The 144,179-nt window shown below is 43.9% G+C and overlaps 1 protein-coding gene and 1 pseudogene across 2 annotated transcripts; both read left to right on the top strand.

The window, feature by feature from the left end:
* The first annotated feature begins 37,277 nt into the window (after positions 1-37,277).
* LOC141141980 (U2 spliceosomal RNA) lies at positions 37,278-37,478 on the top strand (annotated as a pseudogene).
* A 9,807-nt stretch (positions 37,479-47,285) lies between these two features.
* PAPOLG (poly(A) polymerase gamma) lies at positions 47,286-128,819 on the top strand. Of its 2 annotated transcripts, none has more exons than XM_073628105.1 (23): positions 47,286-47,510; positions 65,179-65,337; positions 65,496-65,562; positions 73,179-73,260; positions 73,379-73,488; positions 77,693-77,746; positions 80,704-80,815; positions 91,535-91,624; positions 92,990-93,128; positions 93,207-93,279; positions 95,162-95,282; positions 95,411-95,495; positions 96,981-97,034; positions 104,062-104,181; positions 111,803-111,912; positions 114,723-114,844; positions 115,302-115,474; positions 117,132-117,314; positions 119,106-119,185; positions 119,291-119,517; positions 122,659-122,730; positions 122,841-122,900; positions 128,494-128,819. In XM_073628105.1, the coding sequence occupies exons 1-23, from the start codon at positions 47,497-47,499 to the stop codon at positions 128,590-128,592; spliced, it is 2,406 nt and encodes an 801-aa protein (XP_073484206.1). In that variant the 5' UTR covers positions 47,286-47,496; the 3' UTR covers positions 128,593-128,819. The 2 variants fall into 2 exon arrangements, with proteins under 2 accessions (XP_073484206.1, XP_073484205.1); XM_073628104.1 differs by having other exon boundaries at positions 115,299-115,474.
* Positions 128,820-144,179: the final 15,360 nt, after the last annotated feature.

Genomic DNA, 144,179 nt, shown 5'->3' with positions numbered 1-144,179 from the left:
TTTCCAAAGCTGCTGGGGGCATGAAGTTCCACTCATGTCTGCTTCTGGAAATAGCTGGAAAAAACTATTCATTTGAAATCTAGAAAGAGCATCAGCTATCCCATTTTCTTTATCAGGATCATATTTTGCTTTGACCCAAGATTTAAATACAGGCATTTATAGACTAAATAACGTAACAGAACTATGACCGGTCTAGACTTTGAAGAAGGGCAATTAATGGCATATAGAACACTTTTATTATCTGTACTACATAAAAGTCTTTTGTTCCTAAAGTGGACTCCCCAAATCTCAATAGCAACAATTATGGGAAATAATTCCAATAAAACAACATTTTTAAGTAAACCTTTTAATTCCCAATCCAATGGCCATTGTTCTGCACACCAATAAATGTGTTTGCCAAATTGCAGCAAAGCCTAAAGATCCTGCAGAATCCGTAAATAACTGAAAATCCTGATCTAAAATAAAATCCTCTTGCCAAACCGAATCTTGCCAAATCTCCCATTAAAATCCCAAATTTTTTGCCAAATTAGTAAATCTTCTTTCATGTGTTGTGACACCCTTATATGCGAGTAAGGATTTTTAAAACCCAAAATAGCAAGGCAAAGCCTTCTAGAAAAAATACGACCCATTGGAAGTACCCTACTTGCAAATGTTAGGAGACCTAATAAATTCTGCAGAATTTTCAGATACACTTTTTTGGCTCAAAGAATTCTCGAAATGCAAATCTTATTAATCTTTTCTGGAGGCAGCGGAAGTTCCATAGCTAGGGTATCAATAGTTATACCTAAAAATTCCAGGCATGTAGTAGGATAAACTGTTTTGTCGTGCGCCAAAGGGATGCCAAAATTGTGGCATATGTCAAAAAGGTATTTAATAATTATTCACAATCAACCGAATCTGCTGGACCTAAAAATAAAAAATCATCAAGGTAATGTAAGATATTATCCCTAAGTGCAACTGTAGCTACCACCCATTCAATAAAGTATGAAAAGCTCTCAAAATAAAAACAAGAAAGAGAGCATCCCGTCGGTAAACACCTGTCGAAAAAATATTGACCCTCAAACTGAAAACCTAGGGAGCTAAAGCTATCCAGGTGAATGGGAAGGACCCGGAAGGCTGACTTTATATCAGCTTTTGCAATCAAAGCTGCACGCCCAAGCTTCTGCAATTTAATAATGGATTCTCAAATGATGTATAAGAGACTGAACATAAATCATCTCCAATCTGATAATTAAGAGAATGATCGCCATGACAAATGGTGTATAAATCTGTAACTCCCAGGATCTTTTTTAGGAACAATGCCCAGAGGGGATAAATGAAAATCATCAAATGGAGGGGCATTAAAAGGACCAGATATCCTACCCTCCTGAAGCTCTTTACCAATTGTGTCCCTAACAATTTTTTACGAATGTACAACCAGAACCACTAAATTTAGGTAATTGAAAACCCATTTGAAAACCTTCAATGATTAATTGAGCAGTTATTTGGTCTGAATACAGACGCAACCATGGCTCCATGTTTGCCAGAATCACTGGGGTGGTGGCTTTTAAGAAAGGACTCCTTACCCAGCTGATGTGCATTTATTGAAGACTTTTTAAAACTTTTACTGACCAGATGAGGACCTGAACAAAAAGCGCACTCATGTCAGAATCTACAAGAATTCGGCCATTTGTACCGTGTGTCATTAAAAGAAAAGCAAATGCCTTTCCTATAAGAACCTGCCGAAGCAGAAGGCAAAGTGTTGCTCAGGCGAGGCACCAGAGGTTTCTGGGGGGACAAATAAATTTAACAAGAGCCCTATATCCTTATTACCCACTGAATATTAGGATGCACTGCCATTTTTTGTCTAAAAGATTCATTGTAGAAATACCACGATAAACCACCAAAATTTGTATAGGCCTCCAAAATTATATGTGCTGAAAAAGGCCTGAGCTACGCTCTGGAAATTTGTTTGCACATAATGTTTGCATAAGTAGAGAATGCTTGGAGCCATTTATTAAATGTCCTAGCAACAGTCCTTTTTTATCATCTTCACCTTTATCTTTATCCAACCTAGAATAGTATTCTTTTTGCGAAGGGAATGTCTACAAATTCCCCATGCCAAATATTTCCTTTTGTGCTGGTGGGCAAATGAAAACCCAATGGGGACAATGTACAGAGCATAACTTCTTTCCCACAGCTCTCAGGCACTTTGTTCAATGTAGAATTGTTCTGAAACAGCGCCCAAATAGGTGGAGAAACTAACATCAATGTATTAGTAACCTGCCCAAGCCCAGCGACCCCAGAGTTACCTACCCATACAGAAGCCTGCAGCATCATTGTCCGCCACCATTGGTTTGTGAGGTGTAACTGCAGGTAAATTAGATATCAACTGCAAAAGAGTAGAAGACAAGGAAGATAAAAGACTAAGTTGATCAGACTCACCAGCAACACTGACAACTCATACATTGGATACCATAGGACCCTGCTCTGAATGAGCTGAGACTGAGTATGTGGGATTCGCTGCTGTTAAAACCCACGGCTACCCTGGGCGCTTCCGACAGCTGCGCCGGTGTTGCAGGCTGTCTTGACGACGAACGGCCAATCTGCGTCACCGGGCAGGGCCTGTTCTGAGAGGCTCCACCCTTTCTTGGCTGATGTTGCTGACTCTCTTCTTGCGGGTGGAGACAGCCGTGTCTTCACTCCCTCCCCTTTGGTCTGGAGGGAGCCGGTGGACTGTACGGCCTCTTCTGTCTCCTCCTTCTTCGGGCCTGCTTTGTGACCTCGACGGCTCCTCCTCCGGCAGTTTTGTCATGCCGACCCGGAACCAGGAACTCCGGCGCCTCTCCATTGTTTTCCTGGAGGGACTCCACCGCGCTGCACGCATCTACTTCACAAAGGGACCCCCGCCACCGTCCTCTGGAGCCTCTTCATCCATAGGTAGGGAAAGGTATCTTCAGATCCAACCTTCACCGCCTTCAGCCTCGGCCCACTCCAGAAGCTGCCGCAGCAGGGTCTTCTTGACACCTTGGGAGGTATAATGCAGCGGGCTCAGAGGGGAGCTCTTTTGCCTGAGCTCCTGCAGCTATACCATCCACCACAACTGGCATCTGACCCTATCCGCACCCCCTTTATATAGGGACCTGCAGGGGTTCCAGAACCTTCTATTTAATTTTCAAGGCTCCCCTTTTCAACAGTTACAGGACTTCCCAAAGGCCACGAGCCCCTGATATGGGGGGGGACTTAAAACCCCTGCTGCTGTAATCCCATGAGGAAAGGGGGGGCCTTGAAACTCCTATTCCCCTTTTCCCCATATTCTCTTCCACAGGCAGTGGTTTTCAGCAGGAAGCATTGTTAACTTCAAGAAACTATTACATAAGCACCTGACGGCTACAACATACAGGGATATACAATGTAATATTAATATAAAATCACACACATAGGTTGGACTTGATTGACTTGTGTCTTTTTTCAACCTCGCCTATTATGTAACTATGTGTGGGAAACCCGAGTTCCATGCGCATTTCCCACACTGCATTCAAAATGCACTGCACTTGTGAACTGCAGCGGGTTACCCCACCAGGGCACAAACATTGTGCATTTGCCTGTATCTGATCGCATATTACAGAAGTACCATGCAATCCGGCTGCTATGCATTTTTTTAAGTAGTGCATGCACTACTTTTAGCGTGGATCGGCGTGATTTCAACCCATTTAAATGAATGGGCTAAAATCGCACTGCATCCAGATCGCACGTGAATCGAACAGGAACACACAGCGCGTTCCTGTGTGATTCATGGTGTGACCTGGCCCTAAAGGGTTAGTCCACAAGAATGCTGCCTACATTACACTGCCTGATATACACGTAGTCACTTGAGACAGCATCTACATGTCTGTATATGAAATTAAGTCATGAAAATATGGAACAGCAAACATGTCACTGCCACATGCAGTACAAGTGCCTCAGATAAATGGTACAATAATAATTTCCATATATAAACTGTAAAAACGAAAAAAAAAATCACCATCATTTCTTTTAAATAAGGTCTCTGTAATGCCTAAAAGATACAATAAAGTGTAATTTCTCCACACATTGATTTACCGGTTCCCTCATAACTCTGCATTACGATTGAACTACTTGGACTGTAAGATCCAACAAACATAATGATGAGGCTGCTTAATCCTTGTAATAACTTGTGCCTGTCAGCTTGGAGAACTTAACTATCCCTGTGGGTTCCTTTTTTGTGAATACTTAAAGTAAGAGAAAATCATACAGAAGGATTAGACCCATTATCTGCTGGTAAATTGCACTGTATATAATGTGACTCATGAATGCTGAATTATTAGAACAATAAAATGTTCTGTTTTTCTCCCTTTTGACATTTCAAAAATTCATTTGCAAAAATGGGGGGGAGGGGGTGTATCTTACACAGATTAGCGATAAATCATGTATTTTAATGAATATCAATAGGAAAAAAACCCCAAGACATAACACACTATCTAATTTGATTAAACTGTGCTTAAGGCAACACCACCTTCCTAGCTTGGGAATAACTGGGTAATGACTTTGTGAGTTTTATTGCAGGCAGTTTAATGATTTAATGAATGTCCTCTAAATTTAGTACAATAGGCCTAAAATGATTAGTCCTTAAGAAAAATGACCTGACTTGCCATTTTACTGCAGTTGACAGTAAAATAATGTAATACGGACCCTGTATGTGCTTTGGCTTTATGCGAAATGGCATACTCTGATCATCATATGATTATATAACTTGTTTATGAGCCTGAAGAGAATATTATACTCGCTGGGAGATTAGGTTGGGTTAATGAACTTGATCCTTGGTACGTTAAAATCTAAGTACACAAGCTGATTCTGGCGGGGGCACATTACACAACAATTAGTGCCGGTTCACACTGCAGCGATGTCCGACATCCGATGTCTGTGCTATGCGATTTCAGCCATACAAATAGTATGTCTGAATTTGCATCGCATTCAGACCAAACTTGCACAGGACCCTTTTTTTTGTCCACAGCAGAATCAGATCGCATGGGTGTTCATACGCATGCGATCCGTTTCCTGTCCGAATTTGCAGTTCGCACTGCGATATACAAACTGATATAGGGGTGTCATTAGCTTTCAATTGACACTCCCAGCAGTTTGCATAGAGCAGTGCGAACTGCCGCCAAGAGACATGCAATGTGGGAACACGCAGTGGATTCGCTGGGTTCCTGCATCCCTGCAGTGTGAACCGCCACTTAAAGCTGTTCAATCCAATTTCTAGTTTTAAGTAGAAATGGGGAGGGATTACCTGTCAGGTTTGTATTGCTGACTGTGCCCCTGTTAGAAAGATTCATCCTCTAATTACATAGTTGCCAACATTCTCAAATAATTTTAGGGACACTTTTTTGTCTGTAGGCGGAGTATTATTTTAATTAGGGGCGGGGCATTAATTTGAAGAAAGAAAGAAAGAAAGAAAGAAAGAAAGAAAGAAAGAAAGAAAGAAAGAAAGAAAGAAAGATGGAAGGAGAGGGATGGGGGGGATAGAGGGAAAGAAAGAGAGATGCAAAGAGAGAGAAAGAAAGAAAGAGCAATAGAGGGCGAGGGAAAGAGAGATGGACGGAGAGAGAAAGAGGGATGGAGGGAGGTACAGAGAAAAAAAGAGGGATGGAGGGAGGTACAGAGAAAAAAAAGAGGGATGGAGGGAGGTACAGAGAAAAAAAAGAGGGATGGAGGGAGGTACAGAGAAAAAAAAGAGGGATGGAGGGAGGTACAGAGAAAAAAAGAGGGATGGAGAGAGAGAGAGAGAGAGAGAGAGAGAGAAAGAAAGAAAGAAAGAAAGAAAGAAAGAAAGAAAGAAAGAAAGAAAGAAAGAAAGAAAGAAAGAAAGAAAGAAAGAAAGAAAGAAAGAAAGAAAGAAAGAAAGAAAGAAAAAGTGATGGAGGGAGAGAGAAAGAGAGAAAGAGAGAGATGTGCCCCAGCTGCTACTACATATAGGTTTGGCTATACTTTGTTCTTCACAGACAGATTCTAGTACTGTTCAGGCATAAGACAATTCTTAACACTGTTCTTCCTCACCTGAATCACTAACGAACTGAACCTGAACCAAAGCCACTCCATGCACAAGGCCAATAATGGGCAGTGCGCCCATTGGCTTGGACAGGAAGCCCAGATAGTGCACCCATTGGCTGGCATATGGTGCAGCCCACCTCCTGCTACCTCCTCAGCCAGTAGCTGGCTGGAGTTGTCTGTTATATCTCTCCCTCTATCGCCCAGTCCCTACTCCCAGCCCACCCAGCTTAGTATGTGGGCGGTAGGTCGGCCAACTCAATATTGAACCCTACAGACTAAGACCGGAATGCCATTGAAGTCCATGTGCTTATAAAGACAGGTGTCCCAATACTTTTGAAAATAAAGTATAAGTTAAAAGGGATCATTCAGTGAATATTTCTGACGCTGCCAATTTTAAAGATTGTACGGAGCCCCATGTCAGTGTTTGCCTGTTAAAAGAGAAGTATGGCTTTATAAGAAGTGTGATGCTTCAGCTCTCCCACGTCGTCTCTAAGACTGAGAACTGAATGATCACATGACTGCTGATTATTTTTATTATTTAAAATTTTTACCACTTCAGCGAACTCTGTCAAGAGACTTATTTCAACTTTACGTTCATTTTTTGTCCCCTTCTCGTTTTCACATCATTGTGGTAGTTATCAAAAACTTCTATCATTTATTTATTTCTATTATCCATTTTTATTAAGCCTCTATTGTTCCCTGTCCCATTACTTAACCCCCTCCCCATACCCATCCCACCCCCTGCCCATTTGGTTTGTTTTATTCTAGGCCCTCTTTATTTCCGGTTCTACTCAGGCCCTTTTGCCCCATCGTCTTTTCCAGATATTTCTCCAAGATTTTAAAGTTTTTCCATTTTCCCCATATTCTATTATATTTTCCTGTGTGTCCTTTATCCCTACAACATAGGTTTTCCATTTTACTATAGTATTCTATTCGCTCAAACCACTTTCTTAGGTCCGTTTTTTCTATGCTTAACCATTTTTTTGGGATCAGACCCTTTGCAGCATTCAAAGGTATTGGAGTTAATGTTTTCCTATATTGCTTTTTTGGAGTTTTGGAATCATGAAATAGACACGTCTGCAGACTATTAACTCTTTTCTCCAGTTATCTCCTCTATATGGTCCAAGATTTCCTGCCAATAGTCCTGCCAATGACTGCTGATTATGCTGCCTGCTGATAGGCAGAGCCAGCTGTCTGTCAGGCCCTTGGGTGTATCCTGACAATATAGTCAGAATCCTTCCAGAACCTGGCGCGGCTTGGCTCAATCAGTAGGTGTATTCCTGTGACCTCAAGAGAAGTATAGCCAAAAAGGCTTTAACCATACACTCTTTAAATGATGCACACCTTCTTGGATGAAATGTGTACAACTTTTGGGCCACAGCTGGCTGTTAAGCTCATCCTAAAAGCATTCACTGCACAGATGGAACACCAACCGAGAAACACACCTTTGTATGCAACACCTTTGCGACATAACCTTAGTATGTCCAACCCCTCACCTTTGTCCTGAGTACTCAACACCACTCCACAGTGTGCTTGCTCTCCTATATTGTGACACTACAGTGGAACCTTGGTTAACGAGTGTTTTGAAAGACAAGCAACTTTTTTTTTTAAATTCTGACTCGGTTTGCGAGTGTTGTCTCACAAAACGAGCAGAATTCAAGCTAATGGGGTGTGCAGTACTGCATTTGGTCAGAGGTGCGGGGGCGCCGGGGACACTCGGAACGGTTCGGCGCCGTTCGGGAATACTTGGAACCACTTGGAAATACCCAGAAACACTCGGAAATACTCCGTTCCTGAGTGTTTCCGAGGCTTTCCGAGTTCAGCTGAGCTGTCCCCAAGTATTTCCGAGGCTCTCCGGCACCCCCTCCACACCTCTGGCCACATGCGGTATTGCATGTAATAGAAGTCTATGCGGAACGAATTATCTTCGTTTCCATTGACTTCTATGGGGAAACTCCCTTTGATATGCGACTGCTTGACTGCTTTGGATTACAAGCATTCTCCTGGAACGGATTATGCTCGTAATCCAAGGTTGCACTGTATTTGGCAAATTAACAACAGAAAATTGTGTTAAAATATAAAAAAAAGATACACATAAAGCAGACTTCAGACATTCTGAATTCTGAATAAAACCAAATATACAAATAACCTGCAGAGTAGGCAGACAAGTCTGGACCAAGAGAGATAAGCCCATAGCAGAAGATACAAAAGAATAGATCATTCTAACAACAAAAATATGGACAGAATCTTATACAATAGCCTTTTACTGTAACAAATCATTCAACCTAGCGTTTGATGAGCGGGGGAATTTGTAGCAATGTGTAGATTGCTCCTTTTCTACAGATAAGTTAACTGCTGCTTCGCTTTTCTATATATTGTCACAGAAATAGACAAACCCTGGAGCTGTAATTACATCAGGGTTAAGTATAATGCAGAATATTATTATTTCATCTGGATTCTTTCTAAAAAACTTTGTTGTTCAGAAAGCATTGCTTTGTCGGATGGGTAGACCTGAGTTGACAAAAAAAAAAAAAAACGTATACACACACATACGCAGTGTTTGCAAAGAATGTACTCCGTCCTTGTCCTCGGCACAAAATCAGTCCCGTTATTTATGGACAAACAAATGTCAGCCTGTTTTTGGCATTGCACTGTAATTGAAAGTGAAGTGACACAGGTTGCTGTGTTGCAATCAAACTACCATTCTTTAAATTGGGAAATGCACATTCCTCTGATTTACATATTTTAAATCACAAGCTTTTCATTGACTTAACCTATCTCTAGCTATTATTTTATCTATTTACCAATTCCTTATACTTTCACCATGTGTTGCAATGTATTTTTTTTTTTTATATATATATATAAAAATATGCATTCCTATAGGCTTTCTCAAACAAATGGCTGAAGCTTTGAAACAGGCCTTCACCTTAAAAAAGTAATTTAACTATTCGATTTCCTTTATAAATTATGATGGTACAGTAAAACCTTGGAGTGTGAGCATAATTCGTTCCAGAAACAAGCTTGTAATCCAAAGCACTCTTATATCAAAGCAAATTTTCCCATAAGAAATAATGGAAACTCAAAGGATTCGTTCCACAGCCGTTTATTTATAAGTCCTTCAGTTTATAGTCCATATAAAAAGATTATAGCAATGTGACCAGGTTGTGTAACCATAAAATGTTCTTCCACAAATGGAAGCCTCCACAAGGGGATTAGAAGAAAAATCCAGCAGGAGCTACAAAGTATAAAAGAGAAGAGAGGTGCCTCTAAGTGTAGCAATATGGTTACATTTAATGAAAGTACAACATTTAGCAAATCACATGGTTGATGATTAAAACAGGCACATCTAAGTATGCAGGTATCCAGGGTAAAGCTGTCCACATAGACCTTCCTCCGCACTGCCGGCGCTCACCGCTGTCAGTCTGCAATCGTGACCAGGAAGACTACCCTGCGATCTGAAAGCGAGGCTTGAATCGCACGTGGAGCACAGAGTGGAAGGAATGAAGTCGATGGCGGTGCGGAGGACGGTCTATGTGGACAGCTTTACCCCAGATGCCTGCATACTTAGATGTACTTGTTTTTAATCACCAACCATGTGAGTTGCTGAATGTTGTACCTTCATTAAATGTAACCATATTGCTACACTTAGAGGCGCCTCTCTTCTCTTTTATACTCAGTTGTGATATGACGCTACTTGTACATCAAGACATCGCTTGTATATCAAGTCAAAATTTGTTTAAAATTTTTGCTTGTCTTGCAAAACGCTATCAAACCAAGTTGCTCTCAAACCAAGGTTTTACTGTACATAAGTAATCCTACTCTGGATCAACTGTGGCTATAGGGTTCTGTATACTAAGATTTTCTTTTTATTTATTTCATTTATTTACTCTTTCTATTGGTTGAGTTAGATGCATAGTTCCCAACTGTCCCTGATTTGGAACAAAGTCCCTCTGTCCCTCTTTCCTTCTCTTGTGTCCCTCATTTTGGTCTGATCTATATAGTTGTACATAAAATGCACTTTTTATCTTTCAAAAAGTGTTTCTCAGTGCTAAACTTTTCATCCAATATATAAATTGCTGCATTTGTAAATTTCAAAAGCCAGTAGGAGAAGTTGTGATGTAAAAAAAAAAAAAAAAAAACATTGTTGTGGATTCAACCAATCATTTTTTTGTGTATAATTCTCCTTTGCGGGGGGAGATGACAGGGGGTCATATGTCCTATGTCTACATACTTTTGCTAATAGGTGTCCCTCATTTTCATCTAAAAAAGTTGGTAGGTGTGTAGATGGACATGTTTTTTTTTTTTTTTCAACTAACTATGTAACTACACTATATTACCAAAAGTATTGGGACTCCTGCCTTTACACGCACATGGATTTTAAAGGCATCCCAGTCTTATGCCCTGTACACACGGTCGGACTTTGTTCGGACATTCCGACAACAAAATCCTAGGATTTTTTCCGATGGATGTTGGCTCAAACTTGTCTTGCATACACACGGTCACACAAAGTTGTTGGAAAATCCGATTGTTCTAAACGCGGTGACGTAAAACACATACGTCGGGACTATAAACGGGGCAGTGGCCAATAGCTTTCATCTCTTTATTTATTCTGAGCATGCGTAGCACTTTGTCGGTCAGATTTGTGTACACACGATCGGAATTTCCAACAACGGATTTTGTTGTCGGAAAATTTTATATCCTGCTCTCAAACTTTGTGTGTCGGAAAATCCGATGGAAAATGTGTGATGGAGCCTACACACGGTCGGAATTTCCGTCAACAAGGTCCTATCACACATTTTCCGTCGGAAAATCCGACCGTGTGTACGGGGCATTAGTCTATAGGGTTCAATATTGAGTTCTCCCACCCTTTGCAGCTACAACAGCTTCAACTCTTCTGGGAAGGCTTACAAGTGTGTTTATGGGAATATTTGACCATTCTTCTTGACTGGTCGTCACCTCAATCCGATAGAACACCTTCTGGATGAATTAGAGCAGGGACTGGTAGCCAGGCCTTCTCGTCCAACATCAGTGTCTGACCTCACAGATGCGCTTCTGGAAGAATAGTCAAACATTGTCATAGACACCTAGTGGGAGTAGTCAATATGACACTTATAACTTTACAAAAAAAGTGCACAACAGTGGCCCCTAGTGGAAGTAATAAATATGACACTTAGAATTTGATTTAACCAGAACAAAGTCCATATGATAAGTGCAATCTTCTTATGAACAGGTGCAATCCGCAAGGTATACAACCGTGAATAGATGGAAAGTAAGTGACAGATGGCAAATAAGTGACAAACACCAAGTGGACCCTCACAGTCTCACTATGCAAGTCCTCGGCCCTGCTGCCCTCCTGGCTGATCGAATGCTTCCTAGGACAACGCAATAATGTCACAAGCCCCGCCCCTAAAGGGAAGCATACAATCACCCAGGAGGGGAAACCCGCTACCCGCAATGAAGGCTAACTGCTTGCTCCGCCGTTTAGAAGTTATTTAGCATGTACCGATTGGTGACTTCACACAGGGGGGCGGTGCCACAATGTACCCCATACTCATTCACATATGGGGGGGCCCGGGATCTGGGAACCTTGTTAATGGGGGATTCCAATAAGCCCCCCACCTACAGACCCCCACAACCACAGCCAAGTGTTGTGGAGAAGAGGCTCTTATCCCCATCAACATGGGGACAAGGTGCTTTGGGGTGGGGGGTAGAAGAGCCCCCCTTCCCCAAAGCACCCCCCACCATTTGAGGGCATGTGGCCTGGTATGGTTAAGGAGGGAGGTGCTCGCTCGTTAAGGAGGGGGGGCGCTCGGGGTACATAGTGGTACCACCCCTGTATGACGTCACAGATTGATGCATGCTGGGTTGGTGACATCACATGGTGGCCCCGCCTCTTACCTATATGAGAACCGTCAAACGGCTGGGCAGGCAGATGGCGGTTAGCCTTCGTCGCAGGCGGAGCGTTTTTTTTTGTTTGTTTTTCTAGTCGTGATTGACGGTGGATCTACATCGGGGGGACATTGTTTTTTTTTTAATTTTTAATAAAGAAATTGAACAGCAGATCTCCATGTTGTCCCCTGTCAGAACGGGGATCTGCCTTGTTTACCTAGGCAGCTCCCAGTTCTGTCTCTCTGTGAATCGATTGCGGGTGGCACGTGCATTGGGTCCTCCTCCGCACAGCGGGCACGCGCCCACACTATCAATTGCATGAAACGACATACAGGTACGTTGTTTCGCGCAATAGAGCCACCCTACCGCAGTATATATATACATTGGGGGACATTGGGGTTTTTTTTATCTTTAATAAAGAATTTGTTGAAAACTGTGTGTGTGGTTTTATTTCTTTTTGACACTGTATGTACCCTATACTCATTCACATGGCGGAGGGGAGTGGATCTGGGGGCCCCCTTGTTAAACCCCACCCAAAAGCAACCCCCCATGTTGAGGGCATGTGGCCTGGTATGGTTCAGGAGGGGTTATTTTTACAAAATTTGACATGGGATTCCCCTTAAAATGCATACCAATTCCAAAGGGCCTGGTATGGATGCGGGGGACACACATGGTGGGGTTTTTTTTTTTCAGATTTTCCTGTTGCTGGCAAATTTTTTTGGCTTTTATTCAGCTGTCAGTGGGGAAGCCCATTAAGGATGACCTCGGGCGTGTTCGCACACTCCACGCGCAGAGCCCGCCAGGAAGTCGGCACGTCGCTGCGCTAATCACAGGCATTGAGACATTTTCCCGATGTGCGGCTGCAGAGATCAGGAAATGTTTCACTGCCTGTGATTAGCGCAGCGTAGTGAGACTTCCTGGCGGGCTCTGCACGTGGGCTGTGCGAACACGCCTGAGCTCATCCTTAAAGCCCATTGACAGCTGACTCATCCGTTGTTAAGGACGCCACGGTCAGCTTCCTGGCTTGCTCCTTAACAACCAGCTATTCACTATGCCCTAATTGGGCAAAGCTTTGCCCAATCAGGGCTTAGAATGCCGAACGGGCGAACAGGCCATGTTTTAGCAGAACGTTTGCTCAGGCTGAACCATTCGCCCAACTCTACCTCTCAGCATAGGACCTAGAAGACAGCGAGAACCCCTGTAGTAGCTGCGGTTACTACAGTGATTCTCTGCTTCCACAGTGATCGGCCATTTATGGAATACACATAATTATAATGGTCCATGGCCAATGTGCCTATGCCAAAAAAATATATATACCTAGAATTCAGCTTTACCAAACCAAACAGAAGCAAATAAGAGGCTTACATACAGTCTAATGAAATCAGCTATGTGTTGGAAAGTCATCCTAGACATATGGATGGGGCGAGTATGTGTTAGTTTGCAGACATGTGTTGGTTATGTATATTTAGCATTCGAATATCTATACTGTAGCTATATAAATATAAACCAGTCTAGCACTTCTCCATGGAGAGTGCTAACCAATCCATATTGGGTAATCAGAAAAGTCAACCGAAAGGAGTGTTCTTACATGATGATTAAATAAGGATAGGTGGCAATTTCAAACATTCCCTTTAGTCATTAATCTCCAGCTGGTAAAGACAAACAAAAAGCAATATGAATGTGACTACAAATGAAGCACTTGTGTCCTGTGGCAATATACATTTGCCCTGCTGAGAGGGAATGAGCTGATCAAACAAGTGGGTCTGATTGAAGGCTGGAAAATTAGTGCAGCTTCACTAAACTCACAGTTACCTTCCATGAGTAGCCTGATCCAGAGACAGGTGAGTCACTTAATTAATCTTGCCTACAATTTCCAGTGTTATAGGGAAATGGTTGACCAATTAATAGCGGTTCTGCTAAAATTAGGTAGCTGGGCAGGCATGGTGTTTGAAATGGTCTCATTTGGTCTGATGCGGCGTCTAGTTACTGAAATTAGAAAGTGTCGAAATGACTTATATTCACAGCCAAAACTCTATTTTGAATAAATAAGATAGGATAGCAGAAAACCGTCCTTTATTTTATCTAGAAAATGAATAAAGCACAAAGACAGGGCACCATAAATACAGTACTTCACTAGCAATTATCAAGTATAATAATACATATCAAAAAGAAATTGTCTTATCTCCACAATCCGTTCAGTTTAATGACCTCAGCCCTGGAAGGATTTACCCCCAGGTCATTTTTTGTGATACGGCACTGCGTTATTTTAACTGACAATTGCGGGGTCGTGCGCCGCTGTACTCAAATAAAATTAGTGTCCTTTTTTTCCCACAAATAGAGCTTTCTTTCGGTGGTATTTGATCACCTCTGCGTTTTTTATTTTTTGCGCTATAAACAAAAAAGGACCGACAATTTTGAAAAAAAAAAAAATATTTTTTACAAAACATATCCAAAAAGAATGTAAAAAAAACAAATTTCTTCATAAATTTAGGCCAATATGTATTCTTCTACATCTTTTTAGTAAAAGAAAATCCCAACAAGCGTATATTGATTGGTTTGTGCAAAAGTTATAGCATCTACACACTACGGGATAGATTTATGGATTTTTAGTTTAAATTTTTTTTTTTTTTTTACTAGTAAAGGCGGCGATCAGCGATTTTTAAGGGGACTGCGACATTGCGGTGGATAAATCTGACCCTGAGTGACACTTTCAGTGCTAAAAAAATGCACAGATTACTGTATAAATGACACTGGCAGGGAAGGGGTTAACATCAGGGGCAATCAAAGGGTTAAATGCGTTCCTTGTTGGTGCTTTCTTACTGTGTGGGGGAACTGCTGACAGGAACAACACAGAGATCACTGTTCCTAATCACTAGGAACAGCAGATCTCCATGTAGTCCCCTGTCAGAACGGGGATTTGCCTTGTTTACGTAGGCAGCTCCCCGTTCTGCCTCTCTGTGAATGGATTGCGGGTGGCACGTGCATCGGCTCCTCCTCTGTGCAGCGGGCACGCGCCCACACTATCAAATGCATGAAATGACATAAAGGTACGTCGTTTTGCGCAATAGAGCCACCCTACTGCAGTATATATGCGGTGGGTGGTCTTTAAGTGGTTAAAGGACAACTACAGTATAGTTGTATAGTTGTCCTTGAATTAAAGTGATTGTAAACGATCACCTTGTAAAACAATCCATTCTGCTTAAAATAGAAATGAAAGGCAAAAAATTTGTGTATAGATATAAAAACCATTATGAATACCCTTTTCCCCCATTTTAAAGTGATTGTAAAGTCTGATTTTATGCCCTATAAAAATAACAAACACGTCATACTTACCTGTTCTGTTGCAGTATATTTGCACAGAGCAGCCCAGATCCTCCTCTTCTCGGGTCCCTCTTCTGTGCTCCTGGCCCCTCCCTCCTGTTCAGTGCCCCCACAGCAAACAGCTTGCTATGGGGGCACCTGAGCCGAGTCACAGCTTTAAACCTGAACACATATGAATTACACAGGTTCTGTGGCTAATTAAATGCAGATAAAGCACCAAATTAGCTTAATTACCACCTTAATCAGCCACAGAACCCGTGTAATTTGTATGTGTTCAGTTTTAAAGGGATGAGGTGGCAACCCTAGCCCCGATCCACCCCCTCTCTCCCCTGATTGGCTAGCTGATTCTGATTGACAGCAGCGGCAGCCAATTGTGCCGCTGCTGTGCCTCAGCCAATCAGGAGGGAGAATCTCGGATGGCTGAGACAATCGTGGACATCGCTGGACAGAGATGGACTTCAGGTAAGTGTTAGTGAGGCCTGAGAGGGCTGCTGCACACAGAAGGCTTTTTATCTTAATGCAAAGAATGCATTAAGATAAAAAACCTTCTGCCTTTACAACCACTTTAGGCACTTAAGCCCCGAAAGGATTCACCCCCTTCCTGACCAGGCCATTTTTTGCGATTTGCTGGCTAACTGACAATTGCGCGGTTGTGCGACGCTGTACCCAAACAAAATTGATGTCCTTTTTTTCGCCACAAATAGATTTAGGGACTTTTATATTTTTTTTATTGTTTTTACTGGTAATGGTAGTGATCTGAGGTTTTTAGCAGGACTGCGACATTGACAAATCTGACCCCAAATGACACTTTTTGGGGACCAGTGACATTATTTAATTGATCAGTGCTATAAAAATGCGCTGATCAATGTATAAATGACACTGGTAGGGAAGGAGTTAACACTAGGGGGCGATCAAGGAGTTAACTGTGTTCCCTAGGTGTGTTCTAACTACGGCGATTTGCACTATCTGGCCACCTTGCCGCAGTATAACTGCGGTGGGTGGTCGGGAAGCGGTTAATAAATGATCACATTCCCTCTGTTCTCAGCTGCATAAGAGGAGAAGGAGAGGAGAAACAGCAGTACACCGAGCTACCCAGTGAAAGGCTGTGTAGGGGGTGTGTGTCAGGACAAGTCTAACCATTGAAGGAGAGCAGGTTGAGTTCTAAGCATAAAAAGAGAACTGACTATGGTGTGTTCTCCTGCTTAGTGGGTCAGTTTTTTAATAGGAGAGCAGAGGGACTAACAGGAACACAATGGATTTCATACAAAGGAGGCAATACAAAAAGAACAGGATACTTTTTCATACCAGTACATGGTACAGCAGGATCATATCAGGAATATTAAATGTTGGGTTTACATACTCTTTATTAACCTCATCCCTCTGAATGCAGCCCACTGCTAAAATGTGTAGCCAGGTGCTTGGCTAAGAATGGAGAGTGAGAGAAACACAGGTTGCAGCTTCTCTCTGTAGCTGCTTGCGGGGCTGAACTGGTTAACAGCCATATCAGCAGGAGAAGGGAGCTGCTGAGCAGGAGTTCAATAGACTCAGTCAGGTAGCACTGCACTGTGGAAACTGTGGTCCAGAGGAGAGAGACTCTACTGCAAGGCTCAAAATTTCAAGTCCTGTGCTACTAGCCAGGCCTTAAGAGTTACTTGCCACCAATTGCCCCAGCCAACCCCTACCCTGCACCGCCAGTAAACACACTCTCGTAAATTATCTAATGAAATTACACTGTTAAGTGTTTTTAATGCGAGAGAGAAGGGAAAACTGTCAGTGCCAGCTCAGAGCTGGATGAGAGACATGCTCCCGCTCAGAGACCTGCTGGGGAGGCAGGCGGCATTGATCGATGAGCACTGATAGGAGGCACTAATGGGCAATGATAGGTGGGATTTATTAACGCTGATAGGTGGTACTGAAGAGCACTGATAGGTGGTACTGAAGAGCACTGATAGGCAGCACTGATGGGCACTGATAGGCAGCATTGATGGGCACTGATAGGCTGCACTGATGAGCACTGATAGGTGGCACTGATGGGCATTGTGCACTGATAGGCAGCACTGATGGGCACTGATAGGCAGCATTGATGAGCACTGATAGGCAGCATTGATGAGCACTGATGGGCACTGATAGGCAGCATTGATAAGCACTGATATGTGGCACTGATACGCAGCATTGATGAGCACTGATAGGTGGCACTGATGGGCAGCATTGATGGGCACTGATAGGTGGCACTGATAGATGCTGATAGGCAGTACTGATAGGTGGCACTGATGGGCACTAATAGGCAGCACTGATAGACGCTGATAGGCAGCACTGATAGGTGACACTGATAGGCAACACTGATGGGCACTAATAGGTGGCATTGATGAGCACTGATAGGTGGCACTGATAGATGCTTATAGGTGGCATTGATAAGCACTGATAGGTAGAATTAATGGGCACTGATAGGCAGAAATAATGGGCACTGATAGGCGGCACTGAAATGTAGCATTGATAGGCGGCATTGATGAGCACTGATAGGCGCCACTGATAGGCAGCATTGATGGGCACTGATAAGTGGTACTGATAGGCTGCACTGCTGATCACCAGCAAGTCTGTTTACATGTGATCAGCTGATCACATGGTAAAGGGCCGCTGTGATTTTGCTGGATGCACGTCCCAGGGAGCACGCGGGAAGCACAGTTCTGAGAGGATGTCCATGGACGCTCTCCCAAAATTGTAAGCAGGGGCTCGTATGGAAGAGTGAGTCAGGGAGGCCCATCATGGTTTCTTGCACAGGGGCCCTGAAGGTTCTAGTTAAGCCTCTGATTGTGTCCAAATGCTAGCCGGCTGAAGAGTTAGGACTAAAGACCGTTGCTTTACAGCCATTACACAGAGACCTTCACCTATTGCTTATGCAAATAAGATACCTCTCAGGGGACATTGCACCATATCCTAGCCATTCTCCTAGGATTCTCTAGACTAGTTATAGTATTATCATTCACATTGCAGTTAATGCTTATATTCACATTATTGTTGTCCCTTAAAGCAGTATTAAACCCAATACCAAAATGTATTATATTGCAGCTTACCAATCATTAGATTGCAGTGGTTTTCATTTATTTGGCTTTTTTCCCCTCTGTTTTCACCTGGTGACTCAATTCTGAAAGGCACAGCAGCATTTTCTGTCTGGGGGGGGGGAGGGGAGTGTTAAATGTAGTAGCACATTTACTGTAGATACGCTAAGAAATTGAAGCCAATCTCCAGCTCACACTTTATAATCAATTACAGCTAACAGTTTTTTTGCCTTTTGGGATAAAGGTTTTGCATGAATAAATAAAAAGCTGATCATTTTAATCACCACTGCCAGTAAAGTAGATTGTCTCATCTATGTAAACTGATACATTCTGCTGGCGAGCTTGTGTTTTTAAAAAAACAAAAGGCTCACTGGCTGGATTACCAGACGAAAATAGAAGAAAGCCAAAAAAAAAAAAAAAAGAAAACTAGTGCAGCCATCACATCGAATTATTGGTTAGCTGCACTATAATAAATGTTTGCTGATTTGAGGTTAAGTGTAAGTTTAGACAGTTATATGTTATGGGCAAAAGTTTAAGGCAATGTATAGTGATTTATATACATTATATTTTTATATCCAGGAAAAAAACATTTTTTTTTTAAACAACGAAAATCTGAAGTATTGCATGTGGATATTTCATATTTACTAACTGTAGCCAGTGGATGGAGCTTGTAGCTCCTTTTGCACTTTTACCAGGCTTATCTTAGCTGTTGTTTATAAAGCTGAAACTAAAATATATACTTACACTTTATTGGGACAGGAGAATGATACTGTAACTGGTAGAACATATAATCTGTAGTCTACGGAGGTAAATGCTCAGAGCTTTCTTTAGTGGCAACTACACCATGGCAGAGTGAGAACTCTTCTCTAGATGTTTATCTGCAAAAACTCTTAACACAGCTTCCCATACGGGTCTCCCAACTCTTTGCCCACACTGCCATCTTGGGGTGCCCAACTCTACTGTGTGTAAATTTATTCACAGTGGACAGGACTTCACCGGGCCTTATGCCCCTTTCACACTGGGGCGGTGGGGGCGTCGGCGGTAAAACGGCGCTATTTTTAGCGCCGCTTTACCGTCGTTTTAACGGCGGTTATCGGCCGCTAGCGGTGCGGTTTTAACCCCCGCTGGCGGCCGAAAAAGGGTTAAAACCGCTTGCATAGCGCCGCTATAGCGGCGGTATAGCCAGGGTATACCTGCGCTGCCCCATTGATTTCAATGGGCAGGAGCGGTTTAGGATCGGTGAATACGCCGTTCCTTCCCCGCTCCAAAGATGCTGTTTGCAGGAGTTTTTTTCCTCTCCTGCCAGCGCACCGCTTCAGTGTGAAAGTCCTCGGGGCTTTCACTCTGGAGAAACAGCAGCGGCAGTTTTAGGTCGGTTTGCAGGTGCTATTTTTAGCGCAATAACGCCTGCAAACCGCCCCAGTGTGAAAGGGGTCTTAAAGTGGTAATAAATGCCCTTAGAGCCCTTTCACTCTGGGGCGGCGTCGGCGGTAAAACGCCGCTATTATTATCGGCGTTTTACCGTCAGTATGCGGCCGCTAGAGGGGCGGTTTTACCCTAGCGGCCGCATACCGATGGTTTTACCCGACAGTTTTACCCTAGCGGCCGAGAAAGGGTTAAATACCACCGCAAAGCGCCTCTGCAGAGGCGCTTTGCCGGCGGTATAGCCGCGCCATCCCATTGATTTCAATGGGTAGGAGCGGTAAAGGAGCGGTATACAGACCGCTCCTTCACTGCTCCGAAGATGCTGCTGGCAGGACTTTTTTTACCGTCCTGATAGCACATCGCTCCAGTGTGAAAGCCCTCTGGGCTTTCACACTGGAATGAAAGTAGCAGCACTTTCGGGTCGGTTTGCAGGCGCTATTATTAGAGCAATAGCGCCTGCAAACCGCCCCAGTGTGAAAGGGCTCTAAATATTTCAGTTTACCCATCCTCAGATGTGGTAGCTGTATTGTTTTTCCTTTTTAAGTTTTTTTTTAATTTATTTTCACCTGGTGATCCGGCCAGTAACACACCTCCTATATTAGGGAGGCTCCACTCTGGATGGAGGAGCAATGGAGACACCTTTGCACATCAGCATTATTAGTCTGGGAAGAAGATAGTGTTAGATGTCCCAGCAGATTTAGATGGACTTGAGTAATAAATTAAATTTAACCCAGCTAACATTTTTTTAAAGGATAAGTTCACCTTTCTGAACATGTCACATATTACACCCATATTTAGGGTGTAACATGCAGTGGCGGCCCGTCCATTAGGGGCGCCTGGCCCCTAATCTACATTCAGGGTGCCGGATGCTTGGATTTCAATGGGGTTCTTTCCTTTTTTGATGCACATGATTAGAGCCTGAGGCTCTAATTGGCTTCAAGAAAGCGTAGGCTCGGGGCGCAGAGCACTGCGCCCTGAGACCACCCAGTTGGGTGACAATAGTGAATTAATATTCGCTATTGTCTTCCTGTTTCTACTCCTGGCCAATCAGGTCTCAGAACCTGTTTCCTGATTGGAGAAGCGACCGTATTGGCTTAGACCGGGGGGGGGGGGGATGTACGGGGAGATCCAGGAGATGGCTGTCCTCATCTGAGTGATCTCTCTGCATCGCCACCAACACACACAAGCCGGGAGGATGTACGGGGACATCCTCATGAGCCCGACCGCGTGAGTACCCACGGGGGGAGGGGGTCACGTGGTTTGTTTGACCACCCCCACCCCCCACCCCGCTCCCCCCTGCTGGAGCACCAGCTGCCACTGGTAACATGTAACATGTTCAGCATCAAACCCTCTCCCCCTGATCCCACCCTCCTTGTGGCAGAAAGCTGGAGATCTTCTCCTCGCACTGCCTGCCACAATTCAAAGAGAGCGTGGCCGTGCAGGGCTCCGCCCATATCCCTGTGAATCTAGGTAAATCTAGATCTACAAGTACCTCACAACACGCTCCCAGCACAGAGACCGGGTCTCACTAAGAGCCCTAGGCCCCCTACTAACGATCGGGACCCGGAACTCCTGATTCTGGGTCACCTGATCCCTATGGTAGCCTCTGATTGGCTATCAAAGTGATCAGTCATTGTGAAGCCTACCCGTGTTTCTCTGTCTCTGTGAATGGAAAGAAAAAATACAATGCATCTTTCTTTTTCCTTGCAGAGAGAAAAAAAAGTGTGTGTAAAATAAATAAATAAATAAATAATAACAAAAACACATTAACCACTTCAATACAGAACATTTTCACCCCCTTCCTGTCCAGGCCAATTTTCAGCGCTGTAACATTTTGAATGACAATTGCGCAGTCATGCAGCATTGTACCCAATTTTTATTATTTTTTTCCCCACAAATAAAGCTTTCTTTTGGTGATATTTGATCACCTCTGCGGTTTTTATTTTTTGCGCTATAAACAAAAAAAGAGCGCCAATTTTGAAAAAAAACACAATTTTTTTTAACTTTTTGCTATAATAAATATCCCATTTTTTTTTTTAACAAACAATTTTTTCTCCTCAGTTTAGGCCGATATGTATTCTTCTACGTATTTTTGGTTAAAAAAAAATTGCAATAAGCGTATATTGATTGGTTCGTGCAGAAGTTATAGCGCCTACAAAATAGGGGATAGATTTATGGCATTTTTATTATTAATTTTTTTTTCTACTAGTAATGGCGGAGTTTTTATTGTGACTGCGACATTGTGGCGGACACATCTGACACTTTTGACACTATTTTGGGACCAGTGACACTTATACAGCGATCAGTGCTATAAAAATGCACTGATTACTGTATAAATGTCACTGGCAGGGAAGGAGTTAACACTAGGGGGCGATCAAGGGGTTAAAAGTGTTACCTAGGGAGTGATTCTAACTGTGGGGGGAGGGGACTGACAAGAGGAGGAGACCGATCGGTGTTCCTATATACTAGGAACACATGATCTGTCTCCTCTCCTCTGAAAGGATGTGGATCTGTGTGTTTACACACAGACCCACGTTCCTGTCCTGTTTTGTCACCAGCAATCGTGGGTGCCCGGCGTACATCGCGCATCAGCTCCTGAGTGACGTGATTGCCCCCTATACTGCTGGGAAGCCAAGGACGTCATATGACGCCTGCCCGGAGGGAAAGCGTGTTCCTGCAGACGTCATATGACAATAGGCGGTAGGGAAGTGGTTAAAAAAAAAGAAAAAATACCTAGCTGAAGGTTTGATCTTGGTCAGTGCCAGGGTTAGTGTTTAGATCAAAGGTCAGGGTCAGTATATTTTTATTAAACTAGCATTAGTGTCAGTTAGTGTGTGTCAGTGTGTTTTAGACAAGACAAAAAAAAAAATAATAAAAAAAGCAAAATGTGAACTATTGTTTCTGGGCTCTACTACGGCTACAAACAACAAATGATATGAATGAATATGTAGTATTGCTGCGATCATCAGAAGCAGGAGAATTTATTTTGGGGTGTTCTTTGGTGGAAGGTTATGGCAGTAACAAGAAATATACAGCTTAACCACTTGCTTACTGGGCACTTAAACCCCCTTCCTGCCCAGGCCAATTTTCAGCGTTCATCGCTGTCAAATTTTGAATGACAATTGCTCTGTCATGCAACACTGTACCCAAATTAAAAAAATTTTCCCACAAATAGAGCTTTTTTTTGGTGGTATTTAATCACTGCTGGGTTTTTTATTTCTTGCTTAAAAAACGAAAAAGGACCGAAAATTTTGAATGAAAAACAAAACAGTTGTATAGTTTGTTATAAAATTTTGCAAACAGGCAATTTTTCTCCGTCATTGATGGGCAATGATAGTCTGCACTGATGGACACTGATACAGTGCCTTGAAAAAGTATTCATACACCTTGAAATTTTTCACATTTTGTCATGTTACAACCAAAAATGTAAATGTATTTTATTAGGATTTTATGTGATAGACCAACACAAAGTGGCAAATAATTGTGAAGTGGAAGGAAAATGATAAATGTTTTTCAAAATTCTTTACAAACAAATATCTGAAAAGTGTGGTGTGCATTTTATTTAGCTCCCGAGTCAATACTTTGTAGAACCACCTTTTGCTGCAATTACAGCTGCAAATCTTTTTGGGTATGTCTCTACCAGCTATGCACATCTAGAAAGTGAAATTCTTTGCCCATTCTTCTTTGCAAAATAGCTCAAGCTCCGTCAGATTGGATGAAGAGTGTCTGTGAACAGCAATTTTCAAGTCTTGCCACAGATTCTCAACTGGATTTTGGTCTGGAGTTTGAAGGGGCCATTCTAACACATGAATATGCTTTGATCTAAACCAGTGATGGCAAACCTTGGAACCCCAGGTGTTTTGGAACTACATTTCCCATGATGCTCACCTGCAATGCAGTGTAGTGGAGCATCATGGGAAACGTAGTTCCAAAACATCTGGGGTGCCAAGGTTAACCATCACTGATCTAAACTATTCCATTATAGCCCTGGCTGTATGTTTAGGAGATCGGTGTTCCTATATACTAGGAACACATGATCTGTCTCCTCTCCTCTGAAAGGATGTGGATCTGTGTGTTTACACACAGACCAACGTTCCTGTCCTGTTTTGTCACCAGCAATCGTGGGTGCCCGGCGTACATCGCTCATCAGCTCCTGAGTGATGCGATTGCCCCCTATACTGCCGGGAAGCCAAGGACGTCATATGACGCCCGCCCCGGAGGGAAAGCGTGTTCCTGCAGACGTCATATAGCCAGAGCTATAATGGAATAGTTTAGATCAGTGATGGTGAACCTTGGCACCCCAGGTGTTTTGGAACTACATTTCCCATGATGCTCACCTGCAATGCAGTGTAGTAGAGCATCATGGGAAACGTAGTTCCAAAACATCTGGGGTGCCAAGGTTCACCATCACTGATCTAAACTATTCCATTATAGCTCTGGCTGTATGTTTAGGAGATCGGTGTTCCTATATACTAGGAACACATGATCTGTCTCCTCTCCTCTGAAAGGATGTGGATCTGCTGGAAGGTGAACCTCCGCCACAGTCTCAAGTCTTTTGCAGACTCTAACAGGTTTTCTTCTAATGCCGTGTACACACAAGCGGACTTTACAGCAGACTTGGTCCGGTGGACCAGAGTCCGCCGGACAATCCGATCGTGTGTAGGCTCCCGCTGACTTTTTTTTCCCAAAAGTCTGACGGACCTAGAAATGAAACATGTTTCAAATCTCTCCATCGTAACTCCACCGGACTCAGTTCCTGATGGAAATCACGTTCGTCTGTAGGCTGGTCTGGTCTGATGGACCAAATACGACGCAAGGGCAGGGTACTGCATCTTGAGCTCGCTGCAATAGGAAAAAACTATTTTCCTATTGCGGCGAGCGCGGGGCATACCAGGCCCTTAGGTCTGGTATGGATTTTAAGGGGAACCCCCTACGCCGGAAAATCCATACCAGACCCTGATCTGAGCACGCAGCCCGGCCGGTCAGGAAAGGGGGAAGGGACGAGCGAGCGTCCCCCCCCTCCTGAACCATACCAGGCCACATGCCCTCAACATGGGGGGGTGGGTGCTTTGGGGGAGGGGGTGCTCTGCGGCCCCCGCCACCCCAAAGCACCTTGTCCCCATGTTGATGAGGACAAGGGCCTTTTCCCGACAACCCTGGCCGTTGGTTTTCGGGGTCTGCGGGCGGGGGACTTATCGGAATCCGGGAGCCCCCTTTAATAAGGGGGCCCCCAGATCCCGGCCCCCCACCCTATGTGAATGAGTATGGGGTACAGGAGCCCGGCAGAAGACCCGGAGAGCGCGGAGAAGAACCGGAGAGACCCCCGAAGCCGGAAGAAGACCCCCGAAGCTGTCTAATAAACTGTAAAAACCTGTGCAGTGTATTTTTTTTTTACTGACACTTTTTCCCTAGGTGAATAGGTAGGGGTACCATGTACCCCATACTCATTCACATAGGGTGGGGGGCCGGGATCTGGGGGCCCCCTTATTAACCACTTTAAGACCAGCCTCGTTTTGGATTTTAGGTGTTTACATGTTTAAAACAGGTTTTTCTGCTAGAAAATTACTTAGAACCCCCAAACATTATATATGGTTTTTCTTCTAACACCCTAGAGAATACAATGGCGGTGATTGCAATACTTTTTTTTGCACCGTATTTGCGCAGCGGTCTTATAAGCGCACTTTTTTTGGAAAAAATTCACTTTTTTGAATAAAAAAATAGAACAACAGTAAAGTTATCCCAATTTTTTTTTATATTGTGAAATATAATGTTACGCCGAGTAAATTGATACCCAACATGTCATGCTTGAAAATTGCGCCCGCTCGTGGAATGGCGTCAAACTTTTACCCTCAAAAATCTCCATAGGCGACGTTTAAAAAATTCTACAGGTTGCATATTTTGCGCTACAGAGGAGGTCTAGGGCTAGAATTATTGCTCTCGCTCTACCGGTCGCGGCGATACCTCACATGTGTGGTTTGACCACCGTTTTCATATGCAGGCGCTACTCGCGTATGCGTTCGCTTCTGCGCGCGAGCTCGTCGGGACAGGGGGGTTTTAAAAAATTTTTTTTTTTTTTTATTATTTATTTTACAATATTTTATTTATTTTTACACTTTAAAAAAAAAAAAAAAAATTGTGTCACTTTTATTTCTATTACAAGGAATGTAAACATCCCTTGTAATAGAAAAAAGCATGGCAGGACCTCTTAAATATGAGATCTGGGGTCAAAAAGACCTCAGATCTCATATTTACACTAAAATGCAATAAAAAAAAAAAAGTCATTTAGAAAAATGACATTTGAAAAAATATGCCTTTAAGAGGCGTGGACGGAAGTGACGTTTTGACGTCGTTTCCGCCCAGCAGTGTCATGGAGACGAGTGAGCGCCATCTTGGCCTCATTCGTCTCTATACACAGCACGGCAGAGGACGCGATCGCCTCCGCCGCTACCGACGGCTCCGGTAAGCGGCGGAGGGCACCGGATCGTGGCGGGAGGGGGGGGTCCCTCTCCCGCCACCGATAAAAGTGATCTCGCGGCGAGGGACCACTTTTATCTGAAAGCCGGCCGCTGCACGAAAACGGGGATACCGGGGTTATGGCAGCTAGCTGCTGCCATAACAACGATATCCCCGTTCAAACTTAGGACGTACATAGTCGTGCGGCGGTCGGGAAGTGGTTAAAAGGGACTTCTCACGGCCTTCTTTCAACAATGGCTTTCTTCTTGCCACTCTTCCATAAAGGTCAGATTTGTGGAGTGCACGACTAATAGTTGTCCTGTGGAAAGTTTACCCCATCTGAGCTGTGGATCTCTTCAGCTCCTCCAGAGTTACCATGGGCCTCTTGGCTGCTTCTCTGATTAATGCTCTCCTTGCCCAGCCTGTCAGTTTAGGTGGACGGCCATGTCTTGGTAGGTTTGCAGTTGTGCCATACTCCATTTTCAGATGATGGATTGAACAGTGCTCCATGAGATGTTCAAAGCTTGGGATATTTTTTTATAACCTACCCCTGCTTTAAACTTCTCCACAACTTTATCCCTGACCTGTCTGGTGTGTTCCCTGGCCTTCATGATGCTGTTTGTTCACTAAGGTTCTCTAACAAACCTCTGAGGGCTTCACAGAACAGTTGTATTTATACTGAGATTAAATTACACACATGTGGACTCTATTAGCTAATTAGGTGACTTCTGAAGGCAATTGGTTCCACTAGATTTTAGCTAGGTGTATCAGAGTAAAGGGGGCTGAATACAAATGCATGCCACACTTTTCTGATATTTATTTGTAAAAAATCTTGAAAACCATTTATCATTTTCCTTCCACTTCACAATTTTGTGCCACTTTATGTTGGTCTATCACATAAAATCTCAGTAAAATACATTTACGTTTTTGGTTGTAACATGACAAAATGTGGAAATTTTCAAATGGTATAAATACTTTTTCAAGGCACTGTAGGCATTGGTGGGCACTGAGAGGTGGCCAGGATGGGTGGCACTGATGGGCGCTGATGGGCAGCACTGAAAGGCATTGATAGGTGGCACTGAAGTGCACTGATAGGTGGCACTGATGGGAAGCACTAATAGGTGGCATGGATGGGCACTGATTGGCAGCACTGATGGCCATTGATAGGTGGCACTGGTGGGCATTGATAGGTGGCACTGGTGGGCACTGGTAGGTGGCACTGGTGGGCACTTATTGGCAGCACTGATATGCACTAGCAGGTGCCACTGGTGGGCACAGTTTAGGCGGCGGTGGCTCTCACTGTTCGGGACCGATATTCTATTTCAGGCCAGTTTTCCTTTGATAATAAAAAAAAATCAGGAGATATCCATAACTATTTACTACTAAATGAAAGCCCAATTTGTCCTGAAAAAAACAAGGTATAATCCACCTGGATACACAAAGTAGTTGTGAACATATGTACAGTTTTACTAACACATGTCAAAGTTTCAAAATTATGCTTATACAATAAAATTTGCTTTACCCTGTGAAGGGGTTAAAATAAAGAAACATAAAAGAAAAAAGAAATCAAAAGAGACAACCACATCTAAGAATCGATAAGCTATGATACCATACATTTTTGATTTCAGGTTTAATACCACTTTAAGCTTGTTACCCCTCCATTTGTGAAAAAAGATTTGGGGGTATTTATTTCAGATGATTGCAAAATGAGCAAATCGTGTGACCAGGCAGTGGGGAAAATGAATAGAATTCTAGGATGCATCGCTAGAGGCAGCGCCGGCTGGTGGTATATTTTTTTTGGGGGGGCAGCAAACAATCCATAAAGAGAAATTGATTGGGGGTGGGTGGCGCTACCTTATCAGGGTACCTTAATTTACAATTTAATAAGCCTCAAAAAAAATAAAAAAATATATATAATAATAATAAATGCACCCCTTAATCCCTCTTTGGGTGGTGGATCTAAATGTCCAGCATTACCTGAATAGAGTGTGCTAACAGGTTATTCGCATACCCACATGCAGGTGTGCAACATATGGTAAATCAACACAAATAAATTAAGTGACAATTAATAAAAAGTCAATAGTGACAAACCGAACCTAATAGGGTAAATAAATAATGTCCAAATGTCCAACTGTGCTTATAAACATAAAGTGAATTTGAATAGTCCCAACATTAAACATATAGTGCAGGGTTGTTCTTTAGATAATATAGAACTAGTGAAAAATTAATAAAAATGATAAATGATGATGAGCAGCTTTGTGGAAAAAATTAATGAGAAAAATATAATGTAAAAAGTGTAACAAAGTCCAATAGCAAGAAGTAAAAAAACGTCTGTGATAGGTGACTTTCGTGAACACAACTGATCAGATCCAGTGACTTGCGGTGCTCCCCCTCAAAGATCCCCACTCACCAACTCCCTGCACCCCTGCAGGGGTAGTAGGCATGTAGTAGTAGGCTACAGTCAGATGTGTATGGGTCCTCAGGGTACGCAGCTCCAGCTGTAAGATATCCTTCAGTGTATCCTCATAGAGAAGAAACAGGGCTCCATAGTGTGATACTTTTTAGGTAGTTTATTTATCACAACAATACAAAAATAAACCAAATACATAAATATAAAGCTTAAAAACCAAGCAGACAGTCACACCGCGTGTATGCTGTTTCGTATGGAGAGTGGAGGGCCTCTAGAACCGTTAGCCGCGCGACGTGCGCCTCAGCTGCGTTCCACACTCTCCTACTTCCGCGTGTGACGTCAGTGCGTAGCTCCGCCTTACGCGTTTCGTCATCGACGTTATCAAAGTGCAAGGGGAGGCTGCAAGCCTTTAGGTCCGTGAGCGCGGAAATCTTTTTCCTTAGCAAACAATCCATGTAGATTGGGGGCCGGGCGCATGGATTAGGGGGGTAGTAGCAGAGAAACAGCCCCAAAGAATAATGTTTCCACCTCCGTGCTTGACTGTAGGGATAGTGTTCTTAGGGTCATAGTCAGCATTTTTCTTTCTCCCAACACGGCGAGTCATCTTCCTCAAGAAGGCACATGTACAGTAATGCCAACGAACATCTGAATGATTCACAGAAGAATTGGGAGAAAGTGCTGTGGTCACATGAGACCAAAATTGAGCTCTTTGGCATTAACTCGACTCTCCGTGTTTGTAGGAAGTAAAATGCTGACTATGACCCTAAGAGCCCTTTCACACTGGGGCGGTTTGCAGGCACTATTGCGCTAATAATAGCGCCTGCAAACCGACCCGAAAGTGCCGCTGCTGTGTATCCAGTGTGAAAGCCCCGAAGGCTTTCACACTGGAGCGATGCGCTGGCAGGACGGTAAAAAAAGTCCTGCCAGCAGCATCTTCGGAGCAGTGAAGGAGCAGAGTGTATACCGCTCCTTTACCGCTCCTGCCCATTGAAATCAATGGGACGGCGCGGCTATACCGCCGGCAAAGTGCCTCTGCAGAGGCGCTTTGCGGTGGTATTTAACCCTTTCTCAGCCGCTAGCAGGGGGTAAACCCGCCCCGCTAGTGGCCGCATACCGACGGTAAAACGCCGCTAATAATAGCGGCGTTTTACCGCCGACGCCGCCCTCCGCCCCAGTGTGAAAGGGCTCTAAGAACACCATCCCTACAGTCAAGCACAGAGGTGGAAACATAATGCTTTGAGGCTGTTTCTCTGGTAAAGGTACAGGCCGACTTTGCCGATTTGAGGGCCCAATGAACAGTGCCATGTATTGTAAAATCTTGCATGAGAAACTTCTTCCCTCAGCCAGAACACCAAAGATGGGTCTTGGATGGGTCTTCCAGCATGACAGTGAACCAAAAATATCGCCAAGGCAAAGGAGTGGCTCAAGAAGAAGCACATTAACCACCTCAATACAGAGCACTTTCACCCCCTTCCTGCCCAAGCCATTTTTCAGTTTTCAGCACTGTTGCATTTTGAATGACAATTGCGCGGTCATGCTACACTGCACCCTAATGAAATTTTTATCATTTTTTCCCCACAAATAGAGCTTTCTTTTGGTGGTATTTGATCACCTCTGCGGTTTTTATTTATTGCGCTATAAACAAAAGAAGAGGGACAATTTTGAAAAAACACAATATTTTTTACTTTTTGCTATAATAAATATCCAATTTCTTTTTTTTTTAACAAATTTTTTCCTCAGTTTAGGCCGATACATATTCTTCTACATATTTTTGGTAAAAAAAAATCGCGATAAGCGTATATTGATTGGTTTGCGCAAAAGTTATAGCGTCTACAAAATAGGGGATAGATTTATAGCATTTTTATTTATTTATTTATTTTTTACTAGTAATGGCGGCGATCTGCGATTTTTATTGTGACTGCGATATTGTGGCGGACATATCGGACACTTTTGACACATTTTTGGGACCATTCACATTTATACAGCGATCCGTGCTATAAAATTGCATTGATTACTGTGTAAATGTGACTGGCAGGGAAGGGGTTAACCACTAGGGGCCGATCGAGGGGTTATTGTATGACCTAGGGAGGTGATTCTAACTGTGGGGGGAGGGGACTGACTGGGGGAGGTGACCGATCGGTATCCCTATATACAAGGGACACGCCATCGGTCTCCTCTCCTCTCTGACAGGACGTGGATCTGTGTTTACATGCACAGATCCACGGTCCTGCTCTGTTACCCGGCAATCACGGGTGCCCGGCGGACATCGCGGCCGCCGGGCACGAGCACCGCGCCCCCTAGTGGCTCAGGCGGGCGATCACGTCATATGACGTCCGCCCAGAATAAGAGAAGCCTCGTCCCGCCGTCATATGACGGTGGGCAGTGGCTTAGTGGTTAAGGTCATGGAGTAGCCTAGTCAGTCTCCAGACCTTAATCCTATAGAAAATTTATGGAGGGAGCTGAAACTGCGAATTGCCAAGCGACAGCCAAGAAACCTTAAGGATTTAGAGAAGATCTGTAAAGAAGAGTGGACCAAAATCCCTCCTGAGATGTGTACAACCCTGGTAACCAACTACAAGAAACGTCTGACCTCTGTGCTTGCCAACAAGGGTTTTTCCACCAAGTACTAAGTCATGTTTTGCTTGGGGATCAAATACCGTATTTATCGGCGTATAACACGCACTTTTTTCCCCTTAAAATCAGGGGAAAGTCGTGGGTGCGTGTTATACGCCGATCCCCGCTATCGCTATGTGAATGTCGGCGATCGCCGCCGACATTTACATAGCGAGTAGTTTCAAATATGGCGCCGCGGACTTCGGAAGGGCTCGGCGGTGCTGAACGAGCGCCGCCGAAATCACAGAGCCGAGATACACATAGTCGGGTGTATTCGGCTCTTTCCGGCGCCGCTCACTGTTACGCCCAGTCCCGCCATTGGACCTGTGTTATGTCCATCATAGGGCGGGACTGGGCGGGACTGTGAGCAGCGCCGGAAAGAGCCGAGAACCCTCGGCTATGTGTATCTCGGCGGCGTTCGTTCACTTCCGCCGGCGCCGAGTCTCTCCGAACTCCGCGGCGCCATATTTAAAACTACTTCTATGTGTATGGCGGCGGCGGCAGCGGCAGGAGGCATAGACACTAGGCTGCACTGGGGACAAGGCTGCACTGGGGACAAGGCTGCATTGATAAGGCTGCACTGGGGACAAGGCTGCATTGATAAGGCTGCACTGGGGACAAGGCTGCATTAATAAGGCTGCACTGGGGACAAGGCTGCATTGATAAGGCTGCACTGGGGACAAGGCTGCATTAATAAGGCTGCACTGGGGACAAGGCTGCATTGACAAGGCTGCACTGGGGACAAGGCTGCACTGACAAGGCTGCACTGGGGACAAGGCTGCATTGACAAGGCTGCACTGGGGCAAAGCTGCACTGACAAGGCTGCACTGGGGCAAAGCTGCACTGACAAGGCTGCACTGACACTGAAAAGGCTGCAATGACACTGAAAAGGCTGCAGATGAACACTGATGAGGCTGCATTGATGGGCATTTTAATGTAAGTTTCTTTTCCTTAAACTTCCCTCCTAAAAGTTTTTTTCCTTAAAATTCTCTCCTAAACTTGGGTGCGTGTTATACGCCGGCGCGTGTTATACGCCGATAAATACGGTACTTATTTTACTCACTGAACTGCAACCTAGTTTATAACATTTGTATCATGTGTTTTTTTTTTTGGAATGTTGGTTGATATTCTGTCTCAATTATTTAAAATACACCTATGATACACCTATGATAAAAGTTATAGGCCCTTCATTTCTTTGTAAGTGGGCAAACTTACAAAATCTGCAGGGGATCAAATAATTATTTTCCCCACTGCAGACAGAGGTCCCATCTGAGTCTCTCCTCGCCAATCAGCAGGTACTGGCGGACATCTATTAGCTGATTGGCTTGTGCTGTGTCAAATCACAGCACAGCCACAGCGGGTACCGCGGATTCAATGTCCGCCAGCACTCGCCAATTATCCAGCAGAGAGGCAGAACGGCGGGCTGCCTATGTAAATAAGTCAGATCGCCGTTCTCACAGAAGGGAAGGCATGGATCCTGTGTCTCTGAAAAGCAGGGACTAGGATCCATGTCTTTCCCTAGTAAAAGCACCTCCCACTGTACATATAAACACTAGTTAGGCACACAGTTAACCCTTTGATCGTCCCTGATGTTAACCCCTTCAACAGCCTGTGTCATTAGTACAGTGACAGTGCATATTTTTTTTTAGAACTGATCACTGTGTTAGTGTCACTGGTCCCCAAAAAGTGTCAGTTAGTGTCAGAATGTCTGCTGCAATATCGCAGTCCTGCTATAACTCACTGATCGCCAACATTACCAGTAGAAATAAAAAAATCCCATAGGTTGTAGATGCTATCACTTTTGTGCAAACCAATCAATATTTGTTTCCAATAATATGTAGCAGACTACATATTGGCTTCCATTGATGAAGAAATTCGATTTTTTTAAAAAAATTTTATTGGATATGTTTTTATAGCAGAAAGTAAAAAATATTTATTTTTTTATTGTTTATAGCGCAAAAAATAAAAAACAGACATACATTTTATTTGGGTACAACGTTGCATGACCACGGACCTGTCAGTTAAAGTAGCGCAGTGCCGTACTGCAAAAAATGGCCTGGTCATGAAGGGGGTGGGGGTGGTGGTCAGGGCCGGATTTGCCATAAGGCCACCGAGGCCAGGCCTCGGGGCGGCAGCGGTGCAGGGGCGGCGCCGCTCCTGCGGCGACTTCGCGGCCGCCCCCCCCTTTCAGGCTGCCCGTTAAATTTGATTATGGGCACCGGTGCCCTTAGAAAAGATGGCCGCGAGCCGCCCACTACTGCGCATGCGCAGTTCTGAAGCGGCTGGGCTCGGGAAAGCTCGTACGCGCTCGGCCGGGCGGCGCATGCGCAGTAGCGTGATTGCGCCGCCCGGCGCCATTTTTGAAAAGATTAACAAGTAATGTCAGCGGTGCGGCGGCGGGGGGAGAGAGATGACATCTCTCATTGCCAGCACCGCTGGTGGCAGACAGGCAGCATAGCAAGTGACATCCCCATCTGGTGGCAGTGTGGCAAGTGACATTCCCATCTGGTGGCAGTGTGGCAAGTGACATTCCCATCTGGTGGCAGCGTGGCAAGTGACATCCCTATCTGGTGGCAGTGTGGCAAGTGAGGTCTCCATCTGGTGGCAGCATGGCAAGTGACATCCCCATCTGGTGGCAGCGTGGCAAGTGATATCCCCATCTGGTGGCAGCGTGGCAAGTGACATCCCCATCTGGTGGCAGCGTGGCAAGTGACATCCCCATCTGGTGGCAGTGTGGCAAGTGACATCCCCATCTGGTGGCAGTGTGGCAAGTGACATCCCCATCTGGTGGCAGCCAGGCAGTGTGGCAAGTGACATCTCCATCTGGTGGCAACGTGGCAAGTGACATCTCCATCTGGTGGCAGCCAGGCAGTGTGGCAGGTGACATCTCCATCTGGTGGCAGGCAGAGTGGCAAGTGACATCTCCATCTGGTGGCAACGTGGCAAGTGACACCTCCATCTGGTGGCAGCCAGGCCATGTGGCAAGTGACATCTCCATCTGGTGGCAGGCAGAGTGGCAAGTGACATCTCCATCTGGTGGCAGCGTGGCAAGTGACATCCCCATCTGGTGGCAGCCAGGCAGTGTGGCAAGTGACATCTCCATCTGGTGGCAGCGTGGCAAGTGACATCTCCATCTGGTGGCAGCATGGCAAGTGACATCTCCATCTGGTGGCAGGCAGAGTGGCAAGTGACATCTCCATCTGGTGGCAGCGTGGCAAGTGACATCCCCATCTGGTGGCAGCCAGGCAGTGTGGAAAGTGACATCCCCATCTGGTGGCAGGCAGAGTGGCAAGTGACATCTCCATCTGGTGGCAGTGTGGCAAGTGACATCCCCATCTGGTGGCAGCCAGGCAGTGTGGCAAGTGACATCCCCATGTGGTGGCATCATGGCAAGTGACATCTCCATCTGGTGGCAGGCATAGTGTCAAGTGACAAGCGATGGTGGCAAGTGACACGCTCAGGGCTCCCAATGATTCTGCATTATGGTGAGTTGAACTATTTCATTTTACATTACAATGTAATGATAGAAGTAATGTGTTTCAATCATCCTGACACCATACCAACCATGGTGCCGGGGATGATTGAGGCCCTAACACCAGCCATTGCCCTGAAAAATTGCCAGCGAAAAATCCTTACCCCACGCGCGCTTACCCTGACATCCCCATCTGGTGGCAGGCAGAGTGGCAAGTGACATCTCCATCTGGTGGCAGTGTGGCAAGTGACATCCCCATCTGGTGGCAGCCAGGCAGTGTGGCAAGTGACATCCCCATGTGGTGGCATCATGGCAAGTGACATCTCCATCTGGTGGCAGGCATAGTGTCAAGTGACAAGCGATGGTGGCAAGTGACACGCTCAGGGCTCCCAATGATTCTGCATTATGGTGAGTTGAACTATTTCATTTTACATTACAATGTAATGATAGAAGTAATGTGTTTCAATCATCCTGACACCATACCAACCATGGTGCCGGGGATGATTGAGGCCCTAACACCAGCCATTGCCCTGAAAAATTGCCAGCGAAAAATCCTTACCCCACGCGCGCTTACCCTGAAGTATTTTTAGTCTGTACAATTAAAGCCAGTTGTTTTCAGTGTTCTCGTGTATGGAGATATGTTTTTAATTGATCTATTGTAGCAGTCATCGATAAAGGACGAGAATGGTGGTGTGTGTGTGGGGGGGGGGGCGGCATTGAAGGACCCGGCCTTGGGGCGGCAAAGGGAGTAAATCCGGGCCTGGTGGTGGTAAATCTTCCGGAGGTCAAGTGGTTAATAATTCTTGCATAAATGTCAACTGAACCTGATTGGCTGGGACAGTCCTGCATTAAGGTGCTCTGTCCTCAGGATCACAGCACTCAGTGAGTGACTGAACATGCACATTAACCTATAAATAGGGTATTAACTGAGGACATGGTGATGGGGTCCATCACAGACATCACAGCCGTGAGTGGGCAATTCACGCATTATTGGGGGGGGGGGGGCTGCCCAGAAAGTGTGTGTGATCTGAGTGGGTTCACTTGGATGGTGGGCATTGGGCAGGGAGGTGGTAGTGTGCTGGGTAATGAGCTTGGGTGTGTTCAGACTAGGGTTTTAACCCGATGTGTATGAGCCCACCAGGAAGCTGTCACCAGTAATGAGCAATCACCTGTGGCCAGCCATTCCCTGTTTTGCAGTGGCACATAATCAAGGGGGCCTCCAGATGATTGGCCCAATACAGGTTTCTTGTGGGCTTGCACACATGGGTTAAGATCCTTGTCCGAGGTAAAAATGTCTATTTTCCAGAGTGGGTCCAAAGTTTTAATTAGTGATCACATCGTTACAGAAGATTGCAATGTTTTGAAGCCTCGCAGGATCCCTTCATGTGACATCACATGCCTAATGAATGGGTCCTGCGAGGCTCCGAAACATTGCAATCTGCTGTAATGATGTGTCACTGATTAAAACTTTATACCCACTCTGGAGATCCTTGGTGTGCTGGTGACATTTTCTGCTTTGACTTGACACGGTTCCAGTCGTTGGTAGCTACAGCACCCACCTAGATGTAAACCCATTTCTACAAAAGTGAGCGTTGGGATTACACCCTTGTCCGAACACACCCCGGCTCATTACTGGTCCTAGTAACTGGGATGCAATACACTATATCACCAAAAGTATTGGGACACCTGACTTTACACGTATGTGAACTTTAGTGGCCTCCCAGTCTTTGTCCGTAGGGTTCAATATTGAGTTAGCCCGCCTTTGCAGCTATAACAGCTTTAACTCTTCTCAAACCACAAGGTTTAGGATTGTGTCTGCAGGAATGTTTGACCATTCTTCCAGAAGCGCATTTGTGAGGTCAGGCACTGATGTGGACGAGAAGGCCTGGCTTGGTGTTCTATTGGGTTGAGGCCAGGCCAGTCAAGTTCCTCCACCCCAAACTTGCTCATCCATGTCTTTATGGACCTTGCTTTGTTCACTGGTCCAAATCATTTGGTGGAAGGGAGATTATGGTGGGGGGCTGTTTTTCAGGGGTTGGGCTTGGCCCCTTAGTTCCAGTGAAGGGAACTCTTAAGGCATCAGGATACCAAGACATTTTGGACGATTTTATGCTCCCAACTTGGTGGGAACAGTTTGGGGATGACCCCTTCCTGTTCCAACATGTCTGCGCACCAGTGCACAAAGCAAGGTCCATAAGGACATGGATGAGCGAGTTTGAGGTGGAGGAACTTGACTGGCCTGGCCTCATCCCGATAGAACACCTTTGGGATGAATTAGAGCGGAGACTGCGAGCCAGGCCTTCTCATCCACATTCCTGACCTCACAAATGCACTTCTGGAAGACTGATCAATCATTCCCTTAGACACACTCCTAAACCTTGTGGACAGCCTTCCCAGAAGAGTTGAATCTGTTATATCTGCAAAGGGTGCACCAACTCAATGTTGAACCCTACAGACTAAGACTGGGATGCCATTAAAGTTCATGTGTGTGTAAAGGCAGGCGTACCAATACTTTTGGTTATACAGTGTAAGTGGACAAGTATGATTTCTGACCCATGTAAGCTATGTAGGTCATCTGACCCATGTGTGGATCGCTTCTCGGCCTTTTGGCTAAGATCAAGTGTAGTATCGACTTTAGCCCTTAGGGGTGTCTCTGCTTCACAGCTAGGACGTTGAGAACCATTTGCATCTATCCAAGCCAATTTTTCCTTGTGGGGTACCCTCTGCTCGGCCTGGTAGGATCATTGATTCAATTCAGCTTCACCTACTTGCTGCTATTGGGTTAGAGGCTTAGCCCCCACAGGGAACGAGATTGCGGTCTTCCCTCCTCCCCCACTCCGCATTACTACCTCCGGGCAGTAGATGCTAGAGCCTTTGTAAAGGCTACGAAAAAGAGCGAAGACATCGAGGAACCAGAAGGAAGCCACCTAAGAACACCTGAAGCGACATCCAACTCCTCGACGATGGGGAAGAGCGATAAGAAGACCAGCAAGGAGAAGAAGAACCCCGTTCCAGCCACTTCCTCCGAGCCCGGGAATGCCGCTACCTCTACCCCCACCTCTACCCCGGCCGGCACCAGCCGACCAGGACCAGCCAAGCCAGACCAGCCTGCAGACAGGCTCCCAGCACTGGAGCCTTGGATGAAGCAGATGGTCGTGCTGCAGCTGAAGAAGGTGGACGGAAGAGTCCCTGACATGACCCCGGAGATCTTTGGAAAGAAGATGATTCTGGAACAGGGGTTCAGCAAAGCGGAGACGCTTTCTGTGCAGGCCTTCACAAGAGGTATATTCTTTATAACCTTTGTGTCATTTCAGGTCTGCAGAAGATACTGGGAGATGGTGAAGACCAGTGGCCCTGAATCAGTGGCGGCTGGTGAAGTTTTAGGATGGGGGGGCGCCAGACCCTGCCCTTCCTTTTTGACCCCTCCCACTTGGTGAAAATGGGCGTGGTTTCAGCGAAATAGTGGGCGTGGCTCTAAGGTGGTATGGTTAGCGTCTGAGATGAACGAGGGATGGAGGGAGAGGGAGAGAGGGACAGCAGGCCTAGATTCTACACAACAATAGAAATGTGTATTCTACAAAGTTTAACAATCAGCAGATAAAGATACTCCAAACACCTGGTGTTAGCGCTTCAATCCCGGCACCATGGTTGTTAAAAATGCAGCCTCTGTCCCCCCAAATGCAGCCTCTGTCTCCCCCCCAAATGCAGCCTCTGTCTCCCCCCCCCAAATGCAGCCTCTGTCCCCCCCCCAAATGCAGCCTCTGCCCCCCCCCAAATGCAGCCTCTGTCCCCCCCCCCAAATGCAGCCTCTGCCCCCCCCCCAATGCAGCATGCCTGTGTCCCATTACATGCAGCATGCCTGTGTCCCATTAAATGCAGCCTCTGTTCCCATTAAATGCAGCCTCTGTTCCCATTAAATGCAGCCTCTGTGTCCCATTAAATGCAGCCTCTGTTCCCCCAAATGCAGCCTCTGTCCCCCCCAAATGCAGCATGCCTGTGTCCCATTAAATGCAGCCTCTGTTCCCCCAAATGCAGCATGCCTGTGTTCCTTATCCCCCCCAAATGCAGCCTCTGCCCCTCCCCCCCAAATGCAGCATGCCTGTGTCCTATTAAATGCAGCCTCTGTTCCCCCAAATGCAGCCTCTGTCCCCCCCAAATGCAGCCTCTGTCCCCCCCCCAAATGCAGCCTCTGCCCCCCCAAATGCAGCCTCTGTTCCCCCCCCAAATGCAGCCTCTGTCCCCCCCCAAAATGCAGCCTCTGTTCCCCCCCCCCCCCAAATGCAGCCTCTGTCCCCCCTCCCAAAATGCAGCCTCTGTCCCCTCCCAAAATGCAGCCTCTGTCCCCCCCCAAAATGCAGCCTCTGCCCCCCCCCAAATACAGCCTCTCCCTCCCCCAAATACAGCCTCTGCCCCCTTACATCAGAGTTGCCATCAGTGTCCCCCCACAGCATGTGTCCCCATCAGAGCCCCCCACAGCGGGTGTCGCCCACAGCAGGTGTCCCCATCAGAGTCCCCCCACAGCAGGTGTCCCCAACAAAGTCCCCCCACAGCAGGTGTCCCCATCAGAGTCCCCCATCAGAGCCCCCCACCAGAGCCCCCCACAGCAGGTGTCCCCTATCAAAGTCCCCCACAGCAGGTGTCCCCTATCAGAGCCCCCCACAGCAGGTGTCCCCCATCAGAGCCCCCCACAGCAGGTGTCCCCCATCAGTGTCCCCCCACAGCAGGTGTCCCCCATCAGAGTCCCCCCACAGCAGGTGTCCCCCATCAGAGTCCCCCCACAGCAGGTGTCCCCATCAGAGCCCCCAACAACAGGTGTCCCCTTTAGAGCCCCCCACAGCAGGTGTCCCCCACAGCAGGGTGTCTCCATCAGAGTCCCCCCACAGCAGGTGTCCCCCATCAGAGTCCCCCATCAGAGCCCCCCACAGCAGGTGTCCCCTATCAAAGCCCCCCACAGCAGGTGTCCCCCATCAGAGTCCCCCCACAGCAGGTGTCCCCCATCAGAGTCCCCCCACAGCAGGTGTTCCCCATCAGAGCCCCCCACAGCAGGTGTCCCCATCAGAGTCCCCCCACAGCAGGTGTCCCCATCAGAGCCCCCAACAACAGGTGTCCCCTTAAGAGCCCCCCACAGCAGGTGTCCCCCACAGCAGGGTGTCTCCATCAGAGTCCCCCCACAGCAGGTGTCCCCATCAGAGTCCCCCACAGCAGGTGTCCCCCACAGCAGGTGTCTCAGAGTCCCCCCACAGCAGGTGTCCCCATCAGAGTCCCCCCAAAACAGGAGTCCCCCATCAGAGCCCCCTACACCAGGTGTCCCCCATCAGAGCCCCCCAACAGCAGGTGTCCCCCATCAGAGCCCCCCAACAGCAGGTGTCCCCATCAGAGCCCCCCAACAGCAGGTGTCCCCATCAGGGTCCCCCAACAGCAGGTGTACCCATCAGGGTCCCCCCACAGCAGGTGTCCCCATCAGAGCCCCCCCCACAGCAGGTGTCCCCTTTAGAGCCCCTCACAGCAGGTGTCCCCCACAGCAGGCTGTCTCCATCAGAGTCCCCCCACAGCAGGTGTCCCCCATCAGAGTTCCCCATCAGAGCCCCCCACAGCAGGTGTCCCCTATCAAAGCCCCCACAGCAGGTGTCCCCCATCAGAGTCCCCCACAGCAGGTGTCCCCCATCAGAGCCCCCTACAGCAGGTGTCCCCCATCAGAGCCCCCTACAGCAGGTGTCCCCCATCAGAGCCCCCCACAGCAGGTGTCCCCCACAGCAGGTGTCTCAATCAGAGTCCCCCCACAGCAGGTGTCCCCATCAGAGTCCCCCCAAAACAGGAGTCGCCCATCAGAGTCCCCCACAGCAGGTGTCCCCCAACAGAGCCCCCCCACAGCAGGTGTCCCCATCAGAGCCCCCCACAGCAGGTGTCCCCATCAGAGCCCCCCACAGCAGGTGTCCCCATCAGAGCCCCCCACAGCAGTTGTCCCCATCAGAGCTCCCCCACAGCAGGTGTCCCCCATCAGAGCCCCCCAACAGCAGGTGTCCCCATCAGAGCCCCCCAACAGCAGGTGTCCCCATCAGAGTCCCCCCACAGCAGGTGTCCCCATCAGAACCCCCCACAGCAGGTGTCCCCCATCAGAGCCCCCCACAGCAGTTGTCCCCATCAGAGTCCCCCCACAGAAGGTGTCCCCCAACAGAGCCCCCCAACAGCAGGTGTCCCCATCAGAGCCCCCCAACAGCAGGTGTCCCCATCAGAGTCCCCCCACAGCAGGTGTCCCCCATCAGAGCCCCCCACAGCAGGTGTCCCCCATCAGAGCCCCCCACAGCAGGTGTCCCCCCCATTCTCCACACAGCGGTACTTACCTTGGGTGAGTCTCCTGCGGTGTCCTCCTCACACTGGCACCAGCATTCTTCCTGTTTCCTCTCTCGGGCGCAATGAGAGAGAGAACCAGGAAGTGACATCTGACTCAGGGCAGATGTCACTCAAATCTGAAGTGCCAAGTAGCTTCCGCCCGGCGCCTGTAGTATGTATTGCTATGGCCGAGCGGAAGCTACTCGGCGCATCAGAAAACGCCACAAGGTGGGCTAAACGCCCGCAAATGCAGCGCCACGTCTGCAATCTCGTGATTGCATAGACGTGGCGCTTCCTATAAGTGCACTGTGTCCGGCGTCCGAACACAGTGCACTTAAGGACCTTTTTTTTTCCTTTTTTTTTTTTTTAAAGGGCCAGTATTCAAAAAATTTTTTTTTTTTTTTGACTTTTTTTTTTTTTTTGACTTTTTTTTTGCTGCCTGGAGGGGGGGGCGGCGCCCAGGCGCCCCCTATGGACGGGCCACCACTGCCCTGAATCCCCTTTCCGGAAGTTCACTGCAAACTGCCCCATAACACGGGCCGAAAAGCGGGTGACAGTGGCCATGAGGAACCCCCATACCAGCGGAAAGGACATCCTAAAAGCCACCTACCTCCAGAGGTTCTGCACCGTGGTGAAGGACCTGATCCAAATCTTCGATGCCAACGGCTTCTGGATAGGTAAGTGGTCTGTGCTCTGCAAACTGGGGAAAGACCCTTCGGGGGACATCCAGCACCTGCAGCCTTTCTTCTCCCTGGGATCATCCGCAGGAATCCTTTCCTACCCCGGCATACCCTACAACTGTAACAAGTGTGGGCAGCCGGGACACATAGGTAAGGATTGTACAGAGCTTGCTTGCAAGTTCTGTAGGGTAACAGGCCACGAGACCAAGGACTGTCCGAGGTCCAAAGCCTGCAACCTTTGCGGATTGGCAGAGCATGTCTTCAGACACTGCCTCCAGAGGACCCGGACCTATGCTGGAGCCGTGAGCCAGGGTAAGCCATTCAGGAGGAAGCTGCTAGAAAAACCAAAGAAACCAAAGGAACCTCGAAAGGCCACAGGTAAGTCCACTCCCGCCCCCCCTGCCCCACCTTGTGCCCCTGCCCCACCCCCTGCCTCCAGCACACCCCCACCCACCCCCTCTGTGCCGGAGGAACCCCTCCCCCCTCCTCCCCCGAACCTGTCCTCCCTGGCCCAAAAGGAAGCCGGAAACGGAAGCCAGAGAGCCCAACAGCTGAGGAACCTGCCACCTCCACCAAACGGCCCAATGGGGTCCAACGCAACAACGATGGACCAGAGCAAGTAGTGGAGGACCTAGAGTCTGCAGGAGAGGAGGAGGAGATCGTGGTCGACCCCAAGCACGACCTCCCCCCCAACGTCCACATCAGCCAGCAGATGATGGAGTCTGTCCTTGAGGAGCTGGGCCTGGCCCAGAACACAGGACAGGCAGAAGACGCAACGGAAGAGCCACCCCCCCCCCCCCTCCGGGGAGGTAAGTTCAGACCCTTGTTAACTAGACCCTCATACCCTTTTTCATTATGGCTGAGATCTCAATCTTTTCCATTAATGTGAGGAGTACCAAGGATACATCTAGAAGGCAAGCGGTCCTGACCTTTCTTTCAAGTCAGCAGAGTGATGTCCACATGCTTCAGGAGTGCGCCCTTCCTCCCTTGAGGAGGTACACTCATCTGTCCTCCCAGTGGACCCTTGGTCCCTCCTACTGGTCCGGGGGTGGCGATTGCAAGTCTGCAGGAGTAGCCATTCTGGTCAGGGGTGGGTGCTTCACAGTTGACTCTATCCATGAGCTAGTCTGTGGCCGTCTTTTGGTCATAGACGGCTCGTGGGTGGAAGAGCCAGTTAGGCTCATCAACGTGTACGCCCCCCCAGACAGGAATGTGCGGCTGGAACTTTTTCAGACCCTGCGGACCCAACTCGTCACCACCAGAACAGTAGTGATCGGCGGTGATTTTAACTGTCCGATCGAGGAGGATGGGCGCAGCTCCAGCATATACGCAAAACTTGATGCTACTTCTAGGCTGCTCAAGGAGATGATTTCGGAGGCCTCCTTGCAGGACACCGTGGGATCCATAGGGAAAGGGACCGTGAACTATTCGTGGTGCCGACCCGATGGATCTGTGCGTTCCAGGATTGACTTCATGCTCACTTCAAGAACAGTCAAGCATCGTGAGTTCTCCATGGTCCCCTGCTTTTTCTCTGACCACAGGGCTATTCACTTTCGGGGTGACCTGGGTGAGTTCTTCGCCCGCGGACCGGGTTCCTGGAAGCTGAATAGCACCCTGCTGGAAAACGAAGAATTGATGGGGGAACTCCGGGAGGCCTATGCCACCTGGACGGAGAAAAAGAGATTCTTCGGAAGGGTAAGTGATTGGTGGGAGTTTGTGAAGGTTAAGCTGCGTAGCTTCTTTCAGGCAAGGGGACGCCAGCATGTGTGTGCTAGGAGGAGGGAACTCAGGAGACTGCAGCGTCAGTTGCAGTCCCTGCAGGACCTTCATCACTGCGGCTGGGACGTTAGGCAGGACCTGGAGGACACCAAGAAGAGCCTGAAAGGACACTTCGAGGAAGAATCCAGGCACATTGTCTTCCGTGCCAAGGTGGAGAATCTTGAGAAAGGTGAGAAGTGTAATTCTTTCTTTTTCAGGAAACTTCACTCAGGACACACACCCTTGTCAGAGCTGCGTGACGAGACCGGAACACTCCAGAAGGGGAAGAAGGCTGTGATGCAAGTGGTCAGCGACTACTACACCAACCTCTACTCCCCGAAAGAAACGGACACACAGGCGGCCGACAGGTTCCTGTCAGGTATCTCTAACCAAATTGATCCTGCAGGTTCATCAACCGTCAATGCCCCCTTGGTGTTGGAGGAGCTGCACTCTGCCGCTAAATCCTTTAGGCGAGGCAGGACCCCGGGCTGCGATGGTCTCCCAGTTGAGCTCTATGTAGCACTGTGGGATCTCGTGGGCCTGGACCTGCTTGAGCTGTACGAGGAGATGGTGGTGGAGGGCAGAATGCCTCCGACACTGAGGGAGGGGATGATCACGATTTTGTATAAGCGGAAGGGGGAGAGATCGGATCTTAAAAATTGGCGTCTGATCTCTCTTCTGAATGTGGACTACAAAATCCTCGCCAAGGTTCTGGCCAACAGGCTGAAGTCTGTCATCGGACAGATCATCCACCCGGATCAGACTTGCGGCATTCCTGGTCGCAGGATTGCAGACATGGTCCAGTACATTCATGGCCGCCGTGTTCACGCGGCCCTGGTCAGTCTTGACCAGGAGAAGGCCTTTGACCGTGTCTCCCACGAGTTTATGTGCAAAGCCCTGCGCAGGTTTGGTCTTGGGGAAATGTTTTGTTCGTATGTAAATGTAATGTACACTGACATTTCTAGTTTGGTGCTGGTAAATGGCTGGAAAACTGACCCCTTTCCAATTTTGTCTGGGGTCAGACAAGGCTGCCCTCTCTCACCTCTGCTTTTTGTTTGTTGTATAGAGCTCTTCGCCCGAAGCATCAGACGGAACCCAGAGATCAGAGGGATCACCGCACCAGGACCGGACAGACGGGAGGTCAAGTGCTCGCTCTACATGGACGACGTGACGGTGTTCTGTGCTGATCGGCGCTCCATCGACACACTCGCCCAGACCTGTGAGGACTTCGGCCAAGCTTCAGGGGCAAAGGTCAACTGCGGGAAGTCAGAAGTCATGCTCTTCGGAAAGTGGTTCCTGCCTTCTTCTGCACCCATTCCTTTCACCAAGCATCAAGACGGACTTCATCAAAATTCTTGGGGTTTGGTTTGGAGCTGAGGGCGCAGCCCTGAAGTCCCGGGAGGAAAGACTGTCAAAGATGCGACAGAAGTTTGCACTTTGGAGCCTCAGAGAACTCACCATCGAAGGTAAAACACTGGTACTCCGCAGCGAGATCCTCCCTGTGTTACCCCCCCCGGGTTAACACCTGTAAGGCCATCACCAGGGCAGTGTTTCACTTCATCTGGAGCTCCAAAATGGACAGAGTGAAGCAGACGGTTATGTTCAAGGAACCCCTCAAAGGCGGTAAGGGCGTGCCTGACATCGCTACAATACTGAGGGTGTGCTTTGCTTGTAACTGCATCCGCAGGACATTGGTTGACAGAACTGTGGACTCTGGTGGTAACTCCATGTCCCGTTTTTTCCTCCTGCCTCTTTGGAGGACCCTTGGATGGGACAAATGGGACAGCTCCATCCCCTACAACTGGGACACCCCTTGGTACTACTTGGACACCTTCAAGTTTATTAAGGAGCTGGGGCTACATGGAGTGAAGCCCGACTTGTGGAAGCCAAAAACTATCCACAAGTTGATTAGAGCATCGGACATTGTTGAGACTGTTCCAGGCCTCCCTTCAGCCACTTGTAAAATTGTCTGGAGGAATGTTTCTTCAAAGAGACTCACCAACAGGCACAAAGATCTGGCATGGATGGCAATCCAAGGGGGGTTGCCACTCAGGACATTCATGCATGCCAGAAACCTGTGCAGATACAGGCACTGCCCCTTTTGCATCATCCAGGAGGAAACTGCTCTGCATGTTTTCTGGGAGTGCCCCTTTGCACAGGACCTGTTGAGGGCCTTGGAACCTGAACTCAAAGACTTTGTACCACAGACTGCTATCACACACTTTGGTGTGTTGAACGGACTCTGCTGTGGAACTCATTCACAGGAGGACATTGACGGTGCCTCGCGGGTGCTGTGCAGTGTTGCCAACCGTCAGTATTTTTACTGGCAGCCAGTAAAAAACAGGCAATTTTCTCCTGCCAGTAAATGCCAGTAAAAAGAAAAGGTTGCCAGTAAAAAATATGGCTGTGACGCTCGGCCCAGAGCCAGCCGAGACCATACAAGTGCCTGCTACAGTGTGTTTGGGCGGCTCTGGTGCAGGCAGTGCCTGAGCATGTCCTGTGATGTCATGGTGCAAGGGAGCCAAGCAGAGCGTCCAGAGCCTTGTGTGTGGGTCTGCGGGATGGGAGCAAGGCAGGCCAGGAGCGTGACCATCAGTGCTGTTTGGACACTGCTGTCGGTATCATTGTGAGAGTCAATTTCATGTGTGTGCCGCCCATTCTAATTTCTTGTCCTCCTGAGTCCTGTCCCTGAGCTACTTACTTACTATATAAAAAATAAAATAAGAGATATGTTTTTTGCCTTAACCACTTAAGGACGGGGCCTTTTTTTTAGATGTGTTGTTTACAAGTTAAAAACAGTTTTTTTTGCTAGAAAATTACTTAGAACCCCCAAACATTATACATTTTTTCCCTAACATCCTAGAGAATAAAATGGAGGTCGTTGCAATACTTTCTGTCACACCGTATTTGCGCAGCGGTCTTACAAGCACACTTTTTTTTGGAAAAAATATACTTTTTGAATTGAAAAATAAGACAACAGTAAAGTTAGCCCATTTTTTTTATATTGTGAAAGATAATGTTACACTTCTTTATTACTCTGCACTCTAATGTGTTATTAGGCATCATACCGCAGGATGAATGTAATTTATTTGTATGCTTGGCAATGTATTGTTATGTAGTGTATTTATGCGCTGCGTCGCAGTACAGATTGGAATGTACCCTGTTTAAGTACTTGTTTTTTGTATATTTTCTTGAAAATAAAGTATACATTTTCAATAAAAAAAAAAAATGTGTGGTACGCAGATCAGGAAAGTTAGAGGTCCTTAAGCTGGCCATACACCTATAGATTATCTGCAGATTTTCTATGGTTAGATGGAAAAAGTGCAACAGATTTCTCCATGTTCGCTAAACTGTGTGGATGGAGGAATCTCCCACTTTTTCCATCTAAAGCTGGCCATACACCATACAATTTTCTTATTCAATTTTCTTTAGATTTACCTTCAACTATGTAGTGCAAGGGTCTGCCTGATTGCATACACATTGAAAGGGTTTAGGTTTCACCTCATATTATATGGTTTTGGTAAATCTAAAGGAAAGTTGAACAGGAAAATTGAATAGTGTATGGCCAGTCCTACCATAGAAAATCTGCAGATAATCTATAGGTGTATGGCCAGCTTAACTATCTTTTGCTGGGTCTCTGATTCCTGGTTTTCAGTGAGAAGGGGCCAGCATATATCAGGCAACTATCATAATCAGGATTTCAGCTGAGACGTCTGGAAAACATGTTTTGGTAGAGATGTCCTCCAGTCACCGCTCATTCCAGACTCCCACCACTAGAGGGCAGCTGCGCCCTTTCCTCAGGAAGCCCAGTTAGCTGTATGGGCGGAAGGCTGGCCATATCCGAGGCGCAGTGCAGGCTGGGAAAGTTAGGGAGCCTCCGGGGAGTCTATGAGAGTCTGACGCCATGTTGGTAGCTCTGTGTCTCTTATAAATAAAGATCGGCGGACGGGCGGGCGTTGTATTGGATGGTTGTCTGGACTCCTTGATCTCAGGGGGTGATTGACGTGTTGGTTGCTGAGTCCTGACTTCACCCGAGGAGCCATGAGAGAGTTCACGTGAGTGTCCGGACTACAAGGCCCAGCCGGGCGGGGAGGGGCGCTGGGGCTTGTAGTGTTCTACAGCGGGGGAGCTGTGCTCAGTCTATGGAGTGCCGGACTCCTATCACAGGAAGAGATTACATTATATCAGGGAGACAGAGCATAGAAGTGTATGGAAGAGAGACAGAGGATAGAAGTGTATGGAGCAGACAGTACATAGAAGTGTATGGAGAGGAGAGACAGAGGATAGAAGTGTATGGAGCAGACAGTACATAGAAGTGTATGGAGCAGACAGTACATAGAAGTGTATGGAGCAGACAGTACATAGAAGTGTATGGAGCAGACAGTACATAGAAGTGTATGGAGCAGACAGCACATAGAAGTGTATGGAAGAGACAGCGCATAGAAGTGTATGGAAGAGACAGCGCATAGAAGTGTATGGAAGAGACAGCGCATAGAAGTGTATGGAAGAGACAGCGCATAGAAGTGTATGGAGCAGACAGCGCATAGAAGTGTATGGAGCAGACAGCGCATAGAAGTGTATGGAGCAGACAGCGCATAGAAGTGTATGGAGCAGACAGCGCATAGAAGTGTATGGAGCAGACAGCGCATAGAAGTGTATGGAAGAGGAGCAGACAGTATGTACTATGTATCTGTTCGGTGGGTGGCAGTGCCAGCCAAACACAAGCAGGAACAATTCCTACTGCTGTATGTGTACATCCCTGGTTGCAGCCTTTGCAGCTTAAGGGGGAGCAAGTCGGGCGGTAGATTAATATGTCAGCCAATTTAAGCTCCGGATAAAGGGCCAATCACAGTGGCCCTTTACCATGTGATCAGCTGTGTCCAATCACAGCTGATCACCAGTAAACACACTTGCTGGTTATCAGCATTCCTCAGCTCACGTGCTGTCACAGCATGAGGAGAGCTGGTAACCGGCAATTGTGACGGGGACTGATAATTAACGCACTAATCATCATTGTTCTGATGATCAGTGCCGCCTCGTCAATGCAGCCTTATCAGCACACATCAGTGAAGGAGAACTCTTTTTCTAGGAGTCGTCCAGGACAGCACTAGAGAGGTAAGCTCCACCTTCGGAGGCAGTAAACACATCAGCAGATCTTTAAAGGGCGGCTCCCGTCCCTCTGCTTCAGTATTTAACCGAGAACTTCCCCGAAACTGCTTCTGAAACAACAAAAAAACACTCGTTCAAAGTTATAACAGCATATAGGGAGGGAATCCATGCTGTCCTGGTCGACTCCTAGAAACAGAGTTACCGGTAAGTCTAACTCTAGTTTTCTCTAGTCGTCTGTCCAGGACAGCACTACAGAGGATCAACGAGAACTTACCAGATTTAGGGGGAGACTACCGCTTGGAGGACTTTTCTCCCAAACGCTTAGTTTTGCGCTGAGATAAGGTCCAATCTATAGTGCTTCATGAAAGTTGAGTAGTTTGACCATGTTGCTGCTCTGTTGACAGATTTGTTCTGCTGTCGCACCAGCTCGCTCCGCCCAAGAAGTCGATAGTGCCCATGTGGAGTGAGCCATGGGGGGAAAAGGGGACATTACTTTTTCATTTCAATTTTGTAGGCTTCCACAATAGCATGTTTGATCCATCTTGCGATTGTGTTTTTTGAAGCTTGGGACCCCAATTTTTTTTCCTGCATGTAAAATAAATAGAGCATTGGATTTTCTAATGCTTTTTGACATTTGCAGATACAGTAAGACACAGGCTCTCACGTCCAGTTGGTGAAATTCTATTTCCTTTGGATTGGTGGGTGACCCACAGAATGACGGTAGAACAATTTCCTGTGTTCTATGGAATTTTGTCACTACTTTAGGTAAAAACCCTGGGTCTGTGTGTAGTGCCTGTCTTCAAAAACTGCAAAAAAGCTCTTTAATGGAGAGCGCCTGAAGCTCGCTAATGCGTCTAGCTGTGGATATGGCCACTAAGAAGACCGTTTTGAGCGTGACCCATTTTAAGGAAAGTTCTTCTTCCTGCGACCATTTTATCCAACCTTGTAGTACTGTTGACAGTTCCCATTTTGGCAAAATCTTAAACGGAACAGGTCTAATTCTAGCAAACCCCTTAAAGAACCGGCTAACTAGCGGGTCTAACGCCAGGGGTTGCTCTAAAAAAACAGATGAGGCCGAAACTTGCACCTTTAATGTACTAAGGGCCAGTCCTTTATCTGCGCCGTCTTGTAAAAACTCTAAGACTGCCGGAATACCTGCAGACACCTTGGTATCTAACCATGAACAAAAAACTTTCCAAAATTTAACATCACTTGGGTTACCTTCTTTCTACTAGAAAGAATTGTGTTTACCACCCTGTCCGAGAGCCCCTTAGACTACAGGAGGCTTTCTTCAGACACAAGCTGATAATTTTAAAGTCTGTATTTTTGGTAACAAAACCTGGGCCTTGGGGCAACAGATCCTTCCTCTCGGGCAGCATGAGGGGAGGCTCCTCTGACAGGCGTAATAGTGTAGAAAATCACGGCCTCTTTGGCCAATACGGAACTACTAATATCATCGTGGTCCATTCTTGAAAAAATTTCCTCAGGTCTAGAGGAATAAGTTTGAATTTGGGAAAGGTCCACCTCTGGGCTAAGGGGTCTATCCCTTTGGCCCCTGCTTCTTTCTAGCGAGAAGTATACTGTAACCTGGGCATTTGCTCTGTTGGCGAACAAGTCCACCTCTGGGAGACCCCATTTCTGTACTATTAGCTGGAAGATCTCGCTGTTTAGTGACCATTCTGACTCCCACACTTGGTGTCGGCTCAGAAAGTCCGCTAGGTTGTTGTCCACTCCTCTCAGATAAAATGCAGATACCGACTTCAGGTTTCTTTCGGCCCAATACAAGATGATACTTGTTAGTCTGATTAAGGATGAACATCTTCTTCCCCCTTGCTTGTTTAGATACGAGACTGCTACCACACTGTCCGAGAGGACCTGTACGTGGTGACCTTTCAGATCTCTGGCAAACCTTTTTAGCGCTTTCCAGACTGCCTGCAACTCCCTCCAGTTGGCGGACCTTTGGGATTTTACTTTCTTCCAGCGCCCTGGGGCTATCTTTGACCCCCAATGGGCTCCCCAACCCCAAGCACTGGCGTCCGTGGTGATACAGATGGACACTGGAAGAGACCACAATAGACCCTGCACCAGGTTCTCTTCTTTTCTCCACCACCAGAGTTCTTCTGGTCTTCGAAGATAGGTCGGATGGTTGTGTCTAGTGATTCCTGCGCTCTGTGCCAGCTGTTCAGGATGTTGGCCTGGAGACACCGGAAATGGGCCCTTGCCCATGGTACTGCAGGAATTGTTACTACCAGAAAACCCAGACCTGACATAGCTGAGCCGAGGGAAACTGCCCAATTGTTTTGTAAAAAGGTTGCAGTTGCTTTCACCTTTCCTACCTTCTCCTCTTTGAGATAAATCTTTTGCTTCACTGAGTTCACCAAGAAACCCAGGTACTGTAAGACTTGTGTCGGGATTAAGTTCAACTTTTCTTTATCAACCACCACAGTCCTTTTAAAAAGGAAATGGCTGCCCGCAGATCTCTCTGTAATTGGAGCTCGGAGGGGGCAAAAAATAAAAGGTCGTCCAAGTATTTAACCTGGCCGGGGGACCAAAAATGCCTGCCATCCATGTCCAGGTACGCAGACCTCCTTCCCCTTGCCCCCCCATGGGCAGTCCCAGTTTCAGGGAAAGGAGAGTTCCTTAGCTAGCCTCCTCCTCCGGTGGAGGAAACACAAATACTAAAGCAGAGGGACGGGAGCCGCCCTTTAATGATCTGCTGATGTTTTTCCTGCCTCCAGAGGTGGAGCCTATCTCTCTAGTGCTGTCCTGTACAGATGACTAGAGAAAAATTACTTATTTGCAGAATTTTCTGTATTTTTTTTGTTTAGCCAAAAATTAAAAACCCAGTGGTGATTACCTCTGTTTGATCTTCAGTTGCCATGGCGCTGCACATGTGATCAGTTATGACTCCAGCCATTTGATGGTTTGACAGTTCAGTTGAGAATAAAAATGAATGTAACAGTTGCCATTTATGGAATGCCTTGAATAAAACTGTTTTGGGGAACCGTTAAATCACTGGGTTTAGTTTGGCTTTAATGCGTTTCCAACATACATTGTAATGGATGTCAGTGCATGTCATAACGCACAACATGATTTGATGTGCGTCAATCATCACCATACATTATGAAGTATTAGAAAAAAACGGAAAAAAAACCCCAAGTGGGGCTTTAATGCAGCCAATGACGAAAAAGAAGAATAATGAAATAGTCAAATTAATTTATTGGTACAAAAATTAATAAATAGGATTGATGACTTCTGACATTGAAAGTCAAGACATGAACTGTAGTACAAAAAATTCATAAAAAGCCAGCAACAATATATAGTACAATATATCCAAAGCAACAAGATCAAATTTTACTATAGATGTGCTGATGCGTTTCGACCCTGGAGGGTCATCTTCAGAGGACAGATGATTAACAACTGTGGAAATGTAAGCATATATCACAAGATTTTTACAAACCAACAACATACACCTCAATGTGACATTGGCAGTCAAAGAGTGGTAAAAAATATATACATATGATAGTGTACAATAAATACATGGCATTTATATTTATACATGTTACATCACTGTGTATTGTGTATATTTACCAATTAGATTGCTTCTGGCCGTGGTGTGGAGAAGTCAACACCTCCCCCCCCTCCTCTTCTCTGTCCACTAAACGGTGAACTGACCCCCCCGGGGAGAGAGAGCATCGAGTCACCGCACCTTACAAGGGATCACACAGAAACTCCCCTAAGAAGACCAGGGGAGGAGAGGGAATGCCCGCACTGCACCTGTGGTCAGATAACGATAGTACTGGGTTGGGAACAGGAACGTAACAGGGATTTCCTATTCCCAAAATAAACAGGTATTGAGTTGGCAATAAGTCAAATAAATGTGCATAGGGGTCAGTGGGCAGGTCCATAAGTGATAAGTGTGGGGCAGGGAAGGAAAGAAAGGGGACGGGGATGAAAGGCTCCTGCAAACGGGTATGGACCGTCCACTGCCAAAACGGGTATGTGGGGAAATGGCCAGTGATCAAACAGTGAAGTGAAAAAAAGTTGTGAAGTGAAAAAAGGATCAGCCCAAATGGCTGAAGAGATTAGGGGAAAAAAAAAAAAAAGGTGAAGGAAAAGAGTGATGGGAGAAGAGAGAGGCCAAGAATGTGAAGATGTAAAAGGGTGACACAGCAGGGTGAACAAACGAATGATAGGTGACAAACAAACGTGATGAGTGTGAGTGCTAAAAAAAAAAAAAAAAAAAAAAGTGTAGTGAGAGCAATCAGAATTACCTTTAAATAAGGAGCAATAATAAAGTAGGATTGGCAGCAACTCTGAAAAATTATGGGCATGATGGCATTGGTAAATGAATAAGTCAAAATAGCAGATGAAAAATAACCATCATATAAGGTAGCAGGGAATCAGTAGAACACAATGTGAAGTTACTCACCAATCAGTCTATACCAATAGTGTGCGAGTGTTCAGCAGTAAGTGGAGGTTGAAATGAACCTCATCTGCTGCCTAATTTATCTAAGTGCTGATTGGTAATCATTGCTTGGCTGATCCTTTTTTCACTTTACAACTTTTTTTCACTTCACCGTTTGATCACTGGCCATTTCCCCACATACCCGTTTTGGCAGTGGACGGTCCATACTTGTTTGCAGGAGCCTTTTATCCCCGTCCCCTTTCTTTCCTTCCCTGCCCCACACTTATCCCCTCACTCGTTTCCTTCCCTTTCCCCCCCTTTCCTTTCCCCGCTCCCCCCCCCCTTTTTTTTCCCCTGCACATCTATGGACCTGCCCACTGACCCCTATGCACATTTATTTGACTTATTGCCAACTCAATACCTGTTTTATTTATTTTGGGAATAGGAAATCCCTGTTACGTTCCTGTTCCCAACCCAGTACTATCGTTATCTGACCACAGGTGCAGTGCGGGCATTCCCTCTCCTCCCCCGGTCTTCTTAGGGGAGTTTCTGTGTGATCCCTTGTAAGGTGCGGTTCACCGTTTGGTGGACAGAGAAGAGGAGGGGGGGAGGGTGTTGACTTCTCCACACCACGGCCAACCATCAGAAGCAATCTAATTGGTAAATATACACAATACACAGTGATGTAACATGTATAAATATAAATGCCATGTATTTATTGTACACTATTATATGTATATATTTTTTACCACTCTTTGACTGCCAATGTCACATTGAGGTGTATGTTGTTGGTTTGTAAAAATCTTGTGATATATGCTTACATTTCCACAGTTGTTAATCATCTGTCCTCTGAAGATGACCCTCCAGGGTCGAAATGCGTCAGAACATCAATAGTAAAATTTGATCTTGTTGCTTTGGATATATTGTACTATATATTGTTGCTGGCTTTTTAAGAATTTTTTTTGTACTACAGTTCATGTCTTGACTTTCAATGTCAGAAGTCATCGATCCTATTTAATAATTTTTGTACCAATAAATTAATTTGACTATTTCATTCTTCTTCTTCTTTTTCATCATTGGCTGCATTAAAGCCCCACTTGGGGGTTTTTTTCCGTTTTATTTCTAATGCATCGTATGGGGTGCGCAGCCTTGCTACTTGTTGTCCCCCGAGTGTCCCCTTTTTTCACATTATGAAGTATATTGACGTATTTCCATTCAATTCAATGAAAGCTTATTTTATTTACACCTATTTATTACAGGTACTCATATAGCACCATCAATTCACACAGCACTTTACATATATATATTATATATTCACATCAGTCCTTGCCCTCAAGAAGCTTACAATCTAAGGTCCCTAACTCACATTTAGCCCATGCTCACGCTGAGGGCCGGTTTGAAATCATGTAAATTCAGTTGAACTCTCACAATTTCATACTGGCATTTCAGTCCAACTTCGGGATTTGACAGACATCTGTGCGGGTTCATGCACAGATGTCTATTCAAATCACCCCTAAAGTCGTCAAAAGTAGTGCAGGAACGACTTTTGGGAATTGGTGTGACGCCGCAAAGTCGAGGTTGCACCGATTCGGATGGTCCCATGTAGGCAATAGGTGGTGGTTCGACATGTCAAATCGCCTGATGTGAACGTGGGCTAATACAGACACATACTAGGCCCAATTTAAGACAGGAAATATTTAAAGAGGGAGTCCCGCGGAAAAAAAAAAAGTAAAAGTCAGCAGCTACAAATACTGCAGCTGCTGACTTTTAAAATAAGGACACGCGCCTGTCCCAGGGTCCAGCGATGTCGGCACCCGAGACCGAATCGTCCCTCGGTCCTTGGGTGCTGCCGCCGGCATTCTCTGTAAGGGAATCAGGAAGTAAAGCGCTGCGGCTTCACTTCCCGGTTCCCTACTGCGCATGCGCGAGTCGCGCTGCGCTTCCTAACTGGTCCCTGCTGTCTCTGGGACTTGTGTGTGTCCCAGCAGACAGCGCGGTGGGGACGGGAAAAAGGCATAGACTCCCATGAGAGTCTATACCGGAAGTGGGTGCAAATACCTGTCTTAGACAGGTATCTGCACCCCCCCCCCCTCCCCCCTGAAAGGTGCCAAATGTGACACCGGGGGGGGGGGGGGGGGAGGGTTCCAAAAAGCGGAGGTTCAATGTTTGTGTGAACCTCCGCTTTAACCTACCAGCATGTCTTTGGAGTGTTGGTGGAAACCAGAGTATGCCCCAAGCAAAACCCTAAAAGTGAGTCCAGCCTCCAGAGTGCTAAAAAGGATAAAGCTTGTGATAGCGGGGCAGTGAAAATGTTTGTGTGTTTTGTTTTTTACCACCGTTGCAAAGGCAGCCTGACAAGGTTGTACACCTGCCACAATGCTTTGCTTGGCGGGCTGACAAAAATTATCTCCATTTTTGGCGGTGCAGCCACCGAATATAACCTGTTTAAGTGAAGGGGCTGTACTATAAGCTAAACGCTGTAATGCAGTATTCCCATTCAAGAATTCCATTTGCCTGTCAAAAGCAGCCATTCAGGAGGTGGCAGTGTCAACTTCTGAATGCCTGTCAACCCCACTTTTCTGTTTGAAAAGCAATCCACTGCAGATCACAGTTGAAAGACCAGTGCAGGTACAGTGCCTTTAAAAAGCATTCATACCCCTTAACATTTTCCACGTTTTGTCATGTTACAACCAAAAATGTAAATGTATTTTATTGGGATTTTGTGATAGACCAACACAAAGTGTCAAATAATTGTGAAGTCAATACTTTGTAGAACCACCTTTTTGCTGCAATTACAGCTGCAAGTCTTTTTGGAGATGTCTCTACCAGCTTTGCACGCCTAGAGTGAAATTTTTGCCCATTCTTTGCAAAATAGCTCAAGTTCTGTCAGATTGGATGGAGAGCATAGGAACAGCAATTTTCAAGTCTTGCCACAGATTCTCAATTGGATTTAGGTCTGGACTTTGATTGGACCAGGGTGGATTTGATTTAAATCAACTCAATTTAAATCGCTAGTAAAAAGGCTTGATTCAAATCAACTCGATTTTTAAATCATTTTTAAAGAGCAGCTGTCATCTCTGTCCTGCAGCGGCTCCTCCTCTGACCCGCTGTTGGCTCACCAACAGTCCCATTCACTTTAATGGCACGACGCAGCAGAAGGTGAGTGGATGCCCTCTAACAGATGCTGCCATGATGGATCTGAAGTGACAGGTGCTCTTTAAATGTAAGGATTCATTCTTGCTGTTAGTTAGAATCTTTAATATTTGCAAACAAAATGAAGGTTTCCAGTTTAGAGTAATAAGCTGTCAGGTTAGTAAAACAGCAATATTGGAACCCATTCAATCATCCAGTTTGTATTGTACATAGATTTGCAAAACAATGGGATAAAGGAATATTCCTGAACTTTGATTTATCTCCTGGTTACTGTGACATTGTGTAATTGTATCAATTTAGTGCATGTTATCTCAGCTTGCAGAGCTTGGATTAATTGAATTGATGGGCACTAGATAGGCGGCACTGATGAGGGGCTACTGAAGGCACTCTTTATGGGGCACAGGCTGGCGGCTGATAATCAGCACAGAAACCCCTACCCCCCGACAGGGAGAGCCACCCATCGTCGCTGGCTTGTTATCCTGCTCACGTCATATGACATCTGATCAGGATAACTAAACCACTTTGCCGACGTCCTATTGCTATATGGCGGGTGGCAAGTGGTTAATGTATCTTAGATAGTTTTCAATGAATTTGATAAAAATCTTCTTTTTTTTTTTTTTTTTTTTTTTTTGTTATATCCACCCTGGACGGGGCCATTCTAACACATGGATATGCTTTGATCTAAAACATTGCATTGTAGCTCTGGCTGTATGTTTAGGGTCATTGTCCTGCTGGAAGGTGAACCTCCGCTCAAGTCTTTTGCAGACTGTAACGGGTTTTCTTCTAAGATTGCTCTGTATTTGGCTCCATCCATCTTCCCATCAACTCTGACCAGCTTCTCTGTCCCTGCTGAAGAAAAGTATCCCCACAATATGATGCTGCCACCACCATGTTTCACAGTGGGGATAGTATGTTCACGGTGATGTGCAGTGTTAGTTTTCCGCCACACCTAGCGTTTTTGCTTTTATGCCAAAAAAGTTAAATTTTGGTCTCATCTGACCGGAGCACCTTCCTGCTGTGTCCCCCGCATGGCTTATCGCAAACGGGACTTCCTATGGCTTTCAACAATGGCTTGCCACTCTTCCATAAAGGCCAGATTTGTGGAGTGTACGACTAATAGTTGTCCTGTGGAAGATTCTCCCACCTGAACTGTGGATCTCTGCAGCTCCTCCAGAGTTACCATGGGCCTCTTGGCTGCTTCTGTGATTAATGCTCTCCTTGCCCGGCCTGTCATTTTTAGGTGGGTGGCCATGTCTTGGTAGGTTTGCAGTTGTGCCATTCTTTTTTCGGCTGGTGGATTGAACAGTGCTCCGTGAGATGTTCAAAGCTTGAGATATTATATTTATTTTATTTTTTTTTTATATAACCTAAACCTGCTTTAAATTTCTCCACAACGTTATCCCTGACCTGTCTGGTGTGTTCCTTGACCTTCATTATGCTGTTTGTTCACTAAGGTTCTCTAACAAACCTTTTGAGGGCTTCACAGAACAGTTGTATTTTATATTAAGATTAAATTACACACAGGTGGACTCCTATTTACTAATTGGGTGACTTCTGAAGGCAGTTTGTTCCACTAGATTTTAGTTAGGGGTATCGGAGTAAATGGGGCTGAATACAAATGCATGACACACTTTTCAGATCCTTATTTGTAAACATTTTTAAAACCATTTATCATTTTCCTTCCACTTGACAATTATGTGCCACTTTGTGTTGGTCTATCACATAAAATCCCAATAAAATACATTTGTTTTTGGTTTTAATATGACAAAATGTGGACATTTTCAGGGGGTATGAATACTTTTCCAAGACACTGTATAAACAAGTCTTAAGAGGAAACCCTCTTATAGTGGCTACACACAATTCCAATATCTGAGTGATGAGCGCTTTGATCAACTCGATCATAATCCCAAATAATCGAATAGCCACAACATACTTTGTGATCAATTTCAAGCAGATTTCCACCCAAAAGTGGAACTTCCGCTCGTTTGTCCCCCCCCCCCCCCCTCCAGTGCCACAATTGGCACCTTGAGGGGGAGGATACCTTTCTTTCCCACTTCCAGGAGCCACAGCCGTGGATGTTGACGTGACGGCTTGACTCCCTCCCCCTCTCCCTGTCGCCGGGCCAGTAGAAGAGGAGCGGAGCCTTGCGCATGCACAGTAGGGTTCCCGGCGTGAAGCCGTAAGGCTATACTGCTGGGTTCCCTTACCCGCAGTGGCGACGGCAGCACCTGACAGCTGATGGAAACATCAGCTGCGGTGCCGACATCACTGGACTCCAGGACAGGTAAGTGTCCTAATAAAAGTCAGCAGCTGCAGTATGTGTAGCTGCTGGTTTTTAATTTTTGCAGCGATGGGCGGAACATCGCTTTAGAATTCAGTTTAGAACAGATTTGATCAAACTAAGTTGAAATTAAAATGAATTATCATACTTTGCCTTTGATTATGTCGATCAATCAGGTACTGAGATTTCATGGGGAAAATAGAGCTGTAATCAAGGACTTGTGATCATAAGATATATTTGTAGCTTAAAGTAGAGCTTTAGGCAAAACTATTTTATTTATATTTTGGATAGACAGCGGGCTGAACAAAAAACTGACCCGTTTTCCTACATCCACACCTTGTGAGGTGGATGGAGGTTTCCTGCCCATTGTGTCTTTGTATTCTGACATTGGTGAATCTTCCCAGCCCTCAGAATGCACTGATCAGCACTGCAGTCTATAGCCTGTAGTGCTGATCGGGCAGAAATTCTCTGGCGGGGTAGTTGAACAGAAGTCAACTGGAAGCTAGACTTCTTTACAACCGCAAAGGCCATACATGGATCAGAGTTTGGTCAGTCCCTGCTGAATTTCGATCCATGTATGGCCAGCTCTACAATTGCCTGTTCTTACTCCTGCTCCAGGGCACATAAAAGACAATTGTTTTTGATGTGCCCTTTCCTTGAGCCTGGATCAATCTTTTCAGCTCAACAGTTGAAGAGGCATGGTGTGAACACAAAAACAGAAGATGACGGGCTGGACGAATGTTCTATGTGACCCCCTGTGATCTGTACAACAGAGAGCTGGTAGACGACTTTTTGGTTCAGAATATAAGATCCCTTTAAAGTGGGTTTAAAGGCAAATTTTTTTTTTTAACCACTTCAATACAGGGCACTTATACACCTTCCTGCCCAGACCAGTTTTCAGCTTTCAGCGCTGTCGCAGTTTGAATGACAATTGTGCGGTCATACAACACTGTACCCAAAGTAAATTTTTATCATTTTGTTCCCACAAATAGAGCTTTCGTTTGGTATTTGATCACCTCTGCAGTTTTTATATTTTGCTAACCAAATAAAAAAAGTAAGTAGTTTTTTTTTTTTTTTTTTTTCTCTTTCACTGATGGGCACTGATAAGGCGGCACTGGTAGGCGGCACTGATAGGTGGCATTGATATGCAGCCCTGATGGGCACTGATACGTTGCACTGGGCACTGATACGCAGCACTGATAGGCATCCCTGGTGGCAGTGGTAGGCATTGTGAGTGGTAAACCCTCGTTTTTTTTTCACCGTAATGCATCCTATGCGTTAAGGTGACAAGACACCTGGCAGTGACCGCCCCCCCATTTTACTTACCTGAGCCCTGGAATCTCCCACGGCGGAGACGCACTCTTCCTCTCTGCCCGGGGTTTTTGGCTCTTGATTGGATAGATTGATAGCAGTGCAGCCATTTGCTCCTGCTACCGTCGATCAAATCTGATAACACGGCGCCGGGGGGGGGGGGGGTGGTCAATGTCCGGCATTATGCTGGACTCTGGAGCGTGCCCACAAGGTAACCCCTCGGGAGAGCGCTTCTCCTAGGGGGTTATACGATGCGGGGAGGAGCTACCAGCACTGCCGGGGGACCCCAGAAGAGGATGATTGGGGTCACTCTGCAAACGAACTGCACAGTTGAGGTAAGTATGATATGTTTGTTTGTTAAAAAAAAAAAAAAACTTGAAGCTTTACAATCACTAGTTGTGCCTTTTTGCCACATTCTCTGAGAGCACACCAAAGATGCAGCTTCCAGGACTTTTAGTGCCCCTTCAGAAAATGCAGCAAAAACGCCCAACCTAATAGGAGTCTATGGGACTGTGGTTATGTATGAAAACATGGTTAAAACGCACAAAGCGCTGCAATCAAACAGCCGTGCACCAGTGTGAACCTGGGCTTACCCAGTGAAACAAATGTTAAGCTGATTTCCAGAGGTGGGTTGCTCACATAAATGGTCACATGTGAGTGGGGGAGGGGAGAAGCTTGTGTCTATTTTTGAAAAGCACAGAGATGTGCTGGACTGGAGCAGGCTATTTAAAAACTTGCATTACTCCGTGCAGCACCTGCATGTCCTGGGAGATGTGCATTTTGTGTGTTAGCGGAGGAAGCAATACAATGTCAGTTTACTTTGTTTTATAATATTCTCAAGTATTTGAATTATTATTTTGCTTTGGACATCTTCAGTCTTCATCTACATTTATTTTCTGATGCAGTTGTCTTTTCTGCCTGTGAATTATATATTACAAGTAATGATTTATTCAAAGAAATGTCATGTCTGATTTCTTTCAAAATGATAACATGGCACGCGTGTATATTAGGATCGCCTAAAAATGGTCACAAAAAGTGAAAGGTGCTTTAAAAAAAAAAAAAATCTATAATATACTACGTAGTGTGATTAAAGGGAACCTGTGCTGAATGATATACAGCGGCTTCAGTTCCTGATCACATTCTGGAAATGCTAGTTGCCTGGCTGCTTCCACTGACTTGGAACTAGCAGGCAGATCAGGAAAGCCGGAGCAAAATCAGCCCCGTGTTCCTTGCTATGTTGGACACGTTACTTTTTTTTTCTCGAACTGTTTTCTTTTTGTATAACAATGCAGTAATTCTGTGTGCTATCTTGTGTTCATATACTGCCTAACCATAAATTCCACATACGGTGTATTTTTTACCAGTTACTTTGTGTGTGTGTATGTATATATGTGTATATGTATATATATATAATGTGTGTGTGTGTGTATGTATATGTATATGTGTATGTATATATATATATATATATATATATATATATATATATATATATATATATATATATATATATATATATATATATATATATATATATATATATATATATATATATATAATTTTATTCTCTCTCACACCTGGCTGATGCCCCTGTGCTGAGAAGTCGGATTCTCTCAGTACAGGGGCCAATATGCATTTCTTATGGAAATCAAAACATTCTTTGGATGAGGTGGAGAGTAAAATTGTCGCCCCACCTAATCTAATCAGAATGCTTTTGCATCCATTCTGAAAATGCAAAGCATTCTCCTAATGGCACCCATGCTGGGCAGCTGACCTCTGGTATTCACAATGCATCAGACCTGCCACTCAGCACAGGACCCAAAAGCAAGTGGGCATCACTGGCGTAGTGGGATCTACTTCAGTGATTTCCAACTTCCAGGGGCATCAGCCAGGTGTGTGTGTGTATACATATAGTTGTTACATTGGTCCAGGCTGGAACAATGTAATGATGTAAAAACATGGCATGCCTGGAATTCTTTAAACATTATGGGGGAATACATTGTAGCTGCTGTGCCAATTTTGTAGTGTTGTTCACTCTCTTGTGTTGCGCCAAATTCATGAAGCCTCTGACATTTTGTTCTGACAGCAACCAGGCGCCTAATTCAGGTCATTCTAAAATGCACCACTGTGGCTCAGTGCCTGCCCCAATTAAAATGCTGACCGTTCATATCTTATGAAAGTGGAGCTAATTAAGTCTAACTCTTTTACAGAGAGAAACCCTGGTGCAGACAGATTTTGTAAACGTGACTCTCATGCATTCTAAAAGGCGCAGCGTACATTAAATTCAAGTACAATTTTTACATGGGTAAATTTAGGCGCAGCTGCTCTACTTTGAGAACACGCATAAGAATAATCTGTCTGCACCCGTCTTTTGGAATCCAAGGTGTACCTTGTTGGGTACTAGTATAGTAGTAGATTATCAGCACCTCTGTGGAATGCGGCAGTATCTGGCCATTTGCATGGGGTGTAGAGGACTCCTTTTACTAGCTACTTGACAAATTGAAAGTATATTCCAATTTCTGTTTTGATTCCCACTTAAAGCTGAACTCTTGCAGAAAATGACAAGCTCCTCTCCTTTACTGAAATTGCTTACTCTGATTTGGTAGCGCACTTTGATCTACACAGTGTGCATTAGATAATGCAGCAAGTCAGATTGAGCCCTCCTCATTTCCTGTATGGAGAACTTCCAGCATCATCTAGGTGTTTCTTCCCCAGCCTGACTTTCCCTGGTCAATTTCTTTCATTCTTTGGATTTCAGCCCATGGATGCTTGGGATCACATGTAAGTGTTTTTTAGACTGGTGATCATGCAAATGCAGTCTGCCTAAGAATGCCCATTTCTCCAGACTAAAGCCTCGTACACACAATCAGATTTTTGTCTGGGAATTGTGTGATGACAGACTGTTTGCCTAAAATCCCACCGTTAGTACGCTCTTTCAGACAATTGTTGGCCAGCTTTCCACCAACAAATGTTGCATGGCAGGCAAGTAAATTTTAGGCGGACAATGGTCAGATTTTCCTATCTTGTGTACATAAGTCCATCACACTAAGTCCAAAGTACAAAAACGCATGCTCGGAATCAATGCTCGCCAAACATGACATTAGCAGAAGGTGCCCAAAGGGTGGCACTCGAGAGCTGAAATTCCTCATATGTCACTACGTGTTTGTTGGCAAACAATTGTGTGCTGTTAGTATGCAAGACAAAAAATCCAGGCACGCGCCCTTCGGACAAAAGTCTGATGCTTTGTTGGCCAACAATCCGATCATGTGTACGAGGCTTTAGGCCCCTTTCACACGATCGGCCAGCAAAGATCCGCCGGTCTGTTTTTCAGGCGCATTTGAGCGGGCCACCCATTGACGTGTATGGGCAGGCGGGTGTCGGTGGATATGTGTCTGCTGACGTCTGCCATCCGATAAGATCCGCTGAAAACAGACGAATGGGGATATGTTCGCCTTCCATCCATCGGATGAAAATGGACATGATCAAATTTTCATCCGATCTTCCCATAGAGAACAGCGGGGCTCTGACAGGCCCGTCCCTGCACAGTGAGCAGAAATGGACCTGTCGTCTGCCTGCCCGGCGGGGATCAACGGAGCAATCCCCTGCTGAGCTAGCGTAGTCTGCTGAGGGGATCCGCCCTGCGTGTAATGGGCCTTAGACTTGCCCATCAAAGCATTTAGACATTTGCGCACCTCCTGCCCAACCCACTGTTTGCTTCAGGCCTGAGGGCTCTTGAGTTATAAGACAGGGGCCCCTGGTGTGTTCAGGAATCTGTATGGCACTCTGCCAGCCATGCTGTGCCTGCATTGCGCAAAAGCTGCACATCAATGCAAATCTATCTCTCTATCTCTCTCTATCTCTCTCTATCTCTCTCTCTATCTCTCTCTCTATCTCTCTCTCTATCTCTCTCTCTATCTCTCTCTCTATCTCTCTCTCTATCTCTCTCTCTATCTCTCTCTCTATCTCTCTCTCTATCTCTCTCTCTATCTCTCTCTCTATCTCTCTCTCTATCTCTCTCTCTATCTCTCTCTCTATCTCTCTCTCTATCTCTCTCTATCTCTCTCTATCTCTCTCTATCTCTCTCTATCTCTCTCTATCTCTCTCTATCTCTCTCTATCTCTCTCTATCTCTCTCTATCTCTCTCTATCTCTCTCTATCTCTCTCTATCTCTCTCTATCTCTCTCTATCTCTCTCTATCTCTCTCTATCTCTCTCTCTCTCCCCCCCCCCATAAACATAAAACTTTATTTTGAATAAAAGCAAATATGAAAAAAAAAACACTTCTGGCTCTTTTTTTTTTTTTTTTCTTTTAATAGGCCTTTATTAAATTTTTGTAAGATACATGGTATGAACCCTGCAAATGTTTAAATGTAATCAACATTGTAAAAAGGTACAGAGTGCAGCTGTGAGCCATAGAAAACAATGGTTATAACAAAGATCAATAAATATGGCCTAGTATAAGCTAGGTTCACAGTAACAATACATATATTAGGAACTACGAGGATGGTCACCCCCAGTTTTTTTTCAGTGGTAGAATAATATAGGGGTTTAAATTTTTTTAATTTTTTTTTTCGCAAAGGAATATGCACTGGATTTCTTTAACTCTCAGCACCAATTGCCCCATATTACACTGTTGTATTTATTCAGATCCAGTCCTTTCTTTCATACACCTCAACACAAATCTAATACCAGGTACACTACATTTGAAACTCTGTAAGACTATCACTTGTCAAAGGTCACATTACCTCTATGCGTTGGTGTCAGTGTATTCCGAACAACTTTTAGATAACCTCTACTTTTTTGTTACCTGTGTCAGATCTCTGCTCCCCTTTGCTTTTCTTTACCTCTCCTCCCCTTCTTTCTTTTCTTTTTTGTGCAACCTAATTTTTTGGCTTGCCAAGTCGATTTAAATGCCTGTCTCCCCAGGAGACATTTGGTCCCTCTGTGAACTGTTCTGATTCCAGTTACGGGATGTGGAAAACGTTCTGAAATTCTATGTCTTCTTGTGATCCTTTAACACAAGATATACCGTATTTATCAGCGTATAACACGCACCCCAATTTAGGAGGGAATTTTAAGGAAAAAAAACTTACATTTAAATGTCCATCAGTGCAGCCTTCCCCAGTGCAGCCTTCCCCAGTGCAGCCTTCCCCAGTGCAGCCTTCCCCAGTGCAGCCTTCCCCAGTGCAGCCTTCCCGTGTTATACGCCGATAAATACAGTAATTGTGATCACTTTTTTGCTTTGTTTACACTGGTAGGATATTGCATTGCTTATTTGATCATTTTATTTTATCATGTTGAGGAAAAGGATGAACCAGGGAAGGAAAATAAATATAAGCATGACCTATATACCATGACATACAATATCCGCTTTAATATACCATGACAGTTGGAAATGTAGAGAAGTGCTTGAGGCATTTTAAACAAAACGTAAGTTCTATTCTTTTTTTTTTTCTCTCTGGCAGGAATGACCACCTAGATGTTCAAGCTCAAAAATGTTATGGCATCACCTCCCCAATTAGTTGGGCTGGTCCCAAAGAAAGCGATCGCATCTACACTGAGAAGCTGGTTGAGGCCTTGCAACCTTTTGGAATATTTGAAGACGATGAGGAGCTCAGTCACAGGTTAGAACTCTTCAAGCCCAAGTGACCCCAAGAAGCCAAGTTTACTAAACGGGCAGCTTGTAATTTTGTTCCCGTTTTGTGAAATGTTGTGAACAATGTACACAAAGGCTTGCGTTGTGAAATCAGGGCTATAATTGTCTTGTCTTTTCCTTTTTCAGAATGTTTGTTTTGGGCAAACTTAACAACTTGGTCAAAGAATGGATTGCAGAACTAGGAGAAATTAAGGTAACTATTAAAGGGGAGCTTCACCCATAATTTTTTTTTTTTTTTGTTAACTTCCTCTTATAATGACAACACAAAGTAACACCACTCTGAACTACGATATCCAAAAAGCAGATACTGTATTTATTGGTGTATAACACTCACTTTTTCACCATGAAAATCGGGTGCAAATAGCGTGTGCGTGTTATATGCCAATACTTCAATTTCAGCTGCCTCGGAGGCAACGGGGGGGGGACGAGTGCCATCAGATTACATACAGTGAGAATCTCCTGTTTACTTGGCAGCCTCTGTAATAGGAAGTCAATAGATGGCAATGGCGAGGCTGCTGCATTGATGGCAATGGCGAGGCTGCTGCATTGATGGCAATGGCGAGGCTGCTGCATTGATGGCAATGGCGAGGCTGCAGGTGGGCATTAATCAGGCTGCATTGATGGCAATGGTGAGGCTGCAGATGGGCACTGACCCTTATTTTGCTTCAAAGTTCCTTATTTAAAATTTAATTTTTTTCCTGAAACTTCCCTCTTAAAATGAATGTGCGTGTTATACGCCTGTGCGTGTTATATGCCAATAAATACGGTAATTGGTAACTTCGGCACACCCAAAATCCAAGTGCTCTGAGCTGTGAACAAGCCTTGTGCCGAAACGCATCTGCTTGTGTTTTTTTTTATACTTGACTTGATACAATAAAGACCACAGATGATCTATCCAGAGTGCTGGCTTTTCTTCAGTTATCCTCTTATAATGGGCATGTGCAGTCCGAAATGGATATTGTCAAATTTTTTTTTATTTTTTTTTTTTTTTCATTTGTAACTACCTTTTTTATAGGGCTGGGGGAATTAAAGATTCCTCGATTAATCGTTAATTTTTTTGATCGGTACTCGCCTCTCCGCCGGCTTCCGGGTCTTCAGGCAGTTCCGTCGGAGATCTGGTGGCGTCAAGGACATCGACATCACCGGACTTCTCCCCTCCCCCCCTCTTCCCCAAGTGCCTCAGTCTGCTAACAAAGGGAAGGGGGGAGGAGTCTGGTGACGTCTGTGTCCATGACGTCACTGGACAGTGATGGTAAATATGGATGTGGTTAACTGGGATCATTCAGTGAGCTAAGTGTAGGCAAATTTGATAACCTCCGTTTTTAACATTGTTGTCCTTAGAGGCTGATAAGCTGTGATATTTTTGCCGTGTGGATCGGCTTCTGCTGTTGCCATGATGGCAGCACTTGCTTTTGATTGATGTGTGACGTCCTAGCCATGCCCCGCTATATCCGACTTGCGTCAGTGCTACAGTTTGAATATAAAACTTATTTGTGTGAACTGTGAAGTTAAGTCATGGATTGTGGAAACTAACTAGTGTCGGGTGATTGTATATAGTGTTTACCACTGACTAATGCAGAGTTGCAATGCAAGGAGATCAGCTATAAGTAGTTGAATCTGAATGTGCGTTTTATAATCAAAATTGATAAAAAAAAAAAATCGATTAATCGAACACTAAAATTTTAATCAGTAACAGCCCTACTTTTTTTAAATGCAGTTTGCCAACACTTCCTGTTCCCTCTGCCTAGGCGATTACATCATTGGGCAATTTCCTGGGATATCAATATCTATCCCAGAAGTCTTCGGGTATCCTAAGGCTTCATGTACACACACAGCCTAGGTGGACCGCCGGCTGCAGCAAAATGCAGCGGTTTGCAGAGGACAGCGGTCAAAATGTTCCTATCCTGAACGCAATTCTTTCGTGTTTAGGTGAGGGATGTTGACCCTCTCTTAACCGCAGCAACTTTTAAACTCTTAAAAAAGAGTATGTGTACATGGAGTTTAGGAGCTTTGGCAAAAAAACATTGGAAGCTCCTAAACTCAAGTTTAGAAGCTGTAGTGTACATAAGATGAGCCCTAATAGTGTAATCTTGCGGTACTCGTTATGCATGCTGGGTAAACCAGCTGCACTACATCCCAGAACTCAATGGCGCAGGCCTCAGATGACCTCACCTAAGAAGGCAGCCGCCAGCATTTCATCAGGGACAAGCAAACTGGAGATTTGGCAAGTAAGCACTTCATGCAAAAATTGACAATATCCAAATTTTAAAAAAGCGTTTTTATTGCTTTTTTTTTTTTTTTTATTAGGAGACTTTAGCTCCTCCTTTTTTTATAGAAGTTGTCAAAATACTCTAGAAGAAATTTCTAAAGATGAGTGTGTCTAGGTATATGGCTAGATAGATCATTCACCACATGGTGAACCAACCTACCCAACACAAATCTGTAATCCTGTTCTGCTAGACACCTCTGCCAAACGCTGCAAAATGTTGCCCTTTATTTGACTGTAATCCAAGTATTTGAACTTGCCCAAGACCGACCACTGAAAGAGCAGATTACAGATGTGGTCATCTCTATGCTCTTTTCCAATCTGCAAGTTTGGTTACTTTTAATGACCTGTACCTTTTACATTTCAGTAAAGCCTTATTGGCTTACAAAGATCCATGTCCTTTACCAATCTGACTTACAGGGACTTTGAAGTGGATGTAAACCCGATTCATAAAATCTGACCTAGGCACATAAATCTGTAGTATTTACTTATTTCTCTCCATAGCCCTAAGTCCCATGGGTCTTTGGCCTTTTTTAGCTTTTGATTAAAAAAAAAAAAACTATACTCCAATTAAAGCTTATGGCTCAATAACGCTGATAAACTGCCGAATAGCCTAGTTTTGTTTTTTGGGGGTTTGTTTTTTTTTGTTTTTGTTTTTGTTTTTGTTTTTCTTTTTTGTTTTTAAGCTCTTTTTAGCTTTTTTTCAGAGTTGGAGCGTTTTTACAGCTGGAAAAACTGATATCAAAACCCACTAGTTCTGGGGGGTTTTTCCAGCTAGGAAACGCCCCTGTCAAAAACTGCTGATAACTGCTTATGTGTGCATGGATACATAGGATAACATACTAGGGAGTTTGACTGCAGAAAACACGGGAGATAAAAGCAGCTGAAAATTTGTGTCTGGGAGGTTGCTATAAATTAACAGAGAGCTTGTCTATTCACAGCACGGCTCTGCAAGTTTCTTTCTTCCTCTGGAGGGAGGGTGTGTGCCTTTCCTCCAATCGGGCATGCCCAGACTCCACACCCACTGCTGAAATATAAAGTAAACATTCCAACACTATGTTCACTTTCCAAAGAATATAGAAAGCTGAAGACCACAGATATACATGTAAAACTTATGTAGGGAGATTTGTTCATCTCTTTGTATCATCTGAGGCTGTTCGCTTCACTGGGTATAGGAGAGGGTTTACATTCACTTTAAGGAGACTAGTACAAAGGCAAACTGAGGTATAGTTAAAAACCTATTTAATCATTTAAAAAAAAATCTGATTAAATTAGAAGGGGAATAGTTTATATTTGAGTACACTCTACACTTATAGATAAGAGATGTGTATTTATTCGTTAGAATCCGTTTTATCGATTGTATACGATTATCCGCACCTTCAGAGTGGAACAGGTGGCAGCACTGAGCTGCACTAAGATCCGCAGCGTATAATGTTTTTCTGCCCTGGTCTTTCGATAGAGATAGACATATACACATTATATCTATATCTATATCTATATCTAGATATCTAGATATCTAGATATCTAGATATCTAGATATCTAGATATCTAGATATCTAGATATCTAGATATCTAGATATCTAGATATATATAGATAGATATATAGATATATATATCTATCGCACACACTAAAAAGTCTACACACCCCTGTTAAAATGTCAGGCTTCTGTGGTGTAAAAAAAAAAAAAAAATGAGACCAAGATAAATCCTTAACTTTTTACTGTGACCTATAAACTGTACAACTCAGTTGAACAACAAACTGAAATCTTTTAGGTGGAGGGAAGTAAAAATAAAATATGGTTGCATAAGTGTGCACACCCTTAAACTAATACTTTGTTAAAGCACCTTTTGATTTTATTACAGCACTCTTGAAATGAACTCTTTTTGGGTATGAGTCTTCTTTGCAAAAACACTCCAAATCTGTCAGATTTGCAAGGGCATCTGCTGTGCACAGTTCTCTTCAGATCACCCCACAGATTTTCATTTGGATTCAGGTCTGAGCTCTGGCTGGGCCATTCTAAAACTTTAATCTTCTGGTGAAGACATTCCTGTTGTTTTGGATGTATGCTTTGGGTTGTTGTCATGCTAAAAGATGAAGCTCCTAGCTTTCTAGCAGAAGCCTGAAGGTTTTGTGCCAACATTGACTGGTATTTGGAACTGTTCATAATTCTCTCTACCATGACTAAGGCCCCTGTTCTAGCTGAATAAAAATGGCCCCAAAGCATAATGCTTCATGGTGGATATGGTTTTCTTTTGGTGATGTGCAGTGTGGGTTTTTTTTTTTTTTTTTTTTTCTTCACCAAACGTATCTTTTGGAATTATGGCCAAAAAGTTCAACCTTGTTTTCCTCAGACCATAACTTATTTTCCTGCATGCTTTTGGGAGACTTCCGATGTGTTTTTGCAAAATTTAGCTGGGCTTGGATGATCTCCGTAAGAAAAGGCCTTCAGTCTTGCCACTCTACCCCATAGCCCAGACATATGAAGAATATGGAAGATTATTGTCACATGTACCACACAGTCAGTACTTGCCAGATATTCCTGCAGCTCCTTTAATGTTGCTGTAGGCCTCTTGGCAGCCTCCCTGACCAGTTTTCTTCTCCTCTTTTTCATCAATTTTAGAGGGACGTCCAGTTGTTGGTAATGTCACTATTATGCCATATTTTCTTCACTTAATGATGACTGGTCTTAACTGTGCTCCATGGTATATCTAATGCCTTGGAAATTTTGTACCCTTCTCCTGACTGATGCCTTTTTAACAATGACATCCCTCTGATGCTTGGGAAGCTCTCTGCAAGCTATGGCTTTTGCTGTAGGATGTGACTAAGAAAATGTCAGAAAAGATCTACTAGAACAACTGAACTTTATTTGGGGTTAATCAGAGGCATGTTAAATGATGGCAGGTGTGTACTGACTCCTATTTAACATGAGTTTGAATGTGATTACTTAATTCTGAACATGACTACATCCACAGTTATAAGAGGGTGTGCACACTTATGTTTTTGAACTGGGTTGTACAGTTTATAGGTCACATTAAAGTGGATGTAAACCCGAATTTTTTATTTTTTTTTTTAAATGTCATATTGTAGAGTATAAGATTTCCTATCATTTGAGCCCAGCCTTGCCACACAGTTAATCCATCTCTGAGCAATCCTCTTTTATTGTTCAGTGAGATAAATCTTGACAAACTGAGAAAAACTTTGTCAAATACTCCCCCTTGCTGTGAGTGACAGGTGATTTACATATCTAGTGCACCAGCATGACATCCATTATTTTTTAATTCCCTCCCACTCCTTTCTTCTGCTGCTCTGCCAGGATTGGATGTTCCACACAATCTCAGCCCTGGCTGCAGACACTCCACTGGTCTGATTGGGGGGGGGGGGGGGGGTTCTGCTGGACACAGCTATATTATATTTTTTTTATTATATAGATAGATAAAATCTGTGTCCAGCAGCACTCCACCACCATGGAGGGGGGCATGGAGGAGAAAGACACAGCGGGCGGATGAGGACAGGAGGGGGGCTGGAGGAGGAAGACTCAAGGGTGATCGGTGCAGCGGAGGGACAGCCGTGAGCACTGATCTTCCTGGATGGCGTTTGATCAGCCGCTTCTCCTTCTCTGCCTCCCATGGCTCTCATCGGAAAAGCCATTCAGGGGGATCCGTGCTCACAGCTGTCCCTGCCGCGCTGATCATCCCCGACTGTCACTGGACAGTGACACATGAAGTGACAGGAGCCATGAGCGCGCTCTTCTCCTGTGCGCACACTTTTCACTCCGGCCAGGCAAGAGTGTAGAGGTGGGTGGGGAGTCTGGTGATGTCATAGCTCTGCCCACCGAGCGCCGTGCAACAGACCCGCCCACTGAATCCGGCGTTTTTGGGGGCTCCGAACAGCTAAAGGGGAGACATTTGAAAGGTAAGGATACATGCAGGAGGCATGTATATCCTTATAGATCACCACTATGGCAGTACTTTAAAAAAGGAGAGTGGGTTTACATCCACTTTAAAGGTGGAGAAAGTTCTGAAATTTAGCTTTTACATAACAGAAACCTGACATTTTAACAGGGGTGTGTAGACTTTGTGTCCGCTGGCATACGCCTCAGAGGACAATGGGTGGCCCGATTGGGTCCGCCTGAAAAAGACAAAGTCCGCTGGTATGAAGGGGACTTACTAAAAATAAAAAGTGCTTTCACACAACTTTTTGACAGGGGTGTGTAGACTTTTTATATCCAGAGTGTGTGTATGTATTTAAATAGGCCCCTTTTACACGGGGTGGGTCTGTCTGAGCGGAATCCACCTGCTCAGCAGGCGGATGACAGGTCCGTGCCCGCTCTCCTTTATGGGACTGCATGTCCATTTTTATCTGAATGTATTGCCATATGTCTGTTTTTAGCAGGTTTTGTTGGATCGGATGCCCGGCCGGTGTCTGCTGACACATGTCCGCTGGCATTCGCCCCATAGAGGACAATGGGTGACCCAATTTGGTCAGCCTGACTGTTTTTCAGGCAGGCCCAATAGGTCCGCTGGTGTAAAAGGGGCCTTACTAAAAACAAAAAAGTGCTTTCACACAACTGTCATCAGTTCCATTATTTAAAACTGATAAAGAAAAAGCACATGAAAACATGAATCATTTTATGTCAGTGTTTTTATCTGTCCCCTCTATCTTCAGTTTAAATCAGTATCCATCAGTTTTAGTTGTAGAAGAGAATAGTCATAGGTGGGCAAAAGCCTAAAAACATGTTTCTTACCTATAAACAGACTTGCACGGATTGAATGTCATCAATTTACATTGGTTTTATGCCAGCAAAAATGAAAGGACACAATATTTTTTTTTTTTTTTTTGTAAATTCTTTTTATTGAAAATTTTTAATGTAGAGGTACAAAACAGGGCTATTGGGGCATACGCCGGCCAATTGATGCACATAGCCATGTGCATAACCGCGTACAACTCGCAATGCATCTCAAGACTAAACAATTCTATCTACAGTTAAAATTACTAACTAACAACGTATCTAGTACCCAGTTTCAACATGGAAGGATGTTAATAGGATATATCTGATCTTGCTGGACCTCTCATCCCTCTTATCTGTCAGAGCCAGATATTGTAAGGACAGCTAGGGTCGAGTGAAATCACTCAACTACTGGACTGACTCCACCGCCCACCCGCCTGGGGGCGGACCCCAACATTCAACAGGGCCAAGTAGGAACCCAGGGCATCTAGTCAGGGCAGTTTCCAACAGGTTGGTCATCTGTCGTGGACTCTGAATCTGTCCAAGTGCCAGACTTTTTCAAATTTTTGGGGGCAAGGACACAATTTTTAATAGATTTGCTAGAGCCCCTACTTTATTCTTCGTTATATAGGGGGGAAAAAGTGTACAATTCCTTATTCTGTTTTAGCTTGTCTATCCTTTTTGACAACATCATCTTGGCAATTTTAATTGATAGTTCTTGGATGCCAGTGAAGACTAATTATTTACTGTCCATCAATGTAGCAGTTGAAATGGCTACTATTACAATAAGTGATAATTATTTTTTTATTTTTACAGAGCCTTCCACCCACTGTAATATCCTCAGCTGGAGGCAAAATCTTCACATTTGGATCTTATCGGCTTGGAGTTCATACTAAAGGTTTGCTGACATCTGCTCCTGTCGGTTGTGTACTCCTATATGTAGTGTTTTTGTTTTTTTGACGCGTATAATAAATGGTGTTTTTTTTTTTTTTTTTTGTTTTTTTTTTCTTTCAAAGGTTCTGATATTGATGCTCTGTGTGTTGCTCCGAGGCATGTTGAGAGATCAGATTTCTTTCAATCGTTTGTTGAAAAACTAAAGCTCCAGGATGGGATAAGGGATGTCCGGGTATGTGGATGCATTATCTGTTGGATTGCTATATTGCATGCAGCCTATCGGGGAAGCAGAAAGTTAAAGGCTCGGTAGTCAGTCAGTTCAGACTCAGAGCAAACTTACTCCTTTTCACTAGAATAGACTCCAGAAATGAGCATAACATCTGGAATTTTAGAGCGGTGTTCACCAGGCTTTTGGTGCTTTTCTTTGTCCCAGACATGGTTTTGTGTAAATTCTGTGAACATACTGACCTGATAAATATATTCTAAAATTAGTACAGACCATTTAAGCACCTTATTCTTCAGTTTAGGGGATGTCCTTTAAGAGAAATGAACAATAGTGTCAGTGGTGGCTTTTCAGGCTTCTTTCTTTCTATAGGAAATAAGACAAAGACTCAAGGTTACTTTATGGAAAAGGTTTTATTTGTATCATCAGAGTGGTACTGTGGATACAAAAGTGCCACGTCCCAATATAATTGCAAGACAAAATGTGAAATGGATGATGGACTTTATAGGCACCACAATAACATATTAAAATTCAATAAGCTTTATTACAAAATCTACAAATTAACAATGCTAAAAAACGTTTTCTATTCATAATATAGCAATATTGCCTTAAAACCTATCACACCACCTATTATACCAATAGCATTAGACTATCTATTCATCAAAAAATGGAATAGGTCCATTGGTATTGTTACTTGAATAGCGTTACTTGTAGTGTTGAATAGGAGGTGTGCCGTAACTCAGCTCTACGTGTTGCGTGTGAGAACACTTCTTTGGGAGCTTAGGCATTTATTCTACATGGATAGAGAACGAACAATGAAATTCAGACATTACTATCTAAACATTTATATACAGGGGGTCCCCGGGTTACGAACGAGATAGGGACTGTAGGTTTGTTCTTAAGTCGAATTTGTTTGTAAGTCGGAACAGTACCTTTTTTAAGTGCAAATCTAGTCTCAGAGTCAGGAAGTGAGATTAAATCCATCTAATGAGGATACAGACAGTATAATTTTTTTTATTTTAATTATTCTTTACTTTTTTTAATTACTTTGTTATTTTTTTAAAATTTAATTTAATACTGTATTTCTTATTTTTTTTAATTTTATTTTTTTATCAATTTTTTTTCACTTAACTTTATTGCTATCACACAGGAGAAAACAATTCCCTGTGTGATAGCAATTGGAGGTGACAGGTTCCCTTTATTGACCCTGTCACCTCCTAGCACTGCTAGATTTTCTGTCATAGCTGAGAGGGGAGGAGCACAGCTCTCCCCTCTCACTCTACATGGGGGCAGGGACAGGAGGAACAGGTACAGTACACTGCATATTGTGCATATATTAAGCATATTACAGTACTGCCGGACTGCTCACCTGATGGCACAGCAGGGAGATGGATAGATGGTGTGTCCAGGCAGGCCGGCCGTGGTGCACCTCCGCGGGGCAGCGCTCGTAGGAAAGACCGGGGATCCTGGAGGCTTCACTAGGCCGGACAAGGCCGCGGTGACGTCACTCGGGCCCCGTTCGTAAGTAGGGGTCGTTCGTAAGTCGGATGTTCGTAAGTCGGGGACCCCCTGTAATTGTACAACATGCTAGCTATCGCTCACCCCACGTATAACATTGGTACATTACTACCTAGATAGACAGATATGTGAACAGCCAATATTAACCCATAAGGAAGATTGCACTTTATAAACAGGAGTGTGACCACCTATACTGTAAGTGTGCAATTAATACTCTTTGTCAACAAGAAAAGGAGAAAACTTACATCTTTTCAGTCATAGTAGCATACAAGAGGGCAGATATCCAGGATACAGCAGAGTATACAGAGATGTATTGCCAAAAATTGTAATGAACTGTTCATAGGAGATGAATACTTATTACCGTGTACAATGTAATGAGTTGAATGTGGTTAGTTGTATGAAATGTTTAATACTAAAAATTAAAAAATTATTTGATTAAAAAAAGTGTACAAGGGGTAAGTTTTTGTTTTTTTTTTTTTTTTTTTTTTTTTTTTTTTCCACTACCAAAAAAAAAAAAGAGGAAATTATCAAGCAAGTAATATCTTGTCTATATACAATACAGCAAACCCAGCTCCTATAAAATAATACAAACCAACACCTGGGCTGTGTTCCTTGTTATACCTGGGGTGAGAGATGGCTAGCATGTTGTACTTTTTTTATTCTACAATTCTATAAATGTTTTTTAGATATTTATGTCTGTGAATTTCATTGTTCGTTCTCTATCCACGTAGACTACATGCCTAAGCTCTTGAAGAAGCGTTCTCATGTGCAACATGTAGAGCTGAGTTACGGCACACCTCCTATTCTTCAATGATACATCAAGATTTAACAATACCAATGGATGGATTTTTTTTTTTTTAATGGATAGATAGTCCAATGCTATTGGTATAATAGGTGGTGTTATGTTTTAAAGCAATAATGCTGTATTATGAATAGAAAGGTGTGTTTTTTGTTTTGTTTTTTTTTTTTTTTTTTTTTTTTTTTTTTTTTGTGGTGCCTTATAAAGTCCATCCTCCATTTCATATTTTTGTCAAGGTTACTTTAGCCTTGGAAATCATTACTAATTAGTAAAATTTAATATAGAGACTTTAGTGAAATTCCACTATTTGGGCTTTAATGCAAACGGGGAAGGTGGAATTTAAGGTGGTTTCCAAGCATGTGCAGTGTGCTTTATGGCTCCCAAAGGTAACGGAAGCTTTTTTTGAACTTTCGTGATTCTGTGTGTGGGTTGTGGTGTGGGGTTTTTTTTTTTTTTTTTTTTTTTTTTTTTTTTAATACTGAACTAAAGGGGGGGGGAGATGATGATAAAAAGTAACCTATAGCCTCTGTGATACATTGGTTCTTTCTAAAACATGGATCACAATGCTGCGTCTTATGCTAGTGCTCCTTGGAGTGCTTTTATTGAGGCTGAAACCAGTTGCAGGCTGAAAGCAGCTCAAGCACTGACAAGTATAAATTCTATACAAAACAATCACTTACAGCGCTCAGAGGTCCTCCACTGGTGGATAGGACTGTGCAACAATTTCAAATTCTAGGCAGATGCAGCCTTCCATGTATTGGGGAATCCAAAATGGAACTACAAAAACAAGGAGACAGGAAGGCACAAGCACCTAGAGCATTATCACAAAAATATTATTTGAGTAAATAAAATGGATAAAAATTTAGATGCTTACAAAAGTGCAACTGGTAAAAACACATAGACCACAAGATGCCATATTGTACAAGATATGTATGCTCCTATTTTATCCTGCTATATAGCCAAGCTGACATGTTTCGGTTCCCCCCTCCCCCCCACTTCTTCAGAGTTGATCTATTGTTCCTTATTTTCTCTGTATTGGACACGGCAAATAAGTTTGTTCTCGTGGAACTTGGTGTGGTCTGTAATATTGTATTAAGGGTATTGTCACTGTCACACTGATTATACTTGGTTTATTTGACACTCTTGAAAGTTTTTTTTTTTTTTTTTTTTTTTTTTTTTTGTCTTGGGCACTCTGCATATAATCTTAAATTTAGTACTCAATGTACCTTTTTCTCTCAATTTAAAATATTATGGAAAAAAATAACGTATAATAAACTAAACTACCATTTAATATACTTCAAAAAACACTCTCTGAATAAACAAAGAGCGTGGTCTGTTTTTTGCCTAAATCAGTCTCTCCTCCCCATGCGTCATATGAAATCTTCCACAGCCAAGCAGATATTTTGTAATGTTTACATGGGGGGGGGGGGGGGGGGGGGGGGGCTGGTCTCTTGCTGCTGACTGAAATTCTGTAGCATTTTTGTTAGTGAACGCAAAGCATACGAGCAGGTGATAGGTTTTTGCCTGCACGGCTTTTATTTTTTGTGTGATTGTGCGTGCTTGCCAATGGCGCGATCACTAGTGTGACATGGTAAAAAGACCTGTAAGTTTCCAGAATAATGTAAATTGTTAGTGCCAATTATTAAAGCGTGAGGATTTCTTGACCAAACACTAAGGGCTTATTTACACTCCGAATGGATAAAAAACGACACTCCTGTGTACATATAAATAACTGATTTTTTTCTACACCTAGTTAGAATTTGGTCATGAAATATGCTAACAGTCTTTCTGCTATTCAAAGTAATTCTTGAAGTAAAGATGCATTAAATTGTTAGTAGTTATGTTTTTGTTTTTTTGTTTTTTACATGGAAGTTAATGAATTTGTTTTTGTTTTAGGCTGTGGAAGATGCTTTTGTACCTGTTCTAAAATTTGAATTCTTGAAGATAGAGGTATGGGGCCTCATGTAAACTGTAAATTCTATCAATTAGTAAATGAGTGCTTTTTCTCAACCTCTCCCCCCCCCCCCCCCCCCCTCTTATTTTTTTTTTTTTTATTGTATTTTTCTGGCATTATGGTATAGGTAGGTGAAATGGGTTTCCCACTGTGCTGGGAGTGGTTCTAGTACTAGGCTGCAAATGACCATGACTAATAGTGTGGGTGATCGTGCAATATGAGAGTTGGCCCAGAAAACTGGCAACCAGTAAGGGTACTGTGCAGTAATTCCTCAGCATTTACAGTGATCAGGCACAGTATGCCTGATCGGGTCTATTCTGGTCAACAAGTAGACTGCCTGTGCAAAATAAGGTACATGCCTATGCCCTATGATGGCAAAAATGTGGGTTGGAGAGCATTTTAAGAATTTAAAAGCGTATGTTGACACCCCCCCCCAAAAAAAATGATCCGGATCCTTTAAATCATGTTATGACAGTGCTTGTGCTGTATCATTTGGACCCCCGTAACGCCAAAAAAAAAACCTGACTGATCCTGGCAGTTTCTCCCCTCCCCCTTTGTAAACTGACCACGTTAATCATGGCTGCTGAGCCCTGACACCGTGGTCAGTTTACATGCCTCCGTCATCCGCAACCCTGCTGGCTGTCCCTCCCTCCATCCCTGTCTGTTGGCTCCTGTGTCAGGGCCCACCATACCCCCCCCCCCATCCTGCTGCTGTAATATGTCTTACTTTATATAATCTGCTGTCTTCTAAGGGTGTGTGTGTGTGTGTGTGTGTGTTGTATTAAGGTATATGCAGCTTTTTAAAAAAGAAAATTTGGAAGCGATGATCAGCAGCCACGTGATGCGCTGGCTCTCTCCTCCTCCTCCAGACTGATGTCAGCAGGAGAATCCTCGGCCCCTCCGACTGCATCTGTCAGACGGAAAGAGGAGAGATGCGGCACATCACGTGACCGCTGCTCAGCGCTCACAAATGATGTACATATGGCGCTTTTTATTTTATCCTGTGCACACACAAGAGGGCATATCTTTGGAAGACAAAGCAGATTATATAAACTAAGACATGTGAGTTAATAAACCCTTTAAATGATCCCATTTATCAAAAAAGGACTCTAGATTGCTGTATTTATGTGATGTATCTATAGATCACTTAAAGCAGGGATATGCAATTAGCAGACCTCCAGCTGTTGCAAAGTCCCATCATGCCTCTGGGTGCCATGCTTGTGGCTGTCAGTCTTGCTATGCCTCATGGGACTTGTAGTTCTGTGACAGCTGGAGGTCCGCTAATTGCGTAACCCTGAACTAAAGAAATGTATTCACTAGTTCCCAAACACTCTTGTGCCTGCTGACGCTGAGTGTCATTCATTCACCCTGATTTTCACAATCTAAAATGCAGAATCTTGTTGGAATAAACTGGCAGCAAGATCCTGCCTGTATACTATACACATGTAACTTTTAAGACACGGATGACAAAACCTGATGATGCTTTTAACCCTCCCCTAAACTAAACTATCTAACCTAAGATTTATTAAAAAAATAAGTGAAGCCCACTAGCAGTCTCTTCCGGGATATGGTGATGCTGGATAGCCCAGCCTGCACCTCCCAATCTTGCATGTGCCATATACACAGGGCGCAGGGAAAGGAATCTTCTAACTAACGCAATGCTAGCCCTCGGCGCTGCCCACTGACTCCTGGGAAAGGATGACGCACATCTCCCAGGAGCACAGGCGCTGAGGGAAATCCCGTCAATCGCTGTGGACCGGAAGTGGCAGAATAGAAGGAACTCCATAGCAACAGCAGTTGCAGAGTGAGTAAAAAAAAAAAAAAAAAATTCTTTCCAAATGTTGCTGAGGGAGAATGCTGAGTATTTTTGTAAAGTTAATTTTATGGGTGGAACTCGCTTTAACCTTGGAGCGCGGTTAATTTAGGTGGTGTTCAGAGTATAGTAACGAATGTGTTCTTTTCTTTGGACCAAGCCCTGTTCTGCAAGGAGCCTGTCATACAGCTAAATACCTGTCTTAGAAGCCTTAGGTGGAAGCAGCCATCCTCTAAGGCCCTGTACACACGACTGGTTTTGCCGTCTGAATAAACGCTGAAGGTTTTTACGACTGAGTTCTGACGGAATTCGGCTCAAGCTGTCTTGCATACACATGGTCACACCAAATTCCGACCTTCCCAGAACGCGGTGACATACGACGGGGCTAGAAAAGGGAAGTTCAATAGCCAGTAGCTTCCGTCTCGTACTTGCTTCAGAGCATGCGTCATTTTTGGTGCGTCGGAACAGCATACAAACAAGCGGTTTTTCCAATAGTAATTTGTTCCATCAGAAAAATATAGAACGTGTTCTCTATCTAAGTCCGTCTGAATTTTCAACAAAAAAAGTCCAGTGGGGCATACACTGGGTCAGAATATACGATGTAAAGCTCCCTTCGGATTTTTTTCTGTTGGAAATTCTGCTCGTGTGTACGTGGCATAAGTCTTGGTTCATGGTGGGGTGGCTTCAAAGTTGCCCGACTCTGAAGCAGCCCCGTACAGCGCGACTTTAGCATGGCTTGCACGTGACTTCTGTAATAGAAGTCCATACATGTCGCTCTGAAGTTGCCCCCAAATGGTACATGAACCTTTTTATCAGTCAGAGCGATTTGAGGCACTTTGATTTTAGAATGGTTCCATTGCACTGAATAGAGCGGGACTTGTCAGGTGGCTAAGTCGCCTGACAGGTCGCCCCAGTTTGAACCGAGCCTTACAGGCTATATTTACATAGACTCCGCCCTGGAACTTTTTATACTATGTGGGAGTCAGTCTGATACTGGCGTAATAAAGTTCATTATGAATTCGCTGTAAAGCATCTTGCCAAATGTACATGGGTTCTTTTATTTTTTTTTTTATCTTTATTTTGCTGTCATTTTGCAGTTATGTTCAACTTGTAATTGTAAATATATTTTCTTTCCTTCAGATTGATTTAGTTTTTGCTAGGCTTCCCTTGCAATGTATTCCTGATAATATGGACTTGCGTGATGATTCACATTTGAAAAACGTAGATATAAGATGCATAAGGAGTTTGAATGGTAAGTTGGCTTTTTGTAGGAACTTTGTTATTGATTGTTGCTGTGTATTAGTAGAGGGTAATCTGTCACTTTGCCCTTTCAGGTGGGTATGAGTTGATGGTGAGGGTTTGCAGGAGAACCTTTTTTAATTTGCCCTAAATGGGCCACACACAGATTCTTTTTTAAGCATGTCTAAACCCAAAAACAAACCTTTCACATTGCAGCAGATCAGTCCTTTGATCAGGTACCTGCATTAGTGTTTTTTTTTTTCAGCCTTTTTTCATTATTTTCATCTTGTAATCCTGCACATAAAACACTTCCTGTCTGTGTGGCTACACTCACTCCTATATGTAGAGGTAGCAATTGTTACCATCTAGCTTGGACTTCAAATCTGTCCTTGATCATCTCTTACATGGGGGATGGGGAGATTAGTAGTTTATTGAAGAACGATAAGATTATTTTTGCTCCTACAAGTGCAGCTCACAGGAAGTGACAAGGACACTGCATTTCTAGCAGTATCGGCAGGTATTTTCTGTATTTACTAAAAATGTTCTCAGCCTGAAGAGGGGGGTAAACCCCTTGAAGCATCCATCACATATAAGGACTGGTAAGTTGCAATGCATTCTCTTCTTTTTTTTTTTTTTGTTCCTGGGTCAAACAAACTTCCTGAAAATAGATTTAGGCTTTACATAAATGTCTATGTTACAAAGCTAGTGACAAATGTTTGTTAATCTGTACAGATTGTAATATTGCGCATTTAATTACAAGAATACAATATAGTTCTGAGGCACTTTGTATAAAAATGTTTGACCTTGCATATAACAGTCACATGTGTTGATTTACTAAAACTGGTGCAGCTGTGCGTGGTAACAAATCAGCTTTTTTTTAGTGCTCAGTTAAATGTATTTATAAAGAAGTAAGCTGTGTAGTCGTAGTTTTGTATTGGACTGATCATGTAGACCACGGGTGTCAAACTGGCGGCCCTCCAGCTGTTGCGGAACACAAGTCCCATGAGGCATTGCAAGCCTGAGAGTTGCAAGCATGACTCCCACAGGCAGAGGCATGATGGGACTTGTAGTTCTGTAAAAACTGCAGGGCTGCCAGTTTGACACCGCTGATGTAGACGGTTCATAAAACCACAGTCGCTAGGATCTCCTTCAGGTCAAGGTTGGTGAAATACATAATAGTGAATTGGGGCACAGTTAACAAATGGCCGAAATGCCACTTTCTGGCACAGTGGTTGCTCATGAAAAATTATGCAAATAAGCATGATAAATGGGTTACTGCCAGTCTGCCCATGTTTCCTGTGCCAGAATTCTGGCACAGATGCACTGATAATCGTTCTGGAATATAAATTTTAGGGGGTTATCTAACCTCCACGAGCAGGGCCCTCCTGTCCTTTCTGTATTGAACTCTATTGTAATTTCTGTCCCTTCCCCCGTCCCCCTCTCTATGCATTGTAAAGCACTACGCAAACTGTTAGTGCTATATAATAATTTTATACAGGATTTATATAGCGCCAACGTTTAGGCAGCACTTTACAATATGAGGGCAAGACAGTACAATTTCAATACAGGAGGAATCTGAGAGCCCTGCTTGGAGCTTACAATCGATGGCCTCCCATTAGAAAAAAAAGTGCTGCAGTTTATGCAATTATAATTGTATCTGCTCTTTACAGTTTTCTCTTAAGCCCTCTGCAAAGTCCCACAAATACCTTCTGATCCTTCCAGTTATCCTGCACCATTCCTGCATTCAGAGCAGAGTTGCCACTCTCCTGTAGGCTGTGCCCACTTGTATTACAGTGGGACAAGAAAATGTTGCAGGGTATATGGCTATCAGCATTGTCCCTGTTGATTCACAAGCCTGTAGCTTGTTAATTAGCACCTGGCCACACCTACTTTTGCCCACTGCTTTCTGAATTGGCAGCAGTGCCTGGAGCTAAAACCCTTCCACTGTGATCCGTCTGGGAGGGGGAGTGTGTGAGACACAAATAATGGAGCATTTTGCTCAGTCAGGGCAGTATGTTTCATTTATGAAGCTTGTACAATATTGCATTTAGACTGCCATACATGAGCCTCAATTTTTTGAAAAAAAAAAAAAAAAAAAATTATTGCACACATAAATATTATTCATACAATACATCAGATAAGAATTACATCCAAATCAATGAAGAGACCAACATCCAATATTAACAATAACATTGTACATATCAATGCTCTTATCTGAGCCAATCAGGTCTCCATCCCTATCATACATTGAGGTACATTGCTTTTTTTCTTCTTTTCCTTCTTAAGAACATTAACCAGAATAAAAAAAAAAGATGACCCAGCTAATAATGCCTCCCTTCCCTCCCCAGGTGATGTCTGTTTTTGGTATTACATTCGGTAGGATACAAAAAATTAACTTTTGTCCACATCAAGAAAAAAACTCACTATCTGCCCTCTGTCAGCTTTAAAAAAAAAAAATATAGGAAGATAATGGCCTCAAGCAGTCAAATGGTCTATCACCCCTCAGCCTCTATGGTATTACCAGAGTCTACCTTCCTAAACCTCTTAGGGGCCTCTCTAGCTTCATAGGTCATTTTATACATCAATAGCATTTATCTTCATCCACATCCCCAGCGTCAACAGTTCGTCATGTATCTATCGTCTGGCAATAAGTTTCCTCACACCAAAGAATAGAATCCTAAGGAATAATTTTGTGTATGCATTTATCCCCTCTTGATCAAATACCCCAAGGAGACATCGGGGGGGGGCAAATGTTAGGTAGGTCAGACTGCTCTGAAATAAATTTAGTTACCTTTGACCATAGCGGTCTCACTTTTTCGCATTCCCAGACCATATGTAGGAAAGTACCCTCTGTCCCTCTGCATTTGTGGCAGACAGCTGATTCCCGACTCTGCATTCGATAAAGTCTAGTTGATGTATAATACTCTTGGTGAAGGTAATGGAGCTGGATCATTTTCTCAAGTCGTCTTCCAGGACGGCACCCTGAGAGATGACTGGTCCACCTGACAGGAAACACAATCAATCAAGAGGTTAAAGGCCCCCGCCCCTCCCGATGCTCCTCAGTTTTTGATTGTGTTTCCCCACAGCGAAACCGTTTGTTATTTTTCTGTTGACCTAAAAGCCTGGGGCTGGTGGTCTCCCCCTGGGAGCCGGACCAAATGCCTGGGAAGCCTCTGGGTCCGGCCGGATGGTTCTCACCCTTCCTGGGGGGTTTCCCAATCCGTGTCTCGGGGGGGGAGAGGCAGCAGAACCGTGCTTCTTTCCATGGAAGAGCGCCCCCCCCCCCCGAGTGCTGAAGAACCCTGGGTGCGGTGGTGTACCCAGAACTTCAGGGGCCAAATTTCCTGTTGCCCTTCCTTACCTGTGCGGTGGCCGCGCAGTTGCAGGAGTTGGTGGTTTTCCTTCTACTGGCTACAAGACCACAGGAGGTGAGTCTGGGACCCGTTCTGGGGTCTGGCCAGGGCTGCCATTCATCCGCCTGTCCACCAACCATTCACGGAAGGTCGCGCGGCAAGAAGCTCTACATGGAGAGCTTTTCTTCCAGGGACCTTGCTGAGTGTAGCTCAGCACCATTTTCCTGAAGATCAGGAAATGACATCACTTCCTCCTCTAAGAGGAGGGAGTGGGAGGGGCTGCAGCAGGAAGTGACCTCAGGTCCAGTATCACTTCCTGTCTTCGGCAAGATGGCGGTGGCGAGTTGCAGCCAGCATACAGAGGATATAAAAAGCCACAGGGAACAGGCGCCCATGTCTCCTCTGCGTTCCTGTATGCAGCACCTCCAGGGAGAGATTGGAAGTAGCATGGAACATGAGAAGGAGAGACCCATGGCCGCAGACCCTGCAGAAGAGACCACAGGGGGTGAGTCTGACCGGCCTTCGGAGGTTTAGAGGGGGAGGGTACCCCAACTCTTCTCCTCTGACTCTCACAGTGTATGCCTGTGTGTTTTTTTTTTTCAGGGGATGACGCTATTGAACGTGAGGTTGCCAGCCGTCCTGTAAAATCCTCCACCCGCTCCAAACGATGTGGGAACTGTAATGACAGGCTACCCCCAGAACATCCAAAGCCCTTCTGTTTTAAATGCATACAGAAGTTGACAGGGAAGGAGACATCTCAGATAATGAAGGAATTTCTTACTGTGCAAACTGAGATGCTCTCCACCTTTTAAAGTCTTTTCAGGCCACCCTTAAGCCTAGGGATTCAGAGGCTTACTCTAGTAAGGATGCCTCTTCCCAGGAGAGCTCCGCCTCCTCTAGGAGGTATCGGGCAGAGGTACTGAAGTATCCACTCCCCCACGATTCAGAGGAAGAGTGTGATTTAGAAGTTCCTAATCAGGAGTTTTCCGATGAAGGGGTGGTGGACAGCCAAGAGGAGGATGGGAGGGAGGAATCCAGGTCTAGCAGACATATGTTTTCTGCCGACGACATGGAAGATCTTCTGAAAGCCATTTATGCCTCGGAAGAGATTCAGGAGCCTGCTGCACAGGTGTCCGCTCAGGATAGGATGTATAGAGGCTTGATTAAACCTCAGGCCAGGGTCCTTCCGGTACATTCCGCCCTTAAAGAAGTCATCTTAAGGGAATGGAAAGAACCAGAAAGAAGGCTTCTGAAATATAAAACCTGGAAGCGTAGATGCCCCTTCTCTGAGGAGAATGAGGAAAAGTTTTTCAAAACTCCTAGACTAGACGCCTCCTTAGCACAGGTCTCTAAGCAGTCGGATCTTTCCTTTGAAGATACCGGTAACTTAAAGGATCAAATGGATCGCAGGGCTGAAACCATTTTACGCAGAGCCTGGGAAGCTAACGCTGTGGCTATGAGCCCCGCATTGGCCTCAGCTTGCATTGCAAGGAATGCCGACACGTGGGTCTGTAAATTAATGGACCACGTATCCCGAACCTCAAAATCCAAGGAGGTCCTGGATTCTCTGGAGGTCATAGGGAATGCTGTCGCATATTTAGCAGATGCTGCGGTTGAGACAGTGCGTACAACCGCTAAGACAGGTGCCTTACTAAACTCAGCCAGGCGAGCCCTCTGGGTTAAAACCTGGGATGGGGATAGCTCATCCAAGACCCATCTATGTGGTCTCCCTTTTGAAGGGACGCTCCTTTTTAGTGCTGGCCTAGATCAGGCTCTAGCCAGATCTACCGAGATGGGGAAAAAAATTTCCTACCAAACCTAGGAGAGAGAGGAAGCGGTTTTTTCGTGGCCCCCAGGCAAGGAATCGCTTCTCCGAGAAAAAGGTCTCCCCTAATAGACGTTGGGGCGCAGGAAAAGACAAACAAAAAACTGGCGTTCTCTTTTCCAGCCAGAAGTCAGTTGACAAGACCCCCAAATGACTTTCCGGTAGGGGCAGACTTTCCCACTTTGCCTCTCAGTGGGAAAGGATCACCCAAAGCCCCTATGTACTTCGGATCATAAGAGAGGGTTACAGATTGGAGTTTCTCTCCCCTCCACCCCCCAAGTTTCTCTTGACCTACCTTCCCAGGGATACCTGCAAGGTGGTAGGAATCCTTCAGAATATAAGAGAGTTGGCCAGTCAGGAGGTTATACTACCTGTTCCAGTGGACCAGCAGGGTCAGGGGTTTTATTCCCACATTTTCGTGATACCAAAACCCTCAGGAAGGTATCGTCTTATTATAAATCTAAGGAACCTCAATGTTTTTCTTCGTTACAAGAAGTTCCGCATGGAGAGTGTCTATTCCCTCAGGAGACATCTCCTCAAGGAAGTGTTTATGGTAACCTTGGATTTAAGACGCCTACCTTCATATCCCCATTTTTCAGGGCAATCAAAGCTTCCTGAGATTTGCGATCGCCTCTCCAGAGGGAGTGCAACACTGGCAGTTCACAGCCCTCCCCTTTGGACTGGCATCCAGTCCGAGAGTCTTCACAAAGGTCATGGCCGAGGTGGTGGCTTTTTTGCACCTCCAGGGAGTGGCATTGATTCCCTACCTGGACGACATTTTGATTTACAGTCTAAGTCGGGATCAACTACTTCTGGATCTATCCAGAGTAATGCAGACCTTAGAAGACCTGGGATGGATTGTCAGCAGGGAAAAGTCCTCACTGACTCCTGCTCAGACAAAGTTGTATCTAGGGTTCCTGGTGGACTCCTCAGAACAAAAGTTAATTCTACCTCAGGGCAAGGTAGAGGGCCTCATATCAGCGGTCAGGTCGCTGTTACAGGCAAGCACCATCTCCTACAGAGGTATCATGAGAGTTCTGGGTCTAATGACGTCAGCTATCCCAGCAGTTCCTTGGGCACAGCTACACTCCAGGCCCCTCCAGCACTTCCTTCTATCCTCTTGGGACAGAAGAAGAGACTCTCTGGACATAGCCATTCCGGTCGAAGTAAAGAACTCCCTTCACTGGTGGCTCCTTCCTCAGAGGCTTCAAGGGGGCCTCCTTTGGAGCCAACTTCAGCCTCTCAGGTTAACTACAGACGCAAGTTCCTGGGTGTGGGGAGCCCACCTAGAGGAACTAATAGCTCAGGGGTCCTGGAATTCAGAACAGAGAAGGGCCTCCAACTTTCGAGAGCTGTTGGCCATAGGAGAAGCACTAAAGGCTTTCGAGGGAAGGATCAGGGGCCAGGAGCTGCAGGTCTTGTCAGACAATGCCACGGCAGTGGCGTTCCTGAATCATCAGGGGGGTACCAGATCTACAGCACTCCTATCCCTATCTGCAGAGATCCTGTCCTGGGCGGAAAGTCGGGTTCCTTCCATCTCCGCAGTCCACATAAAGGGGACATTAAATGTAGAGGCAGACTACCTCAGTCGGCAGCCGATTCTGCAGGGGGAATGGGAGCTGAATCCAGAGGTCTTTTCCCTGGTAAGTCGGCAATTCGGTGTTCCAGAGATAGATCTCTTTGCCCGCAGGAAGAGCAGAAGGGTAAAGGGATTCTTTTCCCTTGCTCGAGAGAGAGGCTCAGAGGGGATAGACGCGTTGGCACAGGTCTGGGACTTCCGTCTGGCCTATGCCTTTCCCCCGCTGGGACTAATTCCGAGGGTCCTTCAAAAACTGTTCCTCTCGGAAAGCAAATTGATTCTAATAGCCCCTTGGTGGCCCAAGAGAGTCTGGTTTCCAACCCTGCAGGGTTGGTCCATAGCCCTACCGCTTCACGTCCCGGTCCGGGGCGATCTTCTCCTTCAGGGTCCTGTCCGCCACCCAGACCCCAGCTTCTTCAAGCTGACGGCCTGGCTCTTGAAAGGCAGAACCTGCGGGAGAAGGGGCTGTCGGACAGAGTAGTGGATACACTGCTCCTTAGTAGGAAGCCAGTCACAAGGCGTATTTACGCCAAGACCTGGGCGATTTTCTCTCGCTGGTGCCAGGAGAGAGGGACTTCTCAAAGAGATCCCTGCTATCTTAGAATTCCTCCAGGATGGAGCAGATCTAGGTTTGGCAACCAAGACCCTTAAGGCGCAGGTTTCAGCCCTGTCCTGTTTCCTTGAGAAACGTTTGGCATTACACCCCCTGATCAAGAGATTTCTCTTGGTCAGGGAGAGGTTGTCCCCTGTTCAAATGTCCAGGTGTCCTCCTTGGGACCTTACACTAGTACTGGAGGGGTTAACAAAGGCCCCATTTGAACCGATAGATCAGATCCCCCTTAGGATCCTGACCTTTAAATTAGCCTTTTTACTAGCAATCACCTCAGCTAGGAGAGTAGGTGACATTCAGGCTTTTTCTATTAAAGAGCCATTTTTTTCTTTATTCGAGGACAGGGTTATACTTAGGCAGGACCCCCTGTACCTCCCTAAGGTAGCATCAAAGTTCCATAGGACTCAAGAAGTGGTGCTGCCTTCCTTTTGTAGTAACCCCAAAAGTGAAGGGGAAGTTTCTTTTCATTGTCTGGACGTCAGACGCTGTCTATTATCCTACCTAGAAAGGGTTAAGGAATTCAGAAGGTCCAGCCATCTTTTAGTTAATTTTTCTGGCCAAAAGAAGGGCCAACAGGCATCCAAGGCTTCTATAGCTAGATGGATTAAACATACTATTTCGTTAGCCTATGAGCAGTCAGGTAAAGCAGCTCCTAGAAATCTTAGAGCGCATTCCACGCGATCTCTGGCAACCTTCTGGGCGGAAAGGGCCGGAGCTTCGGTGGAGCAGATATGTAGAGCCGCTACATGGTCAAGCCAGAACACATTCCTGAGGCATTATAGAGTGGAATTACTATCTCCTCAGGACCTGGCATTTGGCAGGAAAGTCCTGCAAGCGGTGGTCCCGCCCTAAAGGTAGGCCTGAGCTACTTGCTCTTCTCTCAGGGTGCCGTCCTGGAAGACGACTTGAGAAAAGAACCAGTTACACTTACCGGTAACGGTGTTTCTGGGTAGTCTTCCAGGACGGCAGGCCTACTTCCCACCCGTTCTATTTAGGAAACATGTAATGTTTAGAGTGTGGTGGTGGTTATGTTTTTCACTCTCGTGCACTGGTGTGGGTCAATACTTTGTCACAACTAAGGAGCATCGGGAGGGGCGGGGGCCTTTAACCTCTTGATTGATTGTGTTTCCTGTCAGGTGGACCAGTCATCTCTCAGGGTGCCGTCCTGGAAGACTTCCCAGAAACACCGTTACCGGTAAGTGTAACTGGTTCTTTTATCCGTAGAGGAGACAACAGACACCAAGTATGTGTCCAGTACCCCCTTGCCACAGTTCTTCCGTTAACTCCGGGACAATTGCTCCATGGGCCTAGAAGTTGTAGTCATTACCCCCGGACCCACTGCCCCATAGTATCTAGAGCAGGGGTCTCAAACTGGCGGCCCTCCAGCTGTTGCAAAACTACAAGTCCCATGAGGCATTGCAAGGCTGACAGTTACAAGCATTACTCCCACAGGCAGAGGCATGTCGGGACTTGTAGTTTCGCAACAGCTGGAGGGCCGCTAGTTTGAAAACCCTGATCTAGAGATTCACTTAGCTGGATCCGGATCAATCAGAACCTTCTCCAAATCAGTGTTCTGTACCATAGTTCCACCCTCCCCAAACTGCGCAATCGCTGCATGGCGCACCTGCACATATCAAAAGAAACTGGTCTTGGCACTCCAAATTTTTCTCTTAGTTGTGCAAATGTACAGAGATGGTTATACTGATAAATGTGATGCAAGTATTTTATGCCATGTCTAGCCCAAGTGCTATGCCCATCCGGTAATTTTAGAAACTCTTCAAGGGTCCTTTTACACCAGAGGGGACTATTTGGAGATAACCACAAGGGATCATCTTTCCTCCGCTTAGAGCATCAGTGAAACACTTTCCCTGGGAGTGCCATAACAGATCCCACCTCTCTCCCCGGGATCCCCTTCCTGTACAACATATTTTGAAGCGTTTCCTGTGAGATGGCAACTGCAGTCTCCAGCAGGCTAGTAGCATTAGGTGTTAGCGGAAAAAGTCGCCAGTGCAGAAAGGATAGCTGTGAAGCCATAAAGTAAGATCGCAGGTCAGGAAGGGCCATCCCTCCCATTGTAATTGGTAACTTTAAAACTGTCAAAGAAACCCTGGGTGCCTTGGAACCCCACAGAAACCCCACAATAATGGAGTCTATGTTCTTAAAGACATGTAATGTCACAAAAAAACAGGGAATTCGAGAGAATGTACATAAACTTAGGAAGAAAAATAATTTTAAATGGCTTTATCCGTCCCATCAAGGTGATCGGTAAGTTCTGCCATTTCCGTACCCTCTCCCAAAAATTTAGTACAACCGGCATCAAGTTTGTCTCCTGAAACTTAGAGATGGGAAGCTGAACCTCAATCCCCAAATACCTAAAAGAGGTGGACAATGGGATGGGGCAGTCCAACGGGACTACCACATCCTCATCAATAGGGAAGAGGGAGTACTTTTTCCGATTGATCCGGAGTAGTCCCCGAACTCCTGAATCAATTGGAAGGCTTCTGAAAGAGAAGACATGGGATCCTGTCTGGATCTGGATCTGCAGTCTGGAGATTTACGAGAAGTCTCCTGTTCATCTGTGCGCAATGACCTTGAATAAAACCGGTTTGATCCGCATCTACCAATTTTGGGATAACTGATTGTAATCTACCTGCCAGGATTTTTGTGTCAACATTCATCAGCGAGATCGGACGATAGGAGTCGCATTCTCGAGGGTCCTTCCCCCACTTAGGGATCAGAACAACCAAGGCTTCCCCCATCGAGGGAGTTAGTCTACCGTCCGATCTAGCTGCGTTAAATACTTTAAGTAGGCGTGGGGCCATACCATACTGAAAAGTATTATACCATTCCGAAGGGAGGCTGTCTAGTCCAGGAGACTTCCTAGGTGGAAAGGAGGCAATCGCTTCCTCCTCCACTGTAATGCCATTTTCTAAAGCAGTACTGTCCTCCTCCGTCAACCTAGGTAAATCAATGTCTGCCATGTAAGTCACCAAGTTCTCCGTCCCCAGAGGAGCACAAGAGCTATATCATCTTTCATAGAATTGAGCAAAGATTTTCAGGATATCAGTTGAGTCACAAATTTCAATTTTGGAATTGTCATACACTGACTTAATATAAACCGGAACATATGCCGGCCATACATGAGCCTTTAGTTGTATTTTAACACTGATATATCGGCATTGTGGTGTCCCCCTTTTTTTTCATTCATTTGAGGCTTTGGACATACCACATGTGAATACTATAAGAAAATGCCTCTTCTATTTAAGAGTGTGTGTGTGTGTGTGTGTGTGTGTGTGTGTGTTATTTATTTCTCTTATGTGTGAATATGTCATTCAGCTTGCATGGGATTTATTTTTTTTTTCCAGGTTGCAGAGTTACAGATGAAATTTTGCATTTAGTGCCAAACCGAAACAATTTCAGAATAACCCTGAGAGCTATCAAGTTGTGGGCAAAGAGTAAGTTTGGCTTTTTTAAGTTGGTGGTTGAGTACAATCCTATATGTATCTACCAAATCATACATGTGAGATGATTCAGTATTATGAAATTGCCTCTGCCAGCTCATCTCAAATCATTAGCGGTTTATGAAACTGAGATGATTAGTGAAGAACATGTTCTCTGCTGATCATCTCGGCACACAGAGAATCTGTCCTTGACAGACGCAGCCAGTTTATGAAGAATAAATATTTGTGTGTTTGTGCTGTGAATAAAGTGCTAGTGCAATGAGGGGGTATAGACAGTAACAAATTGCTGGGTGCTAAAATACCAAATACGGCAGTAAGGTGAGAGGCTTGTACACACACGGGTGTCATCACTGAGGACTGACCAGGCACCGGCTTTTGTTTTTTCTAGTGGAGGGGTCCATTACTTTTGAATTACTGTCAGACTGTCACATTATTGTTTGGATTGCATTTTTAATGGTTGGGTTGTCACAGCAATTTTTTTTTTTTTTTTGGATTTCATATATACATTCAAGACACTTTATTCCGAAGCGCACATTGGACTTTTGACATTTTTATTTTAAATGTTTCTATTGATTTTTATGATTAAGATTTCACTAATGATTATGGATGTTCATTGCTTTATAGGAATCATTTTTATCTTCACTTGGTATTTTAGTACCCAGCAATTTGTTACTGTCTATACCCCCTCATTGCACTAGCACTTTATTCACTTAGTTATTTCACAGCGCAAACGCCAATATTTATTCTTTTTTTTTTTTTTTCCTCTCTATCTGTTAAGGATCAGCTAACCAGATGTTTGCTGCAGTGTACCCCTAGCTTTTGTTTTTTTTTTTTTTTTTTTTTTTTGACAGCGAGGGAATTCTACATTTTATTCCAACCCAGCCAGTTTATGAAAGTGCGATCTCGGCACCTATTGAGTTCCTTAATCAGACCCCCCCCCCCCCCCCCCCCCCCCCCGACCAACAAATGGTGCATACACTACTTTTTTTTAAAATGCGCCACACCAAATTGCATAGTCATGCCGGTACCCTGCGATCTGGTGCGGGCAAACACTGCATTTGCAATCATCATTGGGGTGTTGGTAAGAATATATAGACACCTGCAGCAGATTGCACATCCAGTGAGTTTTAAATTCTGCATGCGAAATGCATTGTGGTGTGAACAAGCTCTAAATAAAAAATGCTATACTACACTACACAATTCAAAGCAATAGCTATGGCCAAAGGTAGCAATTGCATCTATCGGCCATTAGATGGCACTGCTTCTCTTCACAGGGCTAGACCAGCTGCTCCTTCTTTCCCTTTTTTTTTTTTTTTTTGACAATGGAGTTTGAAAGTGATCTTTCTCTTTGTTTTTAAGAGCGTGGTATTTATTCAAACATATTGGGATTTCTTGGTGGTGTTTCATGGGCAATGTTGGTAGCGAGGACTTGTCAGTTGTACCCAAATGCTGCAGCGTCCACTCTTGTCCACAAGTTTTTCCTTGTCTTTTCTAAATGGTGAGTGTTAAATTAAGTTCTCAGAATATTTTCCCTGAAGCCACAAATATTCTCTGACGCATTTCCATATCCCTACAGGGAATGGCCTAATCCAGTGTTACTGAAGCATCCAGAAGAAAGCCATTTGAATTTACCAGTCTGGGATCCAAGAGTATGTAATATTTAATATCCACCATTCTAGCTGTTGGCAAGACTAAGACAAAAATAAATTGTATTAATAGACCGCTTTCTAATGAGCAGATTTGTGTACACTGTTTTTTTTTGAGTTTCATATTATTGAAGAGTCTGGTTTTGGAACCAGAATTGATTTCTGCGCTGTTGATATCAGTCTGGCCCTAACATGCTGTGAACTCCAGTTGGCCTTTAATTGGGTGTTGAGCCTTAAAGTGGCTGTAAACCCTTGTTTGTTATTTAAAAAAAAAAATGTCATACTAGCCTCCACTGCAGTTCGTTTTGCTGAGTGGCCCTGATCTGCCTCTTCTGGGGTCCCTCAGCAGCACTGGTAGCTCCTCCCCGCATCGAGTGTCCACGTTGGAGAAGGCTCTCCTAATGTGGACACCCATGCGGGCGCGCTCCCGAGTCCTGCATCTGTGTCCATTCACACACATTGCAGGACTCTGCGCAGTGTCATTGAATTTGATTGACAGCAGTGGGAGCCAATGGCTGTGCTGCTATCAATTTATCCAATCAGGACAAGAGACACCAGCTAGAGATGGTATGCTTGTTCCTGGCCAGAGGATGACAGCGTTCAGGTAAGTAAAATGGGGGGGACTGCAGCACTACAGAAGGTTTTTCACCTTAATGCATTAAGCTGAAAAACCATGAGGTTTTGCAACCCCTTTAAAGTTTTTTTTTTTTTTTTATACCTTAATGCCCTCTCTGCATTAAGGTAAAAAATCTTACGTGATCAGCTCTCCCCCCCCCCCCCCCCCCCCCCCTTAATACTACCTGGATCCTCTTCAGTTCAGTGCTGTGCTCGTTAGGAACAGAGCAGTGCTGCTGCAATTTGTAGGACATGATTGACAACAGCAGGAGCCAATGGCTCTCGTTGCCTCTAAGTCCTTTTGAGGAGGGAGCAGGAGGCCGAGCCTCCCTGTGCATGTCTATGGAGCAAGCGACTTGCTGTTGTGACACTCCGAGAACAGGAGGAGTGGAGGAACCCAGGAAAGTAAGTTGGAGACTGCTCTGTGCAATACCATTTGCATGTTAATTTTAATTTTTAAAAAATCGGGCTTCACAACAGCTTTAAGGCGGCAGAAACACCTTCAGCATCTCTGTCTGAGGCTGTGTTATACCCTCAGGTCTGTGACTCAGTAATATTGAAGCCAAATGCTGCTACTATTTTCAGGAGGCCAGCAATGGTCATACGCACACGTGTTCCAATCTGTACAAAATTTTTTGGATATGCCAACATCTGTATAAGCCAAGCCCCTAATTGGATACAAATAAAGCATTGCTAAGGCTGGCCCTCACACTATACAGCTGTTGGAAAAAGTAGTAGTGAAGTCCAGTCCTAAAAATAAAAAGCTGGTCCCCCTGCAGATTTAAGTCATAATGTACTAGTATGCATCAAATACTGTGCAAACTGAGCCCTCCAGTGGAGCGCTGTCACTGCTTCTCCGGCGCTTCCATTCGGGTTTCTGATCTTTGGCCACTTGAGTGGTCGGGCTGCAGTGACGTCACTTCCGTGCATGCACACGGGCGTTACATCACCGCGGCACACTGAGTGGGCCGTATATGTGATCTGAGCTGCGCATTTGTGGCTTAGATTACATTACCTGCTGACAGACCTCTAGGGTCTCTTCTGTTATAAAACCCTGCCTGTCGGCGGATTTTAAACACAAACTTTAATACCGCTTTAAGTGCTAATGTACTATAAACATTGCCAAAGTTTTGCGTTCACAGCCGTAAGCTAAAATGTTACGTAGAATCTCCCCATCTATGTATGATTTCCCTAACAAAACTGATGCAGTGTTTTTAATAATAATTTCATAATTAATTTAATTTTTTTTTTTTTTTTTTTTTTTTATTAGGTAAACCCAGCTGACCGCTATCACCTTATGCCTATAATTACTCCAGCATATCCTCAGCAGAACTCTACATTTAACACCTCTACCTCAACTCGTGCTGTTATGATGGAAGAGTTCAGGCATGGTATGATTTTAGAGAGAAAGTATGTTTTGCGTGTATCACTTTAGGTTCAGTTACCTGATTTTGCATTTCAATGACCTTTTGACTAAAATGCAAATGGTGAAAATCTATTATGGATTTTATCTTTAAAGGTCTTGCTGTCACTTATGAAATCCTTCAAGGCAAAGCCGACTGGATGAAACTGTTTGAACCACCCAACTTTTTTCAAAAATACAAGTAAGTCATGCTGGTTATGACTAATTGAGAGATTTGCCCAGGTGCATCACTCACTGGTATGATCTAGAGAAGTCACACAAAGCATCTTTCTAAATCTCTTAAACCCCCCCCCCCCCCCCCTCCTGAATCTCTGTGACATCTGTTGGCGAAACCGCTTCCTTTTTTTTTTTTTTTTTTTTTTTTCTTCTGACTAAGCAATTGTTGTCTTTAGTAACTGATCCGCATTGACTTATTTTCCAGTTTAAGGCCCGGTTCACACTGTTCCATTCCAAATGCATAAATTTGCATGTCATTCGAAACCATATTGTTTTCAATGAAGGCCGTTCACATCAATGCGGTGCAATTCTGGTGCGGCTAAAAAAAGATTCCTGGGACTTGATCCAGTGCGGTGCAAATTCGGCTCCATAGACTTCAGTTTACATCAAATTTGCATTAGAATTAGACTTGACACGCTGTGAATTTGCATCGCAATCGCACTCAAACAGATGTAATTCTCACCACAGCAGTGTGAACCAAACCTTAAAGTGGAACTTCAGTCATTTTTTTCAAGTCTCTATCTATTAAATCCTCCTCTGCCTTTTGTTTTAACTTTGGATAGTAAAACATTTTTTTTTTTCTGCCAGTAAATACCTTATACAGCCCACTTCCTGTTTCTTGTCTGGTAAAAAGCCTAGGCTTATGACCTCATGCACAGCTCTCGCTCTCCTGAGTTTGCCAGGAAGGGAGTGAGGATGAGTCATAAGAGGGCCAATGAGAGCTGGAGATGTGTGTCTGTGTAAATCCAGGAAGTTAACCGGCAGCAGCTTCAGCTGCCCTCGATTAAAATGGTTGCAGCCAGACTCGGTGGAGGGAGTTTTCTGCAGCATATTTAGCTAGTACAGAATCCCAGTATTTATTTATAAAATATTATGCAAAGTGGTAGGGCAAGAAGCTTCAGAATGGCAAAAATGTTTTTTATCACAAATTCTGTGAGCAGACTGCAGTTCCTTACAGCAGCTGCTAAGGGAAATCTATAAAACTGGTGTCTGCAGAGTCTTGCATTAATTCATTCTTTAAGCAGAACCCCTCTGAGTGAATTGTTACTAGCTGTATTCCAATTCTTTATGTCCTATATTTCCCTGTCTGTTATGGTCCTGCAGCTGCTTTAGGGCCACTGTTCAAGGCATCAATTTGACATCAGTTTATGATGCTGCTGGGATCCTACAGTGTGTGAACATGTGCAGTTGACCGCCTCCTGACCTGCATCAAGTGGGTTTCTCATTTTTGTAGACCTGTATTGAAATGCAAAACCTGATGCAAACAAGAGCCCATCAACCTGAGCCCCCTAATGTCCAGAAACTTCTGCTTTAACTGGGTGCTGTTACTACTGTTTACTTGGTTGGGGAATATTCAGCTATTCTAGGCTGTTCCAGGGTCTTCTACATAAGTATGTACATAACCACTGTACATGGGTATAAGAGTATTTTGTGTTTTTTCCTTGCTTAGGCATTACATTGTTCTGATTGCCACCGCAGCTTCAGAAGTGCACCATCTTGAATGGTATGTAATTTTTCATTTGTTTTTTGTTATTTCAAGGATTACATTTTGTCCTCTGTAAAATATCCTTGCTTTATGTGAGTGTGAACAGGCACTGGAACACTGTTTAGACTTACTGGAGCCTACAGATGGCTCATTTTGTAGTATACAATACATGACCAATTTGCCTTGAAGGTACAAATGGGTAAATATCAGAACCTTAAATATATAGTGAATTCCGCGCTCAGGATAGTTGCGGGTTGCAGCCCCCCCCCCTATTAGGTTCCCAAGGGAACTTGCAGAAATAGAGATAAAAGATGGGGTATTTGGCGATACCCTAGGAAACACATGAGTATATATAATATAGTAAAAATAATATTATAAAAATGCCAATCTGTAGAGAAAGGTGGAGTACCTTATCATATAAGGCAAATTGTGTGTATGTGTAACCTATAGTGTTACAAAAAGTGTGATATAGCAAACAAGCCAAGTGTGTGTGACAGGTACACCAGAACGTATAAGTAATTGACCAAGTAGCATCCCAAATATAACAAAGGGTATGCGAGTGTCTCTCAGTCAGGCCTGGGCCTGACACCTTAGCATATACCAGTGTGACACAAATATCTTCCACGATTAACCAGCCAAATATGACAAGCGGAGATCTTGTGGTAACCCAAACCGTTGAATACATAAAAAAGGTGGATGAACGTATAAATATATATGCACCGAAGTGAATGCAAAATTTGATGTGCGCTATAATATATAGTCAGTTCCTCCATTGGGCTCTTCCAGCTGCCCTCTCGGGTTTGAGAGGGCAGCTGGAAGAGCCCAATGGAGGAACTGATGGGATAGTAAGAAAAGCTGAGGAGGAGGTTTATCCGTAGTCACCCACTCTTTGCCTATTACCCCTGCAGGGGTAACTACGTTTGGTGAGTGGGGACCCATTGGGGGGAGCACTACGAGTCACATTACGTGCTGAGCACCGAAGTCACCTGTTATAAGCCACCATTGGCTATTTTGGGATCACACTCTATTTCTACATGTGGGACTTGGACTTTTTATATATTTTTTTTTTTATATTGAATTATATTTTTTACAATTATTTTTTTTTTTTTGTTCTTTATACACACGGTCGGTGTGGATAGAGAGATAGATATATATCTATAGATATATATCTCTCTCTCGATCTCTCTAGAGAGAGATATAGATATATATAGAGAGAGATATAGATATATATATATATAGAGAGAGAGAGAGATCCACACAGACTGTGTGTATAAAGAACAAAAAAAAATAATTGTAAAAAATAATATAATTCAATATAAAAAGTCCAAGTCCCACATGTAGAAATAGAGTGTGATCCCAAAATGGCCAATGGTGGCTTACAACAGGTGACTTCGGTGCTCAGCACGTAATGTGACTCGTAGTGCTCCCCCCAATGGGTCCCCACTCACCAAACGTAGTTACCCCTGCAGGGGTAATAGGCAAAGAGTGGGTGACTACGGATAAACCTCCTCCTCAGCTTTTCTTACTATCCCATCAGTTCCTCCATTGGGCTCTTCCAGCTGCCCTCTCAAACCCGAGAGGGCAGCTGGAAGAGCCCAATGGAGGAACTGACTATATATTATAGCGCACATCAAATTTTGCATTCACTTCGGTGCATATATATTTATACGTTCATCCACCTTTTTTATGTATTCAACGGTTTTGGTTACCACAAGATATCTGCTTGTCATATTTGGCTGGTTAACCACTTCAATACCAGGCACTTGGACACCTTCACGCCCAGGCCAATTTTCAGCTTTCAGCACTGTCGCAGTTTGACAATTGCGCGGTCATGCTACACTGTACCCAAACAAATTTTTTATCATTTTGTTTCCACAAATAGAGCTTTCTTTTGGTGGTATTTGATCACCGCTGCGGTTTTTATTTTTTGCGCAACAAATTAAAAAAACGAAAACTTTGGAAAAAAACAAAAGTTTTTCTTTGTTTCTGTAAAAAATTTTTGTAAATAAGTATGTTTTCTTCTTCAATGACGGGCACTGATATGGCTGCACTGACGGGCACTGATAGATGGCACTCATAGGTGGCACTGGGCACACATAGGTGGCACTGATGGGTGGTACTGATGACACTAATGGGTGACATTGCTGGGCATCACTGAAATATAATGGTGCCACACAGTGCCCATTTGTGGGCTCTGATTGGCACAGACTGGGCACATGTGGATGGCCATGGGTACATACCTGGCCATCCACATGTTGCCCGCTTCCCTGGTGGTCCTAGTGGCGTCCCTGGTGGTCCAGTGTGGTCATCTGAGGGGGGGCTGCGCTGATAAACAATCAGCGCAGAACCAACACCTCCCCCACCCCAACCTGTCAGGAGACCTGCCAATCGGCTCTCCTCCACTCACGTCTGTCAGACGCGAGTGAGGGAAAGCCGATCAACGGCTTTTCCTATTGACATCGTGATCAGCCGTGATTGGACACGGCTGATCATGTGGTAAAGAGCCTCCGCCGGAGGCTCTTTACCAAGATCAGTGGAGCAGTGTGTCAGACGGCCACACCGCTCCACTGATCGCGGCGATGCGCGCCCCCGCATGTTATCCTGCTGGACGTCCTATAACGCTCAGTCAGGATAACTGAACCACCGCCCGGCCGTCAATCTGCTATAGGCCGGGCGGGAAGTGGTTAATCGTGGAAGATATTTGTGTCACACTGGTATATGCGAAGGTGTCAGGCCCAGGTCTGACTGAGAGACACTCTCACATACCTTTTGTTATATTTGGGATGCTACTTGGTTGATTATACGTTCTGGTGTACCTGCCACACACACGTTTGGCTTGTTTACTATATCACACTTTTTGCAACACTATAGGTTACACATACACACAATTTGCATTATATGATGAGGTACTCCACCTTTCTCTACAGATTGGCATTTTTATAATATTATTTTTACATACATACATACGTGTTTCCTAGGGTAGCGCCGAATACCCCATCTTTTATCTCTAAATATCAGAACCTTGGCCATGCTTATTTTACTGCTGCCTTTTTGGAGGAAATTTCCCACTTGTACTGGTCATGGGACGTCAAAATGGGACAATCAATCTACAACAAGCACTAAATCACTTTCCTTCCTTTCCCTTTTTTTTGTGCAGGGGTTAGGAATTCTGTTTTCAGAGCTTTCTGTAACTCCACTGGGACAGCAAAACAGTGAGTGCTTAGTTAAAGGAGTAGTAGACCGCGACATTTAAAAAAAAATATAAATAAAATCCCCTGCTAGGCAATGGCATGATGTGATTCTAGTACATTTATGCCATTGCCTTGCAGGAGATTTTTAAATAAATACTTTCCTTTTTAGAATTAAGCTCTCCAGCAGTGCACTGTCACAACTGACAGGGCTTCCATCTTCACCTGGTCTTCCTTCCGGGTTTGTGGGCTCCAGCAGCTTGACTGGCTGAGCCACAATGATGACACGAATCACGGCCACAGCACTCTAAAGGAACGGCACGGGTATGCCGTTCCTTCAGAGCACATACATTAGTGATGTCGCTAGCTGCCAAAAGAGGGAATATCTCCTAAACAGTGCAGGTTTAGGAGATAATCATTTTATTATTAGCTTACCTGTAGGTAAAATTCACAAGGCAGACTTTACTAACGCTTTTAAGGGAATTCTCTTCAGCAGCAGTATAAACCAGACAAAAAATGCAAGATTCAAGAAAGCCACCATTTTAGTATGCCTGTCCACTTCCCTTGTACTTCAGAGCTCCTTGAAAATCCTGAACATATTGGTATATTGGTATGCAGAGGTTGCATAATCAACAATATACAAGGGCTTAATGTCTAAATGACTAATCGCCGAGCTCTGCCTCTCAAACCGGGCCCCCGGGGTGCATGCCTAGTCCTGTACAAATGGTGACTTCAGAAAGTTGCTATTTGTTTAGCATCTTCAGGGGCCTGCAGCAATGACTAGGAAGAAGGGCAGGCATTCTAAAGGCAAGATGTGATACCAAAAAGTGTAAGATATGCAGCTGCCATTACTTGATTATTTTCCACTTTTTAAATGACGTAATTGAGAAATGCCTCCTTTGTGCCTGAGGCATCATTTGAGTATATGACATGCTGTCAGGCATGACAGGGTTATAGAAGACCTTTGTCAAATGAGAGCATGCTTGTTTTAGAGTGAAAGTCTTGTTACACTTATGCCATATTTATTTTTATTTATTTATTTTTTTAAATCCATAGGGTTCAGTAGGTTAGTATGTGGTATCAATTTGGATGTCATCTCAGTGGAGTTTAATAAAGGAGAGGTGACTTGAGAATAACTGACTCAATTTCCGCCCAGCGGTTACCTGGAATGAACAAAGAAAAAGTTGTGATAATTGTGTATAAAAAAATATAAATATAAACAAAAGTCCAACAAGTGATCTGAATGGTCAGATTAGATCAAAAATAGGTGATGCAGTTCACAGCAAATAGTATCCAGTGAATCCACCCAAGTGACGTCACCAACGTTTAGTCAAGATGTGCTCTTACCCACATGGTGGACCCTCTAATTATGGAAAGTCAATTTCACTTAGGATATATCTGCTACTATGGCATCGAAAGGAGTATAATGCACTCAGTCCACGTCTCTCCAGCCGTTCCTCCTGCACGAGGAATGAACCATCATGGCAGCCCAGTAGTACCCAAAAATTGAATAAAACAAAAAGCCCTCCGATAGTGTAAAACCTTTTGAGGTATTTATTTGCACATCCAACAACCTAGAACATTGAATTGCATAAAATTAAAATGCTGCAGCAAACCTAAGGTTAAAGCTTACAAAGCTACAAAAGATCGCAGTGAAGTAGGTAGTGTTTCCTTGCCTGACCGGTTTCGTCACAATAGGACTTCTTCCCGGGCATAGGAAACGCTTCCTGTCACCGCAATAAATACAAAGCAATCCAACGAAGCCTCATTTTTACATGCGGGCTTATACAATAGAAGCCAAGCCTTGTTTTGAGTAAACGACAATTTCCGTGGTTGGTTCAAAAAACAGGAAGTAACAATTGAACCAAGCCTCAACATCATATTAAGGTGCAATATCTCATCATAGAGGGGAAGTTCCCACTCCCAACTAAAGCAGCAAGAAGGAAGGTTTTAAATGGTCAGACCCTCCCACTTTCAAGAAAGGATCAAAGCGGCCAGTGTGTCCCCGGAAGTGAGAGATAAACAAAGGGACACTGCATAAAACGAATGCCGATACAAAAATGATTAAAGTGTATATATTTAAAATGCAAAAAATCTAAGAAAAACCAGGCATAGTCAGTGATGTAATTATTCTCATATCTTACACAATCTAAATTTTCCACAGATACATGAATAAAGGTTTTAAATTACTGTATTTATCTGCATATAACGCACACTTTCTTTCCTTTAAAATCAGAGGAAAATCGTGGGTGCGTGTTATACGCTGAACCGCTGCCTCGGAGGGTAAGGAGGGAACGAGCGCCGCCGAAATAGTCAGAGCCGAGTGTACTGTTGTACTGTGCTAGGCTCGGCACCGCTCGCAGTCACGCCCAGTGCCAGGCATAATGACGCGAGACACTTTTTTTTTTTTTTTTTTTTTTTTTATCCTTTGATAATGTTACTAATATGTATGGGACCTGTTGCCACTGGTTTAGGGTGGCCGGATCTCCAACGGCTCCCATTTCCATAGGTTGGGGGTGATTGGGATGACCATCAATCGTATGTTCTGAGGAGATTTTAATCTACCACCCAAAAACGAAACCTGTGGAATAATAATGATCCATGTAATATTTTTTTTCTTTGTTTGGTTTCGTCACAATAGGACTTCTTCCAGGGCATCCAATCGTGACGAAACCGGTCGAGCAAGGAAATATTACCTACTTCACCGCAATCTTTTTTTTTTAGCTTTTTGTAAGCTTTTTTTAAAATTTTGTTTGCTGCAGCATTTTAATTTTATGCACTTTAATGTCCTTGGTGGTTAGATGTGCAAATAAATACCTCAAAGGTTTTACGCTATTGGAGGTCTTTGTTTTACTCAATTTTTGGGTACTACGGGGCTGCCATGATGGTTTATTCTTAGTGCGGGGGGAACGGCTGGAGAGACGGTGACTGCCTACATTATACTCCTTTCAACGCCATAGTAGCAGATATATACTAAGCGAAATTGACCTTCCATAATTAGAGGGTCCACCATGTGGGTAAGAGCACATCTTGACTAAATGTTGGTGACGTCGCTTGGTTGGAGGACTCACTGGATACCACTTGCTGTGAACTGCATCACCTATTTTTGATCAAATTTGACCATTCAGATCACTTGTTGGACTTTTGTTTATTTATATTTTTTTTATACACAATTAGCACAACTTTTTCTTCAATTATCTTTGTCATATCTCCCATTGCATTGTTGTTGCTTTTTTATTCACTATTGCAAATGATTGAGTTTTTTTACACAAGCGCAGTATTATTCCTTTGTTAGTTACCTGGAATCCCAACCGTCCATGATCAAATCTGCCTTAGGTGGGAGGCTAGATAATAAATCTGTGGCAACTAAGCTCCCTCTAGTTCTATGGAATAAAATAAGAGATCTTCCTATTCTAGGTCTTTTTTTACGCCAGATAAAGTTAAGAAAGCGACACTGTAGAGTGTAAATGGGATTTGGGTACAGCAACTTCAGTAAGATGGACATTTTTAGTATGTTAATCCAACCCTAGAAAGATGTCAGACATTCCACCGATGTGTGAGGGAGCGTATTTCCATAAACAAAGGGGGAAAGTTGGCTGCTTGTAGAAGGGAGTAATTTTGAGTTATATGTGTGTCTAGGTATTTGAAGTGAGTACAGCAATGATGGGCGTAGTTGCTCTGTAGCAGAAACCCCTTTTCCCCTTTTTAGGAGTATTGGATAGGTAGTGTTTATAAGGGGGCAAACTAAATTTTGTTTAGCTAGTCTGAGCAATAAAATAAGTAATTTGAATGCTATAAAAATTGTTTAGATGAATCGTTTTTCAAGATATATGAAGAGTTCTTTCATTTCTTTGTAGGTTTGGTTTGGTAGAATCCAAAATCCGTGTCCTTGTTGGAAATTTGGAAAGAAATGAATTCATTACACTTGCCCATGTTAATCCACAGTCTTTTCCTGGGGACCGAGAGCTCTGTAAAGAGTAAGTGTCTAAGCTGCTGTATAGCAAATATCATGAATATTACTTTTCTCCTCTCACCTTCCAGGACGGCAAAATCTGAGAGATGAGGCTCCTCCCTACAAGAAACGCAATTATTTTACAGCTGCTTAAAAGGCCCTACCCTTCTCCTTGTCGCTCCAGTATTGATTGATTGATTGTGTTCCTCCCACAGCGAAACGTTTTCCTTTTTTTTTTTCTGACCAGAAGACCAAAAAAAGTCGGATGGTACCCCTGTGAGACAGATTGGGAACGCTGGATGAGGGCCGCACTAACCTACAAGCCTTGTGCTTATCGCAGTCTGCCTCATTTTGCTGTACAGGCAGTTCGGGCATAGTGTGGCGATCCACCACCAGTGTACACTGCTAAGCAGCTTGGCTCTCCTCCTCCTTTTCCTCACCTGCATGCAGCGAGCTCCATGCTGCAAAGGACTGGCCAGATGACGTAAGCAGTGATGGGGAGGAATCGGTGCACTCCGCCTTCCTCTGAAACTGGAACTTTCGGCCAGAGCAGGGAAGAGGCGGAGCAGGCACAGCCCAACCTGAAAGAGGGGCAAAGCTCGGAGGAGACGCCGGACCCGTGTGGCTGTGGGAAGGTGAACGGCTCTTGGCTGCAAGGAGCACCGAGACTGCCGGAACCCACCTCCATGGAGGAGGAAGGTTGGATGTTTTCCTCTTTTTGCTGAGTCCCCAAGCGGAACCCAGGAGGTCTCTGACAAAACCGTCTACATCCACTAGTTCTAGTTCCACTAAAAAAATGTGGTAATTGTGGGGAAAGATTGTCTAAGTCTCACACCAAGCCGTTTTGTTATTGGTGTATTCACAAACTGGCTGGGAAAGAGGCCTCAGGGTTAAAGAAGGATTTCCTTAAGTCTGTTCAGGAGGAAATGCTAGCCGCTATTCAATCCTTATGCACCTCTGTAGTCTCACCTCCAGGTGGTGGAACCAGAGGAGCCTATCCCTAAGGAGGGCCCTTCCTCTCAGAGTTTACTTTCCAAGGCAGGTCCAAGTGTCTTTTTGCCAGCCTCCCAGGGACTTCACCTCGCTCAGGCTAGGGAGGAGGAAGTAATAGAGGATGAAGAAAGTCAGGCAAAATCTGAACCCAGCTCAGGGGAAGAGGTTGATCTGGATAGTGAGGCGTAAAGGACTAGGTGAAACAGACATCTCTTTGGTCTGGATGACTTGGAAGGACTCCTTCAAGCTATTTATGCCACTGAAGAGATCCCTGAACCAACTAAGGAAACCTCAGCACAAGATGAGATGTATAGGGGGCTGGTTAAAAACCAGTCAAAGGTATTCCTTTTACACCAGTCTTTGAAGGATCTAATTCTTCAAGAGTGGGATGTTCCTGAAAGTAGTTTGGTCAGACCAAAAGCATGGAAAAGAAGGTTTCCCTTTTAAGAATGAAGAGGTGGAAAAATTCCTAAAAGTCCCTAAGCTGGACACCACCCTGTCCCAAGTGACTATAAGGTCTGACCTCTCTGAGGATACAGGGAGCATCAGGGATGCCATGGACCGCAAGTCCGAGTCCCTTTTGAAGAAAGAATGGGACGCCAATTCCTCCAATATGGTCCCAGCGTTCACAGCAATCTGCGTTGCCAGGAATGCAGACTTCTGGATAGAAAGACTTACAAAACACCTTTTACAGGGAAATAAGTCTCAGGAAGTGCTGGATTCCCTTTCGGTTATAGGGAAAGCTGTAGCCTTCCTGGCAGATGCGGCTGATAAATCAGTAAAAACGTCAGCTAAACCAGGTTGCCCTTATTAATTCGACAAGGAGGGCCATCTGGGTTAATGCCTGGGAAGGCGATCTCACTTCATAGGCTAAACTATGTGGTCTTCCTTTTGAAGGGTCCTTGCTGTTTGGTCCAGGCCTGGATAAGGTTCTGTTCAGGTCCTCGGAGAAAGGGAGGACATTTCCAGTCAAGCCCAAGTGGAAAAAATACAGGAAGATTTTTTTTTTTTTTTTTTTTTTTTTTTTTTGTGGCATCTCTGGACAAAATCGGGAAAAAAGCCAAGAAGTAACCCAGTAAGAGGTGAGGGTTCGGCAGAGGTAGGCAAAAAGCTAATTTGCTAGAATTCTCATCCAAGCCCCCGCTGATGTTTAATGCATCCACCCAGGGATGCACTAAAGAAAGCCCTACTAGAAGGGATTCAGGACCTGGTGGAACAAGCGGAAGTTCCAGTACCAAAAAGTCAGCTATACCAAGGCTTTTACTCCCACGTGTTCATGGTACCCAAACCCTCAGGGAAATACCGCCTTATCATAAAACTCAGGAACTTAAACACATTCCTAGAATACAAGAGGTTTTTCATGGAGAGTAATTTTTAATTGGTGTGCAAAAACCTATTAAAATACGTCTTTGACTACTCTGATTCTCAAGGATGCCTACTTGCATGTCCTGATTAACCGGGAACACCATGCATTCCTGAGATTTGAGGTGGTAACTCAGGAGGGGGTTCTCCATTGGCAGTTCAGGGCGCTCCCCTTTGGACTAGTGGCCAGTCCAAGGACCTACACAAAGATCCTGGCAGAGGTGGTAGCCTACCTGCATCTCCAGGAACAGCGCTAATGCCTTACCTGGGAGTTCTACTGATCTTTGGCCCGTCAGCTGCTCAGGTGAAACCAAATACCCAAAAGGTAACTTCAGTGTTGCAGATGCTGGGCTTGCTGGTGAGCATGGAGAAATCGTCCCTGGAACCAGCTCAGGTCCAAACCTATCTAGGCTGCCGGGTAGACTTACGGGCACAAAAACTCTTCCTCCCAAGGGAGAAGCTGGAGAAAGTAGTCGTGGCTGTTAGAAGGCTGATGGGAGCCCCCTTGTGTCCCAGGAGAACCTCAGGGTCCTGGGGCTCATGTTAGCCAGCATCCCAGCAGTTGTTTGGGCACAATTGCATTCAAGAGACCTTCAATTTTGCCACCTTTCCTCTTGGGACAAAAAGAACGAGTCCCTGGACAAAAGTATAGTCCTCACCCCTCAGGTAAAGTCCTCACTGAAATGGTGGTCAGTCCCAAGCAATCTGCAAAAGGGCAGACCTTGGGCCTAGTTGGATCCACTGAAAGTCACCAAGGATGTAAGCACTGGACCATCAAGGGGGGACCAGGTCCAAACCCCTCCTAGACCTAGCAAAGGAGATCTTGGGCTGGGCCAAAAGCAGGGTAGTTTCGTTGTCGGCAGTCCATATAAAGAGGAGGAAGCAGACTTCCTCAGCCGCCAACCAATCGGACAGGGAGAATGGGAGTTAAACTCAAAGGTATTTCAGGCAATAGTCCAGATGTTTGGCTGCCCAGAAATAGAACCCTCTTCCAGTTTCCGGATCAGGAAGGTAAGGAAGTTCTTCTCCCCCTCCCGGGAAAGAGTCAGAGGGCTTTGATACCCTAGCCCAAAGCTGGCAGTTCCTGTTGGCTTACGCCATTCCCCCCCTCCCCTCCAGTACGAATTCCTTGAGTCATTCAAAAACTCAAACACAGCCAGTCTCCTCCTCCTGATTGCGCCATGGTGGCCAAGGAGGCTTGATTTGCAGCCTTGAAGACGCCTACCTGGAAGCTTCCAGACCTGCTCACAGGGTCCAGTGTTGCACCCCAGACTAGAGTTTTTCCAACGGACGACCTGGTTAGTGAGCGCCAGATCCTCAGGGTTAAAGGTTGCTCAGACATCGTGATGGACCCTCCTCTTCTTGAGTAGGAAACCTGTAACGAGAATGATGTACTCTAAGGTATGGAAAACCTTTTTGTACTTGGTGTACACAAAAGCAGGTTGCTTCCACCTCTGTTCCTGTAATCCTAGAATTTTCTTCAGGATGGGGTCGAAAAAGGTGTGGCAGTCAACACTCTTCGAGTATCAGTGGCAGCACTTTTTCAGTTTTTCTAGATAAGCAAAAGAACCTTTTAGTTAAGATTTTTGGTGGCCAGAGATGAAGCTACCCCTGTCGCAAAAGATGGGTTCCCATCTTCGGACCTGACTAGGGTGCTAGAGGCCTTATCTAGACACCTTTTTAAACCTTGACCTTTTAGCGATTACCACCACTAGAAGGGTAAGGGGATTTACTGCGTCTTTTCATTAAAGAACCCTTTTTTGTTGATCCTACCAGATAGAATCACCCTCAGGCAAGATCCTTTATATCTGCCCAAGGTGTCATCTTTCCATGGGACACAGGAAATAACCCTACCATCTTTTTGTGATAACCCTAAGAATTCAGGGGAAAAGACATTTCATTGTTTAGATCAGTGATGGCGAACCTTGGCACCCCAGATGTTTTGGAACTACATTTCCCATGATGCTCCACTACACTGCAGAGTGCATGAGCATCATGGGAAATGTAGTTCCAAAACATCTGGGGTGCCAAGGTTCGCCATCACTGGTTTAGATGTTAAGAGATGCCTCCTCACTTATTTGCAGAGGGCAAAATCGTTTAAGAGATCTAATCCTCTTTTGATCCTCTATTCTGGACCAAGGAAGGGACTTCAAGCGTCTAACGCTTCAGTCTCCAGGTGGATCAGGCAAGCCATCGCTATAGCAAATGAGAGCTTGGGTATCCCTGGACCAGCAAAGTTGAAAGCGCATTCAACCAGAGCCCTGGCAACCTCCTGGGCTGAAAAAGCAGGAGTTACCTGGGAGCAAATTCTCAGCACAGCCACCTGGTCCAGCCAAGACACCCACCGAGTGGAGGTGCTGTTGCAGCAAGACCTAGCCTTCGGCTGTAAAGTGCTACAAGCAGTGGTCCCACCTCAAGGTAGGCCTGTGGTTACTTGATTATCCTCTCCAGTGTTGCCATCCTGGAAGGTGAGAGGAGAAAACCTACAGTTAGACTTACCGGTAACAGTGTTTCTACGAACCTTCCAGGACGGCAGGCCTACTTCCCGCCCAGTTAAGGGGGATAAAAAGGTGGAAAGTACCTAAGTTAATGTAGACCACTTGTTGGACCGGTTGGGAGAATTACTTTTTAAAACTTAGGCCCCTTTCACACTGGGGCGGTGGGGGCGTCGGCCGTACAACAGCGCTATTTTTAGCGCTGCTGTACCGTCGTTCTTGCAGCGGTATTCGTCCACTAGCGGTGCGGTTTTAACCCCCGCTGGCGGCCGAAAAAGGGTTAAAATCCCTCGTACAGCGTGGCTATAGCCGCGCTGTCCCATTGATTTCAATGGGCAGGAGCGGTGAATACACCGCTCCAAAAAAGCGGTTTGCAGGACTTTTTTCACTGTCCTGCCTGCGCACCGCTTCAGTGTGAAAGCCCTCTGGCTTTCACACTGAACAAACAGCGGAGGCTGTTTAGGGGCGGTTTGCAGGCGGTATTTTTAGCGCAATACCGCCTGCAAACCGCCCCAGTGTGAAAGGGGTCTTAGGGACAAGGGGAAGGGTGGGGCCTTTTAAGCAGCTGTATAACTGATTTGTTTCCTGTAGGGAGGAGCCTCTCCTCTCTTAGGTGTTGCCGTCCTGGAAAGGTTCGTAGAAACACCGTTGGTTTTGTCACACTGCATACTATATAAACTTCTTATACATCACAAATGTTCAGAAAGTACACATGAATAATATACGGTTTGTCACTCCTGTAGTTTTATCAATAACAAAGTTTACAGTCCTAGATATTTTAGTAAACCCTCTTCCCTCAGTGTGCCTTCTCCTCCAATCTCCAACCCCCGAAGACTAACTGGTTCTGGATGTAGATATGCTTGTCCAGCGAAGGGGGCTGCTGTAAGCGTAAAAAAATGATTGGGATTGTAGAGACAAACCACTTTCACGCTTCAAATTCATTGACATTGCATGCTTGTCATTTTATATTTATGTGTTTTTTATTTACCTTGTCACAGGGACATTTGAGGGATCATTTATGTGTACAAAGTACTAATTCTCATTTTTAATCTTCTTTTAAAAATAACATTTATTTCTTATTGAACAATCCTTTTAATCGTTTAGTAATACCGAAATTCCTTACACCTTCCTCCCCTCCATGTACTTGCACACAACTCTTCTATTCTAATCACCAAGTCAATGCAACCTGTACATTTATTGCTGGGTGGTAAATATATATAATAATATTGCTGTACATATCAAATTATTTGCATATTAGAGCAGATTCATACTGTAACTTATTCAGTTGCCCTTTTATTCTGCACAATTAAAGGGTTGCATATGGTCAAGCATGCTGGGCTATTAAGATAACGGGCCAAATTTAAAGCGGAGTTCTTCCCAAAAATGGAACTTCCGCTTTAAGTGCAGGTGACCCCCTGACATGCCACATTTGGCATGTCATTTTTTTGTGGGGGGTGGATACCCTCCTTTTTTTAGAGGCTCCCACTTCCTCACGGGGCTCCGTGGCATCAGAAGGAAGATCACCTCTCCCACCTCCCTGCAATCTTCTGGGACACGTCACAGGTCCCAAAAGATTGCCCGGCCATTCACAGCGCTCAGCGAGGCTCGCGCATGTGCAGTGCGTGCCCAGCTGTGAAGCCACAGCCGGGCGCCCACAGTAAGAATGCCGGTGCCTCGGAGAGGAGCGGGGTTTTGTATGCCCGCATAGCTGGACTGTGGGACAGGTAAGTGTCCGATTTATTAAAAGTCAGCAGCTACACTTTTTTTTTTTTTTTTTTTTTTTTTTTTTTTTTTTTATATGCTTTTAAGGATCAAATATATCCAAAGAAAACCCTTCCCTACTCATTACACAAGAGGAGCATCAGTTGTAGCCCCAAGACACATACTGGATCTGTGCATTCATATTTTTTATACCATCTGCAGGCATGATTCCGTTAACGTTTTTATTTTTATGTATTTTTTTTTTTAGAGCTGGCGGTCCTCTCTTGTAAAAGCAATCCTAGAGGCTAACTAGGCACTAGATTGCTTTACAGGCAGTGAGAGGGGCACCACCTGCTGCCTTCTGTGGCTCCCCACCGGGAGTCCCGATTGACCAGCCGGAGCTTCCACCAGCTGATCGGAGAGCCAAATAAAGACCAGATCTGCTCTCCGCTATGATAACCCGAAAGCGATGACCTGACAGCACTTCCGGTTTACCCGGATGTCAACGGCGCCATGTTCAAAAATCAAAAGCACCATCCGATCTTGGTATGATCAAATCAGAAGAGGGATTTGGGGTCTTGTAGATCCTAGATCTCTCAATAAAGAGTACCTGTCACATGCCTATTGCTGTCACAAAGGATGTTTACATTCATTGTGACAGCAATAAGGGAAAAATAAAATGACGTACCCTTGTCAACCCCCCCCAAAAGCATGTGTCGGTGTTGACTAAAGCAGGTTAGTCTCATTTTTACTAGCCCCTCCCTCTTTCTTAGAATACATTTGTAGGATCTGGCACATACTGGGTCTGGGGTGGTGATTGCGGTGAGTTTGGATATGAGAACAAGCATACAGCAGACTTTGTGACAGCATTCACACTAGGATTGCATGTGTCGGCAGTATACACTGCCCATTTAAGCAGGGGGTGCCATAATGGCTTTTTCATGTGAGCACATTGTGACTTTGTTGCTTTGTACTCCAACAAAGGAACAAGTAACATGTTTGCTACATTTAGAGATTAAGGAAATGGATTCTGTGTTGTATGTTTGGAAAGGATACAATGGTAACACTTCTGTGGCCAAAATGTATGTCTTCCAGTAATGAGCACTTGTCCATGTGGTTTCTTGGAATAATCTTTAAGAAGGTGGAGAACACAGACAGTGTAAACATTGATCTAACACAGGACATTCAGTTATTCACAGATACTGGTAAGTCTTTAATGCTTTTAGTGTGTGTGTTGTGATCTTTATTCAGCCTTGTTCTGTATTGTAGGCATGTCTAGTACTAATTATTTGTCCCCTAATGTCTCTCCTGCACTTTGACTTAGCAGATAGTACAGGAAGTGTACATAGTCACTGCCTGCTATAATGTTACAGCTGTATACCCAGAAGTCCTCGGAGCCAAGTGCTTCCAGTGCACAGAGGAAAGATCAGGCATCAGATCTATCCTCCATGCTCCTCGCTGGCCAGCCGGACAGTGGTTGGAGGGGATAGCACTTCCTCAGCATAAAATGATCAGCTGCATTAGAGCCTTTTTGATCACTTTAACAATAACATTTGGAACCAAAAAATAAGTTTTAAAACCAGCTCACAGCTGCTATTGCAACCATGACAAGTGACCAGGCTTTATCACTTAAAGCAGAGCTCCCCACCAAAAAATTAAGTCAGCATCTACAAATACTGTAGCTGCATTAAGGATCCTGCATTATGGGAGATATAAACCTCTGGGCAGAGGACTTAAGTGATGCCCTCCACTCAATCGCTTATTCTAGAATTGGCGCTTTTTGGGTATCGGCAACATGTGACAGCTGCTACCCACACTGCTGACCATGTGCTAGATTGGCTCCTTTTCAGTGGATTGCCGGCAACCTGTGCTGCGCCCAGGGAGTTGACCTGGTCGGATCACAGGTTTATTTCCTTCAGCCTGGCTTTACCGGAAAGGAAACCTCCACATATCCCGGATCGCACTGGTCCTAAAGTCCTCAAGAAATCTATCAAGTCTGCCCAGACAAACTTGGGAATCTTGTGGCTAAGGATATCAACCAGTCAATATTCTTTGAGCTGGCTGACCCTGCAGAGAAGTTGAGTATTTTCCAGAAGTTGGTTGAAGTGACCCTTGATGTGGTAGCACCCTGTAGGATGAGCTTCAACCCCCATCCCCTGGGAAAGAGCCCGCAATGGTTCACCAAGGAGCTTAGGCTCCTCAAACAGCGGGTTCTGTCCAGGTAGAGATGCTGGCGGACATATCTGGAAGATGATAAAAAGCTGCACTTGGAGGCCCTCCTATTTTTATCAGAGAGGCTAAAAATTCCTATTTCCGGGAGCGAATCAGGGAGGCAGCCAACAGCACGGCTGAACTCTTTAAGATCTCTTCTGAGTTAACCCACCCTGAAACTACCAGCTCTGCTCCTAAGGAGTCACAGAATGGGGGCCAGGAGCTTGCCAAGTTCTTTGTCTCTAAAGTTAAGACCATTACAGACAATATCATCAGGCCAGAGATTGTGCAGGAGGACATCTGCCGAACAGTGATGGCCCCTGGACTGTCCTGTTTCCAACCGTAACTGCTGAACAGGTGCTTAAGGTAATTGCCTCTTTGAGACCATCTTCCTCCCCCTTGGATGTCTGTCCTGCCGGTTTGGTTAAAGAAACCGCTGTTCTTCTTAGCCCCTTTATTGGGGAGATGGTTAACTGCTGCTTCAGGACAGGCACCGTCCCGGGCGTTCTGAAGCGGGCCGTGGTTTTGGCCCTGCTGAAGAAGCTGACCTTGCACCCTGCCCTCCTGGGCAACTACAGGCCGATTTCCAACTTGCCTTTTGTGGCAAAGGTGATGGAGCGTTTGGTGGATATCCAGCTACAGGCTTATCTTGAGTCCTTTTACCCTTTGGACGAATTCCAGTCCGGATTTTGACCTGGCCGCGGAACACTGACGAGCCTCATCTGTGTCTGAGGTCCTTCACAGTCTGGACAGAGGTTACTCTGTAGCACTGGTTCTCTTGGATCTTTTGGCCGTGTTTGATACCATAAACCATACAATTTTTCTGGAGCGGATGAGATCAATTTTTGGCATGGGTGGCCTCTATTTATTTATAATTTTTTTTTTTTTAGAGGGCAGAGTTCAGGGAGTCAAGACTAGCTCCTTTTACTCTAAGCCTTGGACTACGGAGTGCCACAGGGTTCTGCCCTGTCTCCTCTGCTGTTCAACATCTATATGAGGCCTCTTACCGACCTCCCAAAGACCCACGCCGTCCGGTACCATGTATATGCAGATGACACCCAGGTTTACCTGAGGATTCCTAGGAACCAGCCGGCTGATGCCAGCTTTGCCAACTGTCTGGAGGCCATCAACATATGGATGTCCACCAATTTTTTGACACTCAATGGTGGAAAAACTGAAGTGATTATCTTCAGTGATTTGGCTATGCCTCCCTCATTTGGCTCTCCTCTGGATGCGGCCTCCCAGGTTTGTGACTTGGGATTCGTCTTGGACTCAGGTTTAACCCTGGCCCCTCAGGTAAATAAGGTGGTCAGTGCATGCCACTGGCAGCTAAAACTCCTTAGGGTGTTCAAATATCTGGATCTTCCGAACAAGAAAACCGTCATCTGTGCCTTGATAGGCAGCTGCCTAGACTATTGCAATTCATTATATCTGGGATTGCCAAAGAAAATAGTGCGGGGGGGGCGAACTTCCGAGTGACTTAGTCACGACAAAGTCACCCGGAAGTGGCAAACGAGCTTCCCCTAATTGGGTGGAGATCCGTTTTAATGACCAAGGAAAAGTCCTGTCACCAAGCCTGGCTGTGCTGTCTGGCAGGGCAATGTAAATCTCAGAATTGGTCAGACAGAAATGCAAATCCTTGTCAGGTAAAACATCTCCAAAAGATATAATTTTGACTGTGTATTTGTTTACCTGGGTTTTGGTTTTAAACAGTTTTTTGTTATTTTGATCTGGTTTACTTCCACAGTTGTGATTAGCTTTACTGGAATCCTGTGATAAATTTGACATATCTTTTGCATTGCAGTTTACAGACAGGCACATAACATAAATTTGCTGAAAAAGGATGTGAAGATTGAAGCCACACATGTGAGGAGGAAGCAACTCCATAAGTACCTCCCTCCAGAAGCGCTGCAAAAGAGAAAGAAAGTAATGGATTTACGCTAAGCACGTGAACCCAAAGTCTGTTTTTAAATAGTTCACTTAAAACTGAGATTTCATGTATGGGTAAATATTGGTAGGCTGGATTGCCTTTAGGTTTTGTATTTTTATTTTTTTTAGCAACTGTGACAGGACACTCCAACAGTTACTTTTACACCCTCACTAGCCACAATTAAATTGCACACCTCCTACATCAGCAAAATAAAACCTGTTGCAGCATTCTGTTCTACACTGTTAAATAAAACCTCATACCCCCCCCCAACATTCAGGAAAGTGGAGCTGAAAAGTCATGTACTGCATCTCAGAGATATATGAAGATAATGGGTGATTCTTGTCTGCACCACCCAATAAAAATGAAATACCAGTTTTAAATGGACCAATTTATTTGCTGTTACCAATCCATGGTATATCCATGATGCTCACCATTTTTTTTTCTTTGCAGCAGAGTATTCCAGATATTAGTAAATCATCCTCTGGTTTGTTCTCTAAACGTACATCCCTGGATGGCAATTGCCTGGACAGCTCTCAGGATACAGACTCTGGGTTAAATTTGGAGTTTCTTGCATCTTGCCACAAATCCTCTAGATCAAACAGTCCAACTTTCTATGAGGCACAGAGGTCAGTACAGTTCCCCTTTGGAGTTAAAGTTAATTTTTCACCTAATAAAATCAAATTTCTTCTTATTTAAGGCACAAACTTTTATGTAGTACAGGGAAAAAGTATTTGATCTGCTGATTTTCTACGTTTGCCCACTGACAAATGATCAGTGTCTAATTTTAATGGTAGGTTTATTTTAACAGTGAGTGACAGAATAACAACAAAAATATCCAGAAAATCGCATTACAAAATTCTCGATTGATTTGCATTTTCATGAGTGAAATAAGAATTTGATCCCCGATCAATCAGCAATATTTCTGGCTCCCAGGTATCTTTTTCTATACAGGTAACAAGCTGAGATTAGGAGCACTCTGTTAAAGGGAGTGCTCCTAATATCATGTTACCTGTATAAAAGACACATGTCCACAGAAGCAACCAAAGAGCTGTCCAAGGATGTCAGGTCAAGATTGTAGCCCTACACAAGGCTGGAATGGGCTTCAAGACCATCTCCAAGCAGCTTGGTGAGAGGGTAACAACAGTTGGTGCGATTATTCACAAATGGAAGAAACACAAAATAACTGTCAATCTTCCTCGGTCTGGGGCGCAATGCAAGATCTCACCTCGTGGAGTTTCAGTGATTATGAGAAGGGTGAGGAATCAGCCCAGAACTACACAGGAGAATCTTGTCAATGTTCTCAAGGCAGCTGAGACCATAGTCACCAAGAAAACATTGGTAACACTATGCTGTAAAGGACTGAAATCCTGCAGCGCCCGCAAGGTCCCCCTGCTCAAGGCGCATGCACAGGCCCATCTGACATTTGCTAATGAACATCTGAATGATTCAGAGGAGAACTGGGTGAAAGTGTTGTGGTCAGATGAGACCAAATTCAAGCTCTTTGGCATCAACTCAACTCTGTGTTTGGAGGAGGAGGAATGCTGCCTATGACCCCCAAGAACACTATCCCCACCGTCAAACGTGGAGGTGGAAACATTATGCTTTGGGGGTGTCTTTCTGCTAAGGGGACAGGACAACTTCACCGCATCAGGGACGATGGACGGGGCCATGTTCCATCAAATCTTTGGTGAGAACATCCTTCACTCAGCCAGGGCATTGAAAATGGGTCGTGGATGGTTATTCCAGCATGACGTCCCAAAACACACGGCCAAAGCAACAAAGGAGTGGCTCAAGAAGAAGCGCATTAAGGTCCTGGAGTGGCCTTACCAGTCTCCAGACCTTAAGCCCATAGTAAATATGTGGAGGGAGCTGAAGGTTTGAGTTATCAAACGTGAGCCTCAAAACCTTTAATGACTTGGAGGGGATCTGCAAAGAGGCGTGGGACAAAGTCCCTCCTAAGATGTGTGCAGACCTAGTGGCCAACTACAAGAAACGTCCGACCTCTGATTGCCAACAAGCGCTTTGCACCAAGTGCTAAATCATGTTTTGCGAAAAGGTCAAATACTTTTCACTCCAAAATGCAAATCATTTTAACTTTTTTGAAATGCTTTTTTCTGAATTTTTTTGTTGTCTCTCACTGTTAAAATAAACCTACAATTAAAATTATAGACTGATCATTTCTTTGTCAATGGGCAAACGTACAAAATTAGCAGGGGATCAAATACTTTTTTTATATTTTTCCCCCACTGTATTATATATTTTAACATTTAATAACTGTTTCAGGAATCCCATACCAGAGGACTCTACATCAAACATTGTTCCATCAACTCAGAGGATAGTCTGTACAGATGTGCCTTTGACAACTACCAGAGAATTGGACAGTATAGATACTGACGTTCATTACCAGACCTCTGCATCCCTTCAAAAATCTAGATCAAACAGCCCTTCAATGCCAGAAGCACACAGGTCAGAACAACCACCTTTGCTTTGTTTTATGAAAGTTAAATTTCCAGAGACAAAAAAAATATATACCCCATATTTGATCTGAACTGGCCCATACTGTAAAAAAACAAAAAAAAAAAATCACAGATCCTTTGTAAACATCAGCAGGACCCCAGTCTGATTTTAATTGGCATTGCATCCAAAAAAGGGGTTTGGGACTTTGAGGCCAAATGAATGTACCTCCATCCCCGATACTTACAAATATAAAGGAGCAAGATTTGGGACTTTATATAAAACTTGCGGCCAGGGAGTCTTTACAGCATAATATCATAGTAGTGTCTAAGTATACCATAGATTATGACCATATATCTTAACATAACGTAATAACCAACATTTAGTAAAATAGGAAAGCTTTATTTCATGACATAATACATAGTAATATGACATAATGGCATAATAAAAACACCAGATTAATTGCTATATATCTCCACAATAAAACATAATATAAATTGGTATGATCCAATGAAACATAATATTGGTAACAGTTGTAAGATGTATAAAGGGGAGCATCTAATTGCTCAACGCATTTTGTGGATGTAGTGCCACTCTTCAGGAGCAGATGCAGGGTAGATGTCTATAAAATCTTAAATAGATATTAAATTGGGTAATTTTTATATAGAAAAAATTCATATAGAGGAGAGAGTCCCCGCCACTCATACTTACAAACCTGGGCATGGAGAGTTGAGGGTCAGCCGGAGGCTCATCAGCCCTGGGAGCTGAGGCAGCGATCCCCACAACACCGATGGAATGACCACTAAAGGACAATCCAGGGACAAAATCCCCATGGATAATGATAGGATAGTATCTATAGGTAGTAATAAAATTGGGTATGTAAAATATCACACAAGGTGTATAACATAGTGACTAATTTTTTGATATATGGTATATAAATGTGTCCACCTAGGTGATGGGTAAATAGTGTGACAGGGCCTAGATAAGGAACGAGTGGATAGTGATAGAAACATACTGGTGTGCACAGACCAGGAGGGACCACCAGTATGTGAGGTAGAAAGAACCAAGCAAGGGGAAAGACTGTAGAGTGATAAAGTAAAGTCTGTCAAGATAGTACCTACAGCTCCTGTGTGAACAATTCGGTCCAAGTAGTGCAGTGTCCACAGGAAAGTGACCCTAGAGTGCCTCCTTGGGTATGTTGGATTACATGTACCCAGTGTGACTGGGGATGACCGCCAACGTCGCGATCAATTGAGGGAAGCCGAGCAGCATGGAATGCTCACCAGCCAGCAGCACGTCACCTCATGTACCTGCCGATGTTTGTTTATCGCTACGCCTGCGCAACAAAGCCACGGGTGATGACTTGACGCACACGGTGTAGGGAGGCGTGACGTCCATCAGCAACAGGACGCTCGCCCCCACCCCTGCATCAAAGAGGAGAGGAGAAAAAGTTGCATCCAACCCACAAAGTATAGTACCCACACAATTGCTGATCTTTTTGGTGCTGTTATCACTATATCAAGTGAAATCTGTTAATGCAGTTGCTTGTGCTAAGCATCTCCTACAGCTCTATTCTGTGATTCTAAAATGGTCTGTTTTCTTGCTGTTTTTTTAGAAAATTATCTTACCAAAGTAGATATGTTTGGGATAATGGGGATAGTAATATTATATAGTGAGGTCTCTCTGTCTCTCTATCTCAATGTTGGTAAATGTAGTCTGATTTCTTACAGTAATGATTACCAACAGTAGCAGAGATTAACTTGAGCCGTTCCCAGACGTTAATACATTAATGTCTTATTTCAGGAACCCTGAATTGGAAACTTCTGCACCAAATGTCCCGTCAGAAACCCATCGAGGGCAGTCCATTCCTGTCCTTGGAAAAAGTAAGCATTTACAAAGTCTTGTAGCCAGAATGTGTTCTTTGCCAGGAGAAAGAATGTATGGAACAAGAGAAATTGATTTTATTTTTTCCCCTATTATATTTTTAGATGCTGATATTGATCCTGCTGTGGCAGTGAAGACTCAGGTGCCGACTGGCTACAGTATTCCTACAGTAGTTGGCCTAAATGTTGTTTCACGTCGCATTGCTTCTCCAGAACTTTCTCAGGGACCTCCGCACAATGCGGTGCTAAATGTCAGCCCGAATTCTGCATCAAAAAGGCCTCATTCTCCAATTCCGGAGCTTTCTCCGAAGCGTATAAAAGACACCCAGAAGGTTTGCATACAGTTATAACATTAAACGATTAAATGCGTTTTTTGTTTTTTTCCTGTCCCTTTTCTAGTCCCTAACTCTTTTGAAGTATTCAAGAGAGGAGACTCAAAATAAGTGAATTAATTGGTCCATAGCTCTCTAGTGGCACATTCTTTTATAATTTTCATTTCCTGCAGTTATTTAGTGTTGACTTATATTATATTCTATTATATTATATTATACACTGCTGTACAGTCTCCTTCAATCGGGGAAGAAAATAGTCAACTTACTAGTTTTGTTTTTAGACTGTCAGAAGGGATGAAAAACCTGGAATAAGCTCAATGACCAAGGGAAAGTATTCAGCAAATGAAGCTGATGTCAGACCGTTAGATCTTTATGCTGGGTTGATAAGAGAAGGGGAGGTCAGCAAACTCCATTTTACTTACACCTCTCAAGGCTGGATTAAAAAGAGATGGCCAAACAAATAATTTGCAGTGTGGTAGCTGTTTTTACTATTAAAAGTTAGTAAAATCATTTTGAAAAGTGTAAAAAAAAGAAATGAATTAAAGCACACAATGTGATTTATCTGTTTCATGGAGATGAAGGTTATTTATGGGTATATGCTAATGAACCTTAATCTATGCATGTTCTAAATAAATTTTATATATTTATTTCAGGTACTTGTATAGCGCCGTCAATTTACGCAGAGCTTTACATATAAATTGTACATTCACATCGGTCCCTACCCTTAAGGAGCTTACAATCTAAGGTCCCTAACATTCATACATACACATACTAGGGCCAATTTTTAGACAGGATCTAATTAACCTACCAACATGTCTTTGGAGTGTGGGAACCTGGTGTGAACCAGACCCTAGTTCCCTAACCATGTGTTTTTGTTTTTTTAAGCTCCCGCCATACCGGAAATGCACTGCGTTTGCTAATGCATGGGGGTACCCATAAATTAATGACACCACTGTGCTTCTGCTGAAGAGCGGTGTGTTTTGTCTGCCTGTTGCGAAGCCATGCAATTTTGCTCACACTCCCCTACACTCAGTAATGTGAACCAAGCTTTAACTCGGGTACCTCGAGGCTGAAAATGCTTTTCAAGGGCACCCTGACTGGAAAGGGTTGAGAAACACTGCTATAACTTGACACTACAAAAATATAGTACATCTTGTGCACACATTATATTACCAAAAGTATTGGGACACATGAACTTTAATGGCATCCCAGTCTGTAGGGTCCAATATTAAGTTGGCCCACCCTTTGCAGCTATAACCACTTCAACTGTTCTGGGAAGGCTGTCCACAAGGTTTAGGAGTGTGTCTATGGGAATGTTTGACCATTCTTCCAGAAGCACATTTGTGAGGTCCGGCACTGATATGGACGAGAAGGCTTGGCTCGCAGTCTCCACTCTAATTCATCCCAAAAGTGTTCTATCAGGTTGAGGTCAGGAATCTGTGCAGGCCAGTCACGTTCCTCCACCCCAAACTCGCTCATCCATGTCTTTGTGCCCTGGTCCAAATCATTTGGTGGAGGGGGGATTATGGTGTGGGGTTGTTTTTCAGGGGTTGGGCTTGGCTCTTTAGTTTAAGTGAAGAGAATTCTTAAGGCGTCCGCATACCAAGACATTTAGGACAATTTCATGCTCCCAACTTTGTGGGAAAGTTTGGGGATGGCCCCTTCCTGTTCCAACATGACTGTGCACCAGTGCACAAACTAGCTCCTTAAAGACATGGATGAGTGAGTTTGGGGTGAAGGAACTTGACTGGCCTGCACAGAGTCCTGACCTCATCCCAATAGAACACCTTTGGGATGAATTAGAGTGGAGACTGCGAGCCAGGCCTTATCCTCCACATAAGTGCCTGACCTCACAAATGTGCTTCTGGAAGAATGGTCAAACATTCCCATGGACACACTCCTAAACCTTGTGGACAGCCTTCCCAGAAGAGTTGAAGCTGTTATAGCTGCAAAGGGTGGGCCAACTCAATATTGAACCCTACAGACTAAGACTGGGATGCCATTATTGTTCATGTAAAGGCAGGTGTCCCAATACTTTTGGTAATATAGTGTATATGTGTAAATTAAATCCATAAAGTTAGGATTGTAAATGATGCCAATCTGAATATCAAGAATTTTATATATTAAAAAAAAAGGTAATTGAGGAAAATGTGAAATGCTAAATATGGAACAAAAAAACTGAGGTGAATAAAGTAAAAATGAAATGAGAACAAAAAAAAATTAATATAGATGTATACAAGCCAATATATTAAAACTATGAAAAAAATAAAATCTAATTGGTTGGTATTGATTTCATCTCTCTCTCATCTTTACTCATTCATAAATCACTAATGAAGCAGTTAAGGTCAACATTGAGGCCTTTGGGTACCAAAGTGACAGATAGAGAGAGAGATAGATATATATAGATATATGGGCACTGGAATAAGTAAATTACCCCTTTGGTGTCACATGAAATGAACTGCGCACAATTTATAATTTTTGTTATTACTATGAATCAAAAAATCCTTACCCTGAGATTTCGGGTAATGGTTTTGCAAGCACAAATCCACGCATACACACACTGAATCCCTGCACATCCAATGCAAAGTATTTTTTTGTATGATCAGTGGTTTATTTGACAATAAATGATATTCCAATACGTACGCAATATTTTTTTCTATTTGTGTTTTGAATATTGTAGTCCAGAATGATGGCTAAATCCCCACTGAATTCCCTATCTTTTTCTTTTTTTTTCCCTTCAATATATCCACTTTATTTTTCTTTTGAATGGATGTTTCTTCTCTTTCTAAATATTCCCTTTTTTTTTTTTTTTTTTTTTTTTATTTATTTTTAACCCTTCCAAATAAATCTGAGACATCAGACTGCTGTAAAAAGTTACTTTCCCCAGTGCTGCAATTGAAAACCTAAAGGCTACTGGCCTTTAACACAGACTTTCAACATTTTTAAAAGCAAAATTCATACATATAATCGGATGCATAATTTTTCTAGCAGTTTTCATCCTGGCTAGGGTTTACCTTTTTTAAAATGTTTCCTTAATACAGCAGCAAAGGAATAACTGCAGAGAGTGACTTCCATGTATCGCAGAAGTCTTTGAATTTTCTGTTGCTGTGTCCTGATCTTGTTCCTTGGTATCTTCTCTAGATTCCAGGATTGTCAGATTCTGCCTCTGTGGAGCCGCCTTTACCTGAGCAGGATGAACGGAGGAGATCTGTGGTAAGGCAGATTTGGATTTCTGTTTTTAAATTTTATTTATTTATTTTTTTTTTTTCTAGTAGCATAAACCTACTTCTCACTGCCGTTGATTTTTCTTTGTTCTGTTGTAGGAAAAACTAGGTGCCACAGAAGCTATGCCCATTCCGACTATTGAACGTGGCAGATCCCAGGTACTGCTTATTAAGGCTGGCTATACACCTTTGTGCCAGGTTTTGGCAGCTTGACTGTTGAAACCCAGGTTCTGAGGCAGGGGAGTTTAATCAGTTATCCCAACCTTGCTTAAAGTTTTATATACTTCCTGCAAGATTTATCAAATGTGTACCCCAAGGTTCAGTATTGAGACCCTTACTTTTTTAATATATTTTATAAATGATATTGGGTCTGGTATTAAAAGTACTATTTTTCATTGTTTGCAGATGACACCAAGCTTTGCAGTGGAATAACTTCCTTACAGGATGTCTTCAACTTACAACCGACCTCAATGCACTGTTTAATTGGGCAACTGTGTGGCAAATGAGGTTTAAAGTTGATAAATGTAAAGTTATGCACTCGGCGGTTTAAAATGTGCATCGTACATACTAGGTTGCGTACGACTGGGGGAATCAATGGTGGAGAAGGTTCTGGTAGATCATAGGCTTAAGAATGGCCTGCAATGCCAAGCTGTGGTTAACAAAGCGAGCAAAATCCTTCCTTTTTATTGATAGGGAGATTATTTTGCCCATGTACAAATAAGTAAGACCTCATCTAGAATATGCAGTTCAGTTTTGGGCACCAGTTCACAAAAAGGATATCCAGGAACTGGAGAAGAGCAACCAAACTGATAAAAGGCACGGAGGAGCTCCGCTATGAGGAAAGATTAGAGGAACTGAATGTATTCTCTTGAGAAGAGGAGATTAAGGGGGGTTACATGTATAAATACATAAGTGGTCCTTATAATGATCTTGGTGTGGTATTGGGTCAAGAGGGCACTCTTTATGTCTGGAGGAAAAAAATGTAACTTCCAAATATGGAAAGGCTTCTTCACAGTAAAAGCTGTGAAAATGTGGACTAGACTCCCTTGGGAGCTGGTTCTGGGCAGCTCTGTACATTGCTTAAAGGTCTGAATTCTTCTCTTACAATGCCACTTGGGGGATCAGGAAGGACGTTTTTTTTTTTTTTTTTTTTTTTTTTTTTCCCCCACTGCTTATTTAGGGGGTTTTATTTGCCTTCATCTGAATCAATTGTGGGTATACTGTGCAGAGTTTGTTTTTAATGGGTTGAATTGGATGGACTTGTGTCGTCGTCGTCGTTCCCCCCCCTTCCCCTTCCCCTTTTTTTTTTTTTTTTTTTTTTTTTTTTTTTTACCCAACCAGACTGTTTATATGAGACTTATTTTCATTTGTGTGAGTCTGGGTTTCAACATGTTCCTTTTCCCATGGGTCGTGTTCTTTCCTTCAGTTTGGGGTACAACACATGGCCCATGGTACCATCAAGGGTCAAGTGTCTGCCCTGCCCTTCATTTTTAACATCTGGCTAATATGTTGACTCGTACTTCCATTTAAAGGGTTACACACAGACCTCCCACTGTTAGGCATTTACTTCAGGGATTTAAGTCTAGTATTGGTGTAACAAACATAATGAATATATTCAGGACATTTCTTTGATATCCCTTCAGATAGCTTTCTTGTGACCATTGCTTCAGCCAGAAGGGTTTGAGTTTAAGAAGCTCCCTTTGATCTTGCAAAAAGACAGTTGTTTTGAAACCTAGGACCTCTTATTTACTCAAAGCAGTCTGCATTTTTGCTCCCCATATTGGCGGGATGTGGTGAGGATCAACCGGGGTTGACTTTTCAGCACTTTTGTTTAGGCAAACTGATTCCCTGATTGTTCCAGAAGTCCCTAAAAGGTTCTCCAGCTTCCATTGCCGCTATTTTATATGTGGATTTGACAGGTCAGGCCTATGACTGTGCAGGCCAATGAGTTGTGGGGAAAAAAGCTCACTTTTCCCATTTTAAAGCCTACCCTACTAGGGCAGGGAGTGCTTCTTGGGCTTTTCATCATCTGGCCTCTGTCTCTGATCTGAAAGGTATACAGTCTCCAAGTTTTTACAAATCAGTGTGTGTCTCTGTAGATGCTAGTTTTGATCAGAAGGTTCTAAAGGTGGCCTTGCTCTATTGCCCTTGTTCTTGGTTTTAAAATTGTATTTTTTCAGAGTCTGTTGAGGAATACGGCTCCCTCCCTCATGCTCTGATTCTGTCTTGGGACTGCTTGCTACAACTGAGATGAGGAAGTGTTAAAGCCTCATGGGTTCTAGCCTTCAGATTTCTATGTGCCCAGTGTTCATATCTCCTGTAGGTGGCAATATAACCTTGTTTTATTTTTATGCCGTATCCCTCAAACTCTGAGAAAAGTCCTTTTTTATTGTTTAGTGTGTTTGACCGACAGTGGCACACTTCTTTTAGTCAAAATAACTTCAAAAAGAGTGCAATTTCCTATTCATCCTTTTTTCATCTTGAACAGTGCCATGAAATCAGAATAACTTTTTTCCTGAAAGCACCTTGACAACAGGTTTTCTTCTTGACATACTTCTATTCCATTAGTCACAAGCCCTTGCACAAATTGGGGCATAGAAAAGTGCCAACAAGGATGCAGGCTGAAAAATCCGGTGACCATCTCATCCCCAGCAAAACATTTACTTTTTACTTCACAGCCCCCACCACTGTGTTCAGCACTGGGCATGTCCATTCAAAACTATTGACTGATACATGCTTGCCCCTCTTTCTACCGGTGCGAGTGGTTATGCAGGCTGATTATCAGGTCAGTGTTAGGCGTCAATGCTCGTTCTATGTCCAGTGAATATTAAACTGGATTGCATGTCTCAAAAAAACCCTGGATAGAAGCATCTCGTATACCAGACAATTTTTTGACTCTCGCCCTCTGTTCCAAATCTCAAAGGATGCATTTGCCCCATTCTAGATCTCAAACCTCCAAATGTCTTAATTTGAGTCTAGAACTTCTGCATGGAAGCTATCATCTCTATCAACTATTTTTTTCACCCAGGAAGACTTTCAAGACGTGTTCTTACCTGACCCTACGCTTCCAGCTTATTAGCAATCTGCTTTGCCAGGGAGCCCCTACACTGCCAGGGGGAATCTCGGAAATCATTTGTGGATGTGCCCTCCCAGGGGAAATGTCAGGGTCTGGGGCTGTGTCTGACACACAAGACCGTGGTGGGCTTTCATGCAGACAGGGTGCACCCTAACTTGAAGTTTCTCATTCACCCTGACTTGCAGGATGTGGTGTATGTTGATTAGGCTCACCCAGAGATGGTGTTTTCACCTCCGACGCAATTTGCTCAGCATTACCCCAGGAAGGAGTCTTACAAGAAATTGGGTTCTCCAGCTTTTGACTCAGACATTTCCTATTTGAAGAAGACCCCGACATACCTGGTGGTTGAAGGTCCTGGACTTTAAAGATGCCATGGGTAAGATATTAGAGGCCCTCTTTTTAATTTTTCGAAGCCCTTAATGTTTGGGTTAAGCGTATGCTCTGTTCCAAAAAATTGAACCCAGGGGATCCTACCACCTGGCAGTTCTGGAAGATTTTCAGACAGCCTCAAGTTTCTGTGGATGCCTGCGAATATTCTGTAAACAACTTTCACAGGTAGACACCATATCTGTCCATGTGAAAAGGAACCTATGACTCAAGTGTTGGTCAGAGGAATTTTTCTGCAAGCAACAAACGAGAGGCTGCCCTTTTGAGAGTGATGCTTATTTGAGCCATCTTTGAATGCCATCCTCCAGAAGGTGACATTGGGTAAAAGAGTTGACTCCTCCATAATCAAAGTAGAGTTTCTTTCGTAAGAAGCAAACCCTAAGGCGCTAAGTCCCAGTTCCATAATAAGAACTGACCTCCCAAGTTCTCTGCCAGATTTAATTACATATTTGTGTTAGGGCACACCAGATGTGGATCTGTTGGTGTCTAGATTCAACTGTAAACTGAACAGGGTTGTGTCCTGAACTGGGGATCCCCACATACATGCGGTAGATTCCCTGGTGACTCTTTGGGATTGTTTTTTCTCTGATCTATGCATTCCCTTTGCCTTTCCTTCACTGCAGCTTCTTCCTCGCCTGTTGTGCAGGGTAAGGTTGAGGGCATTCAAGTGTGTGTTCTCACCTGCTTGGTCAAGAACGTGGTATACGCATCCTAAATCTTTTGGCAGATGAGCCCAAATTTGCTATTGCAGGTTCCGATCCTTCATCCTGCTTTTCATGGTCATGGGCCTTGACAACATTGCTGTTGAAACCTGAGGGATAGAGATGCTTCTGACTGTAATCCTTACCCTCCTCAGGGCAAGAAAATACTTTCAAGGGACATTCTGTTTTATATCCTATCCCATTTCATTTATTGGTAAAAAGATTTTGTACAGCGTTTCACAGATTTCTCTGCATATGCAACCCTCCTTGTCTCCATGGGAAGTTCATTTGTTCTTGTCTGTTTTGCAGACTTCTCCTTTTTGAACCATTCCAAGAGATTCCCTTGTCATACAAGGTTGTCTTTCGGTTGCCATTACTTCAGCTCGCAAGATCCCTTGGAGTTGGTTGTGCTTTCCTACAAAGAACCATTCCTGGTTCTTTATCAGGATAATGTTGTATTGAGGCCTCTGCTCCCTTTCTTACCGAAGGTGATTTCTTCCAGCTAAATCAGGACTTTGTGTTGCAATCTTTTTATCCTAATCCGAAGGAGAAGGTGCTTCACTCTGTGATGTTCAAGTTTATCTGAAGTCAACAGCTTTGTTTTTGACAGTCTGATTCCCTGTTTGTTCTGCTTGAAGGTCCTTGCAAGAGTCAGCCTGCTTCTTGATCCACTATTTCCAGGTAGATTTGTCAGTTGATTCCTAGGTCTGTTATCAAGGGCAAGGTGCCTCATTTCACGGTCAAGGCCCATTCCACCATGTGTGTCGGTGCTTCCTGGTTGTTTCAGCATCAAGCCTCTGATGTTCAGACAGTTACCCAGTCCTCTCTGACACTTACCAAGTTCTACCAGTTACAGGATATTTTCCTATCTTCGGTAAAAGTTTTTCTGATGGCTTTGTAGTGGGAATCCCCCCGTTCGGTTTTGGAGTTGTGGGTGTGTTTGCCCTTGTTGCCCACTTCTCATGCTCAGTATTTGGGACATCCCAGGTAGTCATGAAGTGTCCTTTCGTATCCTGTGAAGTAGGATTTAGGAAATTTAGGATTGTTGGTATACACGTAAAATCCTTATTTGAGTACAGCACAGGACAGTGAGTAATCCCTTCCCTGTATCTGCTTCTCATTGCTACAAAACTGAGTCTTGGCTGATCTGGGAGGGGTTATGCCTGTGGTAGGGTTCCTGCTTTTCTTTGGGATGGTGTCCATTCCACCTGAAGGTGGCAGCCCAACCCAGGTAGTCATGAGTATGAAGTCATCTGATGTGCTCCAACAGTAAAAGGATTTTACAAGTTAAATCTTTTTTGTGTCCTTTTTTTTTTTTTTGGTTTTTTTTTTTTTTTTTTTTCAGTTTTTAATACAAATTTACACTATAATCTTTGCTTACTGGATCAGTAAGGTTTAACCCATCCTACTGTAACTTGAAACAATGTTTTTGACTTTGGTTATCCTAATAGAACTGTGATTCCCCTGCTTTTATTACATATAGACTCCTGAAGTATACAATTCAGTAACTTTTTTTTAAAATGCTGTGTAATCTACCATTGTAACTTTTTTTTTTTCGTTTTGTTTTTTTTCTTCCCGTCATGTTTAGAGGCTACAGAGTAACGAGCTGCCTGATGCATCTTCACCTGTACCAACCAGTAGAGTGCGATTGGCTAAAAATTCTATTAGACTTACATTAAACCGGTAACTCCACTCTTATGGATGTCTGAAGCAATAACTGAGCAGCTCACAAGGTATTTTTTGACAAATGCCCGTGCATAGCTGCTTATACATGCTGGTTTGTATGGTTCGTCGAAGAATGGTAGGGATGCAAACCACCTCCTGTTTCCAGCCCAAAGCTGTGTACTGCCAACACTTTCTGCACACAATTTTAGTCTTTTTAAAGTCCCCTTTCACTTTTTTTTTTTTTTTTTTTTTTTTTGCAAAAAACTTAAAAAGTAAAAAAAAAAGTAATTGTAATATTTTCCATTTGTGATGTGTTCTGTGCTTTTTTTCAGTCAGTGTATTCTCAAAATTGTTTAAAATATTTAAAAACAAAGAAAAATGATGTCTTATTTGTATGCAAAGCTGTTGAGAGCCTTTGTTGTGTGCGTCTGTCCTTTTTTGTTCCGGAATCTGATTTGTGTTCCAACTTGTATTGATTTACTTTACCTCACTATCTGGGTTGTTAGTTTTTCCTGGGTAGTAAATTAAAGCCTTGTTTTCTGTGGGCTTGCCAACACTTCATAATCTGCTTTCAACGCAGATAAAGATTTTAATTTCTTTCTGGAATACAAAGGTAAACTGTCTCCCGTGGAGACTTAAAGGGTAAGTTTAACATTAATGTTCAGGACAATATTTGGATAGATCACTAACTTCCCTTAATTTATCAGGAAACTTTAAATATAAATTCAGATTGGGTCATCCATCCCATTAACTATAGATTAGTGTCTTGGCATGTTATGTCTGTACCCATAACATACAGATGTGACCTCTAAAATGGCCAATAGTAAAACAAATAACCTATTCCCACAGTTATAGGGTTTATGAAATTACTGTAAATTTCAAAACCCCTCTCCTCCTAATCTTTATAGTTGCACACCACTTTGCATTTCCACATGGAACTAAAGCCCTCATTTCCAGTTTCATCTGCAGGTGAAAACTGATATCAATTCACACAAGCACCTCTCTGACCTACAGACCTAGGGGAACATCTGCTTGGTTCAGTCATTTGTGATCAAATCGGGGGAATGTTCCTATTTTAGGTGCCTCCATGACCATGGCTAAGCCTGCTCAGGGAAAGATTGATGGCCAGGATGGATTTTTTTTCCAGCCATTCATTGTTTTATTTGAGACAGCCAGCACGTGCACAACTCCTACCTCCTACCTCCCTTCCCTATAGGCACAAACATGCAAGAAAAATCATTTGATGGCCTCTCCAGTATGTAATGACTTTAGGCAGCTTTGATTTTACAAAGCAAGTAGGAGAGTGGGTGTGGGAGGTTGATTTCAGAGAAGGTATTCTAAAGCAAAAACAATCCATATTTTTTTGATTATTGCATAAAATCCTATGGCTGCTAAAGTTCAGGCTTTTTGTCAGAGAAAAAGTATTCTTTCATAATTGCCTCAGGAACTATTTAAATTCTTGCTTTTGCTGATAACCTTTTATTATGCTGTTCATTATTTTTAGAGTTTTTTTTTTTTTTTTTTTTTTTTTTTTCATATGAACTCTATTTTGTTGTAAGTCTACTGTATGTCATGTCCTAATGTACTGCCAAATAAATCCTACTATAATGTAAGTCATATATTCAGACTATATTTTTTTTGTATATCCATCTTTCAAACATGACAATAAAAAAAACTACTCCCCCCACTTTTGGTTGTGTGTGTTTGTTTGTGTTTTTTTTTTTTTTTTTTTTTTTTAGTTTTTGTTTTGTTTGGGAATGAAAGGCCAGTTTTTACAAAATTAAGATGTTAACATTAAAATGCCTTGTTGTGGTAAAACCTTATAATCCACGGTCATATTGACACCAATGGTGTCACCTTTTCTCTCTTTTCCTAAAAATGATACAATTCCCCCGGATTGCAGTATTATACTGGTTCCACTCCTGAAAATTCAGGATAAAGAACCATATTTCATAAAAAGTATGACGTTTGGGATCAGCACACTATAGGCACGAGCTTAGTACCCGTACAAACTTTTTTTTTTTTCCCCTAACGTTCTGACGGAACGGTTTTACAGGTCCTCTGGACTAGGGGGTACTCTATGTGGCCCTGGTCAAATTGCACATATAGTTACTGCTGAATTTTTGAGCGCAGTTATTTTGTTATAGTTGAAATGTAACCTTAATTGATACCCAAACACTTACTTATCTGACGAGCTAATGTAATAGCCTAATTACAGCTGTAAATTGATGAGCATGTTTGACTCACTGCATTGATGTATAATCTGCTTTCCCTAAATAAAGATTTAAAAAAAAAAATCCACGGTCATGAGCTTTCAGTAGTAACATTTTGGATAGTAGAACTCTAACCTAGAAACATCAGTGGCTAAAACATATATACATCAAATGGTGGAGTCCTGTTAAAAATGGCAAGAGGCAGACTGAATACAGCCTGTGAAAGAGCTTTTCAGAAACTGATTAATCCTTATCTCTGTAGGAGATTTAAAGTGATACTAAATGCAAACTGTTTTAAATTACATTGTCCCTTCTATTTCTGTATATGGATGATGGCACTGCAATTATTTTAATTTAGAAAAAAAATACTATTTTTTTTTTTTTTTTTTCCTAATCAATATTGAATGACCTGGATCTTTCCCAGCCTGTCTGCAGGGAAACAAACAGGAGGAGCCTTCTAGTCCTCTGCTGCTGGTCACATGTTAAATAGTATTTATTATACTCTGTATTCCAAAGGTTATCAAACTTTTAAATTGGCATACAAATATATATTTTGGTAATAACCTGGTGTGGGCGGGTTACTGCCAGTCACAGGCGGTGTCACGCCCCTCCGGCCTGTGTCTTAGAATAGGAGGGAGGTGACTAGGGTCAACGTGTTTTGTGAAAATCACTGCTTCAGCAGGACCCCTTAAATGTACATGATCACTAAAGTGGATTCTATGAACAAAATATAAATAGGAGTATAATTTGCAAAACAAAAAAATTACGTTTATAATTATTGGGCCAGTAAAAAAAAACTAAATACCTATCTCCAAGGAGATATATTTTTTTTTTTTTTTTTTGAGACTTCAATTTATATACTTTCCATGCATCTTGTAACTAGACCACATGGTATACAGATATGTACTGGTGGAATATTCAGTGAGGTATAATCTAGAGCTGCACAATTCTGGCCAAAACTAGAATCATGATTTTTTTGCTTGGCATAAAGATCACAATTCTTGCGGCGTGACATCTTTCACATTATACAACAAAATTGGGTTAACTTTACTGTTTTTTTTTTTGTTTTGTTTTTTTTTTTTTTTTTTTTACATTAAAGTGTATTTTTTTTTTCCCCCATTGCTGCGCAAATACAGTGACAAAAAAAAAATTATTTTTATTTTCTAGCAAAAAAATTATTTTAACTTGAAACCAACAAGTGCCAGAGAAAGGTTTAGTCTTTTAGTGGTTAAACTTCCCTTATATACAGACCGAAGTTCATTCCTTGGATCTAAAGAACAAAAGGTTACAATAAATAGATCATAGGTGGCATGTCCTGGTAGATACGGCACCTCATCCCTTGGAGAGTATTCAAGTAGAAGCAGAGGGAATGGGATTATTGCGGTGCCACAAATAAATTGGAACAAATTTATTATAAAATTTCTTTTTTATTTTATTAGTATCAAAAAGCTAAAAAGTGTATATAAATCATACATATATAGAAAATTTCAAAGACAAACAATAATACAAGTCAAGATAATGACCGTCACCACTGATGTTGAAAGGTGATCGCTGGTCACTTCTTCCCAACTAGTTTCGCCAAAACATTGGCTTCATCAGGGGAATATACAGATTAACACAAAAAATAAAAACACTGAAAAAAGGGTATATTATTGGATTGAATCCACATAATCTAGTATAATAAAGGCGAACTGTCATACCACAAAACGGTCAAACTACTGTCCAGCCCATGTCCCCGGTCTCCCAGTCCCCACACCCGAGATGTACCATGCAGGAGTCCCAGGACACGGGGAGAGCACCACCAGACCACTGAGAATAATAGTCACACTCAGCCCTGTATCTGGCTACAGGGGAATCAAAAGGCGCCTAAAGAAATGTAAATTAGCATGTAAGTATTCAATTATTTAGTAAGGGGAGCTAAGCCTCAATTACATACCCTAATTCTATGCGAAAAAGACCCCCAATGGTGCACGGGAAGAATCACGGCACGATAGTTGGATGCAGATAATATAAGTATATAAGTATAATATAGTATAGTATATATAAATATAAGTATAACCAAGAAGAACTGAAAAATAGTGATATTGGCGGGATGACCGATATTTTATATAGGCTAAATAAATTAATGACAGATACTTATAGTAGATTTGGGGAACTAATTAGGTAGTTAATTAACTATAAGTGCTTACCAAAAAGGCGCATATCACTGAAGACAAGGGTGCACACTAAACATGAGATTCCGCCATTATAAAGGCTGAGCACTGGAACCTCCCCGACATCCTTCAGATTGCACCAGTTGACTTAGTGATCTATGTAAAAATCCAATGCAAATAAAAGTGCTGTCAGCATAGGGACCAACCAACATCACAGGGTTAAACAGCCATGGAAGAGATGAAGAAAACTTCCGCACAGAGTAGGAGAGAAGGAGGTACAGAACTTTTACCTTTTAACAAGTATCGCCTGGCCACCGCACTTATCCCACAACAGGTAAGTAAGATTACTGAGATGTGGCAGCCTTTTAAATCCCCCACCCGATCAGCATGACTTGATCAGCTAATCGGGAGCGGACGGGGCGCATGCGCAGTAGCCAAAGCCAACAGCCTACACTACCCAGAGGACCGAGCGCCGACCGCATCACATGGCAGTGTTTACCAGTGACGCGGTCTATGTAGATGTAATTCAGGCATCGGACCTGTCCGAGGAAAAGGGGGAGGGAAAATAGAAAACCTCACAACCATTCAGGGGAAAGGGGAAGGAGGCAGATAGGTTGGCATTGGAATAACTGCGAAGGGGCGGGCTGACTGTAAAGTCAGCCCTTGGGCGTCCATGCAGCCAAAGGCTGTAGTAGGACCAATTCCCAAGCGGAATGGGAGCAAAACAGCCGAGTACACTGGATCCACACGGTAGATCAAGGGAGGGAAAAACTGGAACAACCAAGGAACGGGGGGGGGGGGGGGCACAGGCGGAACAGCCAGTCCAATGGACAGATATTGTCACCATAACAACCGAGATGTGACCCCTCAGACAGGACGCCTAAAGCAATTAAAATGTGGATTAAATAAAGAGAATACAATGATTATAACATCGTTATAATCTGATAATGAACCCATTTATTCTTAAATTTCATTTAATTGTACATGAATAGTAATCATCATAACAAGAAACTTTTCAGTCATCAATCAATACAGATTATCAACACACTCTAGTAGAGATGGAATACAGGTGAAAAGAATAATTTTTTATATAATTAAAAATTAATAAAATAATTAAGCATCTTGACATACAATATTAGTCTCTATTTAAAGAGACAATGTAGCAGTGGGCGCAGGATGAAGGCAGGAAATGAGGACAAGGTTGGTTACCAAGCTCTGGGGACCAGATTAATCAAAGAAACGGTCAGGCAATAAGGGGACAATCGATGGACAGACCAGTTGGACAGAATGGAACAGAAACAATTATTGCAGACAAACAAATCCCATTTAAAAGGAAGGATTTAAAGCTAATATATTCATTTAAACCAGGGAATTTTACAGCGTCCAACAAGTATATCCATCTAGTCTCCATCTGAAGCAAAATGTTATCGATATTGCCCCCCCGGGCATGTGAAGGAACATGCTCCAGGGCAGCAAATCGAACAACATCAAGATCATAATTATGTTCCAATGCAATATGTCTATTCAGGGCTGTGGTGGTTAGATGTTTGTATAGAGGTGCATATGGTCCCTAACGCGTTTGAAAAATGGACGCTTGGTTTTCCCCACATAAAAGCAACCACATTGACATGAGGCTAGATATACTACGCCAATTGTCTTGCAGGTAACTGTGTCTCAAACTGTGAGTCCTACCATTTGGAAGAACGGTATTCCTAGAATTGTGAATAAAAGGGCAAATATCACATACACCACACGAGAAGGTACCAACGTTGGAATAATCCACGGGACCTCGAATCATGTGGTGACTGAACTAGTAGATCTCTCATAGATGGAGCATGTCTATAAGTGATTCCAGGATATGGTTTGAGGAATTTTTTGATAGTGTTATCAGCCGTCAGAAGTGGCCAGTATTTTTGAAGAATCCCTCTCATCTGACTATGTTGTTTAGAAAATTGAGTAATGATCCTAACAGAGGGGTTTAATTTCCGAGATTTAGTTAAATGAATAAGGCCATGTCTGTTTCGCTTAGTGACTCTGTTGAAGGACCTCTTCAACAGGGAACGACTGTATCCCCGTAGACGAAGTCTCTCATACAGGCATTAGCTGCCAGATGGAAGTCTGAATCCTGAGTACAGTTCCTTCTAAGCCTTAAACATTGGCTGTAGGGTATACTATCTAGTAGAGGCTGGGGATGTGCACTAGCCGCATGTAAAATCGTGTTGCAGGAAGAGGGCTTGCGGTATAAGGATGAATGCAGAATACCGTCCTTACCTACATGTATCTGCAAATCCAAAAAGTTTATCTTAGATTGAGTGCATTCCATTGTGAAACTTAAGTTAAAAATATTAACAGCCAGTAAGTCCATCAGCCGAGAGAGTTCATCTCGACTACCCGACCATAAAATGAAGACATCATCAATGTACCTATACCAGGCTACAATATGTGAAAGCAGTTCTGACATAGATTCTTGGGAAAACAAGTCCCTCTCCCACCCCCCCCAGGTACAGGTTGGCATAAGAGGGGGCACACTTGGTCCCCATAGCCACCCCCTGTACTTGGAGGAAGTGGGAGGAGCCGAACATGAATACGTTTCTAGTCAAGATGAACTCAAGCAGCCGAAGGACAAACCGGCTGTAACCGGCTCTAATCAGAAGATGATCCTCGTTCTAGGAGATGAGTACGAATTACTTCAATGCCTTTGGTATGTGGGATTGAGTTATATAAACACTCCACATCTAAGGCCACCAGCCAAGTATTGGGAGGGACCTGTTTTCCATCAATATGACGTAACAGATCAATAGTGTCCTGGACATAAGAAAATAGAGCAGTTACGTGGGGTATTAGATATTTATCCACCAAGGCACTAGCATTCTCTGTTAGACTTTGGCATCCTGAGACAATAGGTCGTCCAGGTGGTTTCTTCACTGATTTGTGCACTTTTGGCAAGGAATAGAAGGTAGGAATTTTGGGATCCTTCACAGTCAGGTAATTCCATGTACTGGAGTCAATAACACCCGATTGATATGCCTCAAAAATTAGACTGTAATATTCATTGTTGAAATTGTTTACCAATGTTTTAGAGATGGGGCGATACCAACGCACGTTGTCAAGGACCTCCCGGCACATAGTTTCATATGCGAGGACGTCCATGACAACAACGTTGCCATATAGTGGGTTCACTTGCTCGACGGCCGGTAACTGACAAGGCCGAAGTTGAAGTCAGACACTTTAGTACACCTTCCACTTGGCACTACCACTCCTATTCCTTCAACTTCGGCCTTGTCAGTTACCGGCCATCGAGCAAGTGAACCCACTATATCCTCACTTTTTCCCCACTAGCACTCATTCCATCGATCCCAAGCTGGCACCTATTTTTTTTAGGAAAGACACCGGATCTGACCAACCCACCCCTACCTCTTTAAACACTGGTTCATTGGAACTAGATATTGTTAATCTTTCCTCGGTCAACCTCACAGCTGACCAAATTCATGTTTTAAAATTAAGTCTTACATTTTGCCCTTCCATTGATCTGGATCATTTCCAACTTATTAAGGACATACATTTATTTGCCCGACGCCTTTTATTTAAGGTAACTTATGATAAAACACCATCTTCGGAACCTGATAAACCTACCTTTTCGGAACCCTCTGAGTCTGAGCTTCGGGCTCTAGAGGATCTTGAACATTTGTGGGAGGAGGGACACGCTGCAGAGGATGAGCCACAAATTCCTTCTTGTGGCATAGTCGTCCCAGGGGTCTCCTTCCCTCCACCATTATCGTTCAAACCCAAATCACGTAATTTCCCTTCACTTCAAACGAATCCCAATATTTGGGCTTTTGTCCAACAGATCACTCACGAAATTGAGAATTTGAACTTACAAGTCCACACACATAACCTATCTTCCAGACATCAGAAAGCCCTTCAAGAATTGCAATGCTATCCTGGCTTAGTCATCAAGCCTGCTGATAAGGGCGGCAACGTTGTCATGGATGTCCTCGCATATGAACTATGTGCCAGGAGGTCCTTGACAACATGCGTTGGTACCGCCCCATCTCTAAAACAACCAATTTCAACAATGAATATTACAGTCTAATTTTTGAGGCATATCAATCGGGTGTTATTGACTCCAGTACATGGAATTACCTGATTGTGAAGGATGCCAAAATTCCTACCTTCTATTCCTTGCCAAAAGTGCACAAATCAGTGAAGAAACCACCTGGACGACCTATTGTCTCAGGATGCCAAAGTCTAAAAGAGAATGCTAGTGCCTTGGTGGATAAATATCTAATACCCCACGTAACTGCTTTATTTTCTCATGTCCAGGACACTATTGATCTGTTACGTCATATTGATGGAAAACAGGTCCCTCCCAATACTTGGCTGGTGGCCTTAGATGTGGAGTGTTTATATAACTCAATCCCACATACCAAAGGCATTGAAGTAATTCGTACTCATCTCCTAGAACGAGGATCATCTTCTGATAGTTACAGCCGGTTTGTCCTTCGGCTGCTTGAGTTCATCTTGACTAGAAACGTATTCATGTTCGGCTCCTCCCACTTCCTCCAGGTACAGGGGGTGGCTATGGGGACCAAGTGTGCCCCCTCTTATGCCAACCTGTACCTGGGGGCTGGGAGAGGGACTTGTTTTCCCAAGAATCTATGTCAGAACTGCTTTCACATATTGTAGCCTGGTATAGGTACATTGATGATGTCTTCATTTTATGGTCGGGTAGTCGAGATGAACTCTCTCGGCTGATGGACTTACTGGCTGTTAATATTTTTAACTTAAGTTTCACAATGGAATGCAGTCAATCTAAGATAAACTTTTTGGATTTTCAGATACATGTAGGTAAGGACGGTATTCTGCATTCATCCTTATACCGCAAGCCCTCTTCGGGCAACACGATTCTACATGCGGCTAGTGCACATCCCCAGCCTCTACTAGATAGTATACCCTACAGCCAATTTTTAAGGCTTAGAAGGAACTGTACTCAGGATTCAGACTTCCATCTGGCAGCTAATGACCTGTATGAGAGACTTCGTTGGTACCTTCTCGTGTGGTGTATGTGATATTTGCCCTTTTATTCACAATTCTAGGAATACCGTTCTCCCAAATGGTAGGACTCACTGTTTGAGACACAGAGTTACCTGCAAGACAATTGGCGTAGTATATCTAGCCTCATGTCAATGTGGTTGCTTTTATGTGGGGAAAACCAAGCGTCCATTTTTCAAACACGTTAGGGACCATATTGCACCTCTATACAAACATCTAACCACCACAGCCCTGAATAGACATATTGCATTGGAACATAATTATGATCCTGATGTTGTTCGATTTGCTGCCCTGGAGCATGTTCCTTCACATGCCCGGGGGGGCAATATCGATAACATTTTGCTTCAGATGGAGACTAGATGGATATACTTGTTGGACGCTGTAAAATTCCCTGGTTTAAATGAATATATTAGCTTAAAATCCTTCCTTTAAAATGGGATTTGTTTGTCTGCAATAATTGTTTCTGTTCCATTCTGTCCAACAGGTCTGTCCATCGATTGTCCCCTTATTGCCTGACCATTTCTTTTATTAATCCCCAGAGCTTGGTAACCAACCTTGTCCTCATTTCCTGCCTTCATCCTGCGCCCACTGCTACATTGTCTCTTTAAATAGACACTAATATTGTATGTCAAGATGCTTTAATTATTTTATTAATTTTTATAAATTTCTCATTATATAAAAAATTATTCTTTTCACCTGTATTCCATCTCTACTAGAGTGTGTTGATAATCTGTATTGATTGATGACTGAAAAGTTTCTTGTTATGATTACTATTCATGTACAATTAAATGAAATTTAAGAATAAATGGGTTCATTATCCGATTATAACGATGTTCTAATCATTGTATTCTCTTTATTTAATCCACATTTTAATTGCTTTAGGCGTCATGTCTGAGGGGTCACATCTCGGTTGTTATGGTGACAACATCTGTCCATTGGACTGGCTGTTCCGCCTGTGCCCCCCGTTCCTTGGTTGTTCCAGTTTTTCCCTCCCTTGATCTACCGTGTGGATCCAGTGTACTCGGCTGTTTTGCTCCCATTCCGCTTGGGAATTGGTCCTACTACAGCCTTTGGCTGCATGGACGCCCAAGGGCTGACTTTACAGTCAGCCCGCCCCTTTGGCCGGGACCTTCGCAGTTATTCCAATGCCAACCTATCTGCCTTCTTCCCCTTTTCCCTGGATGGTTGTGAGGTTTTCTATCTTCCCTCCCCCTTTTCCTCGGACAGGTCCGATGCCTGAATTACATCTACATAGACCGCGTCACTGGTAAACACTGCCATGTGATGCGGTTGGCGCTCGGTCCTCTGGGTAGTGTAGGCTGTTGGCTTTGGCTACTGCGCATGCGCCCCGTCCGCTCCCGATTGGCTGATCAAGTCATGCTGATCGGGTGGGGGATTTAAAAGGCTGCCACATCTCAGTAATCTTACTTACCTGTTGTGGGATAAGTGCGGTGGCCAGGCGATACTTGTTAAAGGTAAAAGTTCTGTACCTCCTTCTCTCCTACTCTGTGCGGAAGTTTTCTTCATCTCTTCCATGGCTGTTTAACCCTGTGATGTTGGTTAGTCCCTATCCTGACAGCACTTTTATTTGCATTGGATTTTTACATAGATCACTAAGTCAACTGGTGCAATCTGAAGGATATGTCGGGGAGGTTCCAGTGCTCAGCCTTTATAATGGCGGAATCTCATGTTTAGTGTGTACCCTTGTCTTCAGCGATATGCGCCTTTTTGGTAAGCACATATAGTTAATTAACTACCTAATTAGTTCCCCAAATCTACTATAAGCATCTGTCATTAATTTATTTAGCCTATATAAAATCTTGGTCATCCCACCAATATCACTATTTTTGTACTATTTTCCAGTTCTTTTTGGTTATACTTATATTTTGTGATTTCTGCATCCAACTATCATGCCGTGATTCTTCCCGTGCACCATTGAGTGTCTTTTTCACATAGAATTAGGGTATGTAATTGAGGCTTAGCTCCCCTTACTAATTAATGAATAATTGAATACTTACATGCTAATTTTCATTTCTTTAGGCGCCTTTTGATTCCCCTGTAGCCAAATACAGGGCTGAGTGTGACTATTATTCTCAGTGGTCTGGTGGTGCTCTCCCCGTGTCCTCGAACTCCTGCACGGTACGTCTCGGGTGTGGGGACTGGGAGACCGGGGACATGGGCTGGACAGTAGTTTGACCGTTTTGTGATATGACAGTTCGCCTTTATTATACTAGATTATGTGGATTCATTCTTTTTTCAGTGTTTTTATTTTTTGTGTTAATCTGTATATATCCCTGATGAAGCCAATGTTTTGGCGAAACTAGTTGGGAAGAAGTGACCAGCGATCACCTTTCAACATCAGTGGTGACGGTCATTATCTTGAATTGTATTATGGTTTTCTTGTCTTTGAAATTTTCTATATATGTATGATTTATATACACTTTTTAGCTTTTTGATACTAATAAAATAAAAAAGAAATTTTATAATAAATTTGTTCCAATTTATTTGTGGCACCGCAATAATCCTATTCCCTCTGCTTCTACTTGAAGAGGTTACAATGTTTATAGCTGACTCAGGGCTGAGGAATGTGATACTTGGCAGACTGCCCCTTTTTTTTTTTTTGACAGCTGTTGGCTTGAGCAGAGAATTTTCTACATAGAAAGAATCGGGAAAATGTTTAGTTAAGATCATGAGGGGGAAAAATAAATTGCGACCTTGACTCTTAACGATTTAATTTTGCAGCTCTATTATAGTCTCACCGGCCCATGGGAGAAAGATCATCCCCAGAGTAGAGCTCTACAGGAAATAAGGAGCAAATGATAGTAGCTGGCTAAAAATGTGAGTGTCCTCAATATGAGTGTCCTCAATATGTGAAAAACAAACAATTTTTTAGTCAATATGATAGTAAACAGGTGAAAACAAATAAAAATCCAAAAATGCATGTGATGAAGTGATGGTGTAACCAGCTATATAATATAGTCTCTGGATCAGTGCTCTCCAAAATAAATATATAGTATAATATATATATATATATATATATATATATATATATATACATACTTTTTTTTTTTTTAAGTAAATGACAGCTGGAGTTTGTGAACAGTTCTGTGAGTGTAATGAGAAGTGTCCTCAATATGTGAATTTAAAGTAATACAGTGTAGTACAATAAAACTACATCAGCTGTGGGGTTCAAAATGAACAAAATTAATTTAAAAATATATGGTTATTATATAAAGTGAAAGCAAACAATCTAAATAAGTGTTTTAAAGTGACAGTGAGACCAGCTAAAATATATGGTCTCCAAATAGGTGCCTCTGCATGGATAGTAATGTAGTATAAATCGCAATCTGGCCTCCTTACCTTTTTATACAGAAAGACCCCAAAGTTTCCACATGGTGTGGTACTATGAGGAGCAAGCCTGGTTTGAAATAACATACCTACCTGTATAAATGCCCCACCTGAGGAAATGAACAACTCATGAGGCTGCCTATAGCAGTCGGGCAGGGAACAATACTGTGTCCCCGGGCTTGAGTGCAGTGGGAGAGCTCCTTCTCCACCCCCATAACATTATGCTCTAGGTGGAGATGGATCAGGTTTGCCCTGATGTAGGGCTAATGGGGACCGAACGTCCCCAAGCCAGAACTCATAGTGATGGAAAACGGGGACATCCTTCCAGCCCTGTTCATGTAAGAGAACATGTTGGTGACTGCTGAAGATCTGTGGATGCCAAAGACTCTGACATAGTATGCGCTGTACTTTTTCCCTCTACATCACTACTGTGTCCTTTTAGGGACATAGGGGCCAGCATATAGGACTATAACGGGTGCTGGGTGACCATGTATCTGAAATGTCCGAGAGTGTAAAATATGAAGAATATCCAAGATGCTATAACGTTTTAAGCTTAGCATCCACTGGTAAGTATTTATTTTGCAACAGTTGTGCAGTTTAGAAATCCTTTCTGGTAACAGAGTTAAGTTCCTAGCTTAACACCGCCTCCTGGAAGCCCTTTAAGTGGGCGTTAATACCCAGGAGGTGGTGAGGCTTCTGTGTCATGTGCTGTGATTGGCTCCCACAGTGGTCAACTAATTGGGAGTCTGTACCGCTGGTTCCTGATCAGGAGCCTTGACTGAGAGCAGTCGGTGACAGTTTGGTTAGTATGCTGGGAGCTTACTCTCAACACACGAAGCATATGTGCAGCAGTTGGGTGCTAAAGCCCAATGTTCTTGATGCCGCATATATGTGATACACAGACACAGAGGTTAACCAGGTGTTTTTTGTGTGTGTTTTTTTTTTTTTAACTACAAACATACGAGCAAGCTTTATAGACACTTACTGTAATAGCATCACATAAAGGAGTGGGATAAACTATAATAAACATTTATTTTACAACCTGTGTGCCAAAACTAAACTTTTGCTATATACAGCAGCAGAGATCAGAAAGTTGCCTGTCGGGGAGCTTTGTAGCCATTATGGTGGTATAGTATGGTACTCCGCGATCTCCAGGACACAGATGGACCATGACAGGTTTTCTTTTTATAGGTCATATACAAAGTAGGCAGACAGACGGTGCTGCTATGAGGACCATAACTCTGAGCCACTGGGGTATAGTAACAAAAATAAATAGGTGCCAAAACAATCCATAAAATATATATATATATATATATATATATATATATATCAAACTTTATTGGATACAAAAAGTAATCAAAAAAGGCAAATATAAAGACAGGCACTACCCACCATCACCGATAAAAAAAAAAAGTGCACCAGATGCCATATACACAACACAAACATTCCTAATATAGCTAGACACTTAGATAATTAAAGCTATAAGGGAACAGTGTGTACACAAGAGCCACCTTGGATGCTCAGCACAATGATGCAGTCGGTACAGGTTAATCGGATGGAGAACCCAATGACAACAGAATCCGAGTCAGTATGGGTCAGGTAATCATCTGTTCTGCTGCAGCATCAATGTCCCCGGGTCATCAAAGGTACCAAGAGATCGGGAACAGAACATTAAATCATAAAGATGATCTGACAGTCCATGAATGGAATAAAAAAAAATGGAGCAAAAATAAATTGGATTGCTGGATAGGCTGTTCCCTGTCAGCGGTACTGACAACACACTGAAGCAGAGTGGACCGGATTAGTGTTCAAATGCGGCCACCTGCAATAGAGACATGTCATAGATGGACAAATGCTCGCTGTGTCATCAGATGGATATAAAGCAGATAGATGGCAGCAGGTGGTAAATGGCAGGTAGCAAGTCTAGGTATAGGACCAAAAGCAGTGAAGCAGTAAGCACGGCACTTGTTTGTAGGGAGCGGAGAGAATAGACAGAGTAAATGGCTTACATAGCAGTCAATAATAGATCAGTTCACGCCAGTCTTAATCCCCCTCTATGCTCTGTAAACAAAACTACTCAAACTTAATAGAGGGAACCGTTCCTGGTAAACACATGGTGTAGCATGTATGTTCCAAACCTACTAGTTGAGCAGACTTCAGTGGGTCCAGGTATGCCACTCTTTGAGCTGTTGGTGAGAAGTCCTTGCATGCTGCTGCTCAGAACAGCTGCACTCCATTCCTTGTGTGTGTACACCTGCTGCAGTGTCTCAAAAGTCCCACTACAGCTTACCGGGTAGGTAAAAGTGGTGGACGATGTGGCTAGTGATGCCAGGTGCACGCCTGCATGACGTCAACGTGTTTCACTGGAAACCCAGCTTCTTTTTTATAGGGCAGAGGTGAGTAACTGGGGATTAGGGGGTCTAGACAGTATAGGAAGGAAAGTAAGAGCATGTTTAGGCCGCAGCCACCATATCCTACTCCTGGGGGTAAGCCTACAGAATCTTTCACTTATGTGAGAATTCAAATTGGACTCAATAGAGTTAACTCTTGTGGAACAGTTCACCTTGTTTTCTTAGGGACAATGTGAGGTATTCTATTTTCAGTAGTTCTTACTGTTGTGATCAATTGCCCTACTGTGTCTTTACAATTGGCTAGTATGCATGCCCTAGCTGGGAATAAAAGCCGAAAAAAAAGACTAGTGCAGCCACCACATCTTATAATTGGTAAGCTGCAATATATTACGTTTTGGGTTTTTTACCGCTTTAAATCAGGTCTACTAATGCCTTTTATGATCTTCTGGTGAATTCTTTTAGGCTGTACAAATCTGCTGAAAGAGCAAATCT

This window comes from Aquarana catesbeiana, linkage group LG04, assembly GCF_042186555.1.
Source record: "Aquarana catesbeiana isolate 2022-GZ linkage group LG04, ASM4218655v1, whole genome shotgun sequence".
Classification (NCBI taxonomy): Eukaryota; Metazoa; Chordata; class Amphibia; order Anura; family Ranidae; genus Aquarana; species Aquarana catesbeiana.
Note: the sequence above shows the minus strand (reverse complement) of the source record. Positions and strands in the feature narration are given on the sequence as shown.

Bases quoted from the DNA above. Each gene is read 5' to 3' on its own strand.
- PAPOLG (XM_073628104.1), top strand. The intron at 73,261-73,378 runs GTTTGCTGACAT...TTTCTTTCAAAG, and splicing joins GCTTGGAGTTCATACTAAAG to GTTCTGATATTGATGCTCTG. The intron at 97,035-104,061 runs GTATGTAATTTT...ATTTCTTTGTAG, and splicing joins GAAGTGCACCATCTTGAATG to GTTTGGTTTGGTAGAATCCA.